The 144,179-nt window shown below is 43.6% G+C and overlaps 1 protein-coding gene across 5 annotated transcripts; it reads left to right on the top strand.

Moving 5' to 3' along the window:
- The first annotated feature begins 28,180 nt into the window (after positions 1-28,180).
- MCHR2 (melanin concentrating hormone receptor 2) lies at positions 28,181-118,504 on the top strand. Of its 5 annotated transcripts, none has more exons than XM_043510706.1 (7): positions 28,187-28,370; positions 28,749-28,807; positions 60,737-60,944; positions 79,001-79,210; positions 113,737-113,931; positions 114,952-115,071; positions 117,475-118,504. In XM_043510706.1, exons 3-7 carry the CDS (start codon positions 60,763-60,765, stop codon positions 117,797-117,799), a joined length of 1,032 nt encoding a protein of 343 aa, XP_043366641.1. In that variant the 5' UTR covers positions 28,187-28,370; positions 28,749-28,807; positions 60,737-60,762; the 3' UTR covers positions 117,800-118,504. The 5 variants fall into 5 exon arrangements, 2 of the variants coding, with proteins under 2 accessions (XP_043366641.1, XP_038253049.1); XM_038397121.2 differs by lacking the exon at positions 28,187-28,370 and adding an exon at positions 28,533-28,627 and having other exon boundaries at positions 117,475-118,394; XR_006279886.1 differs by lacking the exons at positions 60,737-60,944; positions 79,001-79,210; positions 113,737-113,931; positions 114,952-115,071; positions 117,475-118,504 and adding an exon at positions 37,921-38,504 and having other exon boundaries at positions 28,181-28,370.
- Positions 118,505-144,179: the final 25,675 nt, after the last annotated feature.

Genomic DNA, 144,179 nt, shown 5'->3' with positions numbered 1-144,179 from the left:
CCATGCTTTTCCTGATTGTGGTTGGAAGGGATCACCATGTATTGCAGCCAGCATTAAATGGGGGGGGGGCACTTCCTGTTTGTCTCCCTTCTCCCCCAACCCAGTACTGCTTTTGTAACAATCAAACTATTTGCAGGGCTTTACACTAGTACCTGTCCTCAAGCACCATCTAGGTTGCTAGAGAAAAGGGGGCTTTTCTGAAATTGGAACCAGTGATCCCAAGGATGTCATCACAAAATCTGCAGCACAAGACCTCTCACTCATGCCTCATGGCCTTACTCACCATGGCTGGAACAGCAAACCGACTCTTGCAATAGCCAGCGGTTGTGATTACATTGTGGCTCACAGTGACATGCATTGAGGGGTGTTTCTTTTATACAAGGTTTCAGAGTGGTAGCTGTGTTAGTCTGTATCAGCAAAAAAAAAATGAGGAGTCCTTGTGGCACCTTAGAGACGAACAAATTTATTTGGGCATAAGCTTTTGTGGGCTAGAATCCACTTCATCAGATGCATGGAGTAAAAATACAGAAGCAGGTATAAATATGTGAAAGGATGGGGGGTTGCTTTACCAAGTGTGAGGCTGGGTCATTACAAAACCTAAACTTAATTTCCCCAATACTAATTTCTCCCTACTATTACTCACACCTTCTTGTCAACTGTCTGTAATGGGCCACTCTTACTACTTCAAAAGTTATTTTTCCTCCCTTGGTATCCTGCTGTTAATTGATTTATCTCGTTAGACTGACCTCACACTTGGTAAAGCAACCCCCCCATCCTTTCATGTATTTATACCTGCTCCTGTATTTTCACTCCATGCATCCAATGAAGTGGGTTCTAGCCCACTAAAGCTTATGCCCAAATAAATTTGTTAGTCTCTAAGGTGTCACAAGGACTCCTCGTTGGTTTTTCTTGTATAAAAATTAACCTTGCACCAGAAAAAATGTATGCACTGTCAATGCTACCCTTGTGCTTTGTATTCTTTGCAGCTGAAAACTTGTCTGTCAGCGCATCCTTCACACCGGGACAGAGAAGACTCGAGAAGACATGTTCAGTGAGCTAATGCATGCCTCCAAGAGTGACAAGACGGAGCTCAGCACAAGGAGGATTGCACTGTCTGACAGCCTGCACAAGGATAGCAAGGACAGAAGAGCATGCAGCGAACATGAGCATGACACACAGGACGAGATGGTGCGGATTATGAGGGAGCAAACAGACATGTTGAGGCATCTGTTTGAGGTTCAAGAAAGGCAGTTGGATGCTAGAGTCCCTCTGCAGCTTATGCTGAACCTACTGCCAACATCACCAAGTTCCACATCCTCCTCTCCCACATGTCCTAGGATGTGGAACGGGGGAGTCCAGTATCCTTTGCACTCACCTCAACTCCAGGGGATGGCACAAGGACCAGAAGGCGCCCATTCCCACACCTTTGATTGTTATTGCAGTGCAATTGTAAGCAAGCTGTCCTTACTTCTCCTTCCCCCACCCACAGTGCTATAAGCCCTTTTGCCCCAGGTTATCTTACTTTCCTTTCCTTTCTCTATGTGTTTGTGAGCATAATAAAACTTAATGGATTGAGGAAAAAAAGCTCTTTATTCATTCAGCACAGCACCCCTTGATGTGCTCTCCTTATTTCCCTGGTGTCTGGCTGCTCAAAATTGGCTGCCAGACAATCTGCCTTGATCCCCCCTTCCCCCCCCCCCCGCTGGAAATGTAGAATCATAGAAGTTTAGGGTTGGAAGAGACCTCAGGAGGTCACCTAGTCCAACCCTCTTCTCAAAGGAGGACCAAACCCATCTAAATCATCCCAGCCAGGGCTTTGTCAAGCCAGGCCTTAAAAACCTCTAAGGATAGAGATCCCACCACCTTCTTAGGTAACCCATTCCAGTGTTCACCACCTTCCTAGTGAAATAGTTTTTCCTAATATCCAGCCTAGACCTCCCACATTGCAATTTAAGACCACTGCTCCTTGTTCTGTCATCTGCCACCACTGAGAACAGCCAAGCTCCATCCTCTTTGGAACCCCCTTTCGGTAGTTGAAGGCTGCTGTCCAATCCCCCCTCACTCTTCTTTTCTGCAGACTAAATAAACCCAGTTCCCTCAGCCTCTCCTCATTAGTCATGTGCCCCACCCAGCCCCCTAATCATTTTTGTTTTCCTCTGCTGGACTCTCTACAATTTGTCCACATCCTTTCTGTAGTGGTGGGGGGGGCCCAAAACTGGATGCAATACTCCAGATGTGGCCTCACCAGTGCCAAATAGAGGGGAATAATCATTTCCCTCAATCTGCTGGCAATCCCTGCCCTCCAGCATATCTACCTCTCCCCCAAGTTTAGTGTAATCCATGAACTTGCTGAGGGTGTAAGCCATCCCATCATCCAGTTCATTAATGAAGATGTTGAACAAAACTGGCCCCAGGACTGACCCCTGGGACACTCGTTTGATACCAGCTGCCAACTAGACATCAAGCCATTGATCACTACCTCTTGAGTCTGATGATCTAGCCAGATTTTATCCACCTTATAGTCCATTCATCCAATCCATGGTTCCTTAACTTGCTAGCAAAGATATTGTGGGAGACCATATCAAAAGCTTTGCTAAAGTCAAAGTATATCATATCCACCACTTTCCCCATATCCACAGAGTTACTTATCTCATCATAGAAGGCAATCAGGTTGGTCAGGCATGACTTATCCTTGATGAATCCATGTTGACTGTTCCTGATCACCTTCCTCTCCTCCAAGTGCTTCAAAATGGATTCCTTGGGGACCCACTGCCTGATTTTTCCGGGGACTAAGGTGAGGCTGACTGGTCTGTAGTTCCCCGGATTCTCCTTCTTCCCTTTTTTAAAGATGGGCACTATATTTGCATTTTTTCAATCGTTCGGGACCTCCCCCGATTGCCACAAGTTTTCAAAGATAATGGCCAATGATTCTGCAATCACATCAGCCAACTCCCTCAACACCTTTGGATGCATTGCATCTGGCCCCATTGACTTTTGAAACTTTTCTCCCTTTGTTTCACAGATATTATGGAGCACACAGCAGGCAGCAACAACAATGGGGACATCGCTTTTGCTGAGGTCTAACCTAGTAAGCAAACAAAGCCAGCAGCCTTTTAAACATCCAAAGGCACATTCCACCACCATTCTGCACTTGCTCAGCCTATGGTTGAACCAGTCCTTACTGCTGTCCAGGCTGCCTGTGTACAGTTTCATGAGTCATTGGAGCAAGGGGTAGGCTGGGTCTCCAGGGATCATGACTGGCATTTCAACATCACTAATGGTTATTTTGCAGTATGGAAACAAAGTCCCTGCTTGCAGATTTCTGATCAGACTGGAGTTCCTAAAGATGCACACATCATGCACCTTTCCCGACCATTCCATGTTGATGGGGAGCCACCCAAGTTAGTGAGGAGTGAAATGCAAAAGAAAGGAGAGTGGCTTAGACCCAGATTCTGAAAGGATTTTAGGAGTCAGATTTTATAGGTATATGGCACCTAGTGGGATTTTTCAAAAGCACCGTAGGCACCCTAGCCACTTGGGTGTTAATCACTGAGCTACTTTTGAAAATTCCACTAGGTACTTAAATACCTTTTAAAATCTGGCCTACACATTCCTAATTTCCATTGATCTGGGCCTTGGCACTTGACTGAGCCAGAGATAGGCACCTCCCACCATCTCAACTTGAGCATCTCAGCCATGAACCCTCTCCTGGAGTTAGACATCTAAGCCATCCCTTTCTTGTGAGGAAAAACAGAGAGAGAAGTCATCACATAATAGCCAATAGCCTAGTGGTTAGGACACTTACCTGGAATATGGGCTCAAGTCCCTGCTCCAGAGCTGGTTTCCCAGATGAGTACCTTAACCATGGAGCTATTGGCTATTCTGTGATGGCAAAGTACTCAGCTGGGAGAACAGACCTGGAGCAGGCACTTGAGTTCACATCCCAGGTAAATGCCCTACTCACTGGGCTGTTGGGTATTCTGTGATGGGTCTCTCTCAGCCTTTTCTGTTGGAGCTGTTCCACTCCGTATAAATAATCAAATATTCATTGGAGTAGGATCTGCATCTGGGTATCCCAGATCCAAAGTGAGTGAACTAACTAATGGACTCTTGAGTCAATTTCTTGGTGTTAGTAAATTCCAAACAATATCTGAAGAAATTATATTCCCCTTAGTTATAGCTTCAAAAGGTATATATAAATAACACTTTTATCATTCCTCAATCATTCTTTCCTGTCTTGTAAACAGTTTTGTAGCTCTTCTCTGCAAATGTCAGATTTTAAGGGGTCAGTGAGGGTAGGGGAAGCTGGTTCTATCCACAACTCAATCTCCTCCCACTCCTGATGTCAAAATGACAAGATACTTCCAGCCATTTGTACAGGATGTGAACTCAAGTGCCTGCTCCAGGTCTGTTCTCCCAGCTGAGTACTTTGCCATCACAGAATAGCCAATAGCTCCATGGTTAAGGTACTCATAATCTTAATATTATTAGCCTCCTTCCTCTTTTATGCATTCTTTGATCAACCCTAAAATAGTTAGCAATAATCATTGTCAGGTTCTCGAAAGGCATCAGAGTTAACGCCCCACTGATAGAAGCAGAGCACTATTCACCTCTTCTACAACTATTGTTTCAAGCTGTCTGAAGCCTCATGCAAGTACTTTGAGCTTATGTTTGGAATATTTTAAGGTATCTCAATATAAAAATCTGGACACTTAATCCCCCCCCACCCAACCTCTCCCTCTCAATCCAAATGAAAGATTATTGTAAATTTTGGAGCATATATTGCAGTGACCAGGGAAACGAATGGCTTGCTGAGATTATATACTGTGGTTCTCTAAAATTCTAAATAACCTCCAGTTCCTCAGCTGTTAGTACACTTCAGCTACATTGCTTCACTTGAAATATTTGTCCTTGATTTTGATTAGTGAACATACAAGTGAGCTATTTTTTCTGGGATGAGAATGTCAAGCTGACAGCTGTGGCCATTGACTATTATGGAACCGCTTTTCACGTATCTTACCAAGCTATAGGCCGCTGGATGAAAAACAGAACTAGTGATTTTTAACTTACCTTTCCACAGTCTCTACCTTAGCCGTGCTGAGCACTTTTTGGATGGACCCATAAATCTGGCTCAAAGTCATTTATGGTATGTCTTCAAAGAACAATACAGCCATTCTGAAGAAGAGCTCTGTGTAACCTTGAAAGCTTGTCTCTTTCACCAACAGAAGTTGGTCTAATAAAAGATATCACTTTACCCACCCTTGTCCCTCTAATCATTTACCATATGCAGATGTTTAAAAAGATGAATATTCATATACTTTAGAACCTTACCAGTAAATATACCAAATAGAAAACTGTTTGGTATAAGGAATGTATGGGTCACTGCATGTTCCTAGCGCACTTAAAATTAGTTTCTAAGCATCTCTTTTCTGTAGTAGACGGTTATAGTATATTAGCCTTGAAATACCATAACAGAAAGTAAGGTAAGGTATAAAGTCTTCTTTCAGTGGAGATTTAAAGTTTGTGGGTTAGATTCTTAGTGTCCCTCCAAGCCATAACATTCACATGCTATTTGGTATTTGTCACATTCTTCTCAGACAACTGTTCATAATTAAGCTATGTAGTGATGATTGCTCTCCGTAATTGTTCTTATTTATTCCATTCTCATGCATTTGAATGCAGTTGTAACTCTAAGAAAAAAAAAGCATTAGCTGAGAAGCATAATTAAAATTCATCATTAGTAAGATCTCAAGGTTTTACCTAATTAACCATTAAAATCTAAACTGACAAGTATAACTGGAAAGATGAACTGGAAGTATCAATATTTTACTTAATTTTCTGTACAGTTTTAGCAAATATTACAGCATGAGCAAATGTAATACTGTGTTTATTATATTTTGCTAGAGATAGTGTTAGGAAACTTAGGCCCCAATTCTGTAGTTACATACATGCTTAATTTTACACACAAGTAGTATTAACCTAGTGTAAAGTTTATAGATTCATAGATTCATAGATACTAAGGTCAGAAGGGACCATTCTGATCATCTAGTCCGACCTCCTGCACAGCGCAGGCCACAGAATCTCACCCACCCACTCCTATGAAAAACCTCACCCATGTCTGAGCTATTGAAGTCCTTAAATCATGGTTCAAAGACTTCAAGGAGCAGAGAAGCCTCCCTCAAGTCAACCATGCCCCATGCTACAGAGGAAGGCAAAAAACCTCCAGGGCCTCTCCAATCTGCCCTGGAGGAAAATTCCTTCCCGACCCCAAATATGGCAATCAGCTAAACCCTGAGCATATGGGCAAGATTCACCAGCCAGATACCCAGGAAAGAATTTTCTATAGTAACTCAGATCCCATCCATCTAATATCCCATCTCAGGGGATTTGGCCTATTTACCCTGAATATTTAAAGATCAATTACTTACCAAAATCCCATTATCCCATCATACCATCTCCTCCATAAACTTATCGAGTAGAATCTTAAAGCCAGATAGATCTTTTGCCCCCACTGCTTCCCTTGGAAGGCTATTCCAAAACTTCACTCCTCTGATGGTTAAAAACCTTCGTCTGATTTCAAGTCTAAACTTCCTGGTGGCCAGTTTATACCCATTTGTTCTTGTGTCCACATTGGTGCTGAGCTGAAATAATTCCTCTCCCTCTCCTGTATTTATCCCTCTGATATATTTATAGAGAGCAATCATATCTCCCCTCAACCTTCTTTTAGTTAGGCTAAACAAGCCAAGCTCCTTAAGTCTCCTTTCATAAGACAAGTTTTCCATTCCTCGGATCATCCTAGTAGCCCTTCTCTGTACCTGCTCCAGTTTGAATTCATCCTTTTTAAACATGGGAGACCAGAACTGCACACAGTATTCTAGGTGAGATCTCACCAGTGCCTTGTATAACGGTACTAAAACCTCCTTATCCCTACTGGAAATGCCTCTCCTGATGCATCCCAAAACCGCATTAGCTTTTTTCACAGCCATATCACATTGGCAGCTCATAGTCATCCTATGATCAACCAATACTCCAAGGTCCTTCTCCTCTTCCGTTACTTCTAATTGATGCGTCCCCAACTTATAGCTAAAATTCTTGTTATTAATCCCTAAATGCATAACCTTACACTTCTCACTATTAAATTTCATCCTATTACTATTACTCCAGTTTACAAGGTCATCCAGATCCTCCTATATAATATCCCGATCCTTCTCCGAATTGGCAATACCTCCCAGCTTTGTATCATCTGCAAACTTTATTAGCACACTCCCACTTTTTGTGCCAAGGTCAGTAATAAAAAGATTAAATAAGATTGGTCCCAAAACCGATCCCTGAGGAACTCCACTGGTAACCTCCCTCCAACCTGACAGTTCGCCTTTCAGTAGGACCCGTTGCAGTCTCCCCTTTAACCAATTCCTTATCCACCTTTTGATGTTCATATTGATCCCCATCTTCTCCAATTTAACTAATAATTCCCCATGTGGCACAGTATCAAATGCCTTACTGAAATCTAGGTAAATTAGATCCACTGCATTTCCTTTATCTAAAAAATCTGTTATTTTTTCAAAAAAGGAGATTAGGTTGGTTTGGCACGATCTACCTTTTGTAAAACCATGTTGTATTTTGTCCCATTTACCATTGACTTCAATGTCCTTAACTAATTTCTCCTTCAAAATTTTTTCCAGGACCTTGCATACTACAGATGTCAAACTAACTGGCCTGTAGTTACCCGGATCACTTTTTTTTCCTTTCTTAAAAATAGGAACTATATTAGCAATTCTCCAATCATTCGGTACTATTCCTGAGTTTACAGTTTCATTAAAAATTCTTGCTAATGGGCTTGCAATTTCAGGTGCCAATTCCTTTAATATTCTTGGATGAAGATTATCTGGGCCCCCCGATTTAGTCCCATTAAGCTGTTTCAGTTTCGCTTCTACCTCTGATATGGTAATATCTACCTCTATATCCTCCTTCCCATTTGTCATGCTACCATTATCCCCAAGATCCTCTTTAGCCTTATTAAAGACTGAGGCAAAGTATTTGTTTAGATATTGGGCCATGCCTAGATTATCTTTAACCTCCACTCCATCCTCAGTGTTAAGCGGCCCCACTTCTTCCTTCTTAGTTTTCTTCTTATTTATATGGCTATAGAACCTTTTACTATTGGTTTTAATTCCCTTTGCAAGGTCCAACTCTACTCGACTTTTAGCCTGTCTCACTTGATCCCTACATGTTCTGACCTCAATTAGGTAGCTTTCCTTGCTGATCCCTCCCATTTTCCACTCTCTCTATGCTTTCTGCTTCTTCTTAATCACCTCTCTAAGATGCTTGATCATCCAGCTTGGTCTACAACTCCTTCCTATGAATTTTTTTCCCTTTCTTGGGATACAGGCTTCTGTTAGCTTCTGCAGTTTTGATTTAAAGTAATCAGGCCTCCTCTACCTTTAGATCCATAAGTTCTTCAGTCCAATCCACTTCCCTAACTAATTTCCTTAATTTTTGAAAGTCAGCCCTTTTGAAATCAAAAACCCTAGTTACAGATTTATTTTTGTTAATCCTTCCATTTAGTTTGAAATGAATTAGCTCATGATCACTTGAGCCAAGATTGTCCCCTACAACCATTTCTTCTATGAGGTCCTCGCTACTCACCAAAATTAAATCTAAAATGGCATCCCCTCTAGTCGGTTCAGCAACTACTTGATGAAGGAATCCATCAGCTATCGCATCTAGGAAAATCTGAGTCCTATTATTATTACTAGCACTGGTCCTCCAGTCTATATCTGGGAAGTTAAAGTCTCCCATGATCACGCAGTTTCCATTAGTATTTACTTTATTAAAGACATTAAAAAGGGCTCTATCCATATCCAAATTAGATCCCGGAGGTCTATAGCACACCCCAAGCACTATCGTAGGAGAGGCTTTACTAGTTTTCTTCCCCAATGTAATTTTTGCCCAGACAGACTCTGTCTTATCCATTGCATCGCTTCTTATTTCTTTACATTCTACCTCATCATTGATATACAATGCTACTCCACCCCCTTTACCTTTGTTTCTGTCTTTCCTAAAGAGCACATACCCTTCAATACCTGTAGTCCAGTCATGACTACTATTCCACCATGTTTCTGTTATCCCTATGATATCTGGTTTCACTTCCTGCACCAGTAGCTCTAGTTCCTCCATTTTGTTACCTAGACTCCTCGCATTGGTGTACAAACATCTTAATTTTTGCTGTTTGGCCTCGCTCACATTTTGTACCCTATTAGGCACAGTCATTCTACATCCAGTATAACCTATTAGACTAGTATCCACACCGCCCTCACTCCTTATATACATTCTCCTACCCACGGCTGTATCCATTCTTACTTCATCTTCTTCCCTCTCAATGCTAAAATCTGGCGTGGAGATTTTCTGGACATCTCCCATCCATCTCCCCCCAATTCCTAGTTTAAAGCTCTCTTTAACAGTTGTGCCAGCCTCGATCCTAGAAGTCTATTTCCTTCCCTACTGAGATGAAGTCCATCCCGAGAGAACTGACCTCTGTCCGTGAATGCCTCCCAGTGGTCATACATCCCAAAGCCCTCCTTATAGCACCACTGCCTAAGCCATCTGTTGACAGTCATAATCTTGTCAGACCTTTGTTGCCCTTCTCTAGGAACAGGAAGGATCCCGCTAAACATCACCTGAGCCTCAATTTCCTTAAGCGTCTTCCCCAGCCTAGCATAGTCTCCCTTAATACTTTCCAGCGAGAATCTAGCCGTATCATTTGTTCCCACATGAAGGATAATTAGGGGATTCTTTCCCGCTCCCTTTAGGATCCTTTTCAACCTCAGGTCTACATCCCGTATCTTAGCACCCGGAAGACAGTACCCCCTTCTATTCTCAGGATCAGCTCTAGTTACAGGCCTGTCTATTCTTCTCAATAAAGAGTCCTCGATCACATAGACCTGCCTTTTCCTGGTGACAGTGCTATTCTCCAGTGTCTCCCCTGTTCTCTCTGGCTGCAAGTTCTTTCCATTCCTATTTTCCCTTACAATCTTCTTCAACCCATCCTGTATCCTCCTGGGGCTCATATTTGGTGTAGTCTCCCTTGACTTTTCCCCTTTTTCTATAGGGCTGGCCTCTCTTCTCTTCTTCCTTACCCTTCCACCTTCAACAAGTACCTGCTGAGCCCCTTCTTCATTTTCCAACTCTGCAAACCTGTTCCTAAGCTCTATTTCTCCTTCACTAGCCCGTCTTTTTCTCTGCCTGGTTCTTTGAGTCACATGTTTCCACTGACCACTTTCCTCACCCAGTCTCCCCTCAAAATTCCCCAGCCCTGGTTCCATCTGTGAGTCTGAGCTTTTCCCTTCAGATACCTCATATCTTTGCTCCATCATCTGCTCAAACCCCTTCCTAAACTCAACCAGACTTTCCACCTGCATCTCCAAACCTCGGATCTTTTCCTCCATCAGCTCTATCAGACGGCATTTCATGCAGAAAAAACTCTTACCGGTTCCCCCCTCCAGGATCATGTACATACCACAGCTTCCACATCCAGTCATCCTCAATGTGTCTTTCACTGCAGGAGTCACTCCCACAGCTGCCTCTGTATCTGTCATCTCCTTCCCACCTAAATCCTGTTAATCTGGGAAACACAAGCCACACCAAAAAGACCACACACCCCCCCCAGCAAAAGCAAACCCCAAACAAGCACCACAATCCAAACTCCCCTTGCAAACTCCCACTCAAACTCCACTGTTATGTAGTTAATTATTTAATAAGCTTTGTTATTGTGACACTGAGCCAGAAAGGGTTAAGTAACTAGCAGGCTAAATGACCCAAATTCAACCTTTAAAGACATATTAGAAAAGTATAAGGAATGACCCTAATTACCATTTATATAAACAGTTAGCATAGCCATGTTAGACAGACTAGAGCTTTGAAAATCAAATCTGTATTGTCAGAGAATTAGAGGTAAATACTAATTGTATTTATATGTGTTCATCTATATCTTGCTAGATGTTAACCATGTAACCAGATTTGCATGTGGATGCTAATTCCCTTTCATGTCCTAATTACATTATAGTATGTTTGCAGATGTTTGCGGATAACCTTAAGATATTGCGGGAAATAATATGACTTATGTTGTCCCCAGTTTAAATTGTCTGTGCCATAATGGAATGTCTTGATAGTTTAAATGGACAATTGCCTTATGTTAAGTAATAAAACTAGTTTACCTGTGTATACATACGAAATAGAATTGACTTCAAAGCCACAAAGTACATTATCCATTCTTCATCCAGTGAATGCCTGCTGTGTTATCATGCTGTCAAGAGGCTATAGTAGCCTGCCAGAGATCTATGAAAGAACCTTAGGGCTTGATCCTGTCATCTCAGAGCTGCTTAAGCCCAGTCAGAGGATGTTTGAGTCGCAAGACTGAGGTCTCCAGCTCCAGCTCCAGTCTGAATTACCCTGCTAATTTTCATGGAAGAATTTGAACAAACTGTATATATGGATGGCCTATTATACTATAATTTTGAAATTGATTCCAGAAGAATTTTATAAATGAACATCTTCACCATCTATGCTATGAACCTGATCTAAGAACTTTGTTCATATCAGTATGTATGTATCTTTTAACCAATACTCTCTCTCTTTTCTTTTTAATAAATCTTAATTTAATTAATAAGAATTGGCTGAAAGCGTGTATTTGGGTAAGATCTGAAATATTAATTGACCTGATGGTCCATCGTGTTTTAGACTATTGCTACAAAATGAAATAGTACTTTATTGTAAAGGCAATGTCCAAACCTAGGGTGACAAAGGTAAGATAATCAAGTAGAACTGTATGCTCCACATCAGGCATTGCAGCCAAGGAGGTGTGTTCCCGGGGTCGGATTACCTCTTTCAAAAATTGCTACCAGTCAGCGTGCACCCAAATTACTGTGCAATAGCATGGAAAGGCAGTATTTACCAAGAAGTGACCAAATTATCGAAGTTTCCCTTGGATTTCTTATGATCTGAAAACTCCTCAATGCCAACTGGCAAGCGGGGTTACAAGAATATTCTGATATATACCTTCTGGTTCACCTAAGGATATCATGTGAGGTCTTAAATGAAAGCCATGGTGATTAATGTAGTTGTGAAATGTATGTACAAATACTATGTAAGGAGTTATGTATGTATACTTAAAAGTCTGTATCAAGCTGGATGAGGATGTAGGCAGTCTGATCTAATACTCAGAACAGGTGTCAGGTCTAGTGGGCAGACCAGGCACCCAGTTTAGTGAATGAAGCCAAGGGTCAGCACCAAAATCAACTGTCAGTTACCAGAGCCAGGACTCAAGCCAGTGTCAGAACCAGGAATCAAAGCGGAGGTTTGGAGCTGAGATCAGCTACCAAATGCCAAGGGTCAAGCTAGAGTCAGGGTCAGAAGTCAGAGGCTGGGGTAGGAGCCAGGATTGGTAACTGATGATTGAAGTTAGGAGATGTAATGGCAGGAACTGGAGGAGAGGCAAGGATCCAGCATGGAGCAGGAGCGTGGTGAGAAAAGGAGCACAGGCAGGAGCTAAGCAGGAATCAAAAACAGGATTGGGTGCAAGAGGCAGGCAAACGAGGAAATCACTTTGTTGTTCAGACAAACTTTTTGGGCCTCCTTTTGGCTTAAATAGCATAGCTGGACCAATCAGTTCAGCCATGCAATCCTCCAATCAGAGCTCCCATGGGTGGTACATTGGCTGAGGCTATAGTCCTACTAGTTTCTCAGCCCAGTAGGTTTCTGCTGTGGAGTGGAGTCCAGGGTGCAGTGGATGTCTGAGGCCCCTCCAGCCTGTGTTCAAGACCTGGGGGCATTGCACAAGGCAGAGTTGATAAATAGGTTTTCTGTTAGACAAAGGACGTTTATTCACCTCTTTCCCTGTTGACATATAAATTAAGCCAGTACAGTACATAGGAAGTCAGCAGCAGGATATGAAATCAACAGGGCAGCAGCACACTGGAAAGTAAGCTATAGGTTATCCTGACTGGGAGTACAGATAATGAACTTTGGGGATATAAGCAGAAAGTAAAAAAAACATCTCTTTATCCTGCACTTAGGAAGTAAATGGACACCACACTTACATTCAAGAAAACAGGATCTCTACCTGCCTTGGTGGAAGATGCTTCAAAAGACTGGGTGAGATAAGAAATCTTTAAACAGGAGGTTAGCCTGTTAAGTTTAGACTCTAGAAAGCATGTTACAATTTTGCTTTATATGTAACCCTTTTGTTTCTTACCATTATCCTTACTCACTATCTCTTGAATCTTTGTTAATAAACTTATCCTTAATTTCACTATAAATTTATCTAAGTGCTGTGATGCTACACTCATTGCTGATCCTGAGTTGAATCCTATAAACTGGTGTGTACATTGTTCTCTTGTGGACAGAAGACCTGGTATTTCTGTGAGGGTTCAGTGGATAAGGGGCAGGACACTATTCAAAGGGGCTCATGGATTGGACTGCATCTTTTGTTATCCTGCAAGGCAAAGTAAGGGCTGGCATAGTGCAGGGAACATAGTTTAGGTGGCTAACAGGGTGGTGGTGTCAGGGAGTTGATACCCAGTTAAAGTTTCCCTCTCACTAGAGGGAAGGGGGGGAAAATAAAATGACTCTCAGTTCTGGGGAGCCCAAGAACTGTCACATTTCTGTGTTAGGAAATATTACACCCTAATGTAATATTCTATGATCTAATGTAGCACAATAGTAATATAGAGAGAATATAGGACTGTTTGTTTTTTTATTGTGCATGTACAATGCCTTGCATAATGACAGCCTGAACCCAAACTGGGGCCTCTAGGCACTATTGCAAAACAATTTTAACCTAAGACTCCCTCATATCGCTTTAGAATCCCCAGACAAAAACTATGTTAACATGGAGTGATAGTTGAACCCAGATCTCCCACATCCCAGGGGCATGCCCTAACCACTAGGCTATTGATGGTGAGAAACTCGATAGAATAACCATGCTATATGATCTCCAGTACCCAACCCAATGGTGATCTTGCCCATTTATGGGCAAAAAGGGAAAGATGGCCCCCAAAAGTGATAGGGGCTTGATGGTCGTGACAGAGGGGGCTCGCAGCTCCAGACTTGCACATCAAAACTGGACCTTGGGTGATTGACAAGGCAAAGAGGAAGAGGTGGCTGTGGCAGTGTCCAAGGCCCAGGGCTGCTAGGACTGATGTTGTTGCTGCAGGGGTGTCCTAATGCTGTGGGGATAGGGAGTCTGGTATGGCACACAGGGCCGGGGCTGGGGCCGGGAGGGTTGTTGTTGCTGCCTCTGCCAGGGTGCCAGGGTCTAAATGCCTAGAGACCAAAGCATCACTTTCAAGTCCTTCAGGGAGTGAAAGGACTCATCAGTGTTTGCCAAGAACAAAGGAGAGGGTCTTGATGGTGGTCTGGACCTTCCGTGGGAAGCCAGAGGACTGCAGCCATGACTCCCTGCACATGACTATACCAGTTGTGAAGGAGCAGATGTGTTTGTGGCATTGACTGCTGCTTGGAGGCTCACCTTGGCTGTTAGGTGACCTTCCTTCAGAAGGGCCTGGAAGCGTTGCCATTTGTCTGATAATGAGTCATCCAGGAACCCGCTAGCATGGCATAATTATTAAAGTCATACTTTGCTAGCAGAGCCTGGTAATTAGAGATGCAAAACTGCAACATCATGGAAGAGTAGACCTTCCAGCCCAGAAGGTCTGGGCATTTGGCTGCCCTGTCTGGGGCAGGGGGTACAGCCATGTGTGTGCTGCCTTGAGTGTTTGGTCACCGCATGAACCACCAAGGAAGTGGGGAAGAGAAGTGGAGAAGAGAAAATCTGCTCCCTTAGAGGGCACAAAGTCCTAGCACTCTGCCTGTTTGGGTGTGGGGGCACAGGAGCAAGGCATGTGCCAAACAATCCATTCTGGCTGCAAGATAGCATTGTTGATAGGCAGCGTGACACAAGTGGCCCTCGGGACTAGAGGATATCCAGCACTAGTGGTAGTGGTCCTGGACCTCCTCCAGGGGCATGCCAAAGCCACTAGCAACCCTCTGCAGCAGCTCCTACTACTGCTTATGATCGTCAGGAGGTGACGGGAGGGGGAGGGGGGAATTAGGGCATTGTCTGGAGATGAGGAGGCGACGGTAGGGACTGGTGGAACCATCGGTACCAACTCCGGGTCCAGTGCCAAGTTGCAGCTTGATGGGTCTGGTGTGGGAGCCTAAACCAAAGGTCACAAGGCCTGAGAAGGCAGATAAAGCTGGTGGTAAGGGTCCCAGATGGCCAATGTTGCTAAGGGGTTGGGTCCTGGTGGTATGGCAGCCCCCAAAGGTAGTGCTACCCAGGCGGTGGTGGTGGGACGCATCCAAACACATGCACTGGCTGTGCCTGAGAGTCTGAGCTGCACCAGGACACAGGAGGGAAGGACGGATCTTCCCCCAAGAAGGCTTCTGAGTCGGAAGAGACATATGGAAGCAGGTGAGCCATCAGTATGGGATCTTCGCAGCTGAGGTCTGGGTAAGGTCCATGCCCCAGTAGGAGTGATGCATCTGCTGAAGAGCAGGATTTCTGGTCTCATAAGCAGTAGAGAAAATGGATAGGGAAGATCCAAGTATGCCACCAGGAGGAAGGGTTCAATGTGGCCAGGTGGCCAGGGAATGTCTCCAGTATTGCCAATGGAGTGCAGTGACATCTGCGGTACGGAGCGGAGAGATGGCTGTTGCACCAGCAGTGCGTGCACCAGATAGTGGTCCTGACTGGCAGCTGATGCATCCAATGGTGTTCCACCATCTTCCACTTCTTTTTAAACGTTTCCCTCAGAATAGAGAAGCTTGGGTGTCAGCATAGTAGTGTCTGCACCTGACGTCTCACCTGACCAGATGCGGCACAGGGAGGGAACACTGCCTGAACCCAAACTGGGGCCTTTAGGCACTATTGCAAAACAATTTTAACCTAAGACTCCCTCATATCGCTTTAGCTTGGGAGCAGTCTGCAACAGGAACTTGCTGCAATGCCCATGACAGCATTTGCGACTCTCATGTTGGGGAGTTCTCCAGTACTGGCTGCACAGCCAGATCCAAGACGTGAGAAGCGCCATCAGATTCGACAGTCCTGTGTTGAATTGGGCGTGTGGCCGGAAAGCCTTTTCCAAAAGGAATTTGAGTAGATAAGCCTCATGGGTCCATGGCGGGAAGGAGCAGCAGATTTTGTATGGGGCAACTAGTAGGGCTTCACCGAGGCAATAAAGGCAGCAGTGGTGCTAGTCGCAAATGGAGAACAAGCAAGGCATGACGCACAGTTCTCACACCCTGGAATGCAGGCCATAGTCCCCCAGAGAAGCTTGGGGAGAGCCCAGCCCCAAATGGGGCAAGGGTTGAGACTAACTATACTAACTAGCAACACTAACTAACTATAGTAAAAGAAAAAAAGAGAAATACTAACTATGTATAATGGACAAGCATTCTTGCAGGCAAGCTATGAGTATGGAGGAACAAGGATTCCGACTCCAACCATCTGACAGTAAGAACTGAGGAGGTGTCATCCTGCACAGCATCATATAACCTCACCTGCACCATGAGGCTATGTGTGGGGCATGTGCGGGCCAACAGATACTGCTACAAAAATCTTGTAGCTCCGATGCATGGCACGCATGCGCACCAGCCTTTGGAATACATATAGGGTTCATCATTCAAAAAACCATTAATACCAAAAAAATTGTAGCCTATGCACAAAATTTCTGTGAATATTAACTATATGGGAAGTGTGATGAGTCTCTGCTATTCTCTTTCTGAGATAACTAAAGTCTGGCACTGGTGTTTAATTTCTTAAAATGCCCATTTTTAATTTTAATTCCTATAATTAATTCTGAACAGATTTACTTGTAAATTCTTAGAAAATTTCTTCTTTAGTCAAACTGTAAGTGCTGTTATTTTGAGAAGACTCTGCTGTATTTTTCATACATAACAATGAGACTGAATCTCTGCTTTAAGTGCAAAATTCAGCTCAGCCTTAACTGTGGAGCCACTACTGATGCCTCCATAAGAAATACTGTGTCTGCAAAACAAGCGCATGCTTTAAACTACCTAGGAGTAGTTTAAACCTGTGAACATTTCTTGTTCTGCACATTTCAATTAAAGTGTACCTTCTCAAATGGATAGGATTTTCAAGGTGCTCTACACTGACCAGCTCTTTGCTGCTGAAATGAAATGAAATGAATTATCTTCTACTAGAAGTGATATGAATTATCATTACCAGATTTATATAAAATCTGTATTTCTTGTCAAGAATGTTAATATCAGCCAGCAAAGTTAAATTACTGCATTATTAGCCAAAACATGAATAGCTTGCTTTAAAGTGTTAAATTTGTCTTAAAGAAAATTCTGACCATGAACATGAAGGAATGCACTGAACTCCAAGAACTGCATAATGGTTTCTAGTAGCCAACAACTTAAAACTTTCCCACAAACGGGGGAGCCCTAGTGGTGCTGCCCATTGGACCATGCAACCCTCAGGCTAAAAGCAGCCATATTGACTTAACCATGGGGCTACCAGACCCTTGTCCCAACCCCAGGGTGACAGGGGGTACTGGCTGCACAACGCATGGTGGAGAATGCGAGCAAGGCCCCAGGCAAGGGTGGATGGCCTGAAGCAAGTCCAGAGTTCCCCTCACTTATTAACCACTGTAAAGCAAGATGGAGACCGACAATTATTGAAGTGGTTATTAGAGAACCAACAACTACAGGTGACCCAGCAGCAGCAGTGCCAAGTGCAACTGATACAGCAGATCACCATGCAGCAGCAACAGCTGATGTGCAGGCTGGCCGACCAGCACCAGACTCAGTAGGAGTGGCTGGTACAGAAAATGGCACAATTGTTGTGGCCCAGAGGAGCCCCTCTCCCAGGCAGGAGCAGATGCAAGAACACTGCCCGCTAACTTTCCAGTGCAACTCACAAACATGAGGCCCGGAAACGAACCACAGGCCTTTCTAGTGACTTTTGAGAGGGTAGCCATTGCTGTGCAATGGCCTCCTGAACACTGGGCCACCCTGTTTGTCCCCTACCTGACGGGCCCGGCCCAGTCATCATACCAGAATATGGACACACTGGATGCCCTCAAATGCTGGAAGGTGAAGTCTGCGGTCTTAGACCAGACAGGCATCAGTCCTGAGCATTTCTGCCAGCATTTCTGCTGGGAACGGTACCCTGCTGGGGCAAGGCCAAGGGTGGTGGCTCAATGTCTCCAGGACTCTGCCTGGTGGTGGCTAGACTCTGAGAAACATTTGGGAGCCCTGGGGGCCAAAAAAGTGATTCTCAAGCAATTCACCCAGATCCTCCCCAGCAGAGGGAAGCAGTGGGTCCAGCAGCATCAGCCAGCAGCCCTCTCTGTTGCTGTTGAATTAATGGAGGGCTACCTGGTGGCAGAAACCCCGGAACCACAATACCCCAATCCAGCAACCCTAAAGGGGAAGAATGGTCCAGCTGGAGAGAGCCCCTGTCACAATGAACTGGGGAGAGCATGACACCTACCCCAAACCTCAGCTACCAGCTCAGGATCTGAAGAAAGGTGGCCAGCGGGCCGAGGACCAGCCTGGAAGGAAGGGGACCCATCAGAGAGCGTTCCCCCATTGAGGATGGGTGCACCAACTGGGGGATGCCGGGATTGGTGCTATAAGTGCAGGCAAAAGGAACACTTTCACTGAGATTGCCCATACATGGACTGCAGTTACAGCCAAGTATGGGTGGCCAGCCCCCAGGACCAAAAGAAGGACCCCGAGAAACTCATCATCCCCATAAGGGTAAATGGGACTCCAACGCTGGCCCTGGTGGACACCGGATGCAGCCAGACCCTCATCCAAGTTGGTGTGGTACCTAACCCCAAGCCCATAGGGAAGGAGATATAGTTACAATGCATCCACAGGGACATACAGCTCTACCTCACAGCTAGGGTTAAGATGGAGCTTACTCTGCACGACACGGTCCTCCAGGTTGGGGTCACCCACAGATTAGTATATCCCATGATCCTGGGGCACAACTGGCCTTGGTTCAAGGAGCTCCTAAGTGGCTATGGGCACCGAAACCTGGGCAGAGACAAGGCAACAACCCCATGGAGAGGGCTACTGAGTGGATCCCTGCGGCTCCAGATGGACCACCACCCCAGGCAGAGACATCCATAGAGGATGCCCCAGTGGAACTGGAGACAGATGGAGACGTTGTCTGGGAGCAGAGGGAGGACCTTATTCTAAATCGCACCTGAAAAAAAGCAATGACCCCCAGCTCAGAGGCAGGGGATGGTACCCATCACCCACAACAGCCCCACTTTGAGATCCAGTGGGACCACTTTTACTGGGTGGTCAAAGACCCTCAGACGCAGGAAGAACTCCAACAGCTGCTGGTTCCACAAGGCTCCAGCGTGACCTCCTGCACTTGACCCACACAGTGGGACAACTTGGGTGCGAGAAGACCCTCCAAAGGGTGGCCTGACAGTTCTTCTGGCCTGGTATCCACCAGGAGGTAAAGGATTACTGTGCCTCTTGCCTGGAGAGTCAGCAGGCTGGACCAAAGGGGGTACCCAAAGTGCCCCAATCCCCTTAACCATGATAGGGGTTCTCTTTGAACATATCAGCTTAGACCAGGTGGGGCCACTGGAAAGGAGCAGGACGGGAAACTGTTACATCCTGGTGATAATTGACTATGACACCCAGTACCCTGAAGTCGTCCCATTACGAACAGCCATGGCACCTAAGATTGCCACCAAGCTAGTTAAAGTCCTCGCTGGGGGGCAGGATACCACAAGAAATCCTGACCAGTCAATGTACCAACATGACGTCCTGTCTGATGGCTGAACTCTGCCATTTATTCAACATCCTAGCCCTCAAGACATTAGTGTACCACCCTCAAATGGACAGACTGGTAGAGCATTTTAACCAGACATTGAAAAAGATGTGTACATTTGTGGAAGATGAGCCCTGGCACTGTGACATGTTACTCCCGGCCCTGTTGTTCACCATGTGGGAAGTACCCCAGGCATCAACCGGTTTCTCCCCCTTTGAGCTCCTCTCCAGGCGGCAACCCCATGGCATCCTCAACCTCTTTCAAGAGAATTGAGAGGAGCAAGAGACCCAAGTCACAGGGTGGTCCGCTACATGTAGCAACTGCGTGAACAACTCCATACTCTGGGGACTTTCACCCAGAGGAATCTATTACAGGCTCTAGATGTACAAGAACAGCACTACAACAAGGGGGCCAGACTCCACAAGTTTGAACCGGGAGAGCAAGTTCTAGTCTTGTTACCCTCCATGGAGTCCAAACTGATCACCAAGTGGCAGGGACCCTATGAAGTCACCAGATTGAGACCGGTGAACAATGAGATCCACCTACCAGGGTGACGGAAAGAGACATGTTAATCTGCTGAACATGTAGAAGGTCAGGGAGGGCCTGCTCATTACCCCTTTCCCTCCAGAGCCTGAAATGGGACCGCTAGTAGCTGGACCCCTAGAGTCAGGGCCGACCATGATGGGCACTAAGCTAAGCCCTGAGCAGCGGGTCTTGCAGGTCTTTCCAGAAGTCTTATCTGCCTGCCCTGAGTGGACAGGAGTCACACAACACCAGATAGCCACCCTACCAGGCCAAAAGGTCTGTGATGCCCACTGACCCCTCCTGAGAAAGATGTGGGAGGCCATCCAGAGGGCATTACGTACCATGCTGGAGTTGGGGGTAGTGGAAGAATCAAGGAGCAAATGGCGTAGCCCAATTGTCCAGGTCCCAAAGCTGGACAGGACCACCCGCTTTTGTATCAACTTTTGGAAAGTCAATGCCATCTCATGCTTTGATGCATACCCCATGACCCAGATGGAGGAGCTCTTTGAGGCTAGAAGGGGCTACATTCCTGTCAACACTTGATCTGACAAAGGGTTATTAGCAAACACCCCTTATGCCAAACTCACGGGTGAAGGTGGTCTTCCCTACACCATTCGGCCTATTTCACTTTGTGATGATGCCTTTCGGGCTGCACAGAGCTGCTGCCACCTTCCATAGGCTAATGAATTCCATCCTGCAGCCCCAAGACCAGTACGCTGCAGCATATATCGATGAGATTGTAATAGATAGCACCAACTCGGAGGACCATCTCCAGCACATCACCAACATGCTAGGAGCCCTAAAAGAGGCTGGGCTCACGGCAAACCTGGCCAAATGTCACCTAGGTCAACGGGAGGTGACATACCTAGAGTATATACTGGGCGGTGGCAAGCTGAGGCCCCTAGTAGATAAGGCACAAGCTCTAGAAGACTAGCCTGCCCCCATGACAAAGAGGCAAGTGAGGCAGTTCCTAGGACTGACAGAGTAATACTGCTGGTTCGTACCTGATTTTGCAAGGCTAGCAGCCCCTCTCTCAGACCTGACCAAGAACTTGCTACCATAGAAAGTCCGAAAATTAAGTTTGTTTTTGAATATCCCTTAACATAGGTAGCAGCTGTGGCCAAGAGTGCTTTTTCTCCTGTGTGCCTGCTGAGAACAATGCAAACTCTTCCTTCTGATGTGGACTTTGCCACAGTTATACTTGCCTTTGTCAGTTTGAGCTTGGAATACTGTAATGCATTGTGCATGAGCCTATAACTGGGAGATCATCCTAAAGCTGAAGTTGAAGAATGGTGGCTGTCCACTTATTAAAAGGCGCTTTACACAGAGAACACATTAGACTGGTGTTCGGTGGTCATTAGTGGCAACTTATTAGCTTTTGGGTGGAGTTTAAGCATTGGTTTGAGAGCTGGCTACAAGAGACCAGCTTTTTCTTTGTGTGGTATTGAACAGATCAGCCAGTGCAGACTTGTGCATCTTGGAGGCTGCCTCCCTCTCTATGCTTTAAACTTACAGTTGAGTTCAGATGGGATGCTTGAACTAAGCAATCCTAGCCCTGGTCTACACTAGGCATTGAGGTCAAATTTAGCAGCGTTAAATCGATGTAACCCTGCACCTGTCCACATGACAAAGCCCTTTTTTTTCTACTCAAAGGGCTCTTAAAATCGATTTCCTTACTCCGCCCCCGACAAGGGGATTAGCACTGAAATCGGTTTTGCTGGGTCGAATTTGGGGTATTGTGGACGCAATTAGATGGTATTGGCCTCCGGGAGCTATCCCAGAGTGCTCCATTGTGACTACTCTGGACAGAACTCTCAACTCAGATGCACTGACCAGGTAGACAGGAAAAGGCCCACGAACTTTTGAATTTCAATTTCCTGTTTGGCCAGTGTGGCAAGCTGCAGGTGACCATGCAGAGCTCATCAGCAGAGGTGACCATGATGGAGTCCCAAAATCACAAAAGAGCTCCAGCATGGACCAAACAGGAGGTACGGGATTTGATCGCTGTATCGGGAGAGGAATCCGTGCTATCAGAATTACGTTCCAGTTTTTGAAATGCCAAAACATTTGTGAAAATCTCCCAGGGCATGAAGGACAGAGGCCATAACAGGACCCGAAGCAGTGCCGAGTGAAACTTAAGGAGCAAAGGCAAGCCTACCAGAAAACCAGAGAGGCCAACGGCCACTCCAGGTCAGAGCCCCAAACATGCCGCTTCTATGATGAGCTGCATGCCATTTAAGGGGATTCAGCCACCACTACCCCAGCCGTGTTGTTTGACTCCTTCAATGGAGATGGAGACAACAGGAAGCAGGTTTTGGGGACGAGGAAGACGATGATGATGAGGTTGTAGATAGCTCACAGCAAACAAGCGGAGAAACCGGTTTTCCCGACAGCCAGGAACTGTTTCTCACCCTGGACCTGGAGCCAGTACCCCCCGAACCCACCCAAGGCTGCCTCCCGGACCCACCAGGCGGAGAAGGGACCTCTGGTGAGTGTACCTTTTAAAATACTATACAAGGTTTAAAAGCCAGCATGTTTAATGATTAATTTGTCCTGGCATTCGTGGCTCTCCTAGATATACTCCCAAAGCCTTTGCAAAAGGTTTCTGGGGAGGGCAGCCTTATTCCATCCACCATGGTAGGACATTTTACCACTCCAGGACAGTAGCACGTCCTCGGGAATCATTGTAGAACAAATCATTGTAGTGTATGTTTGCTGGCGTTCAAACAACATCCACTCTTTATCTCTCTGTGTTATCCTCAGGAGAGTGATATCATTCATGGACACCTGGCTGAAATAGGGTGCTTTTCTTAAGGGGACATTCAGAGGTGCCCGTTCCTGCTGGGCTGTTTGCCTATGGCTGAACAGAAATGTTCCCCGCTGTTAGCCACGCAGTGGGGGGAGGCAAAATGCGACCTTGTAACAAAAGCACATGTGCTATGTATGTAATGTTAACAACAAGGTTTACCGTGAAGGAGTGTACCCATTGTTCTATAAAATGTGTCTTTTCAAATACCACTGTCCCTTTGTTTTTCTCCACCAGCTGCATGTGTTTCAAGGATCACAGGATCTTCTCCTTCCCAGAGACTAGCGAAGATTAGAAGGTGAAAAAAACGCACTCGCGATGAAATGTTCTCTGAGCTCATGCTGTCCTCCCACACTGACAGAGCACAGACGAATGCTTGGAGGCAGACAATGTCAGAGTGCAGGAAAGCACAAAATGACTGGGAGAAGAGGTGGCGGGTTGAAGAGAGTAAGTGGCGGGCTGAAGAGAGGGCTGAAGCTGAAAGGTGGCGGCAGCGTGATGAGGGGAGGCAGGATTCAATGCTGAGGCTGCTGGAGGATCAAACTAATATGCTCCAGCGTATGGTTCAGCTGCAGGAAAGGCAGCAGGAACACAGACCGCCACTACAGCCCCTGTGTAACCAACCGCCCTCCTCCCCAAGTTCCATAGCCTCCTCACCCAGATGCACAAGAACGCGGTGGGGGGGCCTCCGGCCACCCAGCCACTCCACCCCAGAGGATTGCCCAAGTAACAGAAGGCTGGCATTCAATAAGTTTTAAACTTTTAAAGTGCTGTGTGGCCTTGTCCTTCCCTCCTCCACCACCCCTCAAGGCTGGGCTACCTTGGTAATTATCCCCCTATTTGTATGATGAATTAATAAAGAATGCATGAATGTGAAGCAACAATGACTTTATTGCCTCTGCAAGTGGTGATCAAAGGGAGGTGGGGAGGGTGGTTAGCTTACAGGGAAGTAGAGTGAACCAAGGGGCAGGGGATTTCATCAAGGAGAAACAAACAGAACTTTCAAACCGTAGCCTGGCCAGTCATGAAACTGGTTTTCAAAGTTTCTCTGATGCTCACCGCACCCTCCTTTGATCTTCTAACAGCCTTGGTGTCCGGCTGTGGTTAACCAGCAGCCAGGCGATTTGTCTCAACCTCCCACCCTGCCATAAACGTCTCCCCCTTACTCTCACAGATATTGTGGAGTGCACAGCAAGCGGTAATAACAGTAGGAATATTGGTTTTGCTGAGGTTTAACCAAGTCAGTAAACTGTGCCAGCGCACTTTTAAATGTCCAAATGCACATTCTACCACCATTCTGCACTTGCTCAGCCTGTAGTTGAACAGCTCCTGACTACTCTCCAGGCTGCCTATGTATGGCTTCATGAGCCATGGCATTAAGGGGTAGACTGGGTCCCCAAGGATAACTATAGGCATTTCAACATCCCCAAAGGTTATTTTCTGGTCTGGGAAAAAAGGCCCTTCCTGCAGCTTTTGAAACAGACCAGAGTTCCTGAAGATGCGAGCGTCATGTACCGTTCCCGGCCATCACACATTGATATTGGTGAAACGTCCCTTGTGATCCACCAGTGCTTGCAGCACTATTGAAAAGTACCCCTTGCGGTTTATGTACTCACTGGCTTGGTGCTCCAGTGCCAAGATAGGGATATGGGTTCTGTCTATGGCCCCACCACAGTTAGGGAATCCCATTGCAGCAAAGCCATCTACTATGACCTGCACATTTCCCAGGGTCACTACCCTTGATATCAGCAGATCTTTGATTACGTTGGATACTTGCATCACAGCAACCCCCACAGTAGATTTGCACACTCCAAATTGATTTCCGACTGACCCGTAGCTGTCTGGCATTGCAAGCTTCCACAGGGCTATTGCCACTCACTTCTCAACTGTGAGGGCTGCTCTCATCTTGGTATTCTTGCACCTCAGGGCAGGGGAAAGCAAGTCACAAAGTTCCGTGAAAGTGCCCTTACGCATGTGAAAGTTTCGCAGCCACTGGGAATCGTCCCAGACCTGCAACACTATGCGGTGCCACCAATGTGTGATTGTTTCCCGAGTGCAGAATCGGCGTTCCACCACATGAAACTTCCCCATTAACACCATGATGCCCACATTGGCAGGGCCCGTGCTTTGAGAGAAGTCTGTGTCCATGTCCTCATCACTCTCGTCACCGTGCTGATGTCGCCTACTCGCCCAGTTTCGCTTTGCCAGGTTCTGGTGCTGCATATATTGCTGGATAATGCATGTGGTGTTTAATGTGCTCCTAATTGCCAAAGTGATCTGAGCAGGCTCCATGCTTGCCGTGGTATGGCGTCTGCACAGAAAAAAGGCGCAGAATGATTGTCTGCTGTTGCCCTGATGGAGGGAGGGGCGACTGACGACATGGCTTACAGGATTGGCTTACTGGGAATTAAAATCAACAAAGGGGGTGGCTTTGCGAGAAACTGAATGGCCGCCTGAAGGATAGAACTCAAAACCTCAAGGAGAGAACTCAAAACTGGGTTTAGCAGGCCGTCAATTTCAGAGGGAGGGAGGAGAAAATGAATACAAAACAAATCTGGTCTATTTCTTGTTTTGAGCCATTTCATCTATCTTTATACATCATGCTGGCAGCAGACTGTGCAGTATGACCGCTAGCCATCGTCACCTCCTGGGTGCTCGGCAGAAGACGGTGCAGTATGACTACTGGCCATCGTCTTCTGCTGGCTGCAAATTAAAAGACAGTGCACTGCCAGTAGGACTCAATCGCAATGAGACAAAACAAGGGAAATGACCTGGCTGAGTCAATCCCATGTTTGCCCAGGCGCCCGGTTAAAAGAGCACCCAGGACTATGTTGACGACGGCTACCAGTCATACTGCACTGTCTGCTGCCAAAAGGCAATAAACTGCTGCTATGTAGCAATGCAGTACCATGTCTGCTAGCACCCAGGAGACAGATAGTGACGGTTAGCTGAGCGGGCTCCATGCTTGCCGTGGTATGGCATCTGCACAGGTAACTCAAGAAAAATGGTGCAAAACGATTGTTTGCCCTTGCTTTTACGGAGGGAGGGAGGGAATGGGGGCCAGACGATATGTACCCAGAGCCGCCCGCGACAATGTTTTAGCCCCATCAGGCACTGGGATTTCTACCCAGAATTCAAATGGGCGATGGAGACTGCGGGAACTGTGGGATAGCTACCCACAGTGCAAAGCTCCGGAAGTCGACGGTTGCCTCGGTACTGTGGACACAGTCCGCTGACTACATGCTTTTAAAGCATTTATGTGGGGACACACACATTCGACTGTATAAAAACGCTTTCTACAAAACCGACTTCTATAAATTTGACCTAATTTCATAGTGTAGACATACCCCTAGTTTATTTTTCCTGGGGGCAGGATGTTCTAGCTTCCATCATCAAAACTACTCTTGGTCTGTATGATGAACGACTCTGTTCCTGAGAGGCGAGGTCCGGTACAGAGGAGATTTATTTCTGTAGGCAGCTTTCTTAGTAGCACTTCTTACAATAATGTAAAATTACACTGTCACTTTGAAATCCAGTCAGTCAATTTCAAAATAGGAGTTAAAAGCAATTCCAGGTATTATCCCTGCATCTTGGGGGGCCCCCCTTTGCCTATTATTGTAAGTTTAGATGACTTTTTTCCATTTGCAGATGTTTTTCTTTCCAACTGCTGTGCGAAAGACTCAAACACCAAGGAAAACTGAAACTGTCTAGATACAAAGTGCTGTCAAATGAACAAAATAAAACAAATTTGACATTTTTCTCTAATCTTTTTCCAGATAGAGCAATTTTAGATATTACTTATAACAATAGTACCAATGGGTAAAATCTTTTCAGAAGAGAAGGTGCCTTTTGAAGGTGATAGAATCTTGTTCAAGGTATTGGTTTTAAGACTTGGAGTCTAAATAGTTTGAGACCTGGCTACAAGAGACCACCTTTTTCTTTGTGTGATATTGCACAAAGATTATTATTGTTACTGTGTGTTTTCAATTGTAATTGTTCATGCATTTAAAAATACAGTGAAAGATCATTTTATATATTGAAAATAAATATTAAACTATTCCTTCTATGCCCTTCTAAAGGGAATTTAAATGTCAATAATATAAAACTGATTTATGGTTTTTGATGGAGTGGGATGTACAAAAAATGCTCCTGTAAAGATAATTTAAATTTTAAAAAAAGATGGACTAAATTGTATTCTTGATTGCAATGAGGTTACACCAGGAATAAATCTGGCCCTTAAATTTTTGCCAGCTTTGTTATTAGAGGAGAAGAGAATATAATGAGAAAAGGTATGTGTTTAAATGCTCTGGGAATTGGCCTCAGGCTGGAAGGGAAGGAAGATAGGGGGGAGGGATAGCTCAGTGGTTTGAGCATTAGCTTGCTAAACCCAGGGTTGTGAGTTCAATCCTTGAGGGGGCCATTTAGGGATTTGAGGCAAAAATTGGGGATTGGTCCTGCTTTGAGCAGGGGGTTGGACTAGATGATCTCCTGAGGTCCCTTCCAACCCTGATATTCTATGATTCTATGTAATAGTCCAGATGTTATCATATTTAATTAGATACAACAATGACCAGGTAGGTGGGTGCCAAATACAACAGAAGGGTCTGATCTAACAAACATCTATGTAAGTAACTTTATGTATGTCAGTAATCCCATTGAGGTCAGTGGGACTCCTCACCTCTGTGTCTGCAGGATGAGTCCTTAAATCAGTTTGTCTTGTGGGACTTTCACACTCTGCCACAATGATCAGAATGCCCCATTTGTTTTCAGCAGGCAACATTCATTCCCCCTAGCCACTTGCTCCAGTTTCCTCACAGCTGCAGCTGTATTTGTAGGCAGGGCCGGCTCTAGGTTTTTTGCCGCCCCGAGCTCTGAGAGCGCAACTGCCCAAGCAAAAAAAAAAAAGGGTGGCCAGAATGCCGCCCCTGGAATTGTGCCACCCCAAGCACGTGCTTGCTTTGCTGATGCCTAGAGCCGGTCCTGTTTGTACGTTGGGACTGAAGTGAACTGCTTTGCCCCTGTCTTTACAGGAGTTACACATTTGCACAGCATGTTGCAAAAGGGAGGATTTCCGGATGGTTTTGTTCACTAGGTTTTGTCTCCATTTCTGAGCTGATGTGGTGAGGGTCAATATGGTACAGAAGCAGGCAGCTTGATGGGGAGGAGTCGGGAAACAAGAATGAATGATCAGATGCTGCTGCTGCTACTGCATCCATAGTAAGTGTTAGCTTGTTATTCTCTGAGGCAGCACTGTAGATGTGGGTCTTAGCACTCCTTATCAGCCTAAGCAGAGCTTTGCCTTCCTTTTATGTTGAGGGAGTGTTCAATGACCTGGCACAAGTCAGTCAAGAAGCAGAGAGAAGCATGAAGCAGGGAAAGCATGTTTCATCCAGAAAATGATCATGCTATAGGGTCTTTTACTTATTTATTTTGCAGGGGATGGCAGGCAATGGAAACAAAACCAATCAATTGAGGTAACAGAATAATACAGAGATGGGAAAGTTTAAATTTCTGGAGACGCAAACAGGAGATTGTGTTGCTTGTGTCCTTTGAACCTCTAGGATGTTTCTTCTCATTCATTTGTTCTGATTCCAGTTTGGTGACCTGCACCTTCTAAAACATGCCAATTCTCTGGAACAATTTCTCTGAATAAGGTACGTGTAACAGTGCATTTATTTTCCAATTGCTGTATCCTAATGAGGGAGCTGATGAATGTTTAACTTTGATCCTTTTCTTAATTAAAACCGCATTATTTGTGGATCTTAATTACTGAAAAATATTTTAACACAGAGATCTTAAGTCTAAAGTTTGTTAGTTTTCTAAACTTTTGTCTTGGTTTGGTGGACTTGTGACACCAGACTGTAATGATGTTTTAAAATTCCTTCTCTACTTTCTTCAGTAAGAGCTGCTATTAGTAGAAAAAAGAAAAGGAGTACTTGTGGCACCTTAGAGACTAACAAATTTATTTGAGCATAAGCTTTCGTGAGCTACAGCTCACTTCATCGGATGCTCCTTTTCTTTTTGTGAATACAGACTAACACGGCTGCTACTCTGAAACCTGTTATTAGTAGAAAGTTATATAAACCAGCATAGGCTGAAGAAGGTTGGTTTAAAATTGGAATAGTAAGAAATCAGAATATAAGGATGTTTTAGACAAGGATGCATTGAAGTGAATTAAGGGATGACTTTTTAACATGTAGATCTGGTAGTGTTTTATAAATAATAAGGAACACAGAGGAACTCTTTTGGACATCAGAGCTAAAAGTGTAGATCAAAAGGGCTAGCTTTTTTTTTAAATGAGAACAAAATCATATTCTCTTAATTTCTTTATGAGATGAGTTAGAATGACCTTTTCTGATTAAATTATTCATGGTAAAATTGCCTCATTTTATTAAAAAAGAAGCTAGTGCTTTGAGAATTCAGCAGGAAAATATTAAATGTTTTTTTAAAAAAGTTGTACTGTACAGTTGTTAATCATTAAGAGCACATTTAACAATATGAGAGGAAGTTACCACCACATTTAAAAAACTGTCTGCTCCACGATGTGTATTCACTTATTAATTACATCTCCATTTTGATATGAGAGTAGACCATAAAGAATAATATTTCCCATGTGGCCTACCTCAGTGTACTTTCATCACCAGAATAGAAATAAATATCTGCTTTGTATTGTTAAATAAAAGGCACTTGCAGATTTACTGGGACATACTATATTTAAATATGGATATTTAAGGGATACCTCCACTGGAATTTTTTAAAAGGTATTATATAAAAGATCAATGTTTTGTTCAATTGTTGTTTCAAATTTTTGTTCAATTTGATCAATTGTTCTTTTACAATTTAATTAGTGTCATGAATCAATAAAGATTATCTTAGCCAGATATTAGAGCAATGTCCATTATTTTCACTTTCTGTCATTATATATTATAAAATGAACTTATTCAAAAAGCAGTTTGTATTCAACAAGCTGCCTTGCAAGCCTATAGCCCTTATTTCACAGGAGAAATCTTAGGAACAGCATAAAAGCAGCAATAGTGATTATGGAACTGAAATACTGATTTTATCTCAGCGCATATTTTTCAAATTCAAGAACACAAAAAACAATAGCTGGTTACCATGAAAACATCATATTAATGCACAAGTTAAACTGTTTCAAGCAAGGACATTCCAAAGACTCCCTCAGTCTGCCATATGGTATTGCATCACATATGGTGTGTAATAGCACACGTGGTTCTGAGATGCTAGACTCCTTAGCTCTGATATAGGTTTTAAAGGTGGACGTTGCTAAACTCTGTAGCTGATATTGAATTTTGGTCCTTGAGGCAAAGTAATTGGCTTCTACTGCATGGCAGGTGGGGGCCAAGATACAGGGGAGGTATATGGTAGGTGGAGCATAGGCCAAAGGAGAGGCATAGGCAGGGCCAGAAGATCTGTTAACTGGAGAGTCTTCTGTCTCCAGAAGCAGCCTACCAGGCTGAAGTAGGCTCTGCAGAGCAGCTCCCGTAAAGACTAAAAGGTGATTCCTTCCTCCTGCACTCTTTGCCCTGTGGCCAGTCCCTTGTTCTCTTTGTGGCCACTCAATGTCTGAGTGGTCAGAAGAGATCTCATATCCAGCATCTTCCATTGTAAAATATTGTGCTAATACCCTAAATTTACACAGCAGCTTATACAATGTTTCCTGCCTCAATGGTCAGATATAGATAATTCTAAAGAGTGATGTCTACCCTGCAAAGCCAAATCATCATTAATTTACTCACCATATTACAGCTGGTGGCAGTGGATGAAATTGAAACAACTTGTTAGCTGTGGTTTACACAGGTCTCTGATCAATGAGCAGCTGCAGCTGAGGCTTTTATTCTAGAACCCAGGTTTCCTTACTTGAGCCAAGCAAATAGGCCTCTGCTCAACTTTTCCCTTTTTTACCATGCATTACTGAATTCCATTAGCAGCTCAGAACACTCATTAATGTTAAGTCATGAAGGCACAACATGGTCTGAGTGTTAATGGAAGTCACTTCTGCTGATGAGCATTCCTGTTTGCTTCCTCTGAAGAAAAGACCTAGAAAGTATGAAACAGAATCTAGCTGTCATGAATAACATGGTACATAGGGAAACTTGGCATTTCTCTCATATTTTCATCTTTGGTCTAGCTCAGCAGTTCTCAAACTGTGGTTTGGGACCCCAAAGTGGATCATTACCCAATTTTAATGGGGGTTCCCCGGGATGGTGTTAGACTTGCTGGGCCTGGGCCTGGGGCCAAAGCCCAAGCCCCACCACCCAGGGCCAAAGCCAAAGCCTGAGGGCATCAGCCCTGGGTGACAGGCCCCCCGGCTTTGCCTCTTCCTGCCCCCCCGGTCCAGGGAGGTGGGGCTGGGCAGGCTCAGGCTTCAGTCCCCCTTTTGGGGTCATGTAGTAATTTTTCTTGTCAAAATGGGGATGCAGTGCAATGAAGTTTGAGAATCCCTGATTCTAGCTCAGTGCCCTGCCTCTCCTGTTGGATTTTTTTTTTTTTTTTGCAGGGAGTAGACACTGCTTAAGCAATAACTTCTTGCCCTGGAAATGCATGGAAGCTAGTCATCTTCAACAAACTAAGAAACCTCCACAGAGTCTATGATAATGAAGTCTGTAATCCTACAATCTATTGGTGGCATGCTAATATTATTTATTATTTGTAATGTGATCGTACATAGGAATCCTAGTCATGGACCAGGACCCCACTGTGCGAGGTACTGTGCAAACACAGAACAAAAAGATGACCCTGACTCAAAAGACTTACAGTCTAAGTATAAAATTAGAGACGAGAGGTGGATACAGACAGATGAAGGAACACAAAAAAACGAGACATATGAGTCAGCATGATGGATAGTGTTTCAGCATTTCCATAGCCATTATCAAGCTTTTTATAGACAAAGGAGAGCTTTAAGAAGATTTGATATGTACCTCTTTCTAAATGTGAGTAGCAGCACGGGAAAAAGCATGAAGATGCTTGTTTGAAAATGTAACAAGTAAGCAATGAAGGCTGACATCATTAGCAGCCTGGAGATAGGATAGTATGTTCCAGTGGAGAAAGCACTGGACACAGGAGACATGGGCTTTTCCTTAGGTTTACCAGTGACCCATTCTGTGACCTTGAGTAAGTCATATGTTAACCTTTCTCTGTCTCAGTTTCCTCATCAATAAAATAAGGATACTTGCTAGCCCTTGTAAAAGTGCTTTGAGATCTCCTGCTGAATAGTGCTATATGTACTGTAGGCATTAAGTATTAATATTATTCCCATGTAGTCCTCTGGACAGGTCTCTGATTGCAGTGGATTTCTGAATTTTGCACATTTTCTATAGTTTTTTAAAAAAAAAATAGCTACCATGAACCAGTAGATAAATGGCCTCTACATTACATGGACTTCTGGACAAATGTCCCAGGGACAGATTGTTTTCTTTCTCTCCCCCTCCCCCATGACATCTAAAATGGATTAAAACATAAGAGTTGCTTGTAGAATTCATTGTTTTATTGATTGGGCTACACAAGGTACATCAACATTAGAAAAAAATAATTTTAGAAGATGAATGGTTTCAGAGTAGCAGCCGTGTTAGTCTGTATTCGCAAAAAGAAAAGGAGTACTTGTGGCACCTTAGAGACTAACAAATTTATTAGAGCATAAGCTTTCGTGAGCTACAGCTCAAGTGAGCTGTAGCTCACGAAAGCTTATGCTCTAATAAATTTGTTAGTCTCTAAGGTGCCACAAGTACTCCTTTTCTTTTTTTAGAAGATGAATGGTTTCACATATGATCAGTCCCAAAGCTTTTATGATGCTGTGACAGGTTGACCCCCCCTTTCTGGGATACCACCTGATGTACTGGGATTTCACTGAGCCTCCCCTGCTCAGTCAACCTGGGTTCCCTCTCCCTGCTTTGCTGAATTAGGCTCTCTGGCCTCTTGCAGCAGACATACACAGGTAGGGCCACACCCCACTGCAGGCACAGACTGAAGTGAGCTCTGTGTGAGAGGACTCTCCCAGAACTCACATGTACACCCCTTTTTGGGAGATACACCCAAAATAATACTGTCTTGCACTGTATAGAAATATCTGTACAGTGCAAGCTCATAAAAATCCGCCCTCTTCCTTAAAGTGAAGAGAGATGTGCACCCTTCTTCCCCCCACTCCCAGTTAGAAACTGCGTAAACTGGGTTTTATTACAAATAAGAAATAAGTTTATTAACTACTGTGACAAAGTTCTGTCCTTGCCTCCGGGGGTCCCGCGTTTCCTGGTGGATTTTGCTTGCCTCAGAGGCTCACTGTGACCCTCCATGTAACCCTTCTCTCTCTAGAGACAAGGGCCACAGTCTACTGAGCCATTTTCGTCATAAGCTAGCAAGGGAGGTGAGGAGAAGTTATCCTTCCTTGCACAGTTTCTGTTGTCTCCCAGTCTCAGTGATTAATCGGGAGGCAAAGGTGGGGAGGGAGGAGCCCGGGCCCACCCTCTACTCCAGGCTCCAGCCCCCAGCCCAGGGACCCTCATAGTATCAGCTATGGTAGCTGACCTTTTAGAAACATGACATGTACAATTCCCTGGGCTACTTCCCCCACAGCAGCCCTCACTTCCTCAAACTCCACTTCACCCTTACCTCAGGCCTCCTTCCTTGTGCCTGATATGGTATGTACTACTCAGTCTCTCCAACAGCACAACTTCCTCCCACAACTCCTGACATGCCCACCCACCTGACTGACTGGGAGGCTTTTAACTAGTTTCAGCCAGCCCCTGATTGGCTTCAGGTGTCCCAATCAACCTAGCCTTCTCCCTGCCTTCTGGAAAGTTCTTAATTGGCCCCAGGTGTCTTAATTGACCTGGAGCAGCTGCCATTTCACTTATCCTGGTACCAGGGATCTGTTTAGCCTGGAGCCAATATATCTATCTCCCACTACTTTTCTATAGCCATCTGGCCTTGCCCCGTCACACTACCAAAGGTGGATTTTAAGTGAATATAAGAGATAACAGACAGAACAAAGCAGATTACTAAGCAAATGAAACCAAACACACAAAATAAGCTAGTATCACTAAAGAAATGGGTTACAAATAATATTTCTCACTCTAGATATTGTTGCAGGCAGATTACAGAAAGTCTTGAAAGGCAGCTGCACTGGTCTCCCTCTTGAGACCTCAGGTATTATTACTCACAAGCTGGATGCTCTTCCAGCTTGGGCTTAACCCTTCTCCCTGATACCAGTCAGCTCTGTGTTCTTGGGGAACCAGGGCACAGTATACAGTCTGTCTGACTTATGAAAGACACCTCCCATCCCAGCCTTTGCTTGAACCAAAACCAATCAGAAGAAAGATTTACAGAAAGCAATGAAAAGGCGGTGGAAGACATACGTAAACCCCTCCTGACAAGGGTGATAAGATTAAGGCAACTCCCCTAGCCTCATCTGCATCAAAGATGGGACAGGGAGGTATCTACATTAGCATACAGAATGGAGAACAGAGATTCCAAGGCAAGAACCGCACTGAACTCTGGGACCAGAAAAGCAGGGAAGCACTGCATCATGGGGGAATCTCTGCTCCAGATGTTAATGAACCTACAGCTGCACACACCCAGATCAGCAGTTGTCAGACCAATTCTAATAATGAATCCTTGATTGATATCCAAAACTCTGAAGCTGCCTAACTGCATAGTGAGCTCCCTTGAAGGAACACCACTCATAAACAGGAATGATCTGTTCTTATTGTCTAGCCTAAAGAAAACCCTTAAGTCATCAGTTTACTCATAAATAAATCTAATGTTCTCCCTTGAACCATTGTTGTTGCCCTACAAAAAACCCCTACCCATGCTCAAGTAAGTGTTCTGATGCATGGAACCAAACTCTGAATCAGTTCCACTGGGATATCATCTTTTCCTGACTGATCATGCTGGGGGCTCTGCCTGCCTCCAGCACTCAAGATCCTCAGCTATCACCACCACCTGGGAACCCTGACTGGTTCATGGAGTGGTGAGACCCCAGCTCTCTCTCTCTCTCTCTGTGTTTTCTTTTCTACCTCAGGTATAACTTCTTAACCCTGACTTGTTTGATCAGTTTTTGTAATCTTTATTAATGTAACCATTATGTCTGTTTAGGCTTTCCTTGTGTGGTTATCACTATTATTCAATAAATAACTTTCATGGTTAAGTTGATTGCTTCCCTCCCTCTCTCTCTCTGAACTTTACTCTTTTGTGTTTCTGGCTTCCCCATTTACTCTTCAGCAACACTCCTCTTTCCTAAGCTAAAGATCCCTGTAGCACCCAAAAATACTGTGGGGTTTGCTCATCAAGTGGGTTACGACCAGAACAACTGTAACAGGAAAGTGGGGATAGGGACGTGCTGAACCCGTGACATACGAGCGTGGCAGCTTGAAAGTGCTGCTTGACCCAATCCGCTGAGTTCAGGGGCATACAAGGGTGGCAGCTTGGAAGTGCTGTTCGACCCAGCCTGGTCAGATTTACTCTATTCCGGTGCAGTACCTGTGGCATATAAAGGTGGCAGCTTGGAAATACTGCTTGACCCAGCCAAGCTTGAGAGTGCTGATTGACCCGGTCCATTCATACTTGCTGTTAGTGTGTGTGTGTGTGTGCGTGCATCTGATTCTGGGGCTGGAGGATCCCAGCACGGGGGGAACCTAGGTCCTGCAGGATAGGTCCATGGGAGGGGACTTGTAGAAGGGAGAAGTACTGCTCCATATGAAAACACAAGTAACACAAGCAGTACATTAACAGAATTACAAAAAAAAAAAAAAAAACCCTCAGAAGAGTAACCCTATTAAATGAGCATACCTCAAAGTAACGGTCAAATCTGGTAACATCCCCACAGTTCACTTCTTGCTTCCAGGTCTTTTTTCAGTGTCTCTGAGGATAAGGAGGCAGAGGAGAATCATGATGATGTCACTCCCCTGCCTTATATATCTCCTGTGTAAGGCGGGAACTCTTTGTCTTCTAGAGGAAAACCACTGCCATTCCAAAAGGGGAGGAGAGGTATCCAGTCCCTGGTGACTCAGACCCATGTCTCTGTATGGCTGTAGCAGTCATTGCTGGTAGGCTGTCTCCAGCATCCACAGGAAGACTAAGCTCTTTCACAGTCCATTGTCTCTGCTAATGGCCCATTAGCCCCATCTGGCTTTTCCATTGTGTGACACACAAAGTAACACATTTGAAATACAGTTACATAGTTAACATTCCTAACTTCAGATACAGAAGTGATACATTTCATCGGATGTTGCATCCGATGAAGTGAGCTGTAGCTCACGAAAGCCTATGCTCAAATAAATTTGTTAGTTTCTAAGGTTCCACAAGTACTCCTTTTCTAGAAGTGATACAGGCATACAAATTGGATAATCACATTCAGTAAAGCATAACCTTTCCAATAAGGAGTCCGGTGGCAACTTAAAGATGCTTCTGAAGAAAGCTTATGCCCAAATAAATCTGTTAGTCTTTAAGGTGCCATCGGACTCCTTGTTGTTTTTGTGGATACAGACTAACATGGCTACCTCCTGACACTTGAAACTTTTCCAGTGATCTCTCACATGAGCCATCTTGCATAAAGTATATCTCAGTTATGTCATATTCATATCATAAGAATATTTTCATAAAATTATGGAATGAATCATAGATGCCCCTCACAGATTAAAATTACTACATTCCTAAAACGTCACCAAAATGTGCTGAATATCCCCCTTTGCCTGATTATCAGGCAATCAGCACATTTAGGTAAAATTACTGGAATATAGGAACTTCATCTTTGCAGGCAACCTAAAGACTTGATAGTAATTCCATACTGACAAACATGAAGTACTAAACAATGCCACCATTAAAACTGTTAAGCATGACTTCTCCTGAACTTTCAAAGTATTAGCCTTTCAAAGTCAGTCATTACAGTACAAAATAAGGCCCCAGTCCTGCACATCTGTACCTGTGTGCTTTACTTTAAACATGTGCACACATTTCCAGGACTGAGGTTTTCTCCCATCAATGCTCTGGCATCAGTATCAATTCCCACTAACAAAGAGAGGCTAGACCTCACCCCCACTTCCCTGAATATTTATGGGGAGAGACCATGTTTAAAACAGATGTATTCATTATCTAGCTCAGCAACATTTATCAAACAGTCCACTTCTCTTTATCCCTCCATATGTCTGAATGTTTAATAAATTTATTTACAAAAGAATATATTTAATCAAGCATTTTAATAGCACACATCAAACCACGTACAGCCAGTTAGAGGAGGATATAGACTGAGTTACCTGGAAGGGTTGTGGGAAGAGCCAGATTATTTAATTCTCATTCTCCCTCACCAAATGGTGAGTTGGAGGCTTTTGGAATTAAAGCTTGGTGAGAAAGGATTTTCCTGACCTCTGAGAATTTTTGAGATTTCACATTTTTTCCTGTCCTGAATTGGGACAAAAAGCTGAATTTTTCACAAACCAAAGTCTGAAAATATTTTTAGATTGAATCAATTGAACCATTTTGGTTTGATAATTTCAAAATGTTTCATTCTGACTTTGAATTTTTTCTGTACTATTTAATTTTTTTACTATAAATTTGCTTAAATAAACAAACACAGAGCTTTTACATTTTGAAAATGTCAAAACAGGATGTTCTGACCATTTGGAAACTTTTTAGTCAAATGTTTTTAATTTGGGAAATTCCTGCAATGTTTCCATTTCAACAAATCATCATTTTCTGGTGAATAAATTTTTGTTGAATCATGACTACCACTAATTGGGATGCATTTTTTCCTTTTCAGAGAAAGGGGGGCACAGGTGTTTATACTCTTCCTCCTATGTGTGGTTTGGAGATGAGAGAAATCCCAGTGACTCAAACACTGTTGAGTTATTGGGCAGGAGTATGGAACCTACTGATTAGAATGCAGAACAGTACACCACCCAGCCCATTTTGCAAGTTACAACTCTCTGCATCAAGGAGGATGTATCACGTCCAATCTGTAAATTATTGGCCTCCAGATACTCAAACCTACATGAGCTAATTAGTTGATCAAGGCAATAAGGAATACTGATATCAATTTTATTCATTCTTTACTATTTAAAAAACAACCAATAAAGCACCTGCAGTCGTCTTGCTAGGGGTGAAATCCTGATACAATTGAAGTCAACATCAAAGCTCCCATTGACACCGCTAGAGACAGGATTCCATGGTGTGTCTTTATAAGCACATGTTCCTATGTCTGTTAACCGCATTTTCCCTCTTTCCACACATTGTTTGTTACACTCATTTGGTTTATCTTTTCTTAAATTAGACTGTAGGGTTTTTAACCTTGTATTTTGTGTGTGTACAGTGCCCAGTACAATGGAGCCCAGATCTTGACTGAGATCTCTGAGTTCTACTGTATTACAAAGAATATTTTTCTTTTGTATATCTCAGAAGACTTTACAAAGAAACATCATTGTCTGCTTTCTACAGATGCAGGACCTGAGACAGAAAGAGCGTAAGAGACCTGCTCAAGTGGCTGAGACAAGAACTGAACCCAGCTCTTTTACCATCCAGAACTATAGCTCCATCCAATAGAACACAGGCAACAGGGTTACAGGGAAAACAAAGGTTCAACAATGAGTCCAGTGGAACTCTTGCAATGGTTAAAATTAGATGAGTTTTTATTTCACAACATCCAGAATGCTTGAATAGATAAATGTTAAACAAGCTCATTCATAACAGAGCCTTGAAAAAGAAAAAATGAGTACACCTTTCAAAATAAGAATCTGATAATGTCAAAGGCAGCAGAAAAACCAAGAATTATAACTGATATCTGACTTGGTTCATAGCGACAGATAAATGCCACAATTAGCTCCTCCATGCATAAATCAGCCCATGGCAAGGTGGGGTCTAATAAGAGGGTGATATCTATTTGATTAAGTTGCCACCAACTCCTCATTCCATTTGTATAAATTAAAGGAGAAAGCAGCTAATCTCCCTCTTTCTAGCTGTAAATGTGTGATGTGTTATTGAAAGCAAATCAGTGGTAGGCCAAACTCTCCCATATAAAATACTCCCTTACAGCTATGAGTAAATCACTTACAATGGTAGGGAATATTTAAAAATATAACTATATCCTAGCTCTCAAATCTATGGGCTAATTAAAAGCAAGCAGGAAGACAGTTAACCAGGGGAATATTTGTATGTAAATAGTAAGAGACAAATATAAAAAAAATAGACAAAAAATAAATATATAAAAAAAATACACAAACTATTAGGCAGTAAGAATAAACTTTTCTCTCTAAGCAGCATCATAAACTTTTTAAGGGGCTCCACATTTACCTTAGACAAACCACTGATGGATCATTCTTCTCTGACAATTTGGCTTGCAGACCACAAAGAAATCCCTGGTTCTGTGGTCTAAAGAAGGATCCAGCTAGAGACTCCAGTTTCTTACTTTTCAGGCTCGTTTGAAGCCTAAACCACCCCACTTTGAGTCCTCTCTGAGTTGAAGCCACTATGGGCATGTCTATACTGCAATTAAAAACCTGCCACCTGAGCCCAAATGTCTGCACTGTAGCCTGAGCCCTGTGAGCTTGTCAGCTGGCATGGAACACCTTTGGGTGTCTAATTGTAGTGTGGACATAACCTGTGACATTACAGGGTGCAGTCCAGACCACTGATGGCCTGTGTCACCCCTGCCCTGCAAAAGTGGGTTCATCATAATTCTTTGTTGCTGTAGCTCACACCTGGGCTGCTCACAAACAGCCTTCCAGCACACAAGTGACACTCTGAGAGTCTGAGTATAGCTGCAGTCTGCCAGCCACACATCAGTCACACTCTGGCTTCCACCAGCCTTGGTTTCCACTTGCAGGGTGTCCCCAACACACTCCCAGGCCCAGAGTTTCACCCAAAACATGTATTCTGCACTGTCCATCCCTCTTTTACCCAGTCCAGATATATTATGCCCATTGCCTCTCTAAGTGGATCAATACACATCCATTTGCTACCGTAAATTGAGTTTCCTACACACAGTTCAGTTTAAAGACAACACTGGATTAGTTTTAATTAAAGAATAAAACAACTTTCTTTAACTACAAGGAGATCTATTTGTACTCATGTAAAACTTACGGCATTAAAGTTGGAAATGTTTACAAGAAAAATAAGATAAGTTTAATCACTGGGAAGCATTTTAACAAACTAGACTTGGTTCAAGATAAAATTCTTACCACATGCTCCCAGCAACAGGACCGACCAAACGTCGGGTCAGGATCTCTCTGTAAGTCAAATAGGCTAGTTTATTTTGTCTTCTTAGGTGAAAGAGTAAGAGCTCAACAGGGAGAGATACCTTGGAATGTTTCCCCCCCACACACACACTATATAGTCCAGTTGCCCTTTGAAATGTATTTTCCTGAGGGTTATCCCTAGATGAAGTTCATTCCTGCTGTGAGGATGGAGACAAGGCATCTCTTGGTGAAAGAGGTTCCATGCTGTTGTTTGCTAAGATGTAGATTGTTTGTTCCTGTCCCCCTTTTTTGCCGAAGAATGGCCACTGAATAGGTGATGGCTCATCAATTTTGATGACACCTGGCTAAGATATCATCTTGTTCTTTGTCTTTGAGAAACTGGGTTTACCCACACTTGTCTGGTAAACAGATTTCAGACTGAATTTCAGCATATGTTCATAATGTTGCCACACACATTTCATCATAATATTATTGACCAGAGAGTTATTTGCTTTCAAATGAAACCTCACAAGGCATATTTTGTACAAAGATTACTTCAACAGTGTGTAGGATGTGAATACAGGGGTGCATCCCGTCACAGCCACATACATTATCAATTAAGTCCACAGCCCCAACTGACTTTACCTGACACTTGCCAATGTCTTACACAGTGACTGAAATTTCATTTCTGGTTTCTAGGCAATTTCATCCTATTTTCCCCATGATTTACACAGACATTTAAGACATATTCCATCACCTTAAATCTTTAAAAGCTTAAATTAAAGTAGTTTCCATGGAATTACCAACCTGAAATCCCAACTGATAGGTTTCATAGTCGTCAAGGTCAGAGTCATGAAAAAAAACATTGTCACTTGGCTCTAAGCCATACATGCAAATACTCAAGAAATAAATGGGAACAGAGAAATGGGCTAGAAAATGTCTAAGATCTGAGGAACCAGCGCAATAAGGAGGGGAAAGAGAACTGCAGAAGTAACTAAAATGTTAGTAGAATTTCCTTGAAATAAGTAATTTAAATAATATCAGAAGGGGAAATTCCAGTGTTCAGAAAAGAGTTAGTAATATTGCAAGTGTGTTCTGCTATAAAAGGAAAGAGATTCCAGAGGACAACAAATAGTTTACTGCTTTAGTTTGCTCTATGAAACTAATGTGAACTAATGAAATTAGCAACGAATGAAACAGAAAACAAAGGAACTGAAAGATTGCAGGGAGCCCAGCCTTGCAGCAAATTAACTTCTTGATTCTGTGTTTCAAAATAAAGTAGCAAACTTGCTAGGAAAGCGTAGGATAAAGTAACATATCCAAGAGAGCTTAGACAGCAGTAGGTTTGAGCAAAAACCAAAAAACAAAAACTGCAAGCCATTTAGGATTATGTCTGTTAGTTATATCTGTGACTTTCTCATGTGACAGTGAAAAAAGATCACAGGAAAAGATACTGAACAAGGAACTTTATTAGAATAAGTTATTATTCCTACGTCTAGTCCTCCTCTCTCTCTCTGCTTCACTATAGAACTTCTGTCTAGAAATTTCCCCAGTTCTCCTTCCTCCTCATTTCCTACAAAAGAGTATAGTATAAACAAACAGTACACAGAGCCCTGCAAATCTCCAACCCTCACACATTTTTTCTTCTGTTTTTATCAAAATTAGTATTTAATAATAAATTACAGATCTTGTGAACCTCTTGTTCCCCATACATTCACCAAATATTCTCTATTTGGGCATACTTTGTCTTGGCATTTGAAAGCCACCTAGACCAACATACACTGGGTTTCCAGTCATTGCTATATAATTGGAATGGCTAACTATAGCTGCTAACTTTGGCTGATGCAGCTGTAGCCTTGGAAAAATAGTAAGATATCAGCACTGGGAATTCTGTTCTAATTAGGTTCTTACACTGCACTTAATACCATGATATCTAACCTCTTCCCATAAACTAAAATGTCATCTATATAAATTTCTGCTTTTTCCAGGTTGGCAGAATCTGACTCATTTTCCTTTGGGAGATTTCTAGGAAACTGGGATTGTAGACAGGAGGCAAGAAAAGCAATGTATTCTGAATAGCGGTATAGAAATAGACAATTTGGCACTCTGAGGGTGGAATGGAAGCTGCTAGAATCCATAAGCTGGATCTAGTCTGAAGAATGGTGTTGAACAATTAACTTGGAGGTTATATATTTTTCCCACCTTGGAAGATATCTTTTTTCAATCAAGCTTTTTTTGGTTTGGACATGCCCATATATTTGCAGAACAGGCACTATATGGGCATACCACTCTGTCAGCTCAGTAATGTGCTCTATCACATAACCCTCTTTCTCCTTTCCATTTCCTCCCTCATTTTGGAAAGCAGTAGGAATGGCACCATGTGGCCTGTGCTGAGTGCATAATGTATCTTCTTTAAATCAGGTAATTTTCTCTGACCACTGTCCCAGCGTCCTCTGATGTGATGTCACAAGTGATAGATACACACATTTTGCCTTTGTACTATGACCTCACGGGAGACCCATGCACAGCTGGGTTCTGAGTCACAACCATTACCACTATGAATTCCCCAAAACTGTTCCTCTACACAGAGGAAATATCTTGATTCTGTGGAAAATGGAAGCCTTCCATACCATAGACATGAGGACAAGATTTGTCATTAAGAGTAAAAATTCAGTGTCCTAATATTATCTTGGATTTTTGTACTTTTTGACTGTTGTTGTACTTGCTAAAGTTTGGTCCTTTGCTAGTGTTTGTGTGGGACTGAGAAGTATGGCAAGGGCTATGCCACAACTCCAGTATCACTTGTAATAAAAAAAAATGTTGTCCGTTTTAGCAAAGCAGACATTATGCAGTTTTGTCTTTGTAGTTGAGTGCTGATTTATGTTATATGACACCAGAAATACATTATTTGTTTATGCATTAGTTTTATGACTCATCCAGCCATTTGTAAGGTAATGTGTTGTCAGACTGAGTAGCCTAGATATGGAACAGAACTTTTTAGAAATTGAGGTTACAAAGAGAAGCTGGCAAACTTGAACTCTTTGAAATCAGCTTTTTTTTTAATGTCGACTTTCTAATACAACACTTGGAATAGTATGTCCTGAATTTTGGGGGAAAAAACTTTTAAAATATTGAGTTTTCCTGCTCCTCTGTTGATGTTTATAAGAGTTCTAGTGCTGTTAAAGGCATAGATTAAACAAATGCATTTCTTTTCTGTTAATTTCTTTCAGGTACCGTAATTTTAGATATTACATGTAACTACAGTAGATCCAAAATTTTGATACAGAAATGTGATTTTGAAGTTGACTATGTCCCTTTAAACATTCAGAGCCCAGTCTTGCACCACATTGGCATATAGAATCCCCTAATGACATCAGTAGACGCAACAGACACACAAAATTCCCTTTTTAGTCAAAAAGAGTTGTTTAAATTGAATGGTTATAGGACTGAGGAATGTAATTCAAAACAAACAAACAAAACATTCTACTTTTTACAAAATTTCCTATCAACTGCAGTCCTCTAATATATTTAGTAGTAATGCCTCTAATGTATTTAATACACTTTTGAGTAATGTACAGTAATGAGCAAAAACTAGAAATTTTGTAATAGTCAATCTTTATTTAGCTTGACAGAGAGTGAGGTTTAATGGTTAAAGCAGGGGGCTGGCTATATTTTATTCACAACATGGACAAGTTACTTAATCTCTTTGTCCCTCAGATCACTCATCATTTACATGTGTATAATATTTACTTATCTCCTGGGTATAATATTTACCTATCTTCTGGGTTGTTTCCTTGTGATCCCACTCTGACTGTCTGTATCCATCTGTTGTCTCCTGTTTTGTACTTAAATAGTGAGATCTTTGGGGCAGGGACTGTCTTTTTGTTCTGTGTTTGTACAGCACCCATATGTAGTGGGGTCCTGGTCAATGATCAAGGCTTCTAGATGCCATTGTACAAATAATAAATAATAATTAGTCATTAATGTTTGAAAAGTGCTCTGATAATTTTGAATTAAAGGCAGTATAGATGTGTAAATAATTGTTACATTACTTGTTCACATGAATGCTAGCAGTAACAAGTGTACTATTCTGGTGTATCTTATTTATATACAGCATTAATAAATAGGAAAGGAAGCTTTCTATGTGCATTAGGAATGCTGCAGAAGACTTTTAGCAATTTTTAGATGATGCATTTTAGAAATCTTTTTTGCCTTTCAGTTTGATTAATTTGTTCTATTGGTAGTGTATGGCTCTTGGTTTTTGCAAGAAAATTACACCTGTGCATTTTCATTAACTAGAGCTGGTCTCACATTTCACATAATGCTAATAGTACCCCAGTTCCTGGGCTTTTGGTGACAATGAATGGCAGTGAAACTCTTCCCCTTGAAAATTGGTAACAGAGTGCTTTTATTCTCCAAAATATAAAGGAATTTTAAAATTCCAGTCAGAAACATTTTGCCCTATTTTAGGAGTACTTGTGGCACCTTAGAGACTAACAAATTTATTAGAGCATAAGCTTTCGTGAGTTACAGCTCACTTCATCGGATGCAATGCAATGCATGCTCTAATGCTCTAATAAATTTGTTAGTCTCTAAGGTGCCACAAGTACTCCTTTTCTTTTTGCGAATACAGACTAACACGGCTGCTACTCTGAAACCTGCCCTATTTTAGTGAGATAAAATATTTGATTATGCATGTGGCATACACTAATGTAGTTTGGCATGAGCAATTCAAGTGTCACTGCCTCCTCCAATGAGAAAGTGTCATTTTAATAATGAACCCAACTGAATATAAATTCTTTAGCGAGTGGAAACATACTGCATAGTGGGGATTTTTTGGTTGGTTGTTTTTTAGTTTATTGTAAATGTTTCTCACAATCTACCAGAAACATTGGTTTCTTATTGCAGACTTTTATTATAATTTATACTGCAGTATCATCTAGAGGCCCTAGTCAGGAATGGGGCTCCATTGGATTAGGCACTGAACACATGTACAAGATGGCTTCTGCCCCGAAGAACTTGTAATCCACATACATGATGAGACACACTGTATATCTATTATTGTATAGTTATTATAATGCTTTTGGCCCAGATCCCCAGACATATATAGGCTCTTAAATGCCATTGATTTCACTGAAATTTAGGAATCTAAATGCCTTTGAGCATCTGGGACTTTGTTCTTATACTCCGAGGGGCAGATTCTCTGTTGGCCCTTTGCATTGCTCATGCAGAGTAGAGGGCCCAGGTGCAGCCAGATCTGGCTATCTGAGATCCCACACACCTGTGAATGAGCTCTCAGATGGCTCTGAGCTGATATAGCCAGCACCTGTACCTCCAGCCCATCCTTCACTCACTCACTCCTGGCATTGGAGTTGTGTTGAGGACATGGCTGAAGCATGCTGCATTCCTGTTAAACTCAACTGGTGTACAGTCCCTTATAGATTGTTAGCTGGCATAAATTAGCTCGGTGGCTCTCAACCTTTCCAAACTACAGTAGCCATTTCAGAAGTCTGATTTGTCTTGCTTACTCCCAAGTTTCACCTCACTTAAAAACTACTTGCTTACAAAATCAGACATGAAAATACAAAAGTGTCACAGTGCACTATTACTGAAATATTGCTTACTCTCTCATTTTTATCATATTATAATATAAATCAATTGGTATATAAATATTGTACTTACATTCAGTGTATAGAGCAGTATCAACAAGCCATTGTATGAAATTTTAGTTTGTATTGACTTCACTAGTGCTTTTTATTTGCCTAGTTTTACAACAGGCTACATATCTAGCTGTGTTGATGTACCCCCAGGAAGACCCTCTGTGTACATCATACCCCTGCATACCCCTGTGTACACCATACCCCTGGCTGAGTATTAGATCACCCCAGGATGATCTAAACATTTCAGAGCCCAGATTAGTCTAGAGAATCTGAGAGCCATAAGCTGCCCCATGTCAAGTTCCGCCCCCCACCCCCCTTCCAACTCAACTGCACCAAGCAGAAATCAGACAAAGCAGAGAATCTGAGCTAACTGTCCGATTGAAAATGTCCGTGATAAGTGATAAGAGATCTAAGTGAGACTGAGCAGAGGTGATGCCAGGGACTCCTCAGTCCTGACAGACTGATGTAAATGGCATAGCACAGCCCATGTAACTGCAGAGTACTATTTTTACATATGATGCCCCACAACTTAACAGCCCTTAAGTGCTTCCATTTGCTTCTGCCTTGCCAATAAGCTATTATATTTAGAGATGGAAGGTGGGCACACAATGAATAATTGTTCCATCCTAGAAAGAGCTATGAGGTAACAAAGGAGAAATCAATTAAGCTTCATCAACAAAGAGGCAAGGGGCAGAAAAGGCACAAGAATGTTACTGTACTAAGGTGAATTCTGGCAATATCTCTGGAACCAACTCTCTTTGTAAGCTACAGAAAAATATATATCAAAGTCTATCCTATTAATCACAAGCAATTAGACACACCTTGCCCATTGCACTCAAATCATCATTAGACTTAATCTTGTCTGTCCTATTACAATAAAATGGCCTTTTCTATGGAGTTAATTCTATGTTTTTCTGTGTAGTGATATATCCCTGCTGGTACACTAGGAATCATGACTAAAATAGTACACATCAACAGTTCTTGACTAGCTACCTGACAACATAAAACAAATATATTTCTAGAAGACAAGAGAGGTGATTAATGAACCCCCTGCTTAGAGCAGGGCCAATCCCCAATTTTTGCCCCAGATCCCAAAATGGCCCCCTCAAGGGTTGAACTAACAACCCTGAGTTTAAACAGGCCAATGCTCAAACCATGGAGCTATCCCTAGACAGAGCATATTACCCTAGACAGAGCATAGGGGCGGAGGGATAGCTCTGTGGTTTGAGCATTGCTCTACTAAACCCAGGGTTGTGAATTCAATCCTTGAGGGGGCATTTTGGGATCTGGGGCAAAAATTGGGGAGTGGTCCTGCTCTGAGCAGGGGGTTGGACTAGATGACCTCCTGAGGTCCCTTCCAATCCTGATATTCTATGATTAGCATCCTGTACAAAAACATCAACCTACCTGGAAATAAAGATACTGGATACTCAAAAATCACAACAATACCATCTCTTCTTATTGTGCTTTTTGAGTGATTTAGTTATATTTTGATATGAGTCTCCATCTACTTGTGCTACTTCAAATCAAATTTCTAGGTCTTGGGTAAGGCTTTACCAACCTCTTTTCATAAACTACAAGAATCTTAATGCATTAAATGCTTTAAGACAACAGAAAATCCCAAATCTGTTAATGTAATTAATCATCTAGGGATCAGATTCTACCACTCTTTTTTCACATTGCCTGAAACAGATGTGTCTATAACTGTACTACTGGGAACTGCTTTTCTAAATGCCAGATAAATGAATACTATTTTTCCATCTCAACATGGTTGTTAAGATCAATAACTAAAGTTGACATTCATCTGCCAAGCACCAAAGCATCCAATTTTCCTTGTATGCTTCCTACTGTTACATTTAAGATAACTGAACACATGACACTGAAAGAGAGAACAAGATGGATAACTGGTAACTAACAGAATAGGAAGCCAGAGAGAGAAACCAAATATACCTAGGTCATTGGCTTGGTGACTGTCCCATGACCACAATTTTCAAACTGGGAACCTAAATTTAGGCTGTTAAACTTAGATTGTATGCATCTAAATATTGGTCTGAACTTTTATTTTAAGTGGGAGGTCTGTCAACATCTACAGATTTCAACCTGTAATAATCCCACATGAATTGTGGGTGGGTAGCTTCCTCCTAAACATTCAACAAACAGAAGGTAGATGAAAAGCAATGATATATTATTTTTTAAAAATCTCATGATTTTAAGCCAATCATGTGTTGTATTAGTTTAGATGGACTATATGAGTTAAAGGTGTTAACATGACCCTGACTGTCCAATATTAAACAGTGTTAAACAAGGTTTGGAATTTGGTATTCAGAAACCTCAGCCTGCTTCGTCCCATGACAAACACACCATTAAAATTCCTCTTAACATTTTATTAAAGATATATAAAAAAAGGAAAAACAGTTTAAGTAATTGAAATTTAAAATATTAAACAGGGCTTTCATTTTAACAGCATCTCTTGTTCCCTTTCTCTTTAGCTGGAGAGAGTTTTTCAAAGGAAAAAGACCATGTTTGACAGTCATTTAGATGGTATCAAATATGGCAATAACTGTTCTTTTGGAGGGAAAGAAGAGTTGAGATGGGCTGAAGAGGTAATTGCTGCTGCTGCTGTTAAAATTTGATCCCATTTCCTAATAAGACAAACACACAAGAGGGAAGAGGAAAGAACTGCAATGACAGAAGATGCAGTGTCTTTGTCTGGTGGTTGACTTTTACTTGCAACCTCACTCCAAGACTTGGGCTGTTTAGGGCACTGCTGTTAGATGCCTCTTCCAGTCACAGACTCACAGTAAAGTTGCAAAATACGCAGTCTTGGCTGCTAAGCCAGAGTCATTTTAAACAGAGGGGGAAAAGGGCGAGAGATAGAAAAAAGAGAAGAAATAACGTAGGGAAAGAAAAGGACACCGGAGGGGCAGACATAGCCTCACATCCCAGCTGGTGTTTGAGATTTAGCTGAGACTGGCAGAGGTGGTGATGTCATCTGTCTCCCTCTCTCTGGCTCAGTGTGGTCAGCACATCTTTCAGGATTAGTATAGAAGAAGGCCTGGGATCCCAGAAGATGATGGGGGTAGCAGCAATGATGGTAAAACTTGCTCTAGTAGCTGTTTTTTCTCCTCAAAGTCTCTTTAAGGACCCCAAAAGGGAGTGATGAATGGAACAGTCAATCCCCTCATTATTTTGTCCACCAATTAGGTCTAGTTTCCAACACACCACTTTGGGGTCACTGGTTTCTGGTTCCACACTTCTCTTGTTTACCAACAATGATCTTAATACAGTCCTTGAATTATATCAGTAGATCTTTTTGTATGCATTAATTTAGTCCATCTCATTTTTTTCACCTTTTCCTCATTTACATTTATTATTATAGTTTATTGTGGACACCTTATGAACTTTAAGAACATAAAAATGGCCCTACCGTGGTCAGACCAAAGGTCCATCTAGCCCAGTATCCTGTCTTCCGACAGTGGCCACAGCCAGGTGCCCCAGATGGAATGAACAGAACAGGTAATCATCAAGTGACCCATCCCCTGATGCTCATTCCCAGCTTCTGGCAAACAGAGGCTAGGGACACTATTCCTGCCCATCCTGGTTAAAAGTCATTGATAGACCTATCCTCCATGAAAGTATCCAGTTCTTTTTTGAACCCTGTTATGGTCTTGGCCTTCACAACATCCTCTGGCAAGGAGTTCTACAGGCTGACAGTGTGTTGTATGAAGAAATACTTCCTTTTATTTGTTTTAAACCTGCTGCCTATTCATTTCATTTGGTGACCTCTAGTTCTTGTGTTATAAGAAGGAGTAAATAACACTTCCTTGTTTACTTTCTCCATACCCATCATGTTTTAATAGACCTCTATCATATCCCCCCTTAGCTGTCTCTTTTCCAAGCTGAAAAGTCCCAGTCTTATTAATCTCTCCTCATATGGAAGCCATTCCTTCCCCCTAATCATTTTTGTTGCCCTTTTCTGAACCTTTTTCAATTCCAATATATCTTTTTTGAGATGGGGAGACCACGTCTGCACACAGTATTCAAGATGTGGACATACCTTGGATTTATATAGAGGCAACATGATATTTTCTGTCCTATTATCTATCCCTTCCTTAATTATTCCCAGCATTCTGTTTGCTCTTTTATCTGCTGCTGCACATTGAGTGGATATTTTCAGAGAACTACCCACAATGACTCCAAGATCTCTTTCTTAAGTGGTAATAGCTAATTTAGATCCCATCATTTTATATGTATAGTTGGGATTATGCTTTCCAATGTGCATTACTTTGCATTTATCAACATTAAATTTCATCTGCCATTTTGTTGCCCAGTCACCCAGTTTTGAGAGAGTCTTTTGTAGCTCTTCGCAGTCTGCCTGGGTCTTAACTATCTTTAGTAATATTGTATCATTCACAAATTTTGCCACCTCACTGTTTATCCCGTTCTCCAGATCTTTTATGAATATGTTGAATAGAACTGGTCCCAGAACAGACCCCTGGGGAACACCACCATTTAGCTCTCTCCATTCTGAAAACTGACTATTTATACCTATCCTTTGTTTCCTGTCTTTTAACCAGTTACCAATCAATGAGAGAACCTTCCCTCTTATCCTGTGGCAGCTTACTTTAGTCGGTCATTTTTCTGCACTGGCCAGGTACAGAGAGTCGAGAAGTGCACGTCCCTTCAGTTCAGGGGGTGTGGGTCAGGTTTTTCTGATACCAACTCACACACCTTAGTTCTGTGCCTTCGTATTTTTTATTTGATCTGTCAGCCAGATCAAATAAAAAATAAAACAGACCAACCAATCAGGGTAGATCACATTGTTAATGTGATTAGTATGGCTTATAATTGATGCATACTTATCTCCTTGTAGCCAATTGTCAGTTCATCATATAAGTTAGGCATACTTATCTCCTGTAGCCAATTGGGTCTTAAATGTGGTTAATGTGGGTTTGATAAGTAGATAGGAGTCAACACAAAGTTTTATCTGGTTGCAGTGCATCCTGACCACAAGTTTCAGTTTAATTCTGCAAAGCTTGTTTTCTTGAAGCATCTGGAAATTTGAGGCCTAACATTGCTAAAACCCTTGTTCATTGCTAGCTTGACAATACTTTTGTTCAAATTAATCACATGTTTCTTCAGAACTCTTGGGTGAATACCATCTGGTCCTGGTGACTTATTGTTGTTTTATTTATCAATTTGTTCCAATACCTCCTTTAATGACAGTTCAATCTGGGACAGTTCCTCAGATCTGTCACCTAAAAAAAATGGCTCAGGTTCCCTCACATCCTCATCCATGAAGACTGATGCAAAGAATCCATTTAGTTTCTCCTCAATGGCCTTATTGTCCTTGAGTGCTCCTTTAGCACCTCGATCGTCCAGTGGCTCCACTGGTTGTTTAGCACACTTCCTGCTTCTGATGTACTTTAAAAAAATTTTTTGCTATTACTTTTTGAATCTTTGGCTAACAGTTCCTCAAATTATTTTTTGGCCTTCCTAATTGTATTTTTACACTTCATTTCCCAGTGTTTATGCTCCTTCCTATTTTCCTCACTAGGATTTAACTTCCACTTTTTAAAGGATGCCTTTTTGCTTCTCACTGCTTCTTTTACTTTGCTGTTTAGCCACAGTGGCACTTTTTTGGTTTTCTTAATATGTTTTTTAGTTTGGAGTATACTTTTAAGTTGAGCCTCTATTATGGTGTCTTTAAAAAATTTCCACGCAGCTTCCAGAGATTTCACTTTTGACACAGTACCCTTTAATTTCTGTTTAACTAAGCTCCTCATTTTTATGTAGTTCCCCTTTCTGAAATTAAATGCTACACAGTTGGGCCACTGTGGTGTTTTTCCTGTCACAGGGATGTTAAATTTAAATTATATTATGGTCACTATTACCAAGTGGTCCAGCTATATTCACCTCTTGGATGAGATGCTGTGCTCCACTTAGGACTAAATCAAGAATTGCCTCTCCTTTGGTGGGTTCTAGGACTAGCTGCTCCAAGAAGCAGTCATTTAAGGTGTCAAGAAACTTTATCTCTGCATCCCATCCTGAGGTACCCAGTATGTACCCAGTCAATATGGAGATAATTGAAATCCCCCATTATTATTATTGAGTTTATTTTAATAGCCTCTCTAATCTCCCTGAGCATTTCACAGTCACTATAACCATCCTGGTCAGGTGGTTGGTAATATATCCCTACTCCTATATTCTTGTTATTAGAGCATGGAATTTCTATCCATAGAGATTCTATGGTATAGTTTGATTCATTTACGATTTTTACTTCATTTGATTCTATGCTTTCTTTCACATATAATGCCACTCCCCCACCAGCATGACCTGTTCTGTCCTTCCAATATATTTTGTACCCTGCTATTATAGTATCCCATTGATTATCCTCATTTCACCAAGTTTCTGTGATGCCTATTATATCAATATCCTCATTTAATATAAGGCACTCTAGTTCACTCATTTTATTATTTAATATTCTAGTATTGGTATATAAGCACTTTAAAAACTTGTCTCCTTTTAGCTGTCTGCCATTACATGATGTAATTGAATGGGACTCTTATTTGACTGGCTTCAGAGAGGTAGCCATGTTAGTCTGTATCAGCAAAAAGAACGAGGAGTACTTGTGGCACCTCAGAGACTAACAAATGTATTTGAGCATAAACTTTCGTGGGCTAAAACCCACTTCATTGGATGCATGCAGTGGCAAATACAGTAGGAAGAATATATATATATATATACACACACACGCAGAGAACATGAAAAAATGGGTATTGCCATACACACTATAATGAGAGTGATCAATTAAGATGAGCTATTATCAGCAGGAAAAAAAAACCTTTTGTTGTGGTAATCAGGATGGCCCATTTCCAACAGTTGACAAGAAGGTGAGAGTAACAGTAGGAGAGGAAATAAGTATGGGGAAATAGTTTTACTTTGTGTAATGACCCATCCATTCCCAGTCTTTATTCAAGCCTAATTAAATTGTGTCCAGTTTGCAAAAGTCGCAATATTATTCGATTACAGACCTAAAAGTCGCAATATTACAACAAAAAACTTCAAAAACAGACTCCAGTTAAAAGGAGTACTTGTGGCACCTTAGAGACTAACAAATTTATTTGAGCATAAGCTCAAAGACTCCAATGAGAGACTGATGAATTGGAATTAATTTCAAAACTGGACGCCATTAAATTAGGCTTGAATAAAGACTGGGAGTGGATGGCTCATTACAGAAAGTAAAACTATTCCCCCCGCCCCGCATCCCCCTCCCACTGTTACTCTCAGTATTACCTTCTTGTCAACTGTTGGAAATGGGCCATCCTGATTATCACTACAAAAGGTTTTTTCTCCTGCTGATAATAGCTCACCTTACTTGATCACTCTCATTATAGTATGTATGGCAACACCCATTTTTTCATGTTCTCTGTGTATATATATAGATTGTGTGTGTATATACATATATATATATATATACACACACACACATCTCTTCCTACTGTATTTTCCACTGCATGCATCTGATGAAGTGGGTTTTAGCCCACGAAAGCTTATGCTCAAATAAATTTGTTAGTCTTTAAGGTGCCTCGTTCTTTTATTTGACTGTTTCTGATCAGACTCTGCCTGTATTTTATCATTTTCCATCCTCTTGTCCTCACTGGGACATAGAGATACTCTATTAATAGATCCTCCCCTAAGGGATGTCTGAACCATCCTCCTCCATACCTGTCAACTTTCCCCCAGCCCTTAGTTTAAAAACTGCTCTATGACCTTTTTAATGTTAAGTGCGAGGAATCTAGTTCCATTTTGGTTTAGATGGAGCCCATCCTTCCTTTATAGGCTCTCTCTTTCCCAAAGGTTTCCCCAGTTCCTAATTAATCTAAACCCCTCCTCCCTACACCATCATCTCATCCATGCATTGAGACTCTGCAGTTCTGCCTGTTTATATGGCCCTGCGTGTGGAACTGCGAGCATCTCAGAAAATGCTACCATGGAGGTCCTGGACTTTAATCTCTTACCTAGCAGCCTAAATTTGGCCTCCAGGATCTCTCCTATCTTTCCCTAAGTCACATAAGTCTATCTGGATGTCTCGAGAGATCTGCAACCTTCGCACCATACAGGCAAGTCACCATGCGGTTCTCCCGGTCATCGCAAACGCAGCTATCTGTGTTTCTAATGATCAAATAGCCCATTACTAATACCTGTCTTTCTAATAGCTGGAGTTCCCTCCCCTGGAGAAGTATCCTCAGTGCAAGAGAATACCACATCATCATCTGGAAGAGGGTCATCATCTGGAACTATGGGATCATTTTCCTCTGCTCCAGTTAGATGCTCTCCTTCCGTGGGACTTTCATCCTCCTCAACAGCACAGAAGCTGTCAGACCAGGGCTGGGACCATTCTACCGTGTCCTGGAAAGTCTCATTGTATCTATCTGTCTCCCTCAGCTCCTCCAGTTCAGCCATTCTGGTCTCCAAAGCCCGTGCATGGTCTCTGAGGGCCAGAAGCTCCTTGCACCGAATGCACACGTCCGCCACCTGCCCATAGGACAAGTAATCATACATGCTGCACTGGGTGCAATAAACTAGGTAGCCCTCACTCTGTTGCTGGACCTCTGCCTTCATTCTCTTTTTACTCCTGCAGCTGGTTCCTTTGTTGTTGTTTTGTTTATACCAAGGGGATATTATTGGCTTTTAAGTTTAACAAATGTTGAGTTCTCACCCCGCCCCCCCCCCACACACTCTCACTCTAAAATCCCTCACAAAACTCCCCTGTTAGCCACTCCTGTTTGCTAGCTCCTCTGGTCGCTTAGGAGTGGGCTTTTTAAAACCCTGGGCTCCCTAAGTAGCCCTGTCCCCTGGTTAAGGGTTGATGGGTGCTAAAAGGCTTAGGGATCACATACTTTTTACAGATGATCTTACAAATAGGGTAAATTTGTAGGCCAAATTATTACCACATGGTTAGGAGTGGGCTTATTCATGATTTTTAAATGCTTGAAGTTGGTAGTACTACATAAAAAGCATTTTATAATGGAGGCACAAAGCTAGAATTAATGCAAAGAGTAAGTTGAAAAAAATCAAACAATCATAAACTAGGAATGCAGAATTAAGACTGAAAGCTCAACATTAACTGTATCCCCCTTGTTCTTCTGCCTTTCAGATAAGGTCTCTCTTTGTAGCATTCTAAAGCTTTTGTTCAATAATGTGATTTATAATTTCATACAAACCAGAATTGTTTCTAGAACCTTGCACACTGTGGATTACAATGCCAAACACATACTAAGCAATGGGACAAATCTTCATAGTCTCGAAATCTGACCCTCCGATGAATTTCTGGATTTCACACCTAGGCTTCCCCAAAAATTGGGAGTAGATCAGAATGGTTTTTCAACTCAGGAGATCTATATTCCTTCCACACAGAGCTGTTGGGTAAAGGTTTCAGAGGCAGAATTGAGCCCAGAAATATTTATGACACCACACAATGGCTTCCGCTTTGACGATGGTATTTCTTTGAAGATATTTCCCTGACTATCTTACCCTTCACTCCTCTTCAACTCAGTATATTAAGCTGAAGCACCCTTAGAGACAAAGAGACAACTTTTGTCCCCTTACTGTGACCGGGACATCACAGGGCTAGACAGGGCTGGCCTTACCATGTGGCGAACTGAGGCAGCCACCTCAGGTGCCAGACTGGGGTGGGTGGGGGTGGGGCCACTAGGACCCAGAGTGTAGAAAATTGTGTCTGCTGCTGGTGCATATGTATTCTCTCTGCTCTAGATGCACAAAGATGGTGGAATGCTGTGCTGGAGGAAGGAGGGCACAAGAGACATAACAGGCAGGCAGGAGAAAAGGTGAGAGGGAATAACAGAAAGCAGCAGGAGCTGCAGGGACAGAGAGGAGGAGGAGCCTCTTATGTACCTCTCTAGTACCCCCAGGAGCCTGGACTGAAACACCAGCTTCTCAGGGAGCTTCCTGTTTCCTGCTGCTTCCCTGAATGCACTTGAGGAGAACAGGCAGTCAACTGAAGTAGGAGGAGGCAGTTAGGCTCTTAAGATGCTGATATCTTCCCTCACTCAGGCCCTGCTACCAGTCTGCTTATTTGTTCCCTTGAATTGAGTGTTGAGAGCCACTATAGCTGGCACAGAACAGCGGTCATGAGTGAAAGAAGAAAACGCCCCACTGAGGCAGCATTCAGAAAAAGAAAAAGAAAGCAAAGGAAAATTTTCTATTAAGCAGGAAGGAGCTCTCCTGAAATACATAGACACAAATGTTCATGGTGAGCCTTCCGGCCCCAGTGAGGATGTGAGTGGTGAGAAGATGCCTGATCTTCCAGTTAGTAAGAGTGCAGGTGACCTGGCAGCTACTGCAGCATCTGTATTTTCATCTCAAATGGATGTAACCACGCACATTCCAGAAGAAAAGTGTAGATCAGAGAAGAGTGTGGTGGAGGTGCAAGAAAGTTTAGTTCCTTAAGTCTAGATGATCCAGGACTGTGGACCCACTTGAGCAGTAGCCTGAGGGACTTCCTTGTACTGTATGGGCCACAGCAATTGAAAAACTTCATGTTCCCCAAAGACAATGAAAATAGAAGAAGTTTCCATCCAACACATTACTGGCATGAAATCCCCAATGGTGACAAAGTGGAGAGGCCATGGCTTATTTACTCAATACCCCCAAATGCTGCATACTGTTTTTGTTGCAAACTCTTCCAATCTAATGTTCCAGCACATTGGGTTCTATGGGAACAAAGGATTGGAAAATCTGGCTAGAAATCTGGCATGCCATGAGAAGGCAGCAAAATCACCAGAGAGCATTCCATAGGTGGAAAGAGCTTGAGATGAGACTAAGGGTAAAGGCCACCATAGATGATCAGCATCAAGAGAAGATTGCATCAGAGTCTCTTTACTGGCAAAATATTTTGAAAAGACTCATTGCCATTGTGAGAATGCTTGCTACCCAAAACCTAGCAGTGCATGGTACTTCAGGTCAGCTGTATGTGCCAAACAATGGAAACTTCCTTAAAACTGTGGAGCTGATGGCTGAGTTTGATGCTGTACTCCAGGAGCATCTAAGAAGAGTCACCACCCAAGAAATGTACACTCACCACTATCTTGGAAAAACCATTCAAAATGAGATCATACAGTTACTGGCTACAAAAGTCAAACAGAAGATTGTGGCAGATCTGAAGTCAGCAAGATATTACTCAGTTGTTCTGGACTACACACCTGACATCAGCCATACGGAACAAATGACTTTAATGGTGTGTCTTGTAACAACAGAACCTAGTGAAAATGTCCCTGCGATGGTGATTGTCAGAGCATTTTCTAGAATTTAAGGACATTGATGATACTACAGGAGCTGGTATGACAAATGTGCTCCTTCAAAAGCTTGAAGATACGGGAATTGGGATAGCTGACATGAGAGGCCAGTGCTATGATAATGGTGCCAACATGAAAGGAAAGAACAGAGGAATGCAGACATGGATCCGAGAGTTAAACCCTCGCTTTTTTTGTCTCAGCAGTTCTCATTCATTGAACTTGGTGGTCTGTGATGCAGCATCAGTTTATAGTGAGGCTGCTGAATTTTTTAATATAATTCAAAGCACCTATGTATTTTTCTCTGTATCAACTCATCAATGGCAAATTTTGAAGCAACATCTGGGAACATCCTCTCTGGCACTGAAACCACTGAGTGCCACATGATGGGAAAGTCGAGTGTAGGCAATAAAGCCTATCAAACACCAAATTGGGAAGATAGATGATGGCATAGTTACCATTATGGAGGATAATGCTATGACAGGAACTGTTTGTGGGAGAACAGTGGCAGAGGGAAATGGAATCACCAGAAACATACATAACTTCAAATTTCTGTGTGGCTTAGTGTTGTGGCATGACATACCGTTTGAAATAAATGTTGTAAGCAAGAGACTCCAAGGTGCTGACCTTGATATATCTGGAGCAATGGAACAACTGGACAAAGCAAAGTCACACCTACAGTCTCACCGGTTAGATGAGGGATTTCAAAATGTTCTGAAGAGTGCACAGAAGTTGGCAGCTATTTTCCCACCCATTCAATAATACAAGAATCACTGAAGAAGACAACATTTTGATTACAAGGCACAGGATAATCCGGAAGAGACCCCAAACAATTCAAAGTTGAATTCTTTAACCAGGTGCTAGACTGTGCAATACAGTCAGCTGAAGAATGTTTCATGCAGCTCAAGGAACACAGAAGTATATTTGGGATGTTGTATGATATTCCAAAACTCCTCACTATACCTGAAGAAGACCTACACCAGTAATGCAGGGCACTAGAGAGTGTTAACACATGATGACATGTGCAATATTAATGCAAGCGATTTAGGTAATGAACTGAAAGCCCTTTCAAGATACATTTCAGCAGGATCAACTCCAAAGGCTGTTCTGGAATAATATGTGCACAGATAAGACGACCAGCCTCTTTCCAAATGCTTTTGTTGCTCTGTACGTACTTCTAACATTTCCTGTAACAGTTGCCAATGGAGAATGCAGCTTCTCCACGTTGAAGTTAATAAAAACACATCTACGCTCCACAAGGTCACAGGAGAGACTGGTCGGTCTTGCAACCATCTTAATAGAGCATGAGCTGGTCCAGACTGTGGACCTTCAGCAGGTAGCAGTTCAACATGTTGCAACCAAGAAGGCTTGGAAAGCACCACTTTGATTATTCAAACAGATAAAAATGCCAGTGTTTACTATGCAGAAAAGAAAAGTTACATTTGCTGTTCAGGTGTTTGAAAGATAAGTGTTCTTAAAATGCCTTGTTCAAAAATTTTAAGTTGTTAGGTCTTTTTTATTGGGGTAGGTAGCAGAGCAGTACCATGAGAGGAGTAGAACAGGAAGAAGGCAGAATTGAGACCTTTCAAAGTTTTGGCCCACGCGAGGCGGCATGGGGGTGTCATTTGATCTCCCCGCCTCAGGTGCCAAAATGTTGTGGGCCTGCCCTGGGCTAGATCTTTTGTAGCTGCTCCCCAGTCACTTGCTCTGAGTGACCAGGTACTGCTGTTTATCCTCCATAAAGGGGTATGCCCTGATCCTGGTTTACAGCCTGTTGGTATAGACTGGACAGTCTTCAGCAGTGGAATCCTGCAGTCTAGTTTCAAAACACCTAGTCCTAGTGAAAGATCTCTCCTTGTTACCCTACAGAATCAGAAGATTTACCCCACAGAACTCAGACTCATTATTTTTACTTGCAGTTGTGTTTGTGTTAAACATGAGAGACTATGGATTGTGAATGAATTCAATGTGGTTTATTGTTAACATTTCCAATCATAATAATTAATAATAGTTAATAATACCTTGTCTCCAGCTGTTCTCACTGTTGGGACTTTTTTTTTAATGGAATTGTTCTGCTAGATTTCTCCTTTAAGCTATAACTTTCCAAGGTTCATCCCCTGCATTTCCTCAGGGCATCTGGCTGAAAGCTTTGTGAGACAGAATGTAGATCTCTTCAGGCTGAAAGGTTTATTCCTGTTTCAGTCTCTAAAACACCTTGAGACAAATCCACTACACCAAACTCTGCAGAATTCATGAATCCTCCATTCCCTCTGCACAGATCCTGCCAAACTCCCCAAGTACCTCAAAGCCATTATTCTCCTTTGAACCACATCAGACAGAACACATACAATTTTCTTTATAACCCTCTTTGCATTGTTTTCATATCATTTTTGACAACCTGCTCCTTTAAGCTAGAAGGCATCCTTACAAATTAAATGCCCCTCTTGAGAAGCAAAAACTGCCAAATTGCATCATTGTTTCTTAGCCCAGGCCACAGGCAGCAGTCCACTTCACTTTGAAAATCACTTTCCTCGTCTCTCAGTGAAATGGGAAATAATATCCCAGAATTTACATTCCAAGCACCAGAAAAAAAAATCACATAATCTATGGAGAATCTGGCTGGACAAATTCTGACTGGAAATAAGCTATACACTTTTAACAGTGAAAGCAATTAACCATTGGAACAACTTACCAAACGTCTTCTAATTTTGGGAGTCTCAATTTTTGGGTACACAAGGTGAGATAGGTTTCAGAGTAGCAGCCGTGTTAAGCCATGTCAAGGTTCTGTCCCCACTCTGAACTCTAGGGTACAGATTTGGGGACCTTCATGAAAACCCCCTAAGCTCATTTTTACCAGTTTAGGTTAAAACTTTCCCAAGATACAAACTATTTTACCTTTTCCCCTTGGACTTTATTGCTGCCACCACCAAGTGTCTAACAAATATATAACAGAGAAAGAGCCCACTTGGAAACATCTTTCCCTCATTGTCAAATGAAGTCCAACTGAGAACTGAGCAATCATGCCCGAAAATCAGGCTCTGATTGACTCAAGTGGGGCACCCAAAATTAGAGCTCCCTTTTGAAAATTTGGGCCTACATGACTTATTCAACATTTCATAAGTCTGTGGGAGATCAAGGAATAGATGCCCATGGAATTTCCATGATCAGTATGAATGCTGTGACCTAAAATGACTCATTAAAAAAAGTTCTGTATATTTTAATATAGGTACAAAACATGTCCCAATTTTTTTTAAAGCAATACTATCTAAGTCTGTTGAGTTCATTCATGAACATAAACAACCACTTGGAAGATTGTATTTATGAAATTCAAACTGTAATTAAAAATCATGTATCCAAGACAGTGTGCTTGACTAATAAAACATTCAAATTGTAAGAGTCTATGAATAATTTATTTTCTGTTACTGTTACAGATTTAAGCATCTAACATCTCTGAAGAATGAATGAAATCCAGCCTTCCTGTTGGAATAACACACCTGTCTTGTTCAACAAATCCTGGAGTGGAGGGCATTACTACCAAGTGATCAGTGCAGCAGAAACAATCATCCTTCCCTCTCTAATTGGGATTATCTGCTCAATGGGATTAGTTGGCAATATCCTCATTGTGCTCACTATAGTAAGGTATGGAATTTAGCATATGTGCTGCAACTGAGACTTACTGCTGTAAACAAATCATTTGAATACATTAAGGAATGGAATTGTCCAGCAAAGACTAGTACTATAAATAATTCATGATCTATGTAGTCATTTTGACACACAGTTCTGTGTAACCAAATTTGGGCCACAATTCAGGAAAGCAGATAAACATGTGATTAGGTCCCTCCCTTCACAGGGAAGCACTTAAGCATATGCTTCATTTCAAGCACATGTTTATTGAGTTCAGTGGGACTTAAGCACACATGTAAGCTTTCTTCCGCAATAGGGATGCTTTTTTGAATTGAGAGTTTAGAAACTGATCTAGCTCCCATGAATTCAGTGGCAAAATTCCCATTAACTTGGGTAGCGTAGCGCCTCAAGTTTTATCAAAAAAATTTCATCACCTTCTGTAGTAGGGTGGCTTCCCCACTCCAAGGTAAAAGGGATTAAGAGCAGCTGAGGGAAGTTGGCAAGGTAGTTGGCCCCAGGTGTGGCTGGCTTAATCAGGCCACAGCTGGCCTAGATAAAAGGGCTGTGGGTCCAGAAGGCAGTGAGTCTCTCTCTCTCTCGCTCGCTGTGGAGAGAGAAGGACCTGGCTGCCTAGGAGCTCAGGATACGAGAGTAGAGTAGAGTAGAGTAGAGTAGAGTAGAGTAGAGTAGAGTAGAGTAGAGTAGTAGTAGTAGTAGTGCTGGGGAAAGGCAAGAGGAGCTCCAGCCTGGAAAATCCCCAGGCTGCAGGCCTTGCTAAAGGCCAAAGCAGGTACTGGGGTTGCAGAAGTGTAGCTCAAGGTTAGGTGGCAGCAGCTGGTCCTACCCCCTTGCCAATGATGAGTGGCCATTTTAGACTGCAGTCTGCCCCAGGGAAAGAGGGCTAGATGATGACTGGCAGTAGCCACTGAGGCAAGGTGGGCTTAGAGGGTTGGGGGTTCCCCTGAGAGGGGAGACCCAGAGTGTGGGGCATTGTGGTGGGGCAGCACCCTAAGGTAAAGGGCACTGGGAGGGACATGGGGGCCTGAGGCAGGTAAGCCACCAGCCAGCAAAGGGAGCTCCAAGGCTGGAAAAGAGCTAATTCCCAGGATGACCAGCAGGAAGCGCCACGCCAGTGAGTCTCGACTTTGTTACGCCTTCCCTCTTTAACAATGCAGTTTGATCCAGTTAGCATTTTCTCTCGCAACTCAAAATGATTAAGAAGGATAATCTATGCAAGAGATTTGCTACTCTGACATTCAGACAAAAAATATAAATGCAAACATCTGACCCTTGCATACAGATTGTTTTCTTGCTCAGACATCCATTTGGAAGCCATGCGACTTATTTGAGACTTTAAGTAATAATATTTTTAAAGTAATTCTATAAAAACCAAAAAACAAGTGAAACATACTCTTTTCAAAACAGAAAAGAGAATCTACTGAATCTTATCTTTTATATCAGATTGCTATCTACACTCTTCTGGTTAGTAATGGCCTCCCAGGATTTCATCACTTTCCCCAGCATTACCCCCTACTCCCAGTAACAAGAACTTCTGTGCCAGTTGAGGATTCCTTTGTGTCAGAGAAATCCCTAGCTGTATCTTTAAGTTTGCTTTGCTGTGATCTAGCAATGTCAAGCAGACTTCTCGGACCTCAAGCTCTGGCCCAATTATGCAAGTTTTGTGCAAGAAGAAAATATCTTTAATCTCCTGATTCTATCAACACTTTTATAGTAAGACTCTCAACTGCATGATTTCACCACAGAATTGAGACATGTTTCATCAGAAGCTGATTTGATCTAAGCACCCATAATGCAAATTATCATAAACGTGATAGACTAAGGCTAATAATACATGTCAGCATCAGTAAGATTTAATAAATGAACTCTGTTCATTGACACAGTGAACTTTAAGGGGGGTGATTTCCAATGACACAAAAAGGAATTAGACACCTAATAGCCTGTTCTGCCTTTGAAAAATCTCCCTCTAAAGCACTAAGGCTACAAAGGAGCTTAGGTGCGGTGACACTGACTGCATTTTATGCACCTAGAAAATCACTGGGGTTTACAAACTCTGAGTTTGGCACCTAGGCTCCCTATACAATGAATGGCAAGAGATAGGTGCCTTAGAATGAGATTCACAAAAGCCAACACACTAAGCGGGGAAACACCTAAGCTAGCCAATGGGAGAATCCAACATGAGGGGTGTGTCCTAAGTCTTGCCTCTACTACCCCTCAGGGGTGTACCCTAGTCACTGCGTGATGGGATATTCTAATGTGGGTCTCCCTCAGTCTCTCCTGTCAAAGCTGTTCTATTATGAATAACTAATGATAGGATCACTAGGCCAAAGAGAGAGGTAACTGTAGCCTGGTGGTTAATGCACTCACCCAGGATATAGCAGAGGCAGTCCCCCTGCTGCAATGACTTTAAATTATGTAGCCACAGTGGAAGAAGTTCAGCAGGAGAGATTGAGGAATACCCACATCAGAATGTCCCATAGCTTAGGGGTGGAGGACTCTTCTGAGAAATGGCAGTGCCTAGTTCAAATTCCTCCTCCCCGTCGGGAAGAGGGGGGATTTGAACCAGGAGTCTCCCATGGCCCAGTGAATACCTTATCATTGGGCTAAAAGTTATGAGGGAGGCCCTCCTCCCCCTCACTGTTTTGTGTAAGTTCACCTATAGGGGCCTGTGACACGGTGCACTCACCACTTGAGTGCCTCCTGCTGATTGTTCTGGGGATTAGCTCTGACAACCAGTGCACCCTCTTCTGCTGATGTCTTGCTGTCATCATTTCTGCTCCAGGACCCACATCACTCCCAGGAGTCTTCCTTAGGACATAGACTTCCAGCTGTGTCGCACTCTATGCTCCCTGCTTCCAGGGGAATGCCCTGCAGACTGATGGTCCAGCCACTTCCTCAGTGGTGAGAGGGGGACCCAGGCCCGCACACTACTCCAGGTCCTGGCCCAAGAACCTTGTAGATGGCAGCCATGCGCTGTGTCCCCTCCAACCTCTCAGTCTACTTCCCTGGGTAGCTTCCCCATCACCTTCTCTGCCCTTATCTCAGGGCCTCAACATGCCAGTTTGAGCAGTCATCCAGGAGCTTACTCTCACTCTCCTGATCTTGCCCAGCACTGCTATGTCCAGGGTGCTAGCTTTCTTCCTCCTCTAAGGCAGCCCACTCTCCCTCCTTAAGCTCCAGGGAGCTACTTACTGCCTCTGCTCTGCCCTGCAGCTCTTCTTATATGGGCATACCCAACCCTGATTGGCTGCTCCTCACAACCTCTCTCCTATTGGCTGCTTTCTGCGCAGCCTTCCCAGGGCTCCATTAATCCTTTACTGACCAGTGTGGGGTGGATGCCCCATCATGGAGCATGCTTACCAAACTGAGCCTGTCAGGGTTCCTTCCCCACTCTGAACTCCCCACTCTGAACAGATGTGGGAACCCGCATGAAAGACCCCCTAAGCTTATTCTTACCAGCTTAGGTTAAAAACTTCCACAAGGTACAAACTTTGCCTTGGCCTTGAACAGTATACTGCCACCATCAAGCGTGTTAAACAGAGAACAGGCAAAGAGATCACTTGGAGAAGTCTTTCCCCAAAATATCCCCCCAAGTCCTACACCCCCTTTCCTGGGGAAGGCTTGATAATAATCCTCACCAATTTGTACAGGTGAACACAGACCCAAACCCTTGGATCTTAAGAACAATGAAAATTCAATCAGGTTCTTAAAAGAAGAATTCTAATTAAAGAAAAGGTAAAAGAATCACCTCTATAAAATCAGGATGGGAAAATACTTTACAGGGTATTCAGATTCAAAACACAGAGGATCCCCCTCTGGGCAAAACCTTAAAGTTACAGAAAACAGGAATAAACCTCCCTCTTAACACAGGGAAAATTCACATAAATCAAAAGATAAACTAATCTACCTTGCCTGGCTTACCTATACTGGTTGCAATATTGGAGACTTGGATTAGGATGGATTTCTGTCTGGCCTCTCTCAGTCCCAAGAGAGAACAAGAACCTAAACAAAGAGCACAAACAAAAGCCTTCCTCCTCCCACCCCACCCCCCCAAGATTTGAAAATATCTAGTTCCCTTATTGGTCCTTTGGGTCAGGTGCCAGCCAGGTTAGCTGAGCTTCTTAACCCTTTACAGGTAACAGGATGTTGCCTCTGGGCAGAAGGGATTTTATAGCAATGTATACAGAAAGGTGGTTACCCTTCCCTTTATATTTATGATAGATCCCTGCAGGCAAGGCAGGTGGAGAAAAGCCTGGTCAGGGACTGCATTGCACATGCACAGAAGCGGAGACATAGGTGCCTAGGGAACTTTGACTGCAAAAATTTAGATGCCAAGTGAGGTTAGATGCCTACAGAGTTCAGCAGCAGCAGCTTAGAAGAGGTTCTGTGAAGCCCAGTGGGGCCTGATTCTGGGACTTAGGCACCTAAAATGGCAGTTAAGTACCTAAGTCCTTTTGTGAATCTAGCCCCAAATGTCTAATGTACTGTAGAAGTTAGCACCAAAAACAGGTCCCAATCTTTGTGGAGAAGACCATGGGAGTTAGTATGGTCTGGAAGTAAGGGGGATATGTCTGTGAAAATGAATGAATGGATAGAAAGGAAGAGAATGTTCACTGAGCTTTTAAAATTCATAATATAGTCTCTGAAATGTTATAACTAAACTAAACTAAACTAAAACTAAAAAGGAACAAAGGGTTTTTTTTCCTCTTGAAAGGCCTTTGTCTGGCATGAATAACAAGAGGCATAGGAGAATAGAGACAGACACTGACTTTATAAAAATATCATTTAAACTGCATTTCCATGGGAAAATTTTACTTATTTAAATGTATGGGCATGAACACTAACATGAAGGAGAAGGATCTGAAAACAGTGCAGTTAAAAACTCAATGTTGTAATTATTGACATTGAATACAGTAGATAAGCAACAGAAGAGATTGTAGAAAAATTTATATTTAAAGTTTGGCTCTACTCCAAAACAGGACTATATAAAATGTTCACCTTTTGCTGAAAAGATCTGCTTCCAATATGTGTCAGGTCATATCTTCTTTCTTTACTGAATACATTTTTTTACTATTTTTTTCTTCAATTAGCATCAAAGAGTCAACTGCTGAGATAGAAGCTGGATTCTGTCCTGGCTATTATGTCATCAACAATTTTAACCACGTTCCAGTTGCAGAATTTTTATTAATAGTGATACAAGATCCAGAAAGAATCCTATACTTTCAGATAGCAGTTTGAACTTGCAGGTTTGGCAGTTAGAAAATAATTATTTTTACATGCAAATTGAGCTAATTTGATCTGGACCCTATGATGCAATTTTTAAAAGCTTCCCAAAAATGTACTTTGGGCAAAATTCATCCATATGCAGAAGGTCAGCACTAAAGTCCCATTAGAGCCCTACTAAATGGCTCAATGACCTTGTACTGGCCTTCTGAACATGAGTGGATTTCACCCACAGGGAAGGGAGAGTAGAGCTTCTCTATTCCCAAGTACAAACAAGCAGTCCAGAACATGACTTATCCCTGAGGTAAGTGGGAAAGCGGGATACCGGGAGGAAGCACAGGCAGGAATGTCTGAGAGGGGAGGGCTCCTGCCTCATACTGGGAATGAGGGGCGATCAACAGGTTATCTCAAGTGCTTATATACAAATGCACAAAGCCTTGGAAACAAGCAGGGAGAACTGGAGGTCCTGGTGATGTCAAGGAATTATGACGTGATTGGAATAACAGAGACTTGGTGGGATAACTCACATGACTGGAGTACAGTCATGGATGGTTATAAACTGTTCAGGAAGGACAGGCAGGGCAGAAAAGGTGGGGGAGTAGCACTGTATGTAAGGGAGCAGTATGACTGCTCAGAGCTCCGGTATGAAACTGTGGAAAAACCTGAGTGTCTCTGGATTAAGTTTAGAAGTGTGTGCAACAAGAGTGATGTCATGGTGGGAGTCTGCTATAGACCACCGGACCAGGGGGATGAGGTGGATGAGGCTTTCTTCCGGCAACTCACGGAAGCTACTAGATCGCATGCCCTGATTCTCATGGGTGACTTTAATTTTCCTGATATCTGCTGGGAGAGCAATACAGCGGTGCATAGACAATCCAGGAAGTTTTTGGAAAGCGTAGGGGACAATTTCCTGGTGCAAGTGCTAGGGGAGCCAACTAGGGGGAGCGCTTTTCTTGACCTGCTGCTCACAAACCGGGTAGAATTAGTGGGGGAAGCAAAAGTGGATGGGAATCTGGGAGGCAGTGACCATGAGTTGGTTGAGTTCAGGATCCTGACGCAGGGAAGAAAGGTAAGCAGCAGGATACGGACCCTGGACTTCAGGAAAGCAGACTTTGACTCCCTCAGGGAACAGATGGCCAGGATCCCCTGGGGGACTAACATGAAAGGGAAGGGAGTCCAGGAGAGCTGGCTGTATTTCAAGGAATCCCTGTTGAGGTTACAGGGACAAACCATCCCGATGAGTCGAAAGAATAGTAAATATGGCAGGCGACCAGCTTGGCTTAATGGTGAAATCCTAGCGGATCTTAAACATAAAAAGAAGCTTACAAGAAGTGGAAGGTTGGACATATGACCAGGGAAGAGTATAAAAATATTGCTCGGGCATGTAGGAAAGATATCAGGAGGGCCAAATCGCACCTGGAGCTGCAGCTAGCAAGAGATGTCAAGAGTAACAAGAAGGGTTTCTTCAGGTATGTTGGCAACAAGAAGAAAGCCAAGGAAAGTGTGGGCCCCTTACTGAATGAGGAAGGCAAGCTAGTGACAGAGGATGTGGAAAAAGCTAATGTACTCAATGCTTTTTTTGCCTCTGTTTTCACTAACAAGGTCAGCTCCCAGACTGCTGTGCTGGGCAACACAAAATGGGGAAGAGATGGCCAGCCCTCTGTAGAGATAGAGGTGGTTAGGGACTATTTAGAAAAGCTGGACATGCACAAGTCCATGGGGCCGGACGAATTGCATCCGAGAGTGCTGAAGGAATTGGCGGCTGTGATTGCAGAGCCCTTGGCCATTATCTTTGAAAACTCGTGGCGAACGGGGGAAGTCCCGGATGACTGGAAAAAGGCTAATGTAGTGCCCATCTTTAAAAAAGGGAAGAAGGAGGATCCTGGGAACTACAGGCCGGTCAGCCTCACCTCAGTCCCTGGAAAAATCATGGAGCAGGTCCTCAAAGAATCAATCCTGAAGCACTTAGAGGAGAGGAAAGTGATCAGGAACAGTCAGCATGGATTCACCAAGGGAAGGTCATGCCTGACTAATCTAATCGCCTTTTATGATGAGATTACTGGTTCTGTGGATGAAGGGAAAGCAGTGGATGTATTGTTTCTTGACTTTAGCAAAGCTTTTGACACGGTCTCCCACAGCATTCTTGTCAGCAAGTTAAGGAAGTATGGGCTGGATGAATGCACTATAAGGTGGGTAGAAACCTGGCTAGATTGTCGGGCTCAACGGGTAGTGATCAATGGCTCCATGTCTAGTTGGCAGCCGGTGTCAAGTGGAGTGCCCCAGGGGTCGGTCCTGGGGCCCGTTTTGTTCAATATCTTCATAAATGATCTGGAGGATGGTGTGGATTGCACTCTCAGCAAATTTGCGGATGATACTAAACTGGGAGGAGTGGTAGATACGCTGGAGGGGAGGGATAGGATACAGAAGGACCTAGACAAATTGGAGGATTGGGCCAAAAGAAATCTAATGAGGTTCAATAAGGATAAGTGCAGGGTCCTACACTTAGGATGGAAGAATCCAATGCACCGCTACAGACTAGGGACCGAATGGCTCGGCAGCAGTTCTGCGGAAAAGGACCTAGGGGTGACAGTGGACGAGAAGCTGGATATGAGTCAGCAGTGTGCCCTTGTTGCCAAGAAGGCCAATGGCATTTTGGGATGTATAAGTAGGGGCATAGCGAGCAGATCGAGGGACGTGATCGTTCCCCTCTATTCGACACTGGTGAGGCCTCATCTGGAGTACTGTGTCCAGTTTTGGGCCCCACACTACAGGAAGGATGTGGATAAATTGGAAAGAGTACAACGAAGGGCAACGAAAATGATTAGGGGTCTAGAGCACATGACTTATGAGGAGAGGCTGAGGGAGCTGGGATTGTTTAGTCTGCAGAAGAGAAGAATGAGAGGGGATTTGATAGCTGCTTTCAACTACCTGAAAGGGGGTTTCAAAGAGGATGGCTCTAGACTGTTCTCAATGGTAGCAGATGACAGAACGAGGAGTAATGGTCTCAAGTTGCAATGGGGGAGGTTTAGATTGGATATTAGGAAAAACTTTTTCACTAAGAGGGTGGTGAAACACTGGAATGCGTTACCTAGGGAGGTGGTAGAATCTCCTTCCTTAGAGGTTTTTAAGGTCAGGCTTGACAAAGCCCTGGCTGGGATGATTTAACTGGGACTTGGTCCTGCTTTGAGCAGGGGGTTGGACTAGATGACCTTCTGGGGTCCCTTCCAACCCTGATATTCTATGATTCTATGATTCTATGCTAAGGAAGGTTGAGAAGAGAGGAAGGGCAAAATTATGCAAGTGGCACCTTGGGTATGTGAAGTATGATCCTGGACTTTTTTGCTGTATGTTCTCTGCTCAGATGGAAGAGAGATGTGCACAATTCCTCTGCACCAAGAAAGAACTGGAAAGTATAGCCTGTTTTTCTTGTTTCTCTCTTAGACTGATTTCAGAAATCAAAGCAATAATAATGTTGGAGGCTTAGAATTCCTCATGCATTGCATCTATATTGGAACCATTAGGTATCTGTAAATGATGTTTTCTAGTTTGACTGAGATTCAGTTAATTTTGGTCTGTAACCAATCCCTGGAGAGATTACCTTGTGTGTTTGTGTATGCAATGGTATAGATCATCTGTCTGGTGTTTAAGCAGAGAGGAGCCACTGATCGGGAGCTAATCCTTTTGAGATTCAGAACATCTGCTGAGATCTCAAGGTGCTAGTTACTGCAGGCTCTTGGACAGGAATAGGATGAATTATGATTTGTGACAGCACACACTGCACTTGCCAGGTCCCACAAAGTTGTTATTGAAATGACAATTAGTGTACGAATTATTGCAATATCAGTTCAAAGTACTATTTAATACTCCTTTTTGTAAGAGAATTGGGATCAGTCTTTCAAATCCTTTCCTGATTAGGTTTCAGTGATAGCCGTGTTAGTCTGTATCCGCAAAAAAAAAAATGAGGAGTCCTTGTGGCACCTTAGAGACTAACAAATTTATTTGGGCATAAGCTTTCATAGGCCACTTCATCGGATGCATGGAGTGAAAGATACAGGAGCAGATATAAATACATGAAAGGCTGGTGGTTGCTTTACCAAGTGTTAGGTCAGTCTAACAAGATAAATCAATTAGCAGGATACCAAGGGAGGAGAAATAACTTTTGAAGTGGTAAGAGAGTGGCCCAATACACAGAGTTGACAAGAAGGTGTGAGTAAAAGTAGGGAGAAATTAGTATTGGGGAACTTAAGTTTAGGTTTTGTAATGACCCCCCCAACTACTCCCAGTCTTTATTCAGGCCTAATCTGATGGTATCCAGTTTGCAAATTAATTCCAGTTCTGCAGCTTCACGTTGGAGTCTGTCTTTGAAGTTTTTTTGTTGAAGAATTGCCACTTTGAGGTCTGTTATTGAGTGACCAGAGAGATTGAAGTGTTCTCCTACTGGTTTATGAATGTAATGATTCCTGATGTCAGATTTGTGTCCATTTATTCTTTTATGTAGAGACTGTCCGGTTTAGCCAATATACATGGCAGAGGGGCATTGCTGGCACATGATGACATATATCACATTGGTAGATGTACAGATGAACAAGCCCCGGATAGTGTGGCTGATGTGGTTAGGTCCTATGTTGGTGTCCCCTGAATAGATATATGGATAGAGTTGGCAACGGGCTTTGTAGAAGGTTTTGGTCCCTGGGTTGGTGTTTTTGTTGTGTGGTGTGTAGTTGCTGGTAATATTTGCTTCAGGTTGGGGGCTGTCTGTAAGTGAGGAATGGCCCATCTCCCAAGATCTGTGAGAGTCAGAGGTCGTCCTTCAGGACAGGTTGTAGATCTTGGATGATGCATTGGAGAGGTTTTAGTTGGGGGCTGTAGGTGACAGCTAGTGGCATTCTGCTACTTTCTTTGTTGGGCCTGTCTTGTAGTAGGTGACTTCTTGGTATCCTTCTGGCTCTGTAAATCTGTTTCTTCACTTCACCAGGTGGGTATTGCAGTTTTAAGAATACTTGTTAGAGATTCTGTAGGTGTTTGTCTCTGTCTGAGAGATCGGAGCAAATGCAGTTGTATCTTAGAGCTTGGCTGTAGACAATAGATCATATGATATGATCTGGATGAAAGCAGGAGCCATGTAGGTAAGTATAGCGGTCAGTAGGTTTCCGGTATAGGGTGGTGTTTATGTGACCATCACTTATTAGCACTGTAGTGTCTAGGAATCTGTGGATTCCACTGTGGATCTCTTGTGTGGACTGGTCCAGGCTGAGGTTGATGGTAGGGTGGAAAACATTGAAATCTTGGTGGAATTACTCAAGGGTCTCCTTCTCATGGGTCCAGATGATGAAGATGTCATCAATGTAGCGCAAGTAGAGTAGGGGCATAAAGGGATGAGAGCTGAGGAAGTGTTCTAAGTCAGAGATAAAAATTGAGGGGCCATGCAGGTACCCATAGCAGTCCCATTGACTTGAAGGTATAAATTGTCCCCAAATCTGAAATAGTTGTGGGTGAGGACAAGGTCACAAAGTTCAGCCACCAGGTTTACCATGATGGTATCGGCGATGTTATTCCTGATGGCTTGTAGTCTATTTTTGTGTGGAATGTTGGTGTAGAGGGCTTCTACATTCATAGTGGCTAGGATGGTGTCTTCTGGAAGATCATCAAAGGATTGTAGTTTCCTCAGGAAGTCAGTGGTGTCTCGAAGATAGCTGGGAGTGCTGGTAGCATAGGGCCTGAGGAGAGAGTCTACATAACTAGATAATCCTGCTGTCAGGGTGCCAATGCCTGAGATGATGGGGCATCCAGGATTCCTAGGTTTATGGATTTTGGGTAGCAGGTAGAATACCCCTAATTGGGGCTCTATGGGTGTGTCAGTGTAGATTTGTTCCTGAGCTTCTTTTGGGAGTTTCTTGAGAAGATGGTGTAGTTTCTTTTGGTAATCCTCAGTGGGGTCAGAGGGTAATGGCCTGTAGAATGCGGTGTCAGAGAGTTGTCTAGCAGCCTCTTGTTCATATTCCAACCTATTCATGATGACTACAGCTTCTCCTTTGTCAGCCTTCTTTATTATGATGTCAGAGTTGTTTCTGAGGCTGTGGATGACGTTGTGTTCTGCACGGCTGATGTTATGGGGCTAGTGATGCTGCTTTTCCACAATTTCAGCTCGTGCGTGTTGATGGAAGCACTCTATGTAGAAGACCAGTCTGTTGTTTTGACCTCGAGAAGGAGTCCACGCAGAATCCTTCTTTTTGTAGTGTTGGTAGGAAGCTTCCTGTGTGTTAGTGTGCTGTTCAGTGGTGTGTTGGAAATATTGCTTGAGTTGGAGACGTCGAAAGTAGGATTCTAGGTCACCACAGAACTATATCATGTTTATATGAGTAGTGGGGCAGAAGGAGAGACCCAGAGATAGGACATACTCTTCTGTCAGGCTAAGCGTATAGCTGGATAGATTAACAATATTGTTAGGTGAGTTAAGGGAAGCACTGTTGTGGCCCCTTGTGGCATGTAGGAGTTTAGATAGTTTAGTGTCCTTTTTCCTCTGTAGAAATGCAAAGTTGTGTTGTATATGGCTTGTCTAGTTTTTGTAGAGTCCAACCATGAGGAAGTTTGTGTGGAAGCTTGATTTTTTAAGAGAGTTTCTAGTTTTGAGAGTTCATTCTTGATCTTCTCTTGTTTGCTGTATAGGATATCAATCAGGTGGTTCCGCGGTTTCTTTGAGAGTGTGTGGCATAATCTCTTACTATAATCTGTGTGGTATGTTGATTGTAATGGATTTTTTACTTTCAGTCCTTTTGGTATTATGTCCGTTTGTTTGCATTTGGAAAGGAAGATGATGTCTGTCTGTATCTGCATGAGTTTTTTCATGAAGTTGATGGACTTCCACTTCATATGGCTAAATTCAGTGCCTTGCATGGTAACAGGTTTCAGTGATTTCCTGATTAGTGTGACTGGGAGGAAGAGTGTTACCTAGAAGACTGAACTAGCTAGAGAAAAGACACATTTACAGAATCTGTAGAACTGAAATCTTGATTATTTAACTTCTCTCTCATGTGGCTATATCCATGTGTCAATTATTGAACAGCAAATTGCCCACATGGCTTATCATGGCTTGGGCAGAAAGCTGATTGCCCATGTAATTTCTGTGGCCTTAGCAATTGCTGAAGGAGTTTTAAACTCAATAAAGGAAAAGGAAACATAACTGAAAAGAGAGAAAGAGGGTTTGCAATCAAGTCTTTAGGCTGCATTTTTGGTGGTGTTTCATTGATATCATAATGCCACTATATAAATCCATGGACCCACGCATCTTGAATACTACAAGCAGTTCTGGTCATCCCATGTCAAAAATTATATATTAGAATTGGAATAGCTGCAGAAAAAGGCAACAAAAATTATTAGGGCTATGGTACAGCTTCTGTATGTGGAGAGATTAAGACGATTGGAACTGTACAGCTTAGAGAAGAGATGACTAATGGAGGATATAATAGAGGCTGATATAATCATGAATAATATGGAAAAAATGAATAGGGAAGTGTTATTTAGCACCTCACATAACACAAGAATTAGGGATCAACCAATGAAATTAATAGGCAGTAGGTTTTAAAAAAACACTTCTTCACACAATCTGTGGAACTCATTGCCATGAGATGTTATGAAGGCCAAAAGTATAACTGGGTTCAAAAAAGAATTAGATAGAATCGTAGAACCATAGGGTTAGAATGGACCGCAAGAGTCATCTAATCTAACCACCTGCCAAAATGCAGGATTTGTTCCTAGAGGATAGGTCCATCAATGGCTATTAACTAACATGATCAGGGATACAGTCCCATGCTGCAGGTGTCCCTAAACCTCCAACCGCCAGAAGCTGGGACTGGATGACAGGGGATGGATCATTCAAAATGGCCCTGTTCTGTTCATTCCCTCTGAAGCATCTGGCATTGGGAACTATCAGAAGACAGGATCCTGGGCAAGATGGACCACTGATCTGACCCAGTATGGCCATTCTTATGTTCTTGTGATAGGGGTAGAAACGGTGGTGTTGATAGGTTATAGACAACAATTCTTAAATAAAATATAGGTAAACTGTAACCAATACATTGGTATTAAAATGATGTAGGCAACAACATGTTTCAAATGGGTCTATACTTCAGTACTGTGGTAGCTCTGACAAACTACAGGAATTTTCAGTATCCAGAAGAGAGCTATGCAAAATTCAGCATGCAAATAAGTTCACTCCCCCATCCTTTGTACCCTCCTATCCCCGGTCTCTAATTAAATATGCATAGATCCTTGTACCTTGACATACCCCATGGGAAAAAGCATGTCATCTCTCCCACAACAATTACTGTGTTCTCAGTGTTCTCGGGGGTGTGCTTTGTCTTACACTCGGTCCCAGGCTTCAACCTTCTTTGACAATTCCATGTTGGAGCTATCATTGGGGGGGAGCCAAACAGAAACAGAGACATGTGTTTTCAAAACATCCAGAGAAAAATATTTGCACTTGAAAGGTTCACATCTTTTATTTTCATGTATTCAAGAACTTGTCTCATGCTCTTCAGTTGCACTGCCTTTAATAGTGCTTCAGTTGCCTTGTGATGCTTGCTATACATTCTTTGTTGATGATCATAAGATAACATTTGACAGAGTAGAGAATCTGTGCTTCCAAATGTAAGTTCAGAAATGCTTGGCAGGATCTCTCCTGTTATTATGTATGAAGTGGTGCTCAAAAGCCCTACAACAAGGAAAAAGTGAATTTCAACTTTCTGTTAAACATGTTTACATGGAACATACAAAAGCTTTATCTGGAAAGTCTGAGTGTTTAAATATAATAGCACCACTGGATGCCTGAAGAGCAACAAGGGGTTTTCTGGAGATCTTCTAGGCTCTTTCAGCATAGACAAGGTTATAGACTGTTTGTCTATAAACACGGGAGGAAAGAACAAACACAAACAAGCATCTCCACATGCTCCCATCATCAGTTCCAGCAAACAAACATTTTAGCTTTGTACCTCTGTTTTTTCAACATCATAGCCAGATGAGGTAGGAGCATATTTCATTACTTATTAGAGATGTGTGAAACTACCATTTATGTCTAGCTGGTTCCATTGAGCTATAATTTGTGTCTTTTGAAATACTCTTATTTCATACATTCTAGGATATGGTGGCTGCAGTACAAATAATAAGAAACTTGGGACACTGTTTGTGTGGATGTTATTAATATTATTCGTGAAGTGCCAATAGTGTGATCAGTGTGCTGAATGCAGTATGCACAGGTGGGAATGGAATTTTCTTGCCTGCAGATCTGCCTTCGTACCTTTTGTGTCTTTCAGTGAGATTGACAAATAAGCCTCTACCCTCTACTAGAAAGTAGATTGAAAAGGAATACTATAGGCACCCACTGCTTTCAGAAAACCTTTTGAGCCTGTATTGGGTTGTCTGCTCTTTGTTGGGGAGAAGATAAATACTCAGAATATAGCCGTGATGCTACAAAGCACTTTAACACATGCTTAACTTTAAGCAGGCAAGTAATCCAGTGGGACTGTTCTCACCAGCTGTGGTCAGTGGGTCTGTTATTCACATGCTTAAAGTTGAATATGTACTTCAGAGCTTTGGTGGACTGGGGCCTAAGTGCCCAGATTAACTAGCTAATGCTCTGTAATAACCCCCCACAAGGTTTTTAATTAAAATATATCTCTTAAATGTATGTGTTTTGAAAAGGTACTTTTCTGTCTCTGTGCTTCTTGGTTTGTTTGTTTATGCGACAATATGGCCATCTAAAGTCAGAGAGCCTGTTAGTTACACAGGTGACATGCTGAAGCACAGCCCATCTACAAACACCACTCTTGCACACCCCTCTCTCTCTCACACACACACACACACACTCTCTCTCTCTCTCCTCCCCACACACAACTGAGGCCTGTGCTGAGCTAGGAACTTATTTTTTGTAAAAGACCGGATCCTCATCCTCCATTGAGAATCACTAATTTACACCACCTGAGGCTCTCACCCACTGCCTGCAGATATTGAACACACAAAAGCTGTGCTATAGGAACCTAATTATGTTTGCAAAGTCAAGCACTCGCAAGTTAAAAAATGTTGAATTAAGGCTGCCTGTGCAACCTTAATTCAGTCCCTTTATGCAAATGAATTATGATAAATCTTTAATTACATGATCGCACACTATTTTTTCCCTACACAACCCCTGTCTCCTTCTGTGCATAGGATGGACAGTGCTCACTGAATAAGCAGCTCTTCAATATTTTGTTTTCTCTGGATTGTTCAGTGCATGGCCCCAGGACTTTCTTTACTGCACACTATTCAAACCCTGATCCAAAGACAGAATCATTAATTTTCTCATGGGCTTTTATTATTAGTTATTTGTATTTTCATAGCACATAGAGCCCCACTCATGAACTGGGACTCCATTGTGCTAGGTACTGTACTAGTCACTATAACATCTGACAGGTTTCAGAGTAGCTTCCGTGTTAGTCTGTATTCACAAAAAGAAAAGGGGTACTTGTGGCACCTTAGAGACTAACAAATTTATTTGAGCATAAGCTTTTGTGAGCTATGAAGTGAGCTGTAGCTCACGAAAGCTTATGCTCAAATAAATTTGTTAGTCTCTAAGGTGCCACAAGTACTCCTTTTCTTATAACTTCTGAGTGCCTCACAAACAATTTTTTTTTACAACAACCCTGTGAGATGAGGGGTGGTATTATCCCCAGTTGTACAAACAGGGAACTAAAGCACAGAGATTAAGGATAACTGGGAGCCCAATTTGAGACACCTGATTTTCCAACTTCTAATTGCACTATCTAGCACTTTATATATTCAAGAACAGCTCCATTAATTTCACTTGCAACTGAGAGTGTTTAACCCTTCTGCAAATCAGACCCCAGGCTATTGACTTGGGCATCCAGAAAAGAGGAACGCACAACTAGTAACCACCTGTGAAGAGTTTGGTTTAAGTAACTTGCCCAACATCACTCAAGAACTCTGTGGCAGAGACTAGAATAGAATCCAGTTCTCTAGGGTGGTATTCAGCTGCTTTAACCAGGAGACAATCTTTTCTCTCCTCCAATCCCTTTCCTGCCTCTTTCACTACACAGCTTCTGTAATAAATGAGGCAGAGGTCCTAGAGACAACACCCTCCTTCTGTACACGATCCTGACTCACTCCTCAAAGCAGCAATACTGTGGAAAAATAATATGTGATCATGTAATTATAGACCGTATCATAATGCATTTGCATGGGGTGGGAGCAAATTACGTTTATATAGATAACCTTGATTCTGGTATTTTGCAACTTTTGAGAGCTTGACTTTGAAAACTTAATAATGCTCTTTTAACATAGTTTAACATGTGTGTAATATATTTTATAAATGTGAATATACATCACCAGCCAGAGAATAAAGAAGCTACAATTTAAGATGAAGAAATATGATAATCCCTCTGAGAATGAGCAGGGCCATCTTTGCTAGTTGAGCCAGAAGAAGATAAGGCACAGGAAAAAGCAACAAAAATGATTAGGGGTATGGAACAGCTTCCTTATGAGAAGAGATTAATAAGACTGGGACTTTTCAGCTTGGAAAAGAGGCAACTAAGGGGCGATATGATAGAAGTCTATAAAATCATGAATGGTGTGGAGAAAGTAAATGAGGAAGTGTTATTTACTCCTTCTTATAACACAAGAACTATGGGTCACCAAATGAAATTAATAGGCAGAAGGTTTAAAACAAACTAAAGGGAGTATTTATTCACACAACACACAGTCAACCTGTGGAACTCTTTGCCAGAGGATGTTATGAAGGCCAAGACTATACCAGGGTTCAAAAAAGAACTAGATAAGTTCATGGAGGTATAGGTCCAGCAATGGCTATTAGCCAGAATGGGCAAGGAAGCAAAACCATGTTCTGAAATGTCCCTAGCCTGTGTTTGCCAGAAGCTGGGAATGGGTGACAGCGGATGGATCACTTGATGATTACCCGTTCTGCTCATTCCCTCTGAAGCACCTGGCATTGGCCACTGTCGGAAGACAAGATACTGGGCTGGATGGACCAGTGATCTGACACAGCATGGCCATTCTTATTTTCTTATATAATGGGACATGGAAGGATATATTTATGATAACTGACCAGTTGAGGCATTATGATGGCATATGACCAAAATAAACAATAAAAGTGTTTGAATTAAAAGTACCAAAATTCACTGTCCTCTCTCATTCCTCTCCTCCCTATTATTTCTATTCTCTCTTTTAGATAAGCAAACAAACAAATCTTGCCATGTCTCGCATCCCCTTGCAGCCCTGTTAGCAAAGGAGATTCCTCTCATTCCCAGATATATAATTATATACTTTTCTTCATCTGAGGAGATATGTTCAGCATTTGTAAGTCTGCTACTTGCTTCAAGTGTGGTGGTTTGCATGGAAAACGTTTTGTGGGAGCTACAGAAAATCATTTTCACTTGTAACCTAAACTGCAACTAGAATCCAGACAGTCGGAGGTGGCCAATTAGTGCTTTTGGGCCAGATTTGTAAAGGAGCTGAAAGCCGCAGAAAGGGGCCCAATGGGATTTTCAAAATTGCCCCTTTAAAAATTTAGCCCTTGGTTCACTGCATAATCTAGTACCCAGGTCAGAGGGCCTGAGTCTCATCTCTTACAGTAGCTTTACCTCATGGAGCTCCATCAACTACAGTGGAAGTATTGAGAGTGGAGAATCAGGCCCAGAGACTTTTTAAACTTTTATTCAGTTTTTCAAAGAGAAGTTTGGGTTGGCATTAAAAACTAAACAACATTAGCTCAGCAACATTGCTATTGACTTTGTCAAGTAATCTGTTTTCCCCATTTATTTCAGGTCTAGAAAAAAAAACATTCCAGATATCTATATCTGCAATCTGGCTGTAGCAGATTTGGTTCATATCATTGGCATGCCCTTTCTCATTCATCAGTGGGCCCGTGGAGGAGAGTGGGTGTTTGGCAGCCCTCTGTGTACCATCATTACATCCTTAGACACATGCAACCAGTTTGCATGCAGCGCTATTATGACAATCATGAGTTTGGACAGGTATGTGGTTTAATCTGAATATATTCTAATTCTGTACAACAAATGCAACACTATTTTAATTTCACATTTAAAAAAAGCTTTCCACAAATTAATCTTTATTAATTCAAGAATAAGAAATGTTATCTTTCCTGCAGATGTTAGTTTACAAACAATATGAATATCCTTTTCTTGCTATTTTAGGCCCCGGGTTAGGAAGGTACTTGAACACATGCCTAACTTGAAGCATGGAAGCCATCCCTCTAAGGTGCCATCAGTACTCCTTTTCTTTTTTGTGAATACAGACTAACACGGCTGCTACTCTGAAACCCATTCACTTCAGTGAAGCTAGCGTGGGTTTAAAGTTAAGTACATGCTTATGCAGCTTGCTTCATTGGGGGTGCAGATTATATTAATAGTCAATTTCCCAAAGAAACGATATATATTTTAATGATTATAGTGTAATGATAATTAAAATGGCTTCAAGGTGAACTACAGAAACCTTGATTTTGTAATAAAGCGGTGAGAAATAGTATATCTATTTACATTAATTCTGAAAACCATTTTTCTTATTGGAAATCAGTGACAGTATCGACTGTACAACAGGAATTTTAATCTCAATTTTAATCATGTCAACAAGGTCCAAAAGCAGTTTTTGTGTTGTTCTGATCTTAAAGAGAAATATGACCATTGACAGGAAGGGTAAGTATATGTTGAACCCAGGATGCTTTTACAAGTGTAGTGGAAAGTGTGAACAAAAAAAAAAACCCAATGATTCAGGAACAGAAGGAAAGCATTAAGGAAATGTTAAAGAGAGATGTGAGTTAGGATAATAAGAGGTGAGGAGTAGAAAGATTGATTTGCAAGCTGTTGCTATGATAGGTGTCGACTAAAACCACAGGCATGGATCATATCATCAGAGGAGAAAAAAAAGAGAACTAAAGGATAAACTTGAAGGCATATCAGTGGAGAATAAAATAGAAAAATAAAATCTAGAAACAGCTTTAAAATTAGGTAACTACAGCCAATTTTTCATGGGATAGATAAATGTAGTAACAGACATAGCAATTGAGTGACAAGGAATTGAATAAAAAAAATGAGAAAATGATAATTGTCACTCAAATCCAATTTTTAAGGCTCTGTTCATAAATTCGCTCATCGTTTGTGAGGAAAACCGTGCTTCAATTTTATTCCACAAAGATTTCTGCACATTATTCACCATCTTATTGTTTGGTGCAAAGGGGAGGTAAGGTAAGTCCTAGGGCATGCACAAGCCTGAAGTAGAGAAGAACATGGCAGAAACAAGGCAAGTCATTTGAAAACCAACCAAAATATAAAAATAGGGTGTACAACTAAACTAGTTCCCAGGCAGGACTTTTAGAGCCAGCACTTCAAACAGACAGCCTCACTTGTTTCAAAATGTAAAATTTATGGTGTGGGAGCCCCATTCCTGTGTTTCTAAGTCCTTTTGAAGCCAGTTAAGCTAGTTCAAATGTAGTTATCTGAGGGAAGATTTTCAAAGTGCCTAACTCCCATTTATTTGCAAAAAGAAAAGGAGTACTTGTGGCACCTTAGAGACTAACAAATTTATTAGAGCATAAGCTTTCGTGAGCTACAGCTCACTTCATCAGATGCATTTGGTGGAAAAAACAGAGGGGATACTGATATACACACACAGAGAACATGAAACAATGGATTTATCATACACACTGTAAGGAGAGTGATCACTTAAGATAAGCCATCACCAGCAGCGGGGGAGGGGAGGAAGGAGGAAAACCTTTCATGGTGACAAGCAAGGTAGGCTATTTCCAGCAGTTAACAAGAATATCTGAGAACAGTGGGGGGTGGGGTGGGGGGGGAGAAACAACATGGGGAAATAGTTTTACTTTGTGTAATGACTCATCCATTCCCCGTCTCTATTCAAGGCTAAGTTAATTGTATCCAGTTTGCAAATTAATTCCAATTCAGCAGTCTCTCGTTGGAGTCTGGTTTTGAAGCTTTTTTGTTGAAGGATAGCCACTCTTAGGTCTGTAAATCGAGTGACCGGAGAGATTGAAGAGTTCTCTGACTGGTTTTTGAATGTTATAATTCTTGACGTCTGATTTGTGTCCATTTATTCTTTTACGTAGAGACTGTCCAGTTTGACCAATGTACATGGCAGAGGGGCATTGCTGGCACATGATGGCATATATCACATTGGTAGATGCGCAGGTGAACGAGCCTCTGATAGTGTGGCTGATGTGATTAGGCCCTATGATGGTGTCCCCTGAATAGATATGTGGACAGAGTTGGCAACGGGCTTTGTTGCAAGGATAGGTTCCTGGGTTGGTGGTTCTGTTGTGTGGTGTGTGGTTGCTGGTGAGTATTTGCTTCAGATTGGGGGACTGTCTGTAAGCAAGGACTAGCCTGTCTCTCAAGATCTGTGAGAGTGATGGGTCGTCCTTCAGGATAGGTTGTAGATCCTTGATGATGCGTTGGAGAGGTTTTAGTTGGGGGGCTGAAGGTGATGGCTAGTGGCGTTGTGTTATTTTCTTTGTTGGGCCTGTCCTGTAGTAGGTGACTTCTGGATACTCTTCTGGCTCTGTCAATCTCTGACCAACATATTAACCCACAGAGACCTTCCTACCAACACTACAAAAAGAAGGATTCTGGGTGGACTCCTCCTGAAGGTCGAAACAGCAGCCTGGACTTCTACATAGAGTGCTTCCGCAGACATGCACGAGCTGAAATTGTGGAAAAGCAGCATCGCTTGCCCCATAACCTCAGCCATGCAGAACACAGTGCCATCCACAGCCTTAGAAACAACTCTGACATCATAATCAAAAAGGCTGACAAAGGAGGTGCTGTCGTCATCATGAATAGGTCGGAGTATGAACAAGAGGCTACTAGGCAGCTCTCCAACACCACTTTCTACAAGCCATTACCCTCTGATCCCACTGAGAGTTACCAAAAGAAACTACAGCATTTGCTCAAGAAACTCCCTGAAAAAGCACAAGAACAAATCCGCACAGACACACCCCTAGAACCCCGACCTGGGGTATTCTATCTGCTACCCAAGATCCATAAACCTGGAAATCCTGGACACCCCATCATCTCAGGCATTGGCACCCTGACAGCAGGATTGTCTGGCTATGTAGACTCCCTCCTCAGGCCCTTCGTTACCAGCACTCCCAGCTATCTTCGAGACACCACTGACTTCCTGAGGAAACTATAGTCCATTGGTGATCTTCCTAAAAACACCATCCTAGCCACTATGGATGTAGAAGCCCTCTACACCAACATTCCACACAAAGATGGACTACAAGCCATCAGGAACAGTATCCCCGATAATGTCATGGCTAACCTGGTGGCTGAACTTTGTGACTTTGTCCTCACCCATAACTATTTCACATTTGGGGACAATGTATACCTTCAAGTCAGCGGCACTGCGATGGGTACCTGCAGTATGCCAACATTTTTATGGCTGACTTAGAACAACGCTTCCTCAGCTCTCGTCTCCTAATGTCCCTACTCTACTTGCGCTACATTGATGACATCTTCATCATCTGGACCCATGGAAAAGAAGCCCTTGAGGAATTCCACCATGATTTCAACAATTTCCATCTCACCATCAACCTCAGCCTGGACCAGTCCACACAAGAGATCCACTTCCTGGACACTATGGTGCTAATAAGTGCCACACGATATCGGAAACCTACTGACCGCTATTCCTACCTACATGCCTCTAGCTTTCATCCAGATCATACTACACGATCCATTGTCTACAGCCAAGCTCTATGATACAACTGCATTTGCTACAACCCCTCAGAGACAAACACCTACAAGATCTCTATCATGCATTCCTACAACTACAATACCCACCTGCTGAAGTGAAGAAACAGATTGACAGAGCCAGAAGAGTACCCAGAAGTCACCTACTACAGGACAGGCCCAACAAAGAAAATAACACAACGCCACTAGCCATCACCTTCAGCCCCCAACTAAAACCTCCCCAACGCATCATCAAGGATCTACAACCTATCCTGAAGGACGACCCATCACTCTCACAGATCTTGGGAGACAGGCCAGTCCTTGCTTACAGACAGCCCCCCAATCTGAAGCAAATACTCACCAGCAACCACACACCACACAACAGAACCACCAACTCAGGAACCTATCCTTGCAACAAAGCCCGTTGCCAACTCTGTCCACATATCTATTCAGGGGACACCATCTTAGGGCCTAATCACATCAGCCACACTATCAGAGGCTCGTTCACCTGCGCATCTACCAATGTGATATATGCCATCATGTGCCAGCAATGCCCCTCTGCCATGTACATTGGTCAAACTGGACAGTCTCTACGTAAAAGAATGAATGGACACAAATCAGATGTCAAGAATTATAACATTCAAAAACCAGTTGGAGAACACTTCAATCTCTCTGGTCACTCGATTACAGACCTAAGAGTGGCTATCCTTCAACAAAAAAGCTTCAAAAACAGACTCCAACGAGAGACTGCTGAATTGGAATTAATTTGCAAACTGGATACAATTACTTAGGCTTGAATAGAGTCTGGGAATGGATGAGTCATTACACAAAGTAAAACTATTTCCCCATGTTATTTCTCCCCCCCCCACCCCCCACTGTTCCTCAGATATTCTTGTTAACTGCTGGAAATAGCCTACCTTGCTTGTCACCATGAAAGGTTTTCCTCCTCCCTCCTGCCCCCCCCCCCCCCCCCCGCTGCTAGTGATGGCTTATCTTAAGTGATCACTCTCTTTACAGTGTGTATGATAAACCCATTGTTTCATGTTCGGTGTGTGTATATCAATCTCCCCTCTGTTTTTTCTACCAAATGTATCCGATGAAGCGAGCTGTAGCTCACGAAAGCTTATGCTCTAATAAATTTGTTAGTCTCTAAGGTGCCACAAGTACTCCTTTTCTTTTTGCGAATACAGACTAACACGGCTGCTACTCTGAAACCTCCCATTTATTTGCTCTCCCTAATCCTTATCATGGCAGTATGTCCCTCAGGTCATTGGCTTCCAAACTATTCAGGGTTTGATAGGTTAAGATCAGCAGCTTCGAATCCACCCAGAAATGTTTATTAAGTGAAAATTTTAAAATAGGTATATTTTCAAGAACTTAGCTCATTTTAACAATTGATTATGCCAAATTCTTGATAAATTGCAAAAATCTAAAGGTCAGATCCTTAGGAGGAGGCAGGGAGCTGCTCCAGGTGTGGGGATGAATAACCCACCCAGGAAATAATCTAAAATATCATAGGAACTTAGATGACTGTTTCCCCTACTAGCCCCACCTATGTTTTGTTTGTAACTTCTGTGGTAAATATTTTACATAACTCTAATAGTTTCATATTCTCTTTTAGATTTCCAAAAATAAAAACATCTTCAAAGAAGTGTGGAATCAATTCAGAACTGTGTGGCCACATCCAAACAAAGATAGGTTGAGCATGTTGGCTACCAGATCCTCATTAGTGTCTGTCACCTTGCTGGATAATATTTTTCCCAGAAACACTTCCCCTAGAAGTGGTCCTTCATAAGCTACATTAGAGAACTATCTAGTCATGATATTGATATAATAGCCTTTTCTCCCTAAAAAACAAATTTATATATGAGTACTTCAAGAAGTGACAAACAGCTGCCTCTCAATGGTTAGTTGGAAATTGTACAGGCAGCCTAGCAGGGTTTGCCTTTCACTTACTTGATTTAATATTTAATAAATCATTTAAGCAAAACTGTAAAAACTAGTTGGGTTGCTAATGCATATTGTCATTTACAACAAGGTTTCCCACAGTGTCACTGAGACATTTGCACTGCTTAATATAGATTAATGTTGATGTCACAAGCAAACATTAAGTACATAATACAAAGCTGAAGCCATTGCAGAAGAACTTTAGTCTGTTGCTAAAGGGACACATCCTCAGGAACAACTCACAGCTCCTGTCCTTTTAGTAGAGGAGGAGACACACATCAGAATTATTCTGATGTCCTTAAAATCAAGAGTAAATCCACTGAAGTCAGTGGAGTTACATCAGTGTAAAACTGGCTTAGGGGACACCAGAACGATCTACAGAGAAGTGGATTTTTTCCCCAAAGAATTATTAATAGTGCTTGTGACTGTACCAAATACAGCTCTTCCTCTTTGATCATCACTTTTACAGCTCCATCTAAAGGGCAAGTTAACTTATCCACTTCACAAGTGCTGCTGTATGAATCTGCAAGCAAAGGTTCATATACAAACATTATTAAGTCAACTGAGTAGCTTCCTTTCTATTAGTCCATCATCAAACAATTCCAGCCTCTACCAGCATGATCTAGAAGGACTATTATGTCCTTCTGGGGAATGTTCTAGACGAGGACATTAGTGGAAAGATTACCTGTACACTAGTATATGGGGGGCAACTTTCAGGAGTTGAGGGGTTGGAGGAGGTCACTTTGTAGCTTTCTGCTCCTCAGGATATTAGACCTCATTCCAGTCTTGAGTATTTAGAACAGCCTCAAAACTGTTCTAAATTGTTCTGCTGGAGAGGAAGGGAACTCTGGTCCCCCATTTTCTTTAGTCAGACTTCCGAAACCGAGGAGAATTTTTTTATATCAATGGAGCACACAAGACAGATTTGACAGGCCTGCGGATCTGCTCCTGGGTCTACGATCTCCTCAAGAAGGGCATGCACCTTGGCCAGGAAAGGAGGTGCAATAATGGAAAGACAAAGATAAGTAGAGATGAGAGTGGGGCTTTTTTTCTTCAGGGGGCTGTTTCACCTGCAGTAACCCTTGTTGCTAATGAGTGGTTGGAAAAGAACTGTAATAAACAAGCTGAAAGACCAGTATTACACACAGAGGCTCTGCTGTTTGAGTGTCAGCAATCTTGGTTTGCATTCCTCAGCTCCTGGTGCACACAAAACTAAGTCCTTCCTGAAACCTTACTTTCTCCAGTTCCACTCATCACAGTACATGGACTTAGTTTATACTATATATTAAAGCTTATGTTGGTGTTTCCTGTTACAATCCTATTCTTCTATCCTCTTGGCATGTAAATTGAATTCACATCAATTTAGAAGTCAAACTTACATTCGTCCATGGAGCCTCAGGCCATGCCTATGCTAACAAGTTAGGTTGACTCAGCTGCATCTGGTGTGATGTTGACCCAGCTGAGAGGTGTGAACAATCCACACTCCTAGTGTGACACAGTTAAGATGACCCAACCCCCAGTGTAGATAACACTATGTCGATGGAAGCAGCTGCTCTAGCAGTTTAATTGAAGACAGCCTTATGCTGCTCCCAGTGAAGGAAAGGTCAGATCTCCAATTCACTTAAATATGAGGAGGATCCAACCCATGTTATCTAAAGCCATCAAGTAGTAAATCAGGAATTTGGGACACTAAATTAGAATGGCAGACTCAATGACGTTTGAGTCATGTTTACAGAAAAGCATCTTGAAACTTCAAATCACAGTTATGCCTGGTTAATTTTATCTTTCATATAACCAAGGGTTTAGTCATATAATGAATTCTTTCAGATACATTCTTATCTCAATGGATTTCCTTTCAGATAAAATTCATTTCATTAACATGTTTTCTTTTGCAAAACAAGGCTGATTTGAAAATGTTTTAACATACCAGAGCATGACAGACAATATAAATCCCAGAGGTTAAATTCAGATATCAAAACCTCATATAATCACTCAATTTTTTTCTGTTTCTATCTGCCAGACAGAAATGTGCAGATAATCCAAAAATTAACACCCGCCTCTCCCTATGGGGAAAAAAAAAAGCCTCTTTGCTTTATATTCTTATTAGTATTCAAAAAATATATTTTAGTAAATTAAATGTGGCCATAAAACTAAAATATCTTAGTCAAGATGTGAGCAAAACCAATCACTGTGAGCCTGACTCACTCTTACATCAGTTTACACTGGTTCCACTCTACTGTCTTCAGAAGACTTATTCCTGATTTACATTGGAATATGTGAGACTGGAACAGTTATAAAACTGTTTGACAGATCTGAGCTCCATGGCTGAGTCCTATGCGTCTGTGGTCTTGCAAAAGTCAGCAGCAAAGCTCCTATTGATTTCAGTGGGGGCAGCAGGATAAGACACTTTAGATTCAGATCTAAATATGAGCTTCCCTAAAGTTTGTGTTGCCATTAAGGCCCATTATAGAGATAGTCCTGAGCCATGAAGTGAGTTTGTGAGGTAAAAATTCATATCCAAAACATACGTGAAGTCAGTGGAACAAAAATTAGTCAAGTATTCCTGTTCAGGCAGATCAGGGACAGCCCACAACATTTTGGCACCTAAGGAAGGGAGCTCAAAAGAAGCCCCCATGCCCCCTCGCTTGGGCCAAAACTTTGAAAGGTCTCAATTCTGCCTTCTTCCTGTTCTACTCCTCTCATGGTACTGCTCCGCTACCTACCCCAATAAAGGAGAATACACACCTTAAAATGCCTTGTTCAAAAATTAAGTAACACTAAACTTTCAAATGCCTGAACAGCAAATGTAACTTTTCTTGTCTGCATAGTAAACACTGGCATTTTTATCTGTTTCAATAATCAAAGTGGTGCTTTCCATGCCTTCTTGATTGCAAAGAGTTGAACTGCTACCTACTGAAGATCCACAATCTGAGCCAGCTCATGCTCTATTGACAAGGCCGACCAGCCTTTCCTGTGTCATTGTGGAGCATAGATGGGTTTATTAACTTCAGCTTAGAGAAGCTGCATTCTCCACTGGCAACTGTTACAGAAAGTGTTAGAAGTATGTACAGAGCAACAAAAGCATTTGGAAAGAGGCTGGTCTTATCTGTGCACATATTATTCCAGAACAGCCTTTGGAGTTGATCCTGCTGAAATGCATCTTGAAAGGGCTTTCAGTTCACTACCTAAATCACTTGCATCAATATTGCATATTATGTGTCAACACTCTCTCTAGTGCCCTGTATTACTGGTGTAGGTCTTCTTCAGGTATAGTGAGGAGTTTTGGAATATCATACAATATCCCAAATATACTTCTGTGTTCCTTGAGCTGCATGAAATGTTCAGCTGACTGTATTGCACAGTCTAGCACTTGGTTAAATAATTCAACTTTGAATTGTTGTTTCGGGTCTCCTCTTCTGGGATTATCCCGTGCCTCATAATCAAAATGTCGTCTTCTTCAGTGATTCCTGTATTTTTGAATGGGTGGGAAAATAGCTTCAGTGTGAAGTTCCTCTGCCAACCTCTGTGCACTTTTCAGAACATTTTGAAATCCCTCATCTAACTGGTGAGACTGTAGGTATGACTTTGCTTTGTCCAGTTGTTCCATTGCTCCAGATATATCAAGGTCAGCACCTTGGAGTCTCTTGCTTACAACATTTATTTCAAACGGTATGTCATGCCACAACACTAAGCCACACAGAAATTTGAAGTTATGTATGTTTCTGGTGATTCCATTTCCCTCTGCCACTGTTCTCCCACAAACAGTTCCTGTCATAGCATTATCCTCCATAATGGTAACTATGCCATCATCTATCTTCCCAATTTGGTGTTTGATAGGCTTTATCGCCTACACTCGACTTTCCCATCATGTGGCACTCAGTGGTTTCAGTGCCAGAGAGGATGTTCCCAGATGTTGCTTCAAAATTTGCCATTGATGAGTTGATACAGAGAAAAATACATAGGTGCTTTGAATTATATTAAAAAATTCAGCAGCCTCACTATAAACTGATGCTGCATCACAGACCACCAAGTTCAATGAATGAGAACTGCTGAGACAAAAAAAGCGAGGGTTTAACTCTCGGATCCATGTCTGCATTCCTCTGTTCTTTCCTTTCATGTTGGCACCATTATCATAGCACTGGCCTCTCATGTCAGCTATCCCAATTCCCGTATCTTCAAGCTTTTGAAGGAGCACATTTGTCATACCAGCTCCTGTAGTATCATCAATGTCCTTAAATTCTAGAAAATGCTCTGACAATCACCATCGCAGGGACATTTTCACTAGGTTCTGTAGTTGTTACAAGACGCACCATTAAAGTCATTTGTTCCATATGGCTGATGTCAGGTGTGTAGTCCAGAACAACAGAGTAATATCTTGCCGACTTCAGATCTGCCACAATCTTCTGTTTGACTTTTGTTGCCAGTAACTGTATGATCTCATTTTGAATGGTTTTTCCAAGATAGTGGTGTATGTACATTTCTGGGGTGGTGACTCTTCTTAGATGCTCCTGGAGAACAGCAACAAACTCAGCCATCAGCTCCACAATTTCAAGAAAGTTTCCATTGTTTGGCACATACAGCTGATCTGAAGTACCATGCAGTGCTAGATTTTGGGTAGCAAGCATTCTCACAATGGCAATGAGTCTTTTCAGAACATTTTGCCAGTAAAGAGACTGATGCAATCTTCTCTTGATGCTGATCATCTATGGTGGCCTTTACCCTTAGTCTCATCTCAAGCTCTTTCCACCTATGGAATGCTCTCTGGTGATTTTGCTGCCTTCTCATGGCATGTCAGATTTCTAGCCAGATTTTCCAATCCTTTGATCCCGTAGAACCCAATGTGGCTGGAACACTAGATTGGAAGAGTTTGCAACAAAAACAGTATGCAGCATTTGGGGGTTTTGAGTACATAAGCCATGGCCTCTCCACTTTGTCACCATTGGGGATTTCATGCCAGTAATGTGTTGGATGGAAACTTCTTCTATTTTCATTGTCTTTGGGGAACATGAAGTTTTTCAATTGCTGTGGCCCATACAGTACAAGGAAGTCCCTCAGGCTACTGCTCAAGTGGGTCCACAGTCCTGGATCATCTAGACTTAAGGAACTAAACTCAGCAGCAGCTGTTTCTTGTGCCTCCACCACACTCTTCTCTGATCTACACTTTTCTTCTGGAATGTGCGTGGTTACATCCATTTGAGATGAAAATACAGATGCTGCAGTAGCTGCCAGGTCACCTGCACTCTTACTAACTGGAAGATCAGGCATCTTCTCACCACTCACATCCTCACTGGGGCCGGAAGGCTCACCATGAACATTTGTGTCTATGTATTTCAGGAGAGCTCCTTCCTGCTTAATAGAAAATTTTCCTTTGCTTTCTTTTTCTTTTTCTGAATGCTGCCTCAGTGGGGCGTTTTCTTCTTTCACTCATGACCGCTGTTCTGTGCCAGCTATAGTGGCTCTCAACACTCAATTCAAGGGAACAAATAAGCAGACTGGTAGCAGGGCCTGAGTGAGGGAAGATATCAGCATCTTAAGAGCCTAACTGCCTCCTCCTACTTCAGTTGACTGCCTGTTCTCCTCAAGTGCATTCAGGGAAGCAGCAGGAAACAGGAAGCTCCCTGAGAAGCTGGTGTTAATCAGTCCAGGCTCCTGGGGGTGCTAGAGAGGTACATGAGAGGCTCCTCCTCCTCTCTGTCCCTGCAGCTCCTGCTGCTTTCTGTTATTCCCTCTTCTCCTGCCTGCCTGTTATGTCTCTTGTGCCCTCCTTCCTCCAGCACAGCATTCCACCATCTCTGTGCATCTAGAGCAGAGAGAATACATATGCACCAGCAGCAGACACAATTTTCTACACTCTGGGTCCTAGTGGCCCCACCCCCCTACACACACACACACACACACACACACACAGTCTGGCACCTGAGGCAGTCGCCTCAGTTCACCACATGGTAAGGCCAGCACTGAGGCAGATCTCTAATCTCTACGTAAGAACGTAAGAATGGCCATACTGGGTCAGACCAAAGGTCCATCTAGCCCAGTATCCTGTCTTCCGACGGGGGCCAGTGCCAGACATTTCAGAGGGAATGAGCAGAACAGGCAACCATCACGTGTTCCATCCCCTGTTGCTATACCAGTATTCCTGATTAAATTCTCCATTATACTCGGTTAGTTCACAGTTTGAGAAAAGGCAAGTTCAGCATCTTAAAATTACCTACTGTATAATAAATACATATTAATCATTAAACACATCTAGAATTTAAAGTGTTATAGTATAGGGGAGGCCAGATCTGCCCTTGCCATTCTGCAGAGGGGGTAAGTAAACAGGGAGAAAAAAAAAGACAAAGGGGCTGTAAGCTATGAGGCATATCTCCCCTACCCAGGGCCAGCTCTACAGTTTTTGCCTCCCCAAGCAGTGGGGAAAAAAACAGCCGCCATGGACGGCAAAAGGAAGAAGCTGCCACCGATTTGTCACCGTAGCCAACAAAGGGGAGAAGCTGCTGCCGAATTGCCACCACGGCCGTAGAAACTGCTGCCCCAAGCGCCTGCTTGGAACGCTGGTGCCTGGAGCTGGCCCTGCCCCTACCTTGACACACTCAGAGCTGTCTGGGGTCTGCATGTGTGAATGTTCAATGGAAATGGAGGAGAGAGGTATGCAGATAGTTGCAGGAGGAGAATGCAGCTGCTCTTACATGCTGTGCTTTCTTTGGTAAGCATTTGGGAAGCTTCCCCATAACACTGAAGGTAACACAGCACTGGAGGTTTGCCACCTTGCTGATGTTGGCAAGGGTTTCCACAATTGAGGAAGGCTCTCTCCTACAAAAGCTTTGATGAAAGGGAGGAAGACTCTTCAGGAGGATCAATGAAGATGTCATTCTAAAGTGGAGCTCAGCCAGAGATGTTAGTACTGGGCCATGCATTCCTCTTCTCCCAGGATGGGACATCAGGGCTGTTCTGAGAAGACTCAGTTTGCCTATCCTAACACATCCTTCCCAGGAGCTCGACTGACAGTAGAGTTAGATTAGATGGAGTCTGGCTCCTTCTGTAGCAGTGTACGCTGAATGTGAATGGCAGACAAAACTGAAATCAGTGAGAAAAGCAGCATGCACAGAAAGAAAAACTGTTAAAGCCAAGGAAATGAAGAAATATTTCAGGCCAGATTCATTCTTGTTGCGACAGGAAGGGATAAGTTACACCTTCCTGCACCAGCCTGAACTCATGCTCTTCAGGGGTAAGTTTGATTCACACCAAGGAAGGGAACGGCTGGTGCATATCCTGGGCCAAATCTAGCCACATGAGGATATACTTGTCAGTCAATTTAGTGATTTCCCTTATTCTAGATTTCATTTTATCAGCTTTGGGTTCTGCATTGATGAGTTCAAGGAATAAGAGCTAGAGAATTTAATGAATTTATACACAAGGGGAGGAGTACTTCCTTTACAGTCAAATTTCAATTGCTGAAAATGCCCAAACAAGTAATTAAATGATCCAGAAAGTCAAGTCATTATACATATTTTTATTCCTTTAAATGTTTTAAGGGCCAGAATGTGATATCCTTATACACATCAAGTAGTTCATTGCCCTAAGATTAATCACATTGAAATCAATGAGATTACTGTTGCTGTAAGGTACTACTCAGTCTGAGTAATGTATTGCTATCTAAATAATTGTGAACCTGATTTACCTGTTTAAATGTCCAGTAAATCAACTTCAGGTCTTATGATATAGTGAATTTGCTGATCTCTTTTTCTGTAGCTCAGATGGAAAAGTGATGGGCCAATCTCAAAAGCTTTAGCATTGGAATTCCAGTCTAATAAGCACCCAGAACTTTGGTGGCATCTCTAAATTAGAGTTTAGAAAATTGGGATGATATACTGATATACTTTTCACTTATGTAGCACTTTTCATACAAAGATTTCAAAGTACTATACAAAAGGTGGATAAATATTATTATATCATTTTACAAGTTGGGCACTTGAAACACAGAGAGGTGGTGGGTCCAAAGTCATACAGACTCAGCAGCAGAACTGAGATTAGACCAAGGTTTCCTTGCTCCCACTCCATTGCTCAACCAGAAATCTCATTTTCCCTAAGGCTGCCTATGCCTCTCTGGTCAGGTAAAGAGACATTAAAGTGGATGTAAATAATTTATTCCACTTCACAGCCCCTTTACACTGCCAAAATGGTGTAAAATGAAAGTCAGCCTCTTCCCTCCCCACCATGAATAAAATTGTATTAAAATGCTTCAGAATTCTTCATCTTGGATTGAAAAAAAACCAACATTTATGCTAAAACATAAGAAAATATAAGCTTTTTAAAAGCAGTATCAGGGAGTGCTCAAATTTTCAAATACGTTTTTCCCCCTTTTTATTTTGCCTTCACTCTTTTGAAATTAAACTCCATTCTCTATTCAAACATAGAGTACATAGCAGAGAAAGGGCAGTGTCGATTCATAGAATTCAAAGTCAGAAAGGACTATTAGATCTAGTCTGACCTCCTGTATATCACAGGCTAATAAATTTTACTTAGTTGCCCCATATTGAGCCCCAAAACTTGTATTTGGCTAATGCACATCTTCCAGAAAGGCATCCCGTCTTGATCTGAAGAACATACAAGATGGACAATCCACCACATCCCTTGGGAATTTGTTCCCATCCTGAATCACCCTCAATAACATTTTTCTAGTTTATGTTTGTCTGGCTTCACTTACCAGCTATTGGTCTTGTTATGCTTTTTCCCCCACTAGATTTAGTACCTAGTATTTTAATCACCATGAAAGTATTTATACACTAATCAAGTCATCTCTCAACCTTGTTTTTGATAAGCTAAACTTTTGATAAGGCTGCTAAACTTGCATTGCTCCTCTCTAAGGCCTCAAGAATACATTTCTTCCAAACAATAGTTGCCTTGGTTAAAGAACATACAAAGTAATGATATGTAAGTTTACTATAGATGCACCTGCACATTATTGTCTTCTCTAATTTAAAGCCACCTTAGAAGTAATAGATTCATAGACATTTACAAATCAAGACTGTTGCATTAATTCAGTCTTTGGAGCAATGAGTCTCCATCTCAGAACATACTGCAGATGTTTCCAGAAATTTAAAATACAGTTTGTGTGCTATAAAAAAAACCAGATGACTGATAAAAAGTATAGAAATAATGCATTTTTATACACAGGAATTGCTTTCAAAACTCATATTATTTAGCACTACAGATGTACATCACACTGTGAAATAGGTAAAGTGTATAAACAAATAAGAGTCCCTGACTGTTACCAGATTTGCCTATTACTTTGAGATATGTTCATTTATTAGGGTTACTCTTCTTGGGGGGGGAGGGGTGTCTATAATTCTATCAATGTACTGCTTGTGTCACTTGTGTTCTCATATGGAGCTCTACTTCTCCCTTCTGCAAGTTCCCTCCCCATGGAGCTATCCTGCAGGACCTAGGTTTCCCAGGGCTGGGTTCTTCCAGCCCCAGAATCAAACACACACACACATTAACCCAAGCCTCTCAGATGTGCTCTATTAATCAGCACTCCCAAACTGACCCCTTATATGTCCTGGACTCAGTAGGCTGGGTTGAACAGCACTTCCAAGCTGCCACCCTCATATACCCCAAGTTCAGCATGACCCTATGCCTACTTTCATGTTAAGATTGCTTTGGTAGTAATCCAATTGATGAGCAAACCCCACAGGATTTTGGGGCACTGCAGGGACCTTTAACTTAGGTATGAGTGTTGCTGCAGACACACAGAGACACACAGCCAGAGAGAGAGAGAGAGAGAGAGAGAGACAAACAACTGGCTTATCCATGAAAGCTATTTATTGCCAGTTAATAACCATATAAGGAGAGCCAAACAAACCCATTATAATATTAAAACTAACTTAAATTTGATCGCATAAGTCAGGTTTAGAAAACTATAACTGATTACACAAGTCAGGGTCAGAAGGCTATAATGAGAAAGAGACTAAGACCGAGTTAGGTTCTCACCACTCCATGAAGTTTGAATCGATCAGGGTTCCTAGGTGGTGGTGTCGGCAACTGAGGGTCTGGAGTGCTGGAGACAGGCAAAGCTCCCAGCATGATCAGTCAGGAGAAGATGAAGTCCCAATGGAACTGATGCAGGTTTTAGATCCAGGCATCAGAGCATGGGTTTTGTAGGGAAAGAACAATGGCTCAAGGGAGAACACTAGATTTGTTTATGGGTATACTGATGGCTCAAAGGAGTATACCAAAGTTGTTTTGTTCAGGCCAGACAACAGGAACTGATCATTCCTGACCATGGGTGGTGTTCTTTCCAGGGAGCTCACAATACAATTAGTCAGCTTCTGTATTTTGAATACCAATAAAGGATTCATTACTAGAATTGGTCTGATAACTACTGAGCTGGGCATGTGCAGGCATGAGTTCATTAACATCTGGAGCAGCAATTTCCCCATCATGCAGTGCTTCCCTGTTTTTCTGGTCCCAGAGTTCAGTGTGGTTCTTCCTTGGAATCTCTGTTCTCCATTCTGTATGCTAATGGAGATGCCTCCTTGTCCCATCTTTGATGCAAATGAGGCTAGGGGAGTTTCTTTAATCCTGTCACCCTTGTCCGGAGAGGTTTAGGTCCATCTTCCACTGCCTTTTTATTGCTTTTTGTAAGCATCGTGGCTGATTCCCCACTGACACTTCAAGTGTAGAAGGTGGGGGCCCACAAGGATTCTGGCCACTCCAGGCTGGAATTAAACTCCCAAGGTTACAGCTTTTCTCTGACCTTGGATGGGGAGATGTTACCACCATCCAAGTGCAGAAAACCCCTTTTGACCCAGGAAGGCGCACCCTCAAGCCCTTTCACCCCCCTAACCCTAGGGAAGAGCTGAGAAAGAAAAAGGAAATCAGCTATTGCCACCAGTTAAACAAACATATGCACAAACCTCTTAGGACATAAAAAACCAAACCTGTACTTTAAAAAGGTAAATGTTACTAAAAACAAAAAGAAAGGAAACATCTGGAACTTAGGATATTGCTAGATTTAAAAAGAGCAAATATAATAAAGCATCAAGAATTGTTTTCTTGAAGTCCAGCTTAATGGTTACAAGCAAAACAAAAGCATTTGGGGGTTAGCACAGAGGAGTCCACAAGCTCTGTGTGTGTGTGTATATAAATCTCTCCTCTGTTTTTTCCACCAAATGCATCCGATGAAGTGAGCTGTAGCTCACGAAAGCTTATGCTCTAATAAATTTGTTAGTCTCTAAGGTGCCACCGGTACTCCTTTTCTTTTTGAGAAATAAAAGATAAACCTAAATGCATCTTTCTAGACATTTCCTGATCTACTTACATATCTGGGGTTTCAAATTGAGTAGTTTTTAGGTATCATCTGGTGATTTTCAGACCTGGTTCACAGCTTTTTACAGCATAGCTTCAGACCTATTTTTGCTCTGTCTCCTCTCTCTGGAGAACAGAGAGACAAAGGGAAAGTCCCCCCCCCCCCATTTAAAAAAGTTCTAGCCCTCCCATGGGCTCTTTTGGTCAGGTGCCCACTCCCTTCCTTTTACCTATGGGCTTCTTTAACCCTTTACAGGTAAAGCAAGTAGCTAACAGCTACCAAGAGGGATTTTATAGCTAACTCGCTCACTGGGTGTCCATAAACGGGAGCTACCCTCCTGCCCCTTCATTTATCACAGTAAGTCTTTCTTCTGATCAGCTTTAGTTCAAGCAGAGGCTGGGGGAAAGGTAGGAAGGTCTTCTGTGAGTCAGACAGGCTGGATACTGCACCCTGGCTCCCCAAGAACACAGAGCTGATAGGTAACAATTCCCCCCATGAATGGGATGAATCAATTACTCTGTGAATTTCCATTCTTGAGAAAATTATGTTAAAGAGCTGCTTAGCTGTGCCCAAGGCAATATTGGTTTTAGTAGGGATGGCTTCCACCTATTTGGAGAAGGGATCTACTATTACCAGGCAGTATTTATTCCCTCTACTGCTGGTGGGTAAAGGGCCTCTAACAGGGTGCAGACTCACCACAGCAGCACCTCCTGCTGATTGGTTAGGGAATTCGTTCTTTCAAAGGTGCACGTTCACTAGTGGTATCTCACCCACTGTTACTCTGTCAGTCTCCACCATCCTCACAGTTGAATGCATATCACTCCCAGACCATGGCATGCACTTCTGGACATTGCCCTCTGGCTGTGCCCACTCCACTGGCTCGCCCCACCTTCCAGGGCACCAGCAGCTTCTGGTTCTATCACTTGCCTCAGTGGCTCACTGCAGTCCTCAGTGTAGCCCCTTCATCCAAAGGGAAACTGCAGTCTGGCTTAGCCACTCATCACCAGCAAATGGAGGGGAAAAGGGTGGGGGGTGGCCCATCCACTACTCTGGGCCTCAAACCAGAGACTCTCTAGCAACAGCCACCTACTGCCCTCCTCCAACTCTCCTCTACTGCTTGCTTCCCTGGGCTAATTCCCTGTTGCCCCAGCACCTTCTCTGCCCCGTTGGGTCAGAACCCCAGTCTGGCAGTCATCAGCCTAGAGCTCTCCCAGGCTCTGCTGACCCTGCCCAGAACTGCTCTATCTTAAGTGCTTCTCTCTAAGAACCAGTTCTTCTCCCTTTACCCTCTAGGGAGAGACTACTCCTCTCTGCCCTGCAACCTTCTTATAGGGCTCAGCCTGGCCCTGATTGGCTGCTTTCAAGCCTCCACTTGATTGACTCCCAATAAGCCCTTCCAGGATTGGCTGGGGCTCTGTGCAGCTTCTCTGGCTTGTTTTAACTTCTTTCACACCAGAGTGGGGGCAGCTGCCCCACTACACAGCCTATGTCAGTGGTTCTCAACTCTGGTCCACCACTTGTTCAGGTAAAGCCCCGGCACTCTGGGCTGGTTTGTTTACCTGCCGCATCCACAGTTTTGTCTGATTGCAGCTCCCACTGGCCACGGTTCACCGCTCCAGGCCAGTGGAGGCTGCAAGAAGCAGCGCGGGCTGAGGGATGTGCTGGCCGCCCTTCCAACAGCCCCCACTGGCCTGGAACAGCAAACCGCGGCCAGTGGGAGCTGCGATTGGCAGAATCTGCGAACGCGGCAGGTAAACAAACCGGCCTGGCGCGCCAGGGACTTTCCCTGAACAAGTGGTGGACCAGAGTTGAGAACCACTGGCCTATGTAATCTATCTGAATCAGGGACCCTCTATTCTTTGGTGTCCCAATGCATTTTTTTGAACCTGACAATCAGCATTAACCATGGCACACTGCAGATAATTATCACACCACTGATCTATATCCGCTTTCATGCATGGTCACTACTCTGTATCTTTAACCTTATTTAAAATATCCTCTTTTCCTCTATGCCCTTGCTGATGCACAAATTAAATCAGGTCCCCCTGTACCAGGCTGGGGACTACCAGTGCCTTTGACCACCTGCATCCACTGCCCACCAGACATTTCCAACCTGGTCAATCCTGTATTTTCCTGTCGGATCTTTCCCTATCTTGACTAAGGGCCCATTTCTATATCCCCCATCTTGAAGGGTACTTAAGTCCAAGGTATCTATTCCTTTGTCAAAAGTTTTTCCCCTGGTAGTTACTGCCTCTATTTGTTCTACCTGGTTTGTGTCTCTAGAGTGGTTACTAGTAGCAGCAGCTTTGGCTAAGGCATCAGCTCTGTTGTTCCAGTGTGCTGCTTCTGAGTGATTTTTCTGATGCCCCTTTGTGTGAGTCACCCAAGTGTCTCCAGTTCTTTCCTTGATCAGATTTGCTATCTGTCTCCATTTGTCTGAATGAGAAATGAAGCACCCATTTGCGGATATCATTTCTCTATTCAACCAAAGGGGGAGACACACAATGATTGCTCTGGCTGTCCAGTCAGAGTCAGTGTAAATAGTAACAGAAGTGTCCCGGGATTCATAAGCTAGGACAGCTCTAACTGCCTCCACCTCAGCTGCTTGGACAGAATGGAGGCGAGCTGGTCCTTGGAACGTCTCTCTGTCATTTATGCGGATGTCTCTATACCTTGTTCAGGGATGACCCATAAGGTAGAAACTTGAGCCATCTGCAAACCCCTTCTGTTTGGCATCTGCAAGCCTCAGGCCTCCCTTGACTGGACATTCAAGGTGTTTTACAAGGGGGAGGAAGCAGGTATGCTCCTCTCCTTCTATAATTAGCCCAAAACAGGGCTGATGAAATGACTTGCTCTTTTTTAAACTTGATTCCTCGGTTTACTAGGGTGAGAGTCTCTTGAGCAATGCTGGGGTTAGAGATCTGGCCATGCTGTATTTTCCCCAATATGATGTACCTGAGTGGGGAATGCACCATCTAAACAATGACCTTTGACCCTCCAATAATAAATTCCCAATGTGTGAGGCTCCAGACTGACACAAGACACTCTTTTTCACAGTGGGTAAAGCCTTGCTCTGTTTGATCCAGGAGCCTGGAGGCATATGCCATGACTCTGAGCTTGTCACATTGCCTCTGGTTAAAAGTAGCTCAGATGCTTGTTTCTGAGGAAGCCAATTGAATTACAAAGGGCAGGGCAGGGTCAGGATAAGCCAGGGCAGGAGCCTTAGCCAAACCTTGTTTCAAGGTGGCCAGGGCAGTCTGTTGGTCTGCTCCCCATTCCCAAATCCTGGTTTTTTTAGTAATTGATACAGAGGTTTGGCTTTGTCAGAGAACATTTCAATGAACTCCCTGGAGAAATTAAAAGTTCCCAAGAGAGCTCGTAGGGAGTGCGTGTTAGTAGGAGCAGGTAGCTTTCCTATCATACCCTTTGTTGATTGGGACTCCGGCTATCGTCCCCAAGACACACACCCAGGTATTTCACTTGTTGCTGTACTAACTTAGCCTTTTTTCTATTTACCTTAAATCTGGTTTCCTGCACTATAGTCAACACCTCTCTGGTGATTTCCCTATTTCCAAAATGGGGATATGTATTAGAATGTCATCCACATCTGAAATTACGTGTGAGTGGTGGTCAGGGCACAGACAGAATGGAGGCGAGCTGGTCCTTGGAGCATCTCTCCGTCATTTATGCGGATGTCTCTATACCTTGTTCGGGGATGACCCATAAGGTAGAAACTTGAGCCATCTGCAAACCCCTTCTGTTTAGCATCTGCAAGTCTCAAGCCTCCCTTGACTGGACATTCAAGGTGTTTTACAAGGGGGAGGAGGCATTTTAGTGACATGGGCATGACAAATACTAGGGGAAGGATGGAAACCTTGGGGAGTCCAGCTGAAGGCATACTGTTGTCCCCAATAGGTAAAAGCAAACTTATACCAACATGAAGGATGGAGGGGTATAGCCATGAAAGCATTAGCCAAATCGATCACAAGAACCATTTTGAACTACCACTGCTATGATTTCATTGTATTCAGCTATAACAGGGGCTGCTTCAGGGGTGGCTGCATTTAATGCATGCAAGTCTGTTGTCATTCTGTAAGTGACACCGTCCACCTTAGGGACTGGCCATACTGGTGAATTGCAGATACTTTGCATAGGCACGAGCACCCCTTGTTCCAAAAGACAGTCTATAGTATTTTTAATGCCTTCCTCTGCTGCGGCTGAGAATTCATATTGCCTTTGAGCAGGGGGATCTTTTCCCTCAATCAAAACTTCAGCATCTATTTTTCCACACTCTGCCTTATTTTTAGTCCATCCTCTGGGAAATTCTTGTACCCATGCATCATTAATGGAGGTTAGGATGGCTGTGGGTGCCTTTTTAGCAGCACAACAATGCACAGCAGAGATTTCTGCAGCCCCCCCCCTTCTAACCTCCATAACTCACCATTAGCTAGATCCACAGTTAGCTGAAATGTTCAGAGGAAAGGAACACCTAGGATTCCCGTCTCATTTCCCTCATGAGCACAGCATTCTACTTTCCCCTGTAGTCTGTCAATTTGCAAGGGAACATCCTGCCAGATCAAAGCTTCTTGGATTTCTCCCCCACACCCACTGAGCTGAACCTGTTTAGTGGTGGGTCTTCCTCCGGAGATCCACCGGGGACTTAGAATGTTTACTGATGCTCCAGTGTCCACTAGCAATTGGGCTAATATCCCTGGGTTACCCACTGTAGCCCTCACAATAGGTCTCCCCAATACGTTGCACTGAAGTCTTGCAATCAGCAGGGGAGGCCCACTATCGATCGGCCAACTCCCTCGAGAGCCTCCACTCAAAAGAGGGAGCAGGGATCTGGTTTTGACAGGTAGTGAGCGTGGGGGACGCAGTCTGTACTAGGGCAGTGGGCTGAGGGGCGGCTCCCTGCATTAACTCTGTTCTCCGCATGATCCAAGACAAAGCATTAATCAGGATGCTGAGGTGCTGATGATCATATATTCCCATATCCTCCCCCAAGTTCACCATCTCCTTCCAAATCATGCTCCTAAGGGTCTCCTTGGTCAGCGCTGCCCAGGGTTGTGGAAGGTAGGGGATTATAATTGGGAGGGCGACTAGCAGAGTGAGGACCATTATTCGCAAATGTGATAGCCTGTATGGACTCTGAGGTAGTCTTTTTGATGATTTGTCTCTCTCCTCTTGCATATTTCTAAGTAGGGTCACCATTTTCAGCTTTTCTGCTATAAATTCATACCCGGATGTCTCACAGTTCAAATGCTGTTGTAACTGCTTTTTCTCCCTCTCCAGTTCCTGCCTTCCCTTTACCATTTCAACCATGTCCAGACCTGCATAAAATAATGCTCATGCAGCAGCCGCATCCTTTGCGCTACCCCATGGCATAATGGTTGTGCAATATTATTCAGACTCACTTCAACCAGGGGATTCTCACCTTAAAACACCCCTTTTCCCAGGGCGTTTCCCCTTCTTCATTACCCATCTCTCTAACCTGTTGCTTTTCTCCTGTCTCAAGAGAACAGCCAAGGGTTTTTTTTTTCAGCCATCTCTATTTCCCTTATCTCACTAATGGTCTCTCCCAAAAGCCCTTTCACAAAGTCACAGTACTGCTATAAAATCTTTACTTTTAAAGTAAAAGTAACTCTTAACTCCTTATTGCACAGTCCTACAGTTATTCTAAGCACAATTCTTAACTTAAACATTACAGGACATTACCAAATATTCTATGAGAGAGGGACCTCGTTAAAGAAGCTTAGTCTGAAAAAGGAAGAGAGAGTTTGCTCAAGTCTGTGCCTCAGTTTTCCCACTCCGGAGCAACTACTTAACAAGTGCCATATGATTAGGGTCACATGCTACCCCTGTTCCTCCAGCAATTTGTTAGCAGATTTGCCCATTTCTTTGGCGGTACGCTCATTTATTAGGAAAAAGAACAAGGAGTACTTGTGGCACCTTAGAGACTAACAAATTTATTTGAGCATAAGCTTTCGTGGGCTAAAACCCACTTCATTGGATACATTCAGTGGAAAATACAGTAGGAAGATAGATATATATATACACACAGGGAACATGAAAAAATGGGTGTTGCCATACCAGCTATAATGAAAGGAATCAGTTAGGGTGAGCTATTATCAGCAGGAGAAAAAAAAACCTTTTGTAGTGATAGTCAGGGTGGCCCATTTCGAACAGTTGACAAAAAGGTGTAAGCAACAGTAGGGGGGAAAATAAGCATGGGGAAATAGTTTTACTTTGTGTAATGACCCATCCACTCCCAGTCTTTATTCAGTGTCCAGTTTGCAGATTAATTCCAATTCAGCACTTTCTTGTTGGAGTCTGTTTTTGAAGTTTTTTGGTGTAGTATTGTGACTTTTAGGTCTGTAATCAAGTGACCAGGGAGATTGAAGTGTTCTCCGACTGGTTTTTGAATGTTATAATTCTTGACGTCTGATTTGTGTCCATTTATTCTTTTATGTAGAGACTGTCCAGTTTGGCCAATGTACATGGCAGAGGGGCATTGCTGGCACATGATGGCATATATCACATTGGTAGATGTGCAGGTGAACGAGACTCTGATAGTGTGGCTGATGTGATTAGGCTCTATGATGCTGTCCCCTGAATAGATATGTGGACAGAGTTGGCAATGGACTTTTCTGCAAGGATAGATTCCTGGGTTAGTGTTTTTGTTGTGTGGTTGCTGGTGACTATTTGCTTCACGTTGGGGAGCTGTCTGTAAGCAAGGACTGACCTGTCAAAAGATTTTTTTTTCTCCTGCTGATAATAGCCCACAACACAAATCTGGAGTTTCTTGGCCAAACCATTTTGCAGCTATGATGGGCCCCAAAAAGTTACACAATTTTGATACACTTTATAGTACAGATACATTTCAGGGTAGATGCATTTTGAATACACTGTCATTAAAGTACAGAAACATTTTTCAAAAAAGGAAATGGGCACTTTTTAAAATTCCCATATCTTTACAACTCCTTATCTGTTTTTTTTACAAACATCCCAGAAAAATTCTACCCAGGGTTTAGAGGCAGCATGTAAAATATCAAGGGGATCTGGCTTCTCTGGGGAAAATTTGAGCAATGCAGAAGTCAGAAAACCAGACATAACAGAAAGTTATTTCCAACCTTGGCTATGAAGTGGGAAGCACTGCTCCATTATATGACAAGTCTTGCCTTGTTTCAGCCCCGTTAATGACTCTCAGGCACTTAACAAACTTAAGAAATATATGATCACAAATACAAATAAATGCAGTACTGACTACTTGATAGCTTTGATCTAGACAACAATTTGATCCGATGACTGATGGCAACTGTGGTATATTATGCTATACAGCTCTATGTGAAATACAGTACTGTGAAGAGAAGAGAATATTACTGGTCTTTTTGTTGTTATATAGAACATAAAAACAAATGAATGGCCATACTGGGTCAGACCAAAGGTCCGTCCAGCCCAGTATCCTGTGTACGACAGTAGCCAATGCCAGGTGCCCCAGAGGGAGTGACCCTAACGGGTAACGATCAAGTGATCTCTCTCCTGCTATCCATCTCCACCCTCTGACAAACGGAGGCTAGGGACACCATTCCTTACCCATCCTGGCTAATAGCCATTAATGGACTCCATGAATTTATCCAGTTCTCTTTTAAACCCTGTTATAGTCCTAGCCTTCACAACCTTCTTAGGCAAGGAGTTCCACAGGTTGACTGTGCACTGTGTGAAGAAGAGCTTCCTTTTATTTGTTTTAAACCTGCTGCCCATCAATTTCATATATTCAGTGATTGTAGTAGATTGAAACAGTGAGGGGAAGTTCTCTCCACTCCAGCCATCAAGAAGCAGGAGCTGAGGGGGAGCACTGAGATCTACCAATGAAAAGCTGTATATAATGTGATAGACCCAGGCCAGTTGGGTACAGCAGAGTAGCCTTATTGGGATCCAATGCTAAAGAATCCCCCCCAGCCTAAGAGCGGGATCCACAGGATCTGGACACAAAATAATTATGGGGGACAACTAATGAATAACAGGGACAGGAGTGCAGTCAAAGGGTCAAACGAAGGGAACAAGATGGGGACACCAAGCAAAGAACTCCAGACAGCACCCACTGCTCCTCGAAGGTGCCAAGAGAGTCAGTGGATACAGCAGAGTAGCATAATGGGATCCAGGAAGCGGGCGGGCGAAGCCCATCTACTGCTAAAGGATCCCCCCCAGCCTAAGAGGGGGGTACACAGGACCTGGAAAGCCAAATAATTACAGGGGACAACTAATGAACAACGGGAACATGTGTGCGGTTAAAGGGTCAAACGAAGGGAACCGGACGGGGACACCAAGCAGAGAACCCCGGACAGCGCCCACTGCTCCTCGAAGATGTCAAGAGAGTCAGTGGATACAGCAGATTTCAGAGTAGCAGCCGTGTTAGTCTGTATTCACAAAAAGAAAAGGAATACTTGTGGCACCTTAGAGACTAACAAATTTATTTGAGCATAAGCTTTTGTGAGCTACAGCTCACTTCATCGGATGCATTTGGTGGAAAATACAGAGGGGAGATTGATATACACACACAGAGAACATGAAACAATGGATTTTATCATACACACTGTAAGGAGAGTGATCGCTTAAGATGAGCCATCACCAGCAGCAGGGAGGGAAAGGAGGAAAACCTTTCATGATGACAAGCAAGGTAGGCTATTTCCAGCAGTTAACAAGAACAATTGAGGAATAGTGGGGGGTGGGGTGGGGGGAGAAATAACATGGGGAAAGTTTTACTTTCTGTAATGACTCATCCATTCCCAGTCTCTATTCAAGCCTAAGTTAATTGTATCCAGTTTGCAAATTTTTCCTCACCCATAACTATTTCACATTTGGGGACAACGTATACCTTCAAATCAGCGGCACTGCGATGGGTACCCGCATGGCCCCACAGCATGCCAACATTTTTATGGCTGACTTAGAACAACGCTTCCTCAGCTCTCGTCCCCTAATGCCCCTACTCTATTTGCGCTACATTGATGACATCTTCATCATCTGGACCCATGGAAAAGAAGCCCTTGAGGAATTCCACCAAGATTTCAACAATTTCCATCCCACCATCAACCTCAGCCTGGACCAGTCCACACAAGAGATCCACTTCCTGGACACTACGGTGCGAATAAGCGATGGTCACATAAACACCACTCTATATCGGAAACCTACTGACCACTATTCCTACCTACATGCCTCTAGCTTTCATCCAGATCATACCACACGATCCATTGTCTACAGCCAAGCTCTATGATACAACTGCATTTGCTACAACCCCTCAGACAGAGACAAACACCTACAAGATCTCTATCATACATTCCTACAACTACAATACCCACCTGCTGAAGTGAAGAAACAGATTGACAGAGCCAGAAGAGTACCCAGAAGTCACCTACTACAGGACAGGCCCAACAAAGAAAATAACAGAATGCCACTAGCCATCACCTTCAGCCCCCAACTAAAACCTCTCCAACGCATCATCAAGGATCTACAACCTATCCTGAAGAACGACCCATCACTCTCACAGATCTTGGGAGACAGGCCAGTCCTTGCTTACAGACAGCCCCCCAACCTGAAGCAAATACTCACCAGCAACCACACAACAGAACCACTAACCCAGGAACCTATCCTTGCAACAAAGCCCGTTGCCAACTCTGTCCACATATCTATTCAGGGGACACCATCATAGGGTCTAATTACATCAGCCACACTATCAGAGGCTCGTTCACCTGCGCATCCACCAATGTGATATATGCCATCATGTGCCAGCAATGCCCCTCTGCCATGTACATTGGTCAAACTGGACAGTCTCTACGTAAAAGAATGAATGGACACAAATCAGACGTCAAGAATTATAACATTCAAAAACCAGTTGGAGAACACTTCAATCTCTCCGGTCACTCAATTACACACCTGAGGGTGGCTATCCTTAAACAAAAAAGCTTCAAAAACAGACTCCAACGAGAGACTGCTGAATTGGAATTAATTTGCAAACTGGATACAATTAACTTAGGCTTGAATAGAGACTGGGAATGGATGAGTCATTACCCAAAGTAAAACTTTCCCCATGTTATTTCTCCCCCCCACCCCACCCCATCCTCCACTGTTCCTCAATTGTTCTTGTTAACTGCTGGAAATAGCCTACCTTGCTTGTCACCATGAAAGGTTTTCCTCCTTCCCCCCCCCCCCCCCGCTGCTGGTGATGGCTCATCTTAAGTGATCACTCTCCTTACAGTGTGTATGATAAAATCCATTGTTTCATGTTCTCTGTGTGTGTATATCAATCTCCCCTCTGTATTTTCCACCAAATACATCCGATGAAGTGAGCTGTAGCTCACGAAAGCTTATGCTCAAATAAATTTGTTAGTCTCTAAGGTGCCACAAGTACTCCTTTTCTTATAGTGGATACAGCAGAGTAGCAGAAGGCAGATATACTGGCCACTGGATGAACAGTTTTCTGTTCCCTGACTGACCAGAGCAGGGGCTGACCCAGGCTAATGAGAACACCTGATTCCAATTAACCTGCAAAGAGTCAGTTGAGGCCATTAAGCTAATGTGACCACCTGATTCTAATTAAGGCCCCTCTGATAATATAAAAGGGCTCACTCCAGTCAGGCAGAGAGGAACCCGAGGAAAGGAAGTGTGAACTGGGCACCATCTGCACTGCCTTATCTCTTCCTGGCATAGAGGATGTGTTGTGGGGGAGGGAGTGGTGGAGCTCTGTCACAACCATTCTCTGCTGGCAGAAGTTTCATTAAAGGACTTTAAACTAGTGATGGATCTTAGAGCAGGCTAGCTGCTACTCTAAGTCTCATCAGGGCTGGAACTGGACTCAGGATCAGGGAGGCTCCCTGATGCCCTCCTCCTCCCTCACAGGAGTGCTCCAGTGCAGGCAATCTACCCTTGCATGTTAAATGCAGAGCTATGGTACTGTTTGGGAGCACTGTCCAGCACATTTTCTAGGTATGGAAATCAAATATTTTAATTTCTTGCTGTTTTTGCAAGGCATGCAGAGAGCTCTGAGACTGCCCCATTGCCTTCATCACCTTCCCTTCTAGCCAGTTGCCCTAAAGCCCTACTCTACAGCCACTAGTGGGAAATACAGCCTCCTTCGATGCCATCATTAGTTCTCCTTGATAAGTCAGTTGGTAAAGGGTAAGGAAACCTGAGGTTCCCTTTTCCTGACTTAGAGCAAAGATATCACCTCTGTAACACAGCTGATCTCAACTAGAAATGGGAACTCTAAGGAATTGTACCAAACCCAGATTTTTTAATTGACAACACAATGGGCTGTTTCCTCAGGTGCAGTGTGGCTGCTTTGCACTGCACTACCTGCATTTTGTGACTGTAAACACTTTCTGGCCAGCACATTGAGAATCATGTCAGTGCAAGAGTGATTCTGTTGTGTGATTCTAATGACAGAGGTTTGTACACCATACACCATATAGGTTTGTACACCATACACTCTCCCTGCAACATACACAACGGAACGGAGGGTAGATTGATTGGGATGTAATTGTGCCACACTGACCCTTAGCTATGTTTACATCCCCTTGGGACTGTGACAAGCCAGTGTATATTAAAGTACTTCTCAGGCTTCTCTAATGAAGCACATAGAATCATGATTCTATGATTCTAATGAGGAAGACATGCAAAAAGCAGCACCAGATTCCAGGGCAGTGCGTGTGGAAGCTTTACACCGTCTTTAGAGACCATACTCTGATTTGTACTCTGTGCATTTTGGCCCTATTCATGGTCTACCCCACACTTCTCGGACTCTGCCACTGCTGTGTGGAAAGATGCAGACAGAAAAATAGAACTTGTTTTCACCAAGAAAATGGAATTTCCCTGCAGAGATTCCAAAATACCTGGGACCATTCTCCCCTAAGAAATTATTTACAGGTTAACCAGCTGCAATGTTAGTAATAGCATTATCACCCTCAAGATCTGACCTTAACTGGAATGAAAAGATGTCAAATGCAATGTACTTAAGTGTCTATCTTATACATTCCTGAGTAAACATTTAAATGTTACATCTCTACCATATAAATTGTTTCATTTAATCTTCTGGATTTTAGCTCAAGAAGAGACAACTTTAATCCACTTTGAGCTGACAGATGAAAATTCCCTTTACAAAATACGTAGGTCATGAAATTTCAATTGAATTTATATTGTAGCATTTGTAAACTGTGGACAGCTGTAGGTTTACTTGTGAGTTAGTGAACTCTCTGAACAGTTCAGAATCTATTTTTTTGGCAGTAGTAATAGTAAATCTTTTAAATTCTACAGACACAACTACAGCAGATTTAAGGGATCCTATTACTCAGATATGTCAAATTGGCCTTTAATTATGTTGAAAAAATGAAAGTCTTAGGTACACTGTTATATCCCCATCCCCTTCCAGGAAATAATTCAGTCTAAAGACTTCTTTTTGTGTACTCCTTTTAGGGATGAGTCTTAACTTCTGACTTCCAGTACCATCATTTATTAAAAGCCCTCATCACAAGCAGTTAAAGGATGTGGTTGTAACCATGCCTTTGTGGGTCAGAACTGAGAATACCAAGTTCAGGATAAACTGCTGAGAAATAGGGCAGACTCACCCCAAAACTGGTGGCTATTCTCTCATAAGATATACCAAACCAGCAACAAAAGTAAACATCTGTTTTACCACACTGGCTAACAAGAAGTCAGAAAAGCTGTCTCCTTTAGGCATTCCAGTCCTTACATCACCACAAACACTAGACTTACTGATGAGTGGTTATTTAAAAACAATTTCATCAAACAAAAGGGTTCTTCTGATCCCAAAGGACAAGCCACATACCCAGGAAAATATATAACTTAGATCTTACCCAATCACATTGTTGCCAATCCTTTATCTAAAGGTTTATTTATAAAAAGAAAGAAAGGTGACAGTTAAAATTCATTAAAGGAATCAAATACATGCAATAGTTGCATAGTTCTTGGATCAGGCTTGTAGCAGTAAGGGAATAAACTGCTGGCTTTTTAAGTCTCTAGTTTCCAAATACTTGGAAGGTCCTCACTCCCTTGGTTAGAATGCTCCCATTTTTAGTAGAAGTTCATGGTCCAGAGGTTTGAGCAGGAAAGAGGCCAAATGGAGCTTTTTTTATAGCTTCTGCCATGTGGAGGGAATCCCATTATTCTCACTGTGGAAAATTGCAGGTAACAAGATGGTGTTTGGAGTCACATGGGAAAGTCACATGTCCATGCATGATATGGCTTAGTCAAAGCAGAAACCATTACCCATACTCCAGCTAGAAAGTTCACAGGAAAGTCCATTAAGTGTAGATAGGCATCTTCCATTGTGAGTTAAGTTGGGCCATCTTTGATGGGCCATCTTATTGAATAGTCCCTTCAAGATTGTTAGGAGGCTTATTCCTTCACTCACTCACTTCCCTGGTCCTTCTCACATGAACAGAGAGCAACAATACCCAAAGTTCAAAGGTGCAAACAATTTGATTGTTGGGATGAACTTCCAGCAAGCAATAATTCCAATTTCCTTCCTTAGTGTCCCAGCTCTGACACCACAGAACATTACCTGTGTCCCTGTTCCCATTGCCTGTTCCTATTCCCCCCCACTTTGCAAAACATGATTCCAATTCACCCACCCCAATTCCCTGTTCCCATTTCCCCCCTTTCTTCCTGATTGACTGCAGACTATATAGTAAAAGTTCTGCTTAGCTAAACCTTAACCAATCATTTTACTGAAATGTAACTAACCAGTCCTAACCTAATGTAACACGATTATTTAACCATTTATATCCAACCACCTTAATTAGTTTACACCCAGCAAAATTAATTATACAGCAGACAGAAACAATCACGAGAACCAGACAGAGATTATACAGACAAACAATAGGGAAATAGAGACTACAGTGATAGAACAACAAAGAAATGAGGATTTCACATCCCAGGTATTGATAAGTGAGTTCTTGCCAGACAGGTTTCAGAGTAGCAGCTGTGTTAGTCTGTATTTGCAAAAAAAAAAGGAGTACTTGTGGCACCTTAGAGACTAACAAATTTATTTGAGCATAAGCTTTCGTGAGCTACAGCTCACTTCATCGGATAGCATCCTTGCCAGACAGGATGCTATCAAACTAAGTTTCCTTTTACATCTTCTAGGCACTTCCCTTTCTCTGGAAGCGATAGGCATTATCAGGACAGGATTATATTCCTAACAGCCCAATAGCACCTTCTTTCAATGTGACTAGTCTGGAACGTGAGGATGTGACCATTCTCTTCCCAGTTTATGGCTGCCTCTGCTGCTTAGCCAGAGGCCATAGCCTAAGAACAGGGCCTCAGATTGTCACAGTGAGAAAAGGCCTTATACAGTCAGACAGGGATTTTGATTCTTTCTTTCATACCTCTATAACTAGCTAAGTGATAAACATATACCTAAATTCTTAAAGTATAGGCCTTTGCAGACAGGCCTGAATATCTATATCCTAACAAAGATGTCCGGGCTAAATACCTTGTGGATGTTACTAGAGGAGCAAACATTTGAAATCCAGGTATAAAGTAAATACTCAGAACTTCAAATACAAAAATGATACATGCATACAGATAGCATAATCATAGTCAGCAAATCATAACTTTTCTATTGACACCTTACTTGACACACTTTGTGTAAGATTTGTTGCAATTATATAACAGTGGTGGCAACAAAGATCTACATGGTCATATTTTAATAGTGGTAACCAAAGCGTAATGACTAATAACTGCAGTTTTCAGAGTAGCAGCCGTGTTAGTCTGTATTCGCAAAAAGAAAAGGAGTACTTGTGGCACCTTAGAGACCAAAAAATTTATTAGAGCATAAGCTTTCGTGAGCTACAGCTCACTTCATCGGATGCATTTGGTGGAAAAAACACAGGAGAGATTTATATACACACACACAGAGAACATGAAACAATGGGTTTATCATACACACTGTAAGGAGAGTGATCACTTAAGATAAGCCATCACCAGCAGCAGGGGGGGAAGGGAGGAAAACCGTTCATGGTGACAAGCAAAGTAGGCTAATTCCAGCAGTTAACAAGAATATCAGAGGAACAGTGGGGGGTGGGGTGGGAGGGAGAAATACCATGGGGAAATAGTTTTACTTTGTGTAATGACTCATCCATTCCCAGTCTCTATTCAAGGCTAAGTTAATTGTATCCAGTTTGCAAATTAATTCCAATTCAGCAGTCTCTCGTTGGAGTCTGGTTTTGAAGCTTTTTTGTTGAAGTATAGCCACTCTTAGGTCTGTGATCGAGTGACCAGAGAGATTGAAGTGTTCTCCGACTGGTTTTTGAATGTTATAATTCTTGACGTCTGATTTGTGTCCATTCATTCTTTTACGTAGAGACTGTCCAGTTTGGCCAATGTACATGGCAGAGGGGCATTGCTGGCACATGATGGCATATATCACATTGGTAGATGCGCAGGTAAACGAGCCTCTGATAGTGTGGCTGATGTGATTAGGCCCTATGATGGTATCCCCTGAATAGATATGTGGACAGAGTTGGCAACGGGCTTTGTTGCAAGGATAGGTTCCTGGGTTAGTGGTTCTGTTGTGTGGTGTGTGGTTGCTGGTGAGTATTTGCTTCAGATTGGGGGACTGTCTGTAAGCAAGGACTGGTCTGTCTCCCAAGATCTGTGAGAGTGATGGCTCGTCCTTCAGGATAGGTTGTAGATCCTTGATGATGCGTTGGAGAGGTTTTAGTTGGGGGCTGAAGGTGATGGCTAGTGGCGTTCTGTTGTTTTCTTTGTTGGGCCTGTCCTGTAGTAGGTGACTTCTGGGTACTCTTCTGGCTCTGTCAATCTGTTTCTTCACTTCAGCAGGTGGGTATTGTAGTTGTAGGAATGCATGATAGAGATCTTGTAGGTGTTTGTCTCTGTCTGAGGGGTTGGAGCAAATGCGGTTATATCGTAGCGCTTGGCTGTAGACAATGGATCGTGTGGTATGATCTGGATGAAAGCTAGAGGCATGTAGGTAGCAATAGCGGTCAGTAGGTTTCCGATATAGGGTGGTGTTTATGTGACCATCGCTTATTAGCACCGTAGTGTCCAGGAAGTGGATCTCTTGTGTGGACTGGTCCAGGCTGAGGTTGATGGTGGGATGGAAATTGTTGAAATCATGGTGGAATTCCTCAAGAGCTTCTTTTCCATGGGTCCAGATGATGAAGATGTCATCAATGTAGCGCAAGTAGAGTAGAGGCATTAGGGGACGAGAGCTGAGGAAGCGTTGTTCTAAGTCAGCCATAAAAATGTTGGCATACTGTGGGACCATGCGGGTACCCATCGCAGTGCCGCTGATTTGAAGGTATACATTGTCCCCAAATGTGAAATAGTTATGGGTGAGGACAAAGTCACAAAGTTCAGCCACCAGGTTAGCCGTGACAATATCGGGGATACTGTTCCTGACGGCTTGTAGTCCATCTTTGTGTGGAATGTTGGTATAGAGGGCTTTTACATCCATAGTGGCTAGAATGGTGTTTTTAGGAAGATCACCAATGGACTGTAGTTTCCTCAGGAAGTCAGTGGTGTCTCGAAGTTAGCTGGGAGTGCTGGTAACGAAGGGCCTGAGGAGGGAGTCTACATAGCCAGACAATCCTGCTGTCAGGGTGCCAATGCCTGAGATGATGGGGCGTCCAGGATTTCCAGGTTTATGGATCTTGGGTAGCAGATAGAATACCCCAGGTCGGGGCTCCAGGGGTGTGTCTGTGCGGATTTGTTCTTGTGCTTTTTCAGGGAGTTTCTTGAGCAAATGCTGTAGTTTCTTTTGGTAACTCTCAGTGGGATCAGAGGGTAATGGCTTGTAGAAAGTGGTGTTGGAGAGCTGCCTAGTAGCCTCTTGTTCATACTCCGACCTATTCATGATGACGACAGCACCTCCTTTGTCAGCCTTTTTGATTATGATGTCAGAGTTGTTTCTGAGGCTGTGGATGGCACTGTGTTCTGCATGGCTGAGGTTATGGGGTAAGCGATGCTGCTTTTCCACAATTTCAGCTCGTGCACGTCGGCGGAAGCACTCTATGTAGAAATCCAGGCTGCTGTTTCGACCTTCAGGAGGAGTCCACCCAGAATCCTTCTTTTTGTAGTGTTGGCAGGAAGGTCTCTGTGGGTTCATATGTTGGTCAGAGGTGTGTTGGAAATATTCCTTGAGTCTGAGACGTCGAAAATAGGATTCTAGGTCACCACAGAACTGTATCATGTTCGTGGGGGTGGAGGGGCAAAAGGAGAGGCCCCGAGATAGGACAGATTCTTCTGCTGGGCTAAGAGTATAGTTGGATAGATTAATAATATTGCTGGGTGGGTTACTGCAGTTGTGGACCATTCAGAGCACTGCTTGAATAAACTGCAGATTCAAAGTGCTTTTTCCTCCTGTTTGTAGCATTATATGACTTTTTTAAAATGCAGCTTTCACTTTTGGCAATGGATATTTTATTTATTACTTTAGGGACAACTATATAAACTTCCTAATTCATTTTATTTTTCCATTATATTGTTCTGTTACCTGTGTTTGCAGGTACTTGGCTCTTGTACAACCATTTCGCCTCACTAGCCTGAGAACAAGATCAAAGACTATTCGAGTTAATATATGCCTATGGGCAGCTTCACTGATCCTGGTGTTTCCTGTTTGGGTCTACTCAAAAGTAATCAAATTCAAAGATGGCTTGGAGAGTTGTGCTTTCGATCTAACATCACCTGATGATGTACTTTGGTAAGGTTCTAAAATTACATGTGCCAGGCCCTCAGTTGGTGAAAGAGTCGCTCCACTGACTTCAGTTCTGATTCACACCAGCTGAGGTCCAGACCCATTTTGTCTGCAACATTCCTTTCAGTGACATGAGGGAACAGAAGAATGAGCTGAACTTTGGTTTCCTGCTTGGCAGTTCAGAGTGCTATCTCCACTAAAGTAGTCCTAGATATTATTATGAATATTGATGGCCTCAGCATAACTGAATGCAATGGAGCTACACTGATGTGCAGCAGCTGAGGATATAGCCTGGAGTGCTGAGTCTCTGGCTGGAATTAGGTACCTTCTTTTCCATATAGAGATCTCTCAGTGCACTGTTTGTCCAGGCAGGCTATGCTTGTTTGGGGCTATGGCCCATGAAAAAATTAACCTACATTCTCCAAAACACACACATGGCCCTCCAGTGTCAGGCCCTGCCCAGATTCCTGCCTTATTTATAGAATTGTCATTTGGGAAGAAAAAAAAAGAAGGTTGGGATTTTCAGATGTGCTTGGCATTCATAATGATTCTAGGAACTAATGATACAAGAAATCAATGGAAATTTTACCATTGACTTCAATGACAGCCGAGTTAGGTCAACCCTGAGCACTTTCGAAAATGTTGATACTCTACTGAGTTCATATTTGTATATTTCATGTTCTTTCAGAATGATACCCAAGTACATGAGCCACTAACTGTACACTACGTATCTTGTCCTATAATTAAATCACAGACAAAATGTTCAAAAGAGGCCTCTGATTTTGCGCACCTCAGTTTTTGAGGGCCTAACTTGAGTGTTTTGGGAGTTTATTCTCAGAAGTGCTGAACACTCACAGCTCCTCTTGATTTCAATTGCGGCTTCAAATGTGAGGTCCTAGGACACCCAAAATCAGAGGCCACTTTCTGAAAAATGTTGTGTGTATATATATTTTTTTTCCATTTCTGAGGTTATTGATATGCATTATGTAAACATGTTGTCTGTTCTCTCTGCATTTTGTTTTCCAGGTACACGCTTTATCTGACTATAACAACTTTCTTTTTTCCATTACCACTGATATTCATTTGCTATATATTGATTTTATGTTACACATGGGAGATGTATCAGCAAAACAAGAAAGCAGGATGGTAAAGTGTTTTATATTTCAGATATGCTACTGGGGTGGGAAGAACTTTTTTTCAGTGGGCCGATTCCTGAAAGGCACTGTATACCCTTCACTCCCATGATGTCAGGAGGAGCTGAGGGTACTCAGCACCTCAGACCAGACACACAGCACCTTGTAGTCTCAGGCTCATAATTAGGTTTGGTTTGGTGGACAAAAACCTTCTCAAATACGAATGCTGTCTCATGAAGCTATGTGACAGAATTATTAATAGAAACTCTTTAAAAACATAATGAATTAAGGCTTATACATATACATAGAGTTTAAACCCCTAAAGGCATGAGATCATTTTGTCTAACCTCCTTTATAACACAGGCCATTATATTTCACCCAGTTATATCTGTACTGAGCTTTGTCCCCTGCTATTCCAGTACTGAGCTGTGTCAGTATTTCCACTGCAAACCCCTATTTCAGAGGCTTATAACATAACCCAAAAGAAATAGGTTCCTGGCTGCAATTGTATAGTTTTTTTGTTTTTTTTTAATCTCAAAAAAGAATTATTTCTCCAAAATGTGATGGGAAATTGGTGTAGTTTTATCTTTTGGTTGAAGCAGTTTCTTTAAAAAATGAAATGATTTCAGGTGCTGACTGAGTTAGAACTCTTGATAGAGAGGACCAAATTCTTGATTAGAGTTAGATGAAAATTGGGGTGGAGGTGGGGTGGAGGAATAGGAAGTTCAGAAATGAAAATTTAAAAACTAAAATTTTTCATGGAAAACTTAAATTTTTGGCAGAAATTCAAATATTAAAAAAAATGTTGGTCAAAACCTGAAATATTTTGGCCAAAATATTTCCATTTGGAAATGCTGTGGGTGCCTTATGGAGTAGTAGCTCAGGTTTCTCAAGCTCCCATTCTCCTTTATTTACCAGGTTGCCTGGCCCAACTACATCTCCCAAAATGCACCATGATCTTCTCTCTCAGAGAGAAGAGGTGGTGTATCATGAGAATCCTTGTTGATAATTGTGAGGGAAAATTAACAAGATATAAACTCAGGTCAAGGCCCTGCCTTTGGTCAAGCTTGCTTGCAGGCCGTAAACTGAGATCCTGCTTGCTTATGTGTGTCAAGGGATAGGAGAAGTCATCGTGGAAAGTCCCCAAAATGGAACAATGGTTTTCTATGCATAAGGGGCAGGATTGAAAAGTCCCCAGACAGAACAAATTTGCAATAGTCAAGCTTATGAAATATATAACTACAACAGTTGTGTTAGAAAGGTTGCTGACTGCAAAAGAACAGACAGTGACTAACAGGAGGGGCCTAGTGGGGGGGATACTTGTTTTTGCTTTTGACCAGTGTTAATTTTGCAATGTATTCCAAATAAGGTAATTAATATGGAAGTATGTGTAATTTGTCTATGGTTTTAAGCTTTAAAAAGCTGTGTGTGCTTTGCATTGGGGGGCAGCTACTTAGAGCCGTTACCCGCCCTACCCCCGCGCTTGTACTCAGTAAAGGAGCCTCAGGCTTGTTCTGATCCAAACACAATGCGTGGTTAATTTTTCCATGACATGATGAAGGATGGAAGATGTAGTCTGGCCAAGGAGCCAGCCCATAGAAGAGAAGGGGGATAGGAGACCACCAAACTACTATACCCATGAGGCTTTGCAGCAGCATTGCAAAATCAAAAAATGTTGGGTTTTGGACAAAGTATAACAGTTTTGGGGCATTCTGTTTTTCAAATTTTCCACAGAAAGCAGCTGCTTTTAATGAAAAATTTGTTTAGTCAAAAATGCAATTGTACGTTTAAAAAACAATTTCAATAGAAAATCTTCAACCAGCCCTAGTCATATCTCTCCTCAAGATCCCTTGTATACATGTCAGGCATCACCATCTATTGCAGAGGATTCTTCTTCATTTGTGGTGTCTTGCATTCCAGCGGCTGCAGAGAGGGAATAGTGTGCATAGGTTCTTCAAAAACAGCCAACCCTTGCGTAATAGAGAGGAGTTTCCTTGCATCATTCCTATCAACCTCTTTAGGACCACATAAGGGCCAACCATGATCTTGTGCCCTGTATTTGTGCCCCAGTTAAAACAGTGCAATCAGAAGTAATTGTGGGCCCCAATCTACATAGTTCCAATGCTGAAGGGGCAGATATTTGTTCACAATATTCTGATGATAGCAAATTGTCATCAATCAGGCCTATTAAAAAAATAATCATTTCAGTGCCACCTATACTAATGAACCCATAAGACCATATTGAGCCCTGACTGAAGCAGACACAATTCCCAGGAACTTCATTTTTATTTCAGTTGTGTTGTGTCTGCTTCTGTCAGGACTAAATTTTGCCCAAAATACACAGTCTTCACTGATCTGTGCTTTCCTTTATATTATCTTCATTTAACAGTTACCAATCTTCACATTTGTGTTGCAGTTACAATACCAGTATCCCAAGACGAAGGGCCATGAGACTGACCAAGATGGTGCTGGTGCTGGTCGGTGTATTTGTTGTAAGTGCTGCCCCATACCATGTGATACAGCTCATGAATCTTCAGATTTCTCAGCCGTCACTGGCATTCTATGTGAGCTATTACTTCTCTATCTGCCTCAGCTATGCCAGCAGTGGCATTAACCCTTTCCTTTACATACTACTTAGCGGGAACTTTCGGAAGCGTCTGACTCGGTGCACCAATGTCAAGCTCAAGATGACTGAACATGAAGTTAACAATATTGAAAACACACTGAGGTCAAGCTTTTAAAAGGAGGGGCTATTAAATGAGAGAGATGTATTACATATAGGTCTATTTTTATGGTTAAACTGTCTTGGCCTCATTCCCTTCTCACTTATACTACTGTAACTCAGAAGTGACTTCATCATAATCAATGGACTTACATCAGTGTAAAGCTAGGGGGAGAGAAGAATCAGGCCCACTATTTGGAAATTAGGGTACGGGTGGAAGGATGCTGTTCAAAAGTATTCTTTGTTATTGTCCAGTTGTCTCCATAATGGTGAATACTACAAGCATAAAGACCAAAATGAGCTTCTAAAAACTGTGCCGTTCTCTGGCAGTTACAGGATAGAAGGACTGTCTGTGGCTGGTATGTTCAGACAAGTATTCAAGAACTGACATTGCTATTAGCGAGTAACTCATCATGTCCATGACATTGTGTGTGATGTCATGCACGTGATTGGTTAGTTACTTAAAACAAGCCAAAAAGTACTAACTTCCAACCGGTCTGAAAGAGCACTAGCAGCTATTGATTTTCAACAATCATACAGTGGTCTCCCCTTAGGTGCCCACTCCTGCAGTTATTAATAGACAGGGGAGAGACAAAGCAGAAGGAACTTGGAGAGGAAGGGGGGAATGCTTTCAAAATTCAGCTTTGTACATGTGCTTACAAACTATGAAATAAGTGCACTAATATTTATTAAATGTACATCTGAAAATAACATGTGTTTTGACAAAGAGCTGTGTTTCCAGGATCATTGTTTCTTGTTTTCAAAACCACCACTTACAAGGTGGCATTAAGAAGAGTACTCACTCCCTAAAGACCTAAAATCTGCTCCTGCTCGAGTCAGTGACAAAAAATCCATTGACTTCAATAGGGGAAGAACTGGGCCTGACATTTCCAAATGTTGCCAGCATCTTAGCTGTTTGATTTCCTTAAGATCACCATAATATAGTAAAACAATACTGTGGGGCCTGATCAAATTAGCAAAACATCCACTGAAGTAATGAAATCAATGAGAGTTTTGTCTGAATAAGCAGTGCATTGGGACCATGTTTACACAACTTGGCTAAAAGAAAAATATTTAATTTTTACTTTGGTAATACTGAAAACAAAGCCATGCTTGATCATTAGAACATTGCTCTAGGACATCAGTTCTCAAACTGTAGGTCAGGATCCAAAAGTGAGTCGCAACCCCCTTTTAATGGGGTTTCCAGGACTTGCTTAGACTTGCTGGGGCCTGGGACCAAAGCCCAAGGTCTTCAGCCCTGGATGCCAGGACTCACATTACTTAATAGTTTACAACTCAGCATTTTTCCTACCTTTTTTCCAGGCCCCATGGTTCTAATTTCAGTAGCTCAAAAGTCAAATTGATATATATCAAGTACATTTGTGCACAGTAAATGTTTATTCCTTTATTTACTATTTAGTGGAAAATTCTACATTAATAAAAATGAATAAATATAAACAATTTTTAAATTTGTATTTCTTTGTTAACCACCCAGAGCTTCTGGATTTATCTAAAGTATTCCATTTTACTGAAATAAGCAGTGAAACTTATAAACCTAATTATGGGGGGGGGGAGATTTTTACAACCCTATTTACTTTTAAATTACTCTGAAGGTCCAGTAGGAAATTTGGTATTACTTCCAGCTGAAATAACTTTGAAGAGGGAATATAAGTCTCAAAAGTTGGAACAGGACTGGGTTGGTAGAGCTCTGTCTGCTGTCACATCTCAAAATCTAGAGGAGGCTCTGTGCTGTTCCACAGAAAACTCATAGTAAATGTTATTGCTGTTATCGTTGATACTTAAGGTAGATTTCTCATACTCAGAACCACTGTAAATCAATCTGAAATGATCCTGGCTAACATATATGGATTCAATATGGATAAGACTGAGACTTATTATATATTCTTTGTTGAGCTTCACAGAGATACATATGTCCCCATCATAACTACAGATGACTTTAATGAGGCTCTTCAGCCAATAATAGAACCTCCCCTACAAAATTAGGGTTGATCTACACTCCAGAGTTAGGTAGATATAAGCTGCCTTACGTCAACCTATGCCAGTGTACACACTACAGCATTGCTCCCGCAGATACATGTACCCGACTACACCATCATAATAACTCCAGCTCCACGAGAGGCATAGGGCTTAGGTTGGTGTAGGTAGGGTGACGCACTGTCTGTGTGTAGATGCTGCGTTACTTACATCAGCTGTTGGCTAAAATTCTTGTCAATTTTACAGTTCCACAAACTCCCGAGACTCATGTCACTCATGTCTGCCTTTCTGATGAGGAAGGACTCCGAGTCTTGAAGATACAGTATTATTAAATCCTGTGATTAAGAGCTGCAGCATTCCTTAAAGGCTCCACGGTGATGAGTTATATTATGTCATGCAAAACATACTTCTATAAATTTAGGTGTAACAACAAAAAATGTATTTAGACTGTACTGGACACCCCACTGCTTACGATTAAAGCTGTTCCTTCAGATACATGCTAGCGCTGTCTTAAAAATAAGGGCAAACTTCCACTTGAATTATGAGTATATACTATAGTTAAACATGTAGAAAGAAGTTGACAAGAATTAAAATGATTTGGGGCTTAAACAGTCAAACATAGGTCGAGAACTAAAATTAGGATATTTACTCATGAATTTGGGCCTCTCATCAACAAAGCGTTCAGGGTTTCTGAGAGCAGCCATGATCACGAAACAAATGATTTTATCATGGTGGAAAAGTAAACCCATGCACAGAATAGAATAATGGTACCCTGAACCCGCTGACCTAGTGACAAAAGAAAGGGTCACTTTCAACCACAGGGATCAACTCTACAAGTCTGAAGAAATCTGAGGCTCCATTTTTAGAAACATTTGACTAAGGAATCTCAAGGGTCCAGTGGCTGGTCCAGACTTCCTTCCCACTTCCTTTTCCTCCCATCTCTTGACTCCACCTCTCCCCCCTTCTTCTCCCTGCTTCACACTACCCTTCCCTGCCTTGTCTACACTGTTGCCAAGTTAGTTGCCAAGTATCAAGTTATCTGAAGGTATGGTTTAATATTAAAATATTATTATAATATTAAAAGGGTCCAGACATGCCAAGGGAAGAATAGAGGGTCTGAACCCCAAAGAATAAGCAATTGATCAACTGCTTTTGTATGTGTGTGTGTGTATATACAATTATAAATGTCAGGTAAGATCTTTTATGAAACCTTGTAAAGTTCTGAACTTGGTGGTGTGACAGGGTTGGGCCAGATAGCTACTGGAGAGTAATCCTATTGGGATCCGGGAAGTGGGCAGGCGAAGCCAGTCCACTGCTAAAGGATCTCCCCCAGCCTGAAAGGGGGATCCACAGGACCTAGATGCCAAAAAATTCCAGGGGACAACTAATTAAATAACAGGGACAGGAGTGTGGTCAAAGGGTCAAACAAAGGGAACCGGACTGGGACACGGAGCAGAGAACCCTGGACAGCGCCCACTGCTCCTCAAAGGCGTCAAGGGAGTCAGAGGACGCCACCCAGAGGAACTCTGCCCGGATACGTGAACGGACCAAGGATCAGAAATAGGCCCCACAGTCACAGGAGACTCCATCGGCCAACCTCCTCACTCTGGTTTTATAGATGGCCATTTTAGCTAGGGCCAGGAGGAGGTTGACCAGGAGATCCCATGACTTTGTGGGGCCACAGATAGGGAGTGCATAAATAAGAAGGTGAGGGGAAAACTGCAGCCAAAAACGTAATAAAATTTTGGTAAGGAGCAGGAATAGGGGCTGCAGCCTGGCACACTCCAGGTATGCGTGTCCCATGGTTTCCCTCATGCCGCAAAAGGGGCACGTGTCTGGGATTGAGGTGAACTGCGCCAAGAACACGCCTGTCCTCACGGCTCCGTGAAGGAGCCACCAACTGACATCCCCGGCGGGCCTCAGGACTAAGGTGGAATATATGCTGGCCCACAGGGGCTCCTCACCCTTCAAAGGTGGCAGGAGGTCCAGCCATTTTGTATCGGGGCGGGACAGGAGGGTGAGGGCGTGAAGGGTGTGGAGCACGAGCGTGTAGAGATGTTTTCTTGGCGCGGTTTGAAAGCTGACTTGCTGCATCTAGTGCAGCCGGCTTCCAGTGAAGGGATGAAGGGGTCGGTTGGGTCCACGGGGCAGGGGTCCAGTTATAAGGTCCGACGGGCCTGGGGTAGAGGGTGGGCGGGGCATGCCCTCGTGCAGAACCCGGTCGAGATAAACCCGAGCAGCAGGCGGCAAAGCAGCCTTCACCTCCTGAAGTATGCGCCGGGGAGTACAAGGTCTGGAAAGTCCCATGCGCTGAATGAGCGTCAGGGGATCCAGCCAGTCTCCCCGGTCATAGTCCAGGAGATCTCTGACTCTTGTGACTTCTGGACCAACCAGAGGACTAACTTCTGGCGCACCGAGCGGGACTCTGCCACCTGCACACGGAGCTGGGGGTTGTGTAACATCTGCCCCCTCGGTAGCCGCCACGGACCTGGTTGTTGAAAAGAGTTTCCAGGTCAGGAGGAGGTCCTGGTAGAAGACCGGCAGCCCGGAGAGGTCTCGTGGAAGACCTCTCGGATGGAGATAAAGGAGCTTCCAGTCGTATCGGAGCCCTCGGAAGCAGCGCAGGAAGGCGTGCACCAGTATGCTCCACGCCGGACTACCTGAACCATAAAGGAGCCTCTGCAGGGCCTGGAGGCAGAAGACATGGACCTGAGTAAGCAGACATTTCAGGCCCTACCCTTCCTCCTCCAGGGGTAGATGGAGAACCCCTGCAGGGACCCAGTGCAGTCCTGACCAAAAGAACTCCAGAATCGATGTCCGGAGGTTGGCCAAGAAACCTGGGGCCACGACCAGGGTGTTGAGCCAGTACCAGAACATGGACAGGACTAGTTGATTAAGCACCAGCACTCTCCCTTGAAGGGAGAGGCACCGGAGTAGTCCTGTCCATTTCTGGAGCCGCTCTATCACCCCGCCCTCTAAATTTTGCCAGTTCTCCGGCAGAGAGGGATGCATGGCAGAAAGATAAACGCCGAGGTCGAGCAGCGGACCTGCACTCGACCGGATGGCCTGAAGCGCGGGTGGGAGGGAGCTCACCTGCCACCAGTCCCCTACCACCAAGCCAGAGCTCTTGACTCAGTTGACCCGCACAGAGGAGGCTGCCGAATAGATGGCCTAGCAAGCCTCCACCCACGCCAAGTCGCCCGGGTCCTGGACCACGAGGAGCACATCAGCGTACGCCGACAGGACCAGCCGCAGCTCCAGTTCCCGCAGCACCAACCCTGTCAACCTCCTACGGAGAAGACAGAGGAAGGGCTTGATCGCCAGAACATACAGCTGGCCCGAGAGGGGGCACCCCTGCCGTACTCTTTTTGCCCGAAGCTGACCGGTTCGGTCAGGGTCCAGTTGAACCTGACCAGACACTCTGCAGAGGCGTACACCGCCCGGAGAAAACCCACAAACTGGGGTCCAAAGCCAAACGCTTGCAGAGTGCTCAGGAGATACCCGTGATCCACCCTGTCAAACGCCTTCTCCTGATCTAAGGACAGGAGGGCGAACGACAGACCATCCCTACACCTGAGTTCCAAAAGGTCCCGGACCAGATATAGGTTGTTGAAGATGCTGCGGCCCGGGACGGTGTAGGTCTGGTCTGGGTGAACCACATCCACCAGCATGGACCCTAGATGCAGCGAGATTGCCTTTGCCACGACTTTGTAGTCTGTGCTGAGGAGCGAGACGGGACGCCAATTTCGTAAATCGCAGAGGTCCCCCTTCTTCGGCAATAAGGTGAGTACGGCTCGCCTGCACAAAAGAGGGAGGACCCCACCCTGCAAAGACTCGGCCCAGACGGTGACTACATCTGGGCCAAGGACATCCCAGAATACGCGGTAGAACTCCACAGTCAGCCCGTCCATGCCCGGAGATTTATTGGTGGGCATGCGACGGAGGGCTTTCGAGAACTCAGCCCAAGTGAGAGGCAGCTCGAGCCGGTCTCGGTTGCCCACGCTGACCATCGGGAGCTCCTCCCAGAGCACTCTGCAAGCTTTAGGATCGGTCGGATCCGGGGAGAAAAGGCTTGTATAGAAGGCTCTCACCCTCCCACACATCTCCTCCGGATCCGTGAGGGGGGTGCCATCTTCTGCCGGAAGGCAGGTGACATGTTTCTTGGCCCTCCTCTTTTTCTCCAGGGCATAGAAGAAGTGGGAGCCGCGATCCATCTCCCGAAGGAGACGGATGCGGGATCGAACAAAGACACCCCGGGCCCGATGGTCCTCGAGGGCCTGGAGCTCCTCCCGCTTCTCCTGGCACGCTTCTCAGAGGGGCGGATCCTCGGGGCTGGTGGCCAGATGCCTCTCCAGCTCTAAGATCTCCCGTTCCAACTGCTCTATCGCTGCATCTCTCTGTCAGCTGGCGCCCCAGGTGTAGTCATGGCAGAAGAGCCGGGTGCGCACCTTCCCTAGGTTCCCACCACCGCCGCGCCGAGGGAAAGGCACGCTGCTGCTCTTGCCAGGCCAGCCAGAACTCCCAGAAGGATGCCACAAAGCCAGCATCCTCCAGCAAGCTGTTGTTGAAATGCCAACAGGCCGGCCCCGGCCTCTCCGCGCAGAGGGAGGCCGTCACAGTGGCTAAATGATGGTCAGAAAATGGGGCCAGCCGGATGCTGGAGGAGTGGGCTCATGAAAGATGGAAGCGTGATAAATAAATGCAGCCCAACCGGGAGTGGCTCAATCAATGGGCCTCCACCCGGACAAAGGTGAACGTGGAAGTGTCTTCGGGTGGTGGTCGCGCCAGACGTCCATCAGGAAGTGGTGTTCGACTATCTCCTGGAGGACGGCAGCGGCGGCCAGGCTCTGCTCGGTCCCCGAGCGGTCCCGCTCCTCGAGGGTCGTATTAAAGTCCCTGCCCAGGACCAGGCACTCAAGAGGATCCAAGGTGCCAAGGAAGGTGGACGCCTGCTGAAAGAAACACAGCTCCGGGCTTGCTGCCGGGACATAGATGTTAACGAGATTGACTACGAGCCCCTCCGTGCGGACCCGGAGATGCAGCAGGCGGCCCGGCACAGCCTCGGTGACCCCCAGCACCTCGGGCCATAGGTCGGGGGAGAACAGGGTCGCCACTCCAGCCGTACGAACTGTGAGATGGCTAAAGTAGACCCTGTCCCCCCCAATCCAGCCGCCAGCTGTCTTCGGCGGCCGGAACTGTATGGGTCTCCTGCAGTAAAACCACAGAGTACCCCCCCCCCCGAAGGAAGGCGAGCACCTGGGACCTGCAGAGACCCATTCTACAGCCGCGGGTGTTCAACGTTGCGATGGTAAGAGGCATCATGAGGAGGGCTGGGGTGGATCCTCGCCGGCAGGGATGCTCGCGGCTCCCAACAGGCCACACAACAGTCCGTGACCTATCCCGTAGGTGAGTAAGGAGTCACGGAAGAGGCGGACCCACTGGTAGGCCGCGGCGCCCTGCTTCCCGGTCCTTTTGCCCTCCCCCATGAGGGCCCTCATGGCCCGGAGAATGTGATGGAAGTCCCCCCATCGCTGGAGAGCGAGCTGCACCTTGTTACGGGAGCCACGAATGTCCTCAAGGAACTCCCGCAGCTTCTCTCGCAGCGTATGGGGGTCCGGGGTCACTTGTCCCCGGCTTTGCTCCCGAGGGACCGCTGACACAGCCCCGTGGCCCACCTAGACAGGCAGGCAAGGGGCGGACCCCCGACATGGCGGCCGATGGGCTGGCACCACATGGCCCCCCTCAAACCCCAGCTCAATTTGAGGCAGCGGAGGGAAGATAGCAGCCCCTGGTGAGTCAGGACCGGGAAATACAGAGGCTGCCCCCTGGGGGCTATCCTCTCGGAGTGAGAAGATGGTGGCCCCAGGGGCAGCAATGATATCACGGGAGGTGGAAGGCACAGGGATGGAGTTGACAACAAGGGCAGGGCAGGGATCCAGAGTAGGAGCAAGACAGGGGTTGGAAGCAGAGTCAGGGAGAGGGGCAAAGGCAGGATCCTGGGCTTCAAGGGCCATGCAGCTGGAGATTGGCCCCCCTTGGTGGAGCTCAAGGGACTGAGGGGTGGGAAGGGGGCCCTCCACAATGCTGGGCTCTGGCACCACGGCCAGCGGAGTAGCCACAGCATCTCCAGTGGGGTCCCCGCCCAGGAAGGAGGTTGGTTGCCCCACACCCACAAGGGACAGCCGTGGGGCCCAGGTCCCAGCCGCATGGCACCGGCCGTCGCCTCAGTGCGCTTGGCGGCCGACAGCAGGGTGCCACCCGCAGCTGGAGGAACCCAGGCAACCCTCGGGGGTGGGAGCAGAAGCAGCAGTTAAGGAGGAGGAGCATGGAGAAGGGGGGGCTTGGGTGAGGTCGCCAGATCGAGGCCCGCTGGCAGAGGGTCGTCCTCCCCCTCGGTGACCGGGGTCAGACCCAGGGCCTCGATCTCCTCATAGATGGAGGGCAGCTCCCCTTCCACCACTCTGGAGGTCTCCCCGCCAATGCCCGAAGTGACGCTCACCTCGGGGCTCAGGATGGTAACAGGGCAGGAGGGGCTCCACCGGGGGCCTTGGAGGGAAGGGGCTCCAATAAAGGGATGGTACTGCCCTCGCGTGCTGCCACGCCCTCCCCAGCCAGCACTGGGGGATGGAACGTGCTCGTGGGCAAGGCAGAGGGTTCGGCCTCGGTGTCCCCTTTTCTGGTCTTCCGGGGGGCTTCTGCATCGGTGGAGGGGAGCAGAGCTCGAGCCTTCCCCTTGCCCCGCTTTCCTGGACTAAGGCCCAGCCCTCCATGGCATCATCATGGGGCCGGCTAACAGGGGTCGTGTCGGGAGGCAGGGGCGATGGCTCAGGGACTGTGGGAGGCAGCAGTGGAGCAGCATGAAGGAGCGAAAAATCCCCCTGGGGCGGGCCCTCTCCCACGCTCGGTGGTATCCCTGCCGCACCCTCCTCTAGATGTCCTGCCAGACTGCAGGCAGCAGAGGCGGGGATCTCCTGCTCATCTGGGCATGCTGGGGGGGAGCGCCCCTTGGGCACGAGTGGGAGCAGTGGTGGACTAAGTGGGAAGAGGGGCAGCTCCGGGTGCTGGACAACCAGGGGCGCCGGTGATGATGGGGCCAGCGCCCCGCCGGGGTTCAGGGGTCCCGGATGCCCCTTCTTGCTGGGCCAAGGGGCAGTCCCTCCGGACGTGCCCCATCACCCAGCAGAGGTACCACCGGGCCTCCCCCGTGGAATAGTGCACCTGATAATGGGCCCCCTGGGAGAGGACCAAAAAGGACCTCTCTAGCACCTCTCCGTCACACGCCGCCGGCGGCAGTTGAAGCTGCACTTGCCGGCGGAACGAGAGGACGTGACGGAGGGCGGGGTCTTTGCAGGCCAAGCCCAGTGAGCGAGGGCTCAGAACGGAAAGGGGCTTCCCCAGTGTCGAGAGGGCAGGTAACAGGGCGACATTGGGAAGGAAGGGAGGAACTGAGGTCAGGACGAGGCGGACACCTAAGTCGTCCAGCGGCTCCAGGGGGACAAACGCCCCCCACTGCTAGGCCCTTCTCCACCGCCTCCTGGGCGGCGGCCTCCAATGCTAAAAAGAACACGACCTTCCCATACATTTTGGAGGCCGCCACAATGGCCGTGGGCCCCATCACCCTCGCCAACGCCTGCACATAGGTCTCCATGTGGGGCGAGGCGGGCACCAGGAGGCAACGGACACCGTGCTTCCTGGGCATGGTGGGAAAGGGGCCCCGGCCGCTATAGATGGTAGCGGAGATGTTGGGCGGGAGAGATGATGTAGCGGCAGGCGGGGGGGCCACCGCCACCTGGGCGTACGCCCTGGGGGCCGGGGGAGGGACACCGGCAGAGCTGGTAGGGACACCGTGGCCGGTGGTGGGGCCGTGGCAGTCCCTGTCATGGAGGGCCTGGTCCTTTTGGCAGGGCCCTTCCCCTTCTTTCCCTGGCCCCTCCCGCTGGCTGGGGGAGCTCCCCCAGAATCCGAGAGGGCGAAAGGCATGGCAGCAGCGGAGGTCACCCCGGTGCCTGCCGCTGTCGGTGCCCCAACGGGGGCAGGTGGTTTGGCAGCGGCGGGTGAGTTAGAGGCTTGGGGTGGTGACGGAGAGGCAGGTGGGGGAAGGGTGTCTGGGGCTGCTGGAGCGGCCCCACCCATCATGTCCCCACCTGTCATGTCCCCCACCATAAGAAACAGGGAGGGAGGGGAAGACACCAGAGAGAGGAGGGGAAAAGGGAGGCAGGTCGACCACTCCTCACCGCTAGGCTGCAGGCAGGGAAGGAGGGCAGCAAAAAGGGGGGGGGCTGGACAGGGGGGTATCAAGGGCTCGTAGGGGACAGTCACCGACTCAAGATAGAATTACGGCTCCTCTAGCTGCACTAGGGGAGGGAGGTCACAAGAACGTTAGGAGGGGTGCAGTGAAATGGGGGCAAACTCAAACAGGGGAAGAGCACAAGCGCATGGGCGGGGGCACCACGTGGGGAGGGGGGAGAACCAGGCAGGACGCAGGACAGGGAACCGAGGAGCTAGCTTCAGAGACCAGGGCAGGGCAAACAAACAAAAGCTGCAGAGGGAAAAGGGCGGGGCAGGCAAAACAAAACTGAAGCCAGCAAGGTGCTAGGGTAAAGGGGAGGGCAAAAAGGCTGCAAGGGGCAAAATGGGGCAGGTAACAGGGGACAAAGCTGGGGCTCACTAAGGGGGTCCAGTCTAGTGGGATGGGGGGGCACATGCGCCCACCTGCGCTTGCAAAGAGTCAGTTTGGGCTGGCTGCTGCTTCAGGCCCAAAAGGTGGTGAAAGGGCACGGCAGGCCAAGCAAGCAGCGGAGTCCCAGAGGCAGGAGCTGAGGCAGATGGTATACAGCCAGTAGGGGTGGTTGAGAGGGCAGCGGTGGTGGTATTGGTGGGGATTGAGGGGGACACATAGATGGATCAGGGGGCAGCTCCATGCCACACCCCCTGTGTCCCTAAAAACACACTCAAGACCCCCACCACAAGAGCACAGTTTGAAAATTACTCAGTCTTAAGGCCCCCTCCACAGTGGTCTGCAAAGTCTCTAGGTGCTCCCCCACTGGTAGATGGTCCTCTCCTTCTCCTCCTCGGGGCTTCAGCAGCTCCAGGCAGCAAGCTCTGCAGCTCCAGGAACTCCAGGTGGTGGTCCAGGCAGGCAGAAAGGACCCCCTCAGGTGGTGGTGTTCACAGCAGCAAAGGCTGGGGTTCCTCACTCCCCCCTTCTGGGGAGTAGGCCAACAGGCCCCCCCCACAGGGGCTGCAGTTAGAACAATAGCAGCACCTGGAGTGGGGGTGGGGGGGTCCAGCAGCCAGCCAGCAACCAGGTAGCAGAGAACAGGGGGAGGGGTGGTGTCTGGCCCAGCCAGAGGAGCAGCTAGCAGCAGTTGCAGCACAGAGAGCTCAAGGCCTAACAGCAGTCCTCTTCCTCCTTCCTCTAAGCTAGAGGGCTGCAGGAGTGCAATAGAAGGGAGAGAGGTTGGTCCCAAGTCAAGCATGTCCCTTTTCCTGGGGTAAGAGAACATGGAAGGTTCCAGAACAATCAGGAACCTTCTGGAGACAATTAAGACAGGCTGATTAGAACACCTGCAGCCAATCAAGAAGCTGCTAGAATCAATTAAGGCAGGCTAATCAGGGAACCTGGGTTTTAAAAAGGAGCTCACACCAGTCTGTGGTGTGCATGGGAGGAGCTGGGATGAAGAGGCACTAGAAGCTGAGAGTGAGAACATGGGCTGTTGGAGGACTGAGGAGTACAAGCATTATCAGACGCCAAGAGGAAAGTCCTATAGTGAGGAGAAAGAAGGTGTTAGGAGGAGGCCAGGGGGAAGTAGCCCAGGGAGTTGTAGCTGTTCCACAGCTGTTCCAGGAGGCACTCTAGACAGCTGCATTCCACAGGCCCCTGGGCTGGAACCCAGAGTAGAGGGCAGGCCCGGTTACCCCCCCAAAATCCTCCCAACTCCTGGTCAGACACAGGAGGAGTTGACCTGGACTATGGGTTCAGAAAAATGGCCAAGCTGAGGGCTGCCGTGAAGCTCCAAGGCAAGTAAATCCACCAATAAGCGCAAGACCCACCAAGGTAGAGCAGGAACTTTGTCACAATAGACATTAGGAGATATATTCACAGGTTATGGTTATGAATGTATCATGTACATGTATATAGAAAATTCTAATTGTAACTATGGTGCAACTCCAGCATCACATCGCAGCAGGGGGTCAAGTTATCAGACAGGGAGGGTTTGTTTAAATGCAACCAACTTCAAATACCTATCCACTCTCAGCCAGGAAGACCCAATTGTGGACCATTAATTAAAGTTAATGGAAAGACAGTGAAAAGAAAACCCCCAGTGTTGGAAAACTGATAAAGGAGCTTTCCCCACTCTAAATAACCATGAGTCATCATGCCAGAGGGAGAGAGAGAAACAGGCATGTACTGTCATTGAAACACAGGATCCCCTCTAGGACAGAGGGCATGCTCAGAAACAGTTCAGAGGCAATAGTAACTTGTATTAGAGAAGGGAAAACAGCTAATATAGAAGTGTAAAACCTGAATCACATCTTGTTTGCTTTCTATGTAACTGGTATACTCTTGTTTTCCCTCACTATTTCATCTTTGAAATTATGATTTTTCTATTAAATTTTTTATTTTTTTCAGCCAAGCAGATCTTTGATGTGCAAATTATGTGGAGGATGTGTGCTAAAGTGAACAGATACTTGGGGCAGGTGTCATGCCTTAGTGGGTGATTAACCATAGGGGGAAAGTCTGCATGTCTGGTAGTTAAGAACTTGGGGGATGGATTAGGGGAAACTCTGGATGTGAGGTGCTATTGTTTCATCCTGCAAGGAGTAACCAGGCAGGTGAAAGCCTGGGTGAAACCTTATGCTAGTAAGCTGGCTACTGGTGTCAGAGTTCTGAACCATAGCAGCATAGCATTAAAGTACCCAAAGATACAAGGCTAGTGGTGATAAATCCCCTTATGGATATGGGTGAGCCCCATAATGTCAAACATATGTATGTTAATGTTATGCTGCTTGTCAGAGATGGTAATTTTAAGTTTTTGTTTTTTTTGCATTGTGATGTTTATATGGAAATTTCAACTTAAAATACTCAAGGTTTAAGAGGCAATAAATATTCATGGTAGGTGAGGTAATATATTTTATTGGACCACTTCTGTTGTTGGAAGGGACAAGCTGTTAAGCTACAGAGAACTCTTTCTCAGGTTAGGAGAAGGTAACTAGAGTGTCTAAGTGAAATAGAAGGTGGGACAGATTTTAAGCATAAAGGAGTTCACACATACCGTAAGATACCTTTTAGAATGTCATAGGCAATAAAGGATTAGCAGGCAGTAGGGTGTGTTACAAATTGTTGTAATGAGCCATAAAACCAGTCTAAGTCAAGTCAATGTTTTTAGTGTGCAGCAAAGTTATGAACTTAGTGCCAGGCTCATCTTTTGAAGATTCTAAAGCCAGAAGGGACCATTATACAGGCTTCCTTTGAGGACAAAGACTGAAGTCAGATATGGAGTGAAAGTATGTGTAAAAAATATTCACCCTTAGGTGATATGGTGTTTGTCCATAGTTTTATCCATCTGTTAATCTACACCACAGCTCTTTCTACGCAAGCATCTTAATTCTTAAGGTAAAAGCATTACAGAGAAAACATTAAAACAATAAAAATGTACATCATTTTAATAAGCTTACTAGAGATCATCCCAACTCCAGTTTGGGGATTTGTCCTTCAAACCCCACATATGAGTTTTTCCTGTGGTTGCAAGTTCATCACAGTTTCAGCTCAGAACAAGCGCAGGGTAGGCCAAGTCCTTCCAACCTTTCCCAGGAAGGATTAGGGCTCCCTCCTGGACACAAGGTCCTGTCCCTTTGTTGTATTGGAAAGAAGGCCTTGAGTCAGCTTAACTTGTGCTATTTATCTGAAAATCCTTTCTTTGCCTTGGTCTCTGGAGAATCCAATCTGAACTAATATATGCAAGCTTCTCCAGCTGGTGATGCTTTTATGGAGGTCTTACAACAGAAGAGCAACAAAAATGATTAAGGATATGGAACAGCTTCCATACAAGGAGAGACCCAAAAAACAAAGAGGACTGGTCAGCTTGGAAAAGAGACAACTAAGCGAGGACATAATAGAAATCTATAAAATCATGACTGCTGTGGAGAAAGTGAATAGGAAAGAGTTATTTACCCCTTCACATAACACAAGAACTGAATTAATGAAATTAACAGTCAGCAGGTTTAAAAACAAACAAAAAGGAAGTACTTCTTCACACAACGCACAGTCAACCTGTGGAACTCATTGCCATGGGGGCCAAAAGTATAACTAGGTTAAAAAAAAACTGATGGACTTATCCTCCATGAACTCATCCAATGGAGATTAGCCAAGTGGGTCAGGGATGCAAAGCCATGCTCCAGGTGTCCCTAAGCCTCCAGAAGCTGGGCGAAGATATTCAGAATTGCCCTGTTCTGTTCATTCTCTCTGAAGCATCTTGCATCAACTCAATCAGAAGACGGGACACTGGGTGAGATGGACCATTGGTCTGGCCCAGTATGGCCATTCTTATGAGTGAATTTACCTGAACAACCCCACTGGTCTCAATTCCTGGAGGAACTCTAGCTACACTTCTTCATGGAATTACATAAATCCCTGACCCACACAGATGCATAAATCATTTAATACAATGGACTCCAAAGACATTAAACTCAGTTCAGACAGATTTGACTTAATTCAATAAGGTTTGTCTAGAATAGGGCAGGAAATTACCATACCTGTCACACTATTCAATATCAGTAAGACCGGAGACTCAAGTTCAGTGTTTACCACTGTGTATTGTGTCAGACTGCATAGCAGCATGTATTTTGAATCAAACTACTTTTAGTTATTTCGTACTTCAGCATACAATTTAATGCATTATAATGTAAGATCACAGCTAAAACAGGCAGGCAGGCAGGCAGACAGGTTGTAATCAAATATCTATTACCAATCAAGAAAAAGGGTGTCTATTTCTGGGGAAAGGATGAGACAGAACAAATCATATGTGACAGATGTTAGTTATGTGGCTTACAGTACTGTTGAAAGTCACTCGGATACTACTATGCTAACGGTGGTATAAGAACCTGAATAGAATAGAAACTAGAAAGAAAATCCCTGAGCTGTTTGGAAATTTGGATTGAGTCTTGATTGTAGAAAAGTAAAGTTTTTGGTTAAGCTTTTAATACAGTAGATCAGCTTGCAATATTCTTTCCAACATACAAGCAGGTCCAGCCAACAGCTTTGAAGAGCTTCCCTGGTAAAAGCAGATTCAAATGTACCTTGGTGCTGTCAAATCTAAAAGACATGGCCAACTGAGAAAATGGATTTGAAATGTCATGGCAGCAAAGCTAGTGAAAATTTTTCTGAATATGACTGTGCTGCTGGAACCATTTAAGGACAACAAGTTGGAGGAGTAGGGCCAAATGACAGTTTCTGACCTGAATTTCTAGAATTAGGCACCTAAATCTGTAACTTAGTGCTTAAATAAAAGCAGCCTGATTTTTAAGAGTGATTACTTTATGGGTTTTGTGAATCTTCATCACCTTGGAAAGTCAGGCCACTTTTATTTAATGACTAAATATAGATTTAGGTGTCAAACTTTAGACAAACTGACTTAAATTCTGGCCCATAACCCTTGTTACCTCTTGGTTCAAGTGAACTTAAGTTGCATTTCCCCTTCTTTCCCCCATGCCAGCCACTAATGTGTTTCCATTCAATGAATTAATACAGCCTGATATTATTACACATGTATACTCACTATGCTTTATGCAAAAACTTGTGAAGGCAGTTGGCAAAAGTCTGCCCCTGTCTTTAATGGCAGGGGTGGGGGTCCATGAATGAAAATGATATCAGATTGAGGATCCAGCATTTCACTTTAGATCTTCAATGGATGGACAAAGGGCAGCATTCAAAGTAATGCATGTTGGACTTGTTCTTGCAAGGTGCCAAGTACTCTGGTCCCCATCTAAAAGGTGGAGCATGTGCTTAACTTGATGTATCTGATTTCAGTGGGGCTACTCAATGCACTTCAGAGTGCTCAGGACTTTGCAGGGTAAAGCCCTTTGTCATTTGATATTGATCAGGCAGAGTGTCTAGTTTTCTGTTAAGGAAGTTAGGTTGTTTATATGGTAGACAAAATGAGGTGTAATATAAAAGATTTATAAAATAAAGTGAAGCACCTGAGGAAAGAGGCTTTAAACATGGTAACTGAAACAAGAGCTGATGTGTGTGACCAACTCAAAAGTGCAAGATGCTGAAGTGACAAGAAATCCTAATACCAATTCAGACCACAGGCAGCCCACACAGTGATTAGTGGCAGATATGACAAATGTTATCAGAACATGGCTAGCCAAGAGCTACTCTATAGAGCACTGAATCAAAGTCAAAACCCAGTGTGCTACAATACGGGGCGGGGGGGAGGGGAGAAAACATTGGTGAAGAGTTACTTAACTGTTTAAAACTGGCATTCAGATTTGAGCAAATTGCTATGCTAAAATGCATCTGACTTTTAAAGAAAAGTGTATTGTATGTACAGCAAATGATCAATCTGAATTCCTGTGGACACCTTTGGGTATACAAGGTGTGGGATTGTACCCTAAGTAATTTTAAAAAACATTACTGATTTATTTCCTAAAGGTATTGGATCAGGTCTTGGGGCCAGTGTAGATGCCATAGCTCTGTGCTGATATACAGCAGCTGAGGATCTGTGCCATTATTTGCTCATGTTTGGTGAGAAACTTTTGAGCCACACAGAGCTCTTCCTCAGAAAAGAAACTTTCCTAAACCTGAAGAAGAGCTCTGGAAGATATGTTTAATGGTCATTTATAATATGTCAATTCATTGTAACATTAATTGGTGATATGATTATTATTGCAATCGGTAGCCAAACCTGGACTATGGAGCTACAGATCAGGCAGGCCCCTAATTCAACAAGGTACTTAAGCATGTGCCTTGTTTTGAGTGTGTGAGTAGACCTAATGACTTGAATGGACATTAATCTGACTTGTGATTCCATTTTAACACAGGGTAAGAATTATAAGTGTATACCTTCAAAAGCCTTGTCAGGGTGTTACACTGGTCTAGACAATTAACATGCCACATCATGGTCATCAAGGCTGGCAATAAAAGGGGTCAGATAATCACCTGGGAAGTAAATAGGGAGCTTCAAATGTGGACTGAAAGTAATTTGGTACACTCACTTGAGTAGATCATGAAACCTAAGTGTAGCTAATAATTAACTTAACCCCTATATGTATAAATTTATTTTGTCCTCAGTTTCCTGATTCAGCTCCCATTGACTTAAATAGGGTTGAACTGCTATAGTGGAAAACAGAAATTTGGTCCTTGATATGTAGAGCTCATGTTCTCAGTTCTATAATGCATTCTAGTAACTCAGTTTAAGCTTAAAGAAAAGGAGGACTTGTGGCACCTTAGACTAACAAATTTATTTGAGCATAAGCTTTCGTGAGCTACAGCTCACTTCCATACCGATATCCAATGAACACTGGAAATCCAAATTGGAGAACTGCAGTTCACTGTCATTTCCCTGATTGCACACTACTTGTATGGTTTCAGAGTAGCAGCCATGTTAGTCTGTATTTGCAAAAAGAAAAGGAGGACTTGTGGCACCTTAGTCTCTCACTCCTTTACTATTTGTACGGTTACCCTTGCAGAATTGTAATCAAGATCATTAAATGTCTATCATAATTAGAGCTTTATTGGATCCTGCTAAGAATAGTAGTTTCAATTTTGTGCAAATTTTTCATTACTTACCTTCAAATGCCTCCAGTTGTATTTGTGGCTGGAATTATTCATAATTTTCCACCACCAGAGGCACTCTCAGGCTTCTGCAAAGGGGAAACATCAACGTAATATCAAAAGTAGCAATGAAGGGATGGAGATACTGACCTGCACTGTTAGGAGGCTGAGTGTAATCCCTAGTACCCATATGTTTCTCCAGTGAAGTTATGCTACTAGGTACCCCTCTGTCTGGTGTGCCCTGGAGCATCCCTTCAAGGGTGATCTCACTGTACAGAATGTTCTTTAAACTGTTCTTGCCCTATTATGGCTTGCATTCCTTCCACCTTCTTAACACTAATTGTGTGAAGTATCTGGTCACCATTAACCTTTTTAGTGAAGACTGAAGCAAAATAGGCATTAAACACCTCAGCCTTGTTGCTGTTATGAGTTATTAGCTCTCCTTCCCCCCAAATAGAAGGCCAACACTTTCATTTGTCTCTCTTGCTTCTAAATGTATTTAAAGAACCTCTTCTTCTTGCCTTATGTCCCTTGCTAAGCATTCTTCATTTTGTGCCTTTATCAATACTGCCTATATTAACCTACAAGTGAATTCTTTGCTGGGTTGGTATGGGTGGGGAGAGGAATGATACTATGGAGGTGTGCAAGCTCCCTCATTCTGAGTGTCCTCCAGTTGGAGAGCCCCAGGGCAGGAGCCCCTTAATCCTCATAGTAGTAGTCTTTAAAAATAAGGTTGCATTTTCAGGCTATGTTGGTAATTAAATATTGGCTAATTTGGCCTTAACTTTATGCTGACTTTTCCAGAACTATTGAAGAAACTGAGTTTGGTGTATAGAAGAACCTGGCACCATATTCCCTGGTCCATTCCTGTGGTTAACGAAGAGTATAGGCATCATACTCTTTGTTAACCAACACTGCATCTTGGATGCCCTCAAGTGTTGTTGTATATCTGAAGAAATAATTGTGGTTAGGAAATGTTCAGATCATCTAACTGTAATTAACTTGAAAAGGGGAGACAGGGCTTTTTAAAAAAAAAAACTCTGAACGAACAAGTATTTCAGAGGCTTGACAAAAAAGAATTCACTGTTGTGAGGAGTTCAAAGTAGATTCAGAGACGGACTTCAAGTTAAGTCCCCATATGGTATAAACTCTGCCTTGTACAGCTCATTGAAAAAGCGCTTTTGTCAAAGTTTTTCCAACAAAAAATGGTGGGTTTTTTTAAGAACACTTTCAAATGAAAACAAAAAATGGGACAAGTCACCTGATTAGGGTTAGGCCCAACTTCCTGACTATTAGCTCTGTAAAAGCTACTCCAGTGACTAGTGGCCCCAAAGCCATTTCACTGCCTGTGGGAGAGGATTCAGATCAGCACCTGGTCTTACCGTTTGGGCTGGGCATTGTGATGAGTAATCCACCCAAAATGGATGCACTAAACACCAATCAGTAGCAAAATAAAACATTGACTCCATAACTCCATTCCCAGTGCCAAAAGGTTTAACATTAACAAAATATACCTTCTCAGATATGGAAATGGAGGGTTGTAAAAAGAGAACCATTTTTCCTTTATGACAGATTCAGTTATATGCTTTTATAAGTCACTATAAAAGCAGAAGAGGAGAAACTCGGAAGGAAGAACAATGGAAATATATAAAAAAGGAAATAGGGGTCAAATACTACAGGAATTTCAACAGCCAAAGCACAGACCTACTGACCACTTGGGCTAAAAATCTCCTTTTGCTGTGAGGTAGTACTAAACTGCATAACCATTAGGACAGCCATTACAGCAAGATAACACTCACTAGGCCAGTGTAGTTTATCTACTTAATTATGGGAAACACTGTCTACCTAGACACAGGTTATGGTAATCGGCAATCAGAAAATATTTTTTCCTATAAGCACAGGTTAGTTATTAGCATTAACTGGTATTTTCTCATATTATACCCTAAAGAGTTATAAAAAGGTGACATTTTATAGGTATTTACAGTTGTGATTGTCAAAGGAGCCTAAAGAAGTTAGACACCCAAATCAATTCAATTTTAAATGGGATTTGGGTATTCAACTCCCTTGAAAACCCATTCTATAGACATTACATAATATCTAGGGTAAAATTCTCTGCTGGTATAAACTGGCACAGCTCCACTGGCTTCCATTTATATCAGAATTTTTGCCCTAGTGTTTTACCAGTCTTAAAAGTTGCTTCTAACTGATTTCAAATAATTGAACTGAATAAAGGTCCAAAGGCATAGCAAGAAAAGATCAGATATAGACCCACATTAAAAAGCCATGCAAAAAGTGTGTTGCAGCAGTTCTCTTAAGAAACTAATGACATGTTCTACATCTACCAACAGATAAGTCACTAGTCAATGTAGTGTGAGACACCTTCTACTAGCTGATTTGACTTCAATTTTCAGAAACCCCAGGTGGATAATCAAAGACGACAAAAACCACAAAATGATTAAAATCAAACAGCATATGAACACAAAAGTGATGGTTAGAGCTATTGTATGAGCAAAAAAGATTTGTGGGCTAGGGAATAAATTAAAATAGGTTGAGATAAGTAACCATGTGTAAATGATAATCAGAAGGGAAATTACTACTGAGTCAGGACCACAGAAAGGGTGTACAATCATGGGCATCATTCACTAGTATGAAAAAAAAATATACATTCTAGTCAGTTTGACTTAGAATTTTAATTTATTAACCTGTACCTGTTAGTCTGCTATTTTTAAATGTACAGATAACTACACTAACATGTCACTTAAAGAATAAGGACATTTTTAGAAGAAAATAGGAAGTTTTAATCCATAAGTAAACTGTGATTGAGTACAGTACTTGTGTTCCAAAATGATAGTTAGAACAGGCTGGATGATAATAATGTTTTGTGACAATTTTGGAGGCTTTGAAATTCATTTTTGTTCTGCACTGGAATGGAAACAAGACCTTTCAAACATATGTCAAAAGGAATGTGTCAAAACATCCAACTCCATTTCTTTGCTTATTCTTAATTCTTTCCAGAGAAGGAGAATGAAAAAAGATTTCATGTGGTTTTTACTTCTGCTTCACCTATCTTTAATTAAAAAATTATAGCACAAGAGTGGACAACTAATGCAATGATGGTAGCATAATAAGAGTATAATTATAAAGGGCCAAATTGCTGCTAGTTTTTGCATGTGGTACACTGTGGGGGACCCATCACTCTCACAGATCTTGGGAGACAGACCAGTCCTTGCTTACAGACAGCCCCCCAATCTGAAGCAAATACTCACCAGCAACCACACACCACACAACAGAACCACTAACCCAGGAACCTATCCTTGCAACAAAGCCCGTTGCCAACTCTGTCCACATATCTATTCAGGGGATACCATCATAGGGCCTAATCACATCAGCCACACTATCAGAGGCTCGTTCACCTGCGCATCTACCAATGTGATATATGCCATCATGTGCCAGCAATGCCCCTCTGCCATGTACATTGGCCAAACTGGACAGTCTCTACGTAAAAGAATGAATGGACACAAATCAGACATCAAGAATTATAACATTCAAAAACCAGTTGGAGAACTCTTCAATCTCTCTGGTCACTCGATCACAGACCTAAGAGTGGCTACCCTTCAACAAAAAAGCTTCAAAAACAGACTCCAACGAGAGACTGCTGAATTGGAATTAATTTGCAAACTGGATACAATTAATTTAGGCTTGAATAGAGACTGGGAATGGATGAGTCATTACACAAAGTAAAACTATTTCCCCATGGTATTTCTCCCTCCCACTGTTCCTCTGATATTCTTGTTAACTGCTGGAATTAGCCTACCTTGCTTGTCACCATGAAAGGTTTTCCTCCTTTCCCCCCCCCCCCGCTGCTGGTGATGGCTTATCTTAAGTGATCACTCTCCTTACAGTGTGTATGATAAACCCATTGTTTCATGTTCTGTGTGTGTGTGTGTGTGTGTATATAAATCTCTCCTCTGCTTTTTCCACCAAATGCATCCGATGAAGTGAGCTGTAGCTCACGAAAGCTTATGCTCTAATAAATTTGTTAGTCTCTAAGGTGCCACAAGTACTCCTTTTCTTTTTGCGAATACAGACTAACACGGCTGCTACTCTGAAAACTGTGGGGGATGACACTAGCTTTCCCTTGTTACATCAGGAAGAGTTTGCCCTCCAGAATACTGTCTCCAGAGTCCAGAAAGAGGAGAGAGCCTAGTACATAGAGAAGTGTCCAGCCAAGGAAGAAATTTGGTTCCTCCCAGCTGTGTTGTTTTTGCTCTCTCCTCTCCTGAAGGCACCATTATCAAACTTACCCTTATGGGTCAAAAACACATCTGAAAGTAACAAGAGGTGAAAAGTTGGGGAATTAGCTCAAAACGGTAGCATGTGAGAGGTAGCAGGATTGATGCCCGCATTCTCCAAGAGGATACATGTTTTGGGGGGGGAGGGAAGAGGGATAGCTCAGTGGTTTGAGCATTGGCCTGCTAACCCCAGGGTTGTGAGTTCAATCCTTGAGGGGGCCATTTAGGGATTGGCCCTGCTTTGAGCAGGGGGTTGGACTAGATGACATCCTGAGGTCCCTTTCAACCCTGATATTCTATGACCCAACTGAGTGTCTGCTCATAGTTTTGAGGCTTAGCATCATGCTACAAAGTACACAAGTATTGAGGGTGTTCTAACAAATTGGGGAAAAATGTCTATGACCCTGTTTCCCTGTTCTATTCAGTATATTCAGATAAAGGAGGCTTTAAAAAGGGGGTTAAGGAACCTAGGAAGGGCAAGACAATGGCACAGATAAGATAGCCTCTCATATACCCAGTTCAAAGGAATTAAGACAGTGTCTCAGACATCAGTTGGGGGAAGAATACACTGGGCTGGCACCATCCATATTAAGATGTTTTTCTCTTCACTGGGCTAGGCCTGAGATTACAAGACTGAAGGGTTAAAAAGGCCCTTTGGCAGAAAGGGAGGGGGTGTGCTCAGGCCTGCTGGAAGTTGACAGAGACAGTCAGCATGCAGTAAGGCTCTCACACACACACACACACACACACTCAGGGTCTGCAGCAAATGAGATGTAACTCACTGCCTAAAGGGAAGAGGGGACATCAAGCATAAGTCATGACTGTATAGGGGGCTTGAGGGGAATGCCAAAACAGACACCTATATGCATGTTGTCTTATTTTTAAAGGTCCTTCTCTAAGCTATGCATATTGTTTGGGTAAAATAAATCATGATTTGTTTTGGAGAAACTGCTTCTGTGTCACAGGCTCTTGAAGGAGAGTTCTGGCAGGGTCCAAGCCCAGCTGGACCCTATAAGTAACATGGTTGGACATGAGAGGTAACCTGGAGTCTCAGAGTGGTTGGATTGTGGGATTTGACCCCAAACAGAAGAGGAGGCAAAAATCTGCCACATGGGGGACTGGGAAAGGATCTCAGAAGAGGCAGCCTACCCCGAGACCATGACAGGTATAAGAACCAGTATTTTCACTCAGAAAAATTCTTTAATGTTTCATGATGTTGTTATCCCTTATTGACCCAAGTGGTTAGCCACTAATCAGTGTCTTGAGGGTTGTTTCCTATTAGGAGGAGAAATTGATGACAGAGTAAGCTATTTTTTGTCATGAGCCAGTTTATTTACTTAGAATGTACATAGTCACATTTCTCTGACCACAGTAGGCATCAAATAGGAGGCTGCTTCTTTTGCTCACAGTTCCAAGCCTCTTTCCATCCAGCACTCAGACCAAAATGTCTATGCTTTTTCTAAGGACCACTTTCCAGGGGTTCTCGTCTGCTGGGTTTGGGGGTTATGTTTGTTTTTTGGCTGCTTCTGCTCAGACACAGACATCCACCAAACAATAGCCAGTGAAAACCCTCTGCCCATATAGCTCAGTTTCTAACTGGCCTTGAATGTGGCCTGTGTTTTGGGTAGCAGCTTCTATTATTTCAGCTCTCTTACTCCAAAAAGGAGCATAACTGCTTCTTACATTTATCCTGAACAAACAGCAGCTATCATACCCACCAACTTCAATGAAGTTTCACCCAGCCTCCATCATAATATCAATCTGCTCGGTACTGATCACATGGTTAAGGCAGTGAGCTAGTTTTCAGAAGAGCTAAGTTTGTTGGGAGTTTGAGCCATTTTGTTTTTGTCACTGTCTTTCACCCTCCATTTTGGTGCACTCTTCATGCTTGGCTTGGTGCCTTTTTGGTGGGGTCCAATTTGATTTGTTACTGTTTATGTAATCCCTGCCCAGCAACTGAACAAAGGCAGGAAACTCAGACAAGAGTGGGAAAGGGTCACAGGATCCTGAGTAAGCTGCCTGGTAACAAGATGTCACCAGGCCTCATAGGGGCTGACTCTGTGGGTGCTCTGCACCCACCATCAGCCAAGCTTCCTGCCCCCCCCAGCTTGCCTATGCCTCCTCCCCAAAGCATGCTGCATCCCCGCTTCTTCTCCCAGTGCTTGCTGCTGCAAAACAGCTGTTTCACAGCATAAGAGCTGTGGAGGGGGGAGGTGTGGGCAAATGGTGGGCTCAGAGGTGGAGGCAGGGTTGGGAATTTGGGGAAAGAGTCCAGTAGGGGTAGGGAGGGGATGGAGTTGGAATGGGGGCAGGGCAGAGGCAGAGTCAGGGTGGGGCCAGGGTCAAGCACACACTGGTGCCAGGAGAAGCTGGCACCTGTGCCGTGTCTTTGTGGATCATAACTGAGAATACCAAACTCAGGACATACTGCTGAGAAATAGGGCCGACACCCCAAAACTGGTGGCTATTCTCCCTTTAACATATACCATCCATCAACAAAAGTAAACTTCTGTTTCACCACACTGGCTAACAAGAAGTCAGAAAAGCAGTTTCCTTAGGCATTCCAGTCCTGGATTAGACATCCAGACCTGTATTTAAAGAGGAGTGGTTATTAAAACCAATATCAAATAAAAAGTTCTGATCCTAAAGGACCAGCCACACCCTCAGGTCAATCTACAACTCAGATCTTACCCAATAATCACACTGTTGCCAATCCTTTAGAATCTAAAATCTAAAGGTTTATTTATAAAAAGGTGAGTTAAATTTGATTAAAGGAATCAAATACATACAATAAATGCAAAGTGCTTGTAGCAGTAATGGAATAAACTGCTGGCTTAAGTCAAGTCTCTGGTTGCTTCCAAATCATTGGAAGGTCCTCAGTCCTTTGGTTAGAATGCTCCCATTAGTCCAGAGGTTGGAGCTGGAAAGAGGCAAAATAGAAATGTTTCCAGCACCTTTTATAGCTTCTGCCATGTGGAGGGAAACCCACTATTTCAAACAAAGCCCTTAGCATAGCTAAGGCAAAATTACAGGTACCAAGATGGTATTTGGAGTCACATGGGCAAGTCACATGTCCATGCATGATTTTGCTTAGTCATAGCAGGAAAGCCCTTTAAGTATAGATAGGCATGGTCCATTGTGAGTTAAGTGTTCCTTGATGAGTGCAGGCTAAATACAGTTATCCAGATAACGTCACACAGGACATGATATAAGGGACTGACATAATGTGACAGGGGCTGCCTCTTGAAAGGACAGCAATCTGTTCCTGTGTTTGGGTCATGCAGTTCTTTGTGAGAACCACCTACCTGCGATCCATCCAGTGATCATTACCTGTTCCAGACACCTGTGATTTCTGATCCCTGGTGGCATGATCCTCTGAGTTCCCCGGTCCTGGTTCCCTTTACCTGCGAAAGGCAAAGAAGTGAGCTGAGTCCATCCAGACTGTAGTCAGAGGGCTTGTCTACACTGCCGCACAGGGTCAAGCTAAGATACACAACTTCAGCTACGTGAATAGCGTAGCTGAAGTTGACATACTTAGATCTACTTACTGTGGTGTCTTCACTGCAGTAAGTCAACAGCTGGTGCTCTCCCGTCAACTCTGCTTTCACTTCTCGTTCTGGAGGAGTACTGGAGTAGACAAGAGTGTTCAGCGGTCAATTTATTAGTGTCTACACTGTATGCAATAATCAACCCCCGCTGGATCAAGCGCTGCCTGCCAATCTGGCGATTAGTGTAGACAAGCCTTAATTGTAATGTTAAAACTATTTGTTAGCCCATTTATCCTAGTTGGGTCTGGACTTCATGCCCCATTGTGTTCAGTAAAACCATCAAGCTATTTTATAGCTGTTTGTTTCATGTCTATTTTAGATCTGTTCCATACCTGCCTTATATCTGTTTTACCTTCCCTGTTAATAAACTGTTTTGGTTTATCCTTTAACGGTGCTTAAGTCTTTTACTGTGGCTAGAGGTGATTGAACCTAATTTGATGGCGTGGGGGTTGGGAAAAATCAAGCTTGATTTTGAAAGCAGGGGTCCTTAAAACATCTCTTTAGTTTTCTTCTGGTAAGAAGTTCAACACCCATTGTCATGGTGCCTGCTGGAGTGACTCACAGCAGGGAACACTGAACTCAAGACAGACCATCAGAAAATAAGGCAGATATCCCAAGCATTAGAATTCACCAAACCAGAAATAAAAAATGTACTCCTAGCCCACTATACTAGTTTTACCCTGGAATACAGACAAGTCCCCTTAGCATTCCAGCCCCTTACCACCACCCAGACAAACAAGACTTTATGATAAAAGGTTATTAAAACAAAGATTCACTACACATTAG

This window comes from Dermochelys coriacea, chromosome 3 (genome assembly GCF_009764565.3).
Source record: "Dermochelys coriacea isolate rDerCor1 chromosome 3, rDerCor1.pri.v4, whole genome shotgun sequence".
Lineage (NCBI taxonomy): Eukaryota > Metazoa > Chordata > Testudines > Dermochelyidae > Dermochelys > Dermochelys coriacea.
Note: the sequence above shows the minus strand (reverse complement) of the source record. Positions and strands in the feature narration are given on the sequence as shown.

Bases quoted from the DNA above. Each gene is read 5' to 3' on its own strand.
- MCHR2 (XM_043510706.1), top strand. From the start codon at position 60,763: ATGAATGAAATCCAGCCTTCCTGTTGGAATAACACACCTGTCTTGTTC. The intron at 60,945-79,000 runs GTATGGAATTTA...CATTTATTTCAG, and splicing joins ATTGTGCTCACTATAGTAAG to GTCTAGAAAAAAAAACATTC. The intron at 115,072-117,474 runs GTAAAGTGTTTT...TTTGTGTTGCAG, and splicing joins CAAAACAAGAAAGCAGGATG to TTACAATACCAGTATCCCAA.